Source organism: Muntiacus reevesi, chromosome 20 (assembly GCF_963930625.1).
Source record: "Muntiacus reevesi chromosome 20, mMunRee1.1, whole genome shotgun sequence".
Lineage (NCBI taxonomy): Eukaryota > Metazoa > Chordata > Mammalia > Artiodactyla > Cervidae > Muntiacus > Muntiacus reevesi.
In genome coordinates this window covers 28,814,247-28,936,142 of record NC_089268.1, presented here as the reverse complement: position 1 = coordinate 28,936,142, position 121,896 = coordinate 28,814,247, and the positions used below count along the sequence as shown (strand labels likewise).

Genomic DNA, 121,896 nt, shown 5'->3' with positions numbered 1-121,896 from the left:
AAGGTTGACTTTTGGAATCTTCTCACCTGTCTTCCCCTTCCCAAAGTCCATCTAGTAAAACATCAGCTTTCAGGACTACCTTCCAGATCAGCCAAGTCCAAATCCCCAAATAACTTCTGTCCTGGATCCACATGTTCAACTACAACCCTAAGGGTAATTTCACTGAAATTAGATTACCAATTGGGATGAGTCATGGGGTGAGGTGGGAGTATGGGGACGTGGGTTGGCCTTCATATTAGGGAAGTTATCTTTGCATTTTTAAAGAAAAGCACACTTGACCTGGAAGGGAGAGAAAACATAGTTTTAGTATGTGCAGGAGTCTTCAGGTGAAAAACTGTAGACACCTCCAAGAACGCTAGGACCCACACTCCATGGCTGAACGACTCACTCATCTGTCACCCAGGTGGTGCCTAGGTGGGCTTCCCAGGAAGTCCAGAGTCATCAAGTTTCAAGGCCAACATTTTCTGGGAATCTAGGCTACACATTTAGTGTAACAGGGACTCAGATTCTCAAGCTGTGAAAATGAAAGAATCCATTCTACTCCCTCAGGTGTGGTGAGATTAAAATTATGTAATAATCAGTAACCAATAATTGATGGCAAGATCTTATGAGTGAGTGAAAGTCTCTCAGTCATGTCCAACACTTTGGGACCCCATGCACTATAGCCCCCCAGGCTCCTCTGACCATAGAATTCTTCAGGCAAGAATACTGGAGTGGTTTGTGTCATTTCCTTCTCCAGAGGATCGTCCTGACACAGAGATCGAACCCAGGTCTCCTGCATTGTAGGCAGATTCTTTACCATCTGAGCCACCAGGGAAGCCCAATAATAGATGGCATTCTTAGTGTTGCCTTCATTGCTCAGCTGACTCCCAAATCTAAGAATGGATCAACGATTGTGGAGAAAGAGTTCAATTCTTTCCCCTGGAGGACCATCAGTAGGGATTTCTGCCCCATGATGTTGGAGGAGAGATGTCTCAAGGTGAGTTGGGAAAGGAGACTTGAATTTTTTCATTAAAACTTCATTTTGCATGTATTAATGCATCATAATATGTATTTTATCCCATTAAAAAGCCAGGGGCTTCCTTAGTGGCTCAGTGGTAAAGAATCTGCCTGCTGATGCAGGAGACAGGGGTTTGGTCTCTAACCCAGGAAGATCCCACATGCCTGGGAGCAACTAAGCCCATTCACCGCAACTCTTGAGCCTGTGCTCTAGAGCCCAGGAGCCGAAATGACTGAGCACCTGTGCCACAACCACCGAAGCCTGCTTGCCCTAGAGCCCGTGCTCCGCAATAAGGGAAGCCACCACGGGAAGCCCGGGCACCAAGGGAGAGAGAAGCCCCAGCTCGCTGCAACTAGAGAAAGCCCGTTGAGCAATGAAGACCCAGCAGAGACAAAAATAAATGGCTAACTAACTGAATAATTATATTTAAAAAGTAAACCTTGTGCAATCACAAGCAATATATAAAAATATATAAAAGCAGAAAGATGCGAAACCATCTAATGTCTCCACGGGGAGGGACATGGTGAGCTCTTTGGCAGATCATCACTTCTTAGCTACGCTCAATTGCACAAACTGCTTCCCATGAATTTGCATGTCTATACAGGACCACATAGCTGTAGTTATACATTATGAATTTTTTTTTCATTATGAATTATTTTCAATCTTGTTTTTGAAAACTTCATTATAATCAATAAATAACTTTATATATTATAAACTCCCCTTAAAAACTGCTCTTACTAGCTGTATACTATTAAAAAATATATACCCACTCTTCTGTATCTTTTTTCTACCTTTACAAATAAAGTTTGATTAATATTCTTTTTTTAATTTTATTTTTTGTTTTGGTTGCCCTCATGCCTTGCAGGATCTCAGTTCCCCAACCGGGGGACTGAACTCAGGACACAGCAGTGAGAGTGCTTAGTCTTAACCACTGGACCACCATGGAATTCCTTGATTAATATTCTTGTCCTGAGGGTGTTCCTCTGTGGTCTAGTTGGGATTCAAAGCTTTCACTTCAGAGGCCCAGGTTCAATCCCTGGTTGGGGAACTGAGATACTGCTAAGCCACCTGGCAAGGCCAAAATTATTTAAAAATAAAATTTGCATACCTAAACATTATTCTGTATTTTATTTTAAAATGATGGATTTCTTGAATAAAAATCACTGGGTCAAAGAGCATGAACATTTTTTTCTTTTTGGCTGCATCAGGTCTCAGCTGTGGCAGGATCTTTTGTTGTGGCCCACTGACTCTTTAGGTGTGGGTTGGTCCAAGAGTTCTAAGGCTCATAGTTGTGGTGCACTGGCTTAACTGTGCCAGCATGTGGGATCCTCTTCCTGGGCCAGGGACTGAACCGGGGTCTCCTGGATTACAAGGTGGAATCTTAACCGCTGGATCACCAGGAAAGTTTTGCATCATTATTTTTAAGGCTTGTCATACATCTTTTCAGGGCTTCCCAGGTGGGTCAGTGAGTAAAGAATCTACCTGCAATGCAGGAGACATAGGAGATGCAGGTTCAATCCTGGATCAGGAAGATCCCCTGGAGGAGGGTGTGGCAACACACTCCAGTGTTCTTGCCTGGAGAATCCCTTGGACAGAGAAGCCTGGCAGGCAACAGTCAATAGGGTCAAAAAGAGTCAGACAAAACTGAAGTGATTGAGCACACTGGCAGCCTACATGTTTTCAACTTGCTTTTTGAAAGCACTGTGCCAGCTTGCAGTCAACCCATATTTATTGAACCCCTACTATGTACTGGGACTGTTCTAGATTCAAGAGATACAAGTGGTGACAAATAGTCAAGGTTCCTTTTTTTTTTTTTAAATAATTTAAAAAACTGTGCAGGTTTATGGACCAGTGGCAGAATAGAATTCTGTGATTGGTAATGTGTTTATGAACACCTTGATGTAGGACGCTGAGGATTTCGGATGATCAATATTGGGACCTGCTTAATACATGATACAAATATTGAAAACCCACACCAATCACAACTATACTCCATATAATTCTTGTTAATGAGTTAATGGGAACAGATTCTTCTTAGTTTCATCATGGGATCAACTTTTCTTTACAGACTCAGGTTTCATTCATTACCCTTCCAGCTCCATGGCACCTTAGCCAAGCTTTCTGTGTCTCGTCATTTCTGTATTTATTTAGCCTTTCTCTCTCAGGTATGGTTGTGCCCTGCTGTAACCCACTTGACACTTACCTTTAGAGTGTGTTTTTCTACTCTATTCTTCTCAGCAGTTTCAGATTTTTCTTTTTCAGTCTTCTCTGCTGTACCCCACATGTCATGTTAGCTCACCCTGACATACCAGGCATGGCATGCCCTGTTTTGCCCTGTATTATTCCAACTTGCTCAGCTTTTCCTTCTCTGAGGCATCTCTCCCATGCCCTATATTTTCCTTCTCTTTCTGAATTTTACCTTTACCAAAAGTTTACACTTCCCTGGTCAGCCCGCCCCTCTTGGCCTGTCTCAAATCTTTCTTACTGTACTGTTTGGCTTGAACCTACCCTACATTGTCCAGTGTGTATTACTGTAACCAAGTCCAAGCTCTCTCTGCTCATCACACAATAGGCCAATAAATCCAAGAGACAAGGTGTTAGGGCAAGGAATCCAACTTTATTTGGAGAGCCGACTGACAAAGAAGATGGCAGACTAATGTCTCTAAATAACCATCTTGATGAAACCAGGATGCCAGGTTCTTTTATGGATCAGAGATGGGGGTGCTGTGAGGAAACAGAGTAAAAAGACTACTTAATTCTTGCAAATATCTCTTAGAATGACAAGACTCAGGGAGGGTGTGGTTGTTAGTTTTGCTTCCTTACAGGCATTTCAGAGGTGGTATGAAATGGACTATCTCCTGCCATATCAATAAACAAAGATGCCACAGCTCTCCATGATTCCTGCCCCCCTACCCCGCCTCCTGACCCACATGAACTTCTGAGCCACTCTGGTAAGCACCAGACAAGTGGTGTCATTTCCCACACAAAAAACCCAAGAATGTCACAGTCCCTCACAGGTGGGGACGCTCAGGTTATCTCCCTGTGATGTAAACAAAGGCACTTTAGTCTAAGGGTCAGGAGGAGGAGAGACAGGGTTCCCTGAGGCAGGCTACTATATATGCCTATATTAAGAGCAATGCAGGAAACCTGGGTTTGATCCCTGGGTTGGGAAGATCCCCCAGAGGAAGGCGTGGCAATCCACTCTAGTATTCTTGTCTGGAGAATCCCCATGGACAGAGGAGCCTAGCTGGCTACAGTACAAGGGGTCAAAAAGGGGGGACACAATTGAGCAACTAAGCCCAGCACATATTCATTTATGGTTGTGCTGGGTCCAACAACACAAGAGAAGACTCTACACATGGACATTACCCAATGGTCAACACCAAAATCAGATTTTGCAAGCAAAGATGGAGAAACTCTATATAGTCAGCAAAAACAAGACCGGGAGCTGACTGTGGCTCAGATCATGAACTCCTTATTGCCAAATTCAGACTTAAATTGAAGAAAGTGGGGAAAATCACTAGACCATTCAGGTATGACCTAAAGCAAATGGAGGTTTGTGACATTGTACAGGAGACAGGGATTAAGACCATCTCCAAGCAAAAGAAATGCAAAAAAACAAAATGGCTGCCTGAGGAAACCTTACAAATAGCTGTGAAAAGAAGAGAAGCAAAAAGCAAAGGAGAAAAGGAAAGATATACCCATTTGAATGCAGAGTTCCAAAGAATAGCAAGGAGAGACAAGAAAGCCTTCCTCAAAAAAAAAAAAAAAAAAAAAAAAAAGAAAGAAGCCTTCTTCAGTGATCAGTGCAAAGAAATAGAGGAAAATAATAGAATGGGAAAGACTAGAGATCTCTTCTAGAAAATTAGAGATACCAAGGGAACATTTCATGCAAAGATGGGTTCAATAAAGGACAGAAATGGTATGGCCCTAACAGAAGCAGAAGATATTAAGAAGAGGTGGCAAGAATACACAGTTAAACTGTACAAAAAGATCTTCACGACCCAGATAATCTTGATGGTGTGATCACTCACCTAGAGCCAGACATCCTGGAATGTGAAGTCAAGGGGGCCTTAGGAAGCATCACTTCAAACAAAGCTAGTGGAGGTGATGGAATTCCAGTTGAGCTATTTCAAATCCTGAAAGATTATGCTGTGAAAGTGCTGAACTCAATATGACAGCAAATTTGGAAAACTCAGCAGAGGTCACAGGATGGGAAAAGGTCAGTTTTCATTCCAATCCCAAAGAAAGGCAATGCCAAAGAATGCTCAAACTACTGCACAATTGCACTCATCTCACATGCTAGCAAAGTAATGCTCAAAATTCTCCAAGCCAGGCTTCAGCAATATATGAACCATGAGCTTCAGATGTTCAAGCTGGTTTTAGAAAAGGCAGAGAAACCAGAGATCAAATTGCCAACATCCACTGGATCATCGAAAAAGCAAGAGAGTTCCAGAAAAACATCTATTTCTGCTTTATTGACTATGCCAAAGCCTTTGACTGTGTAGATCACAATAAACTGGAAAATTCTGAAAGAGATGGGAATACAAGACCACCTGATCTGCCTCTTGAGAAATCTGTATGCAGGTCAGGAAGCAACAGTTAGAACTGAACAGTTAGAACAACAGACTAGTTCTAAATAGGAAATGGAGTACCTCAAGGCTGTATATTGTCACCCTGCTTATTTAACTTATATGCAGAGTACATCATGAGAAATGCTGGGCTGGATGAAGCACAAGCTGGAAACAAGATTGTTGGGAGGAATATCAATAACCTCAGATATGCAGATGACACCACCATTATGGCAGAAAGTGAAGAAAAACAAAAGAACCTCTTGATGAAAGTGATAGAAGAGAGTGAAAAAGTTGGCTTAAAGCTCAACGTTCAGAAAACTAAGATCATGGCATCCGGCCCGTCACTTCATGCCAAATAGATGGGGAAACAGTGGAAACAGTGGCTGACTTCATTCTTTTGGGCTCCAAAATCTCTGCAGATGGTGACTACAGCCATGAGATTAAAAGATGCTTATTCCTTGGAAGAAAAGTTATGACCAACCTAGACAGCATATTAAAAAGCAGAGACATTACTTTGTCAACAAAGATACGTCTAGTCAAGGCTATGGTTTTACCAGTAGTCATGTATGGATGTGAGAGTTGGACTGTGAAGAAAGCTAAGTGCTGAAGAATTGATGCTTTTGAACTGTGGTGTTGGAGAAGACTCTTGAGAGTCCCTTGGACTGCAAGGAGATCCAGCCAGTCCATCCTAAAGGAGATCAGTCCTGGGTGTTCATTGGAGGGACTGATGTTGAAGCTGAAACTCCAATACTTTGGCCACCTGATGTGAAGAGCTGACTCATTTGAAAAGACCTCGATGCTGGGAAAGATTGAGGACAGGAGGAGAAGGGGATGACAGAGGATGAGACGGTTGGATGGCTGACTCAGTGGACATGAGTTTGAGTAAACTCCGGGAGTTGGTGATGGACAGGGAGGCCTGGCGTGTTGCAGTCCATGGGGTCGCAAAGAGTCGGACTCGACTTAGCAACTGAACTGAACTGAACTGGGTCTTTGTTGCTGTGAGCAGACTTTCTCTAGCAGCAGCAAGTAGGAGTTCTCTTGTTGCGAACACAGGCTCTCGGTGCACTGGTCAGTAGTTGCAGCACTCGGGCTCAGTGCTTGTGGCACTCGGCTAAGTTGCTGCATTGCCTGAGCAATCTTCCCGGACCAAGGATGAAACCCATGTCCTCTGCATTGGCAAATGGATTCTTATCTGCTGGATCATCACAGAAGCCCCAAAGTTCTTATTTTAAAGAATCTATATTTCAATGATACAGATGACAAAAACAAATATTCTGATATCACTGATAACTGCTCTGGAGAAAATTATGGCTGGGCTAGAAGCTTGGCAGTGGTGATAGCAGGGGCAATAATTCAGGGTTTGTTAGACACTGCGTTTCTGAGGCTTTGACCTTGGGCCACTGGACCAGAGACCTGAATGGAAGGGGGAACCAACCAAGTGAGTTTCTGGAGAAGGGGTGCATTTGGGGAGTCACAGCAGGGCCAGGAACCCTGGGCAGGACCGAGCAGTGTTAGAGGCCCATGTGCGTAGACAAAGGAGCTGGGCTGAGAGTGGTGGACTGAGGCTAGGGTGGCCAGAGGGGCCCTGTCATGAGGGGCTTGTTGGCAGTGATGAGGGGCGGGGAGTTCATTCTAAGAAGGGTAGACACTGCAGTGTTCTTCGGGGTGTGGTGGCGAGGACATGCTCTAATTCACAGCTTAAAAGATCATGTCGTCTTTTAAAATGTCAATTTAAAAGATCATTCCCTGGCAGTCCAGTAGTTAAAAATCTGCCCTCCAACGCAGGAAACTCCCTGGTCAGGAAACTAAGATCCCACATGGCTGGGAGCAACTAAGCCCATAGGCTGCAACTACTGAGCCTGCAGTCATAGCTACAGAGAAGCCCTCCTGCTGTTCAAGATTCCACAAGTGGTAAAGAAGACCCGGTGGGGCCAAATAAACAAATAAAAAGGAAGATGCCATTCATTAAAGAAGAAAAGAAAAAGGATCTTGTCCTGTTAGGTGGGTAATAGACAGCAGGACAGGGAGCCCACCTGGAAGGCTAGCCTGTTACTACAGAGGAGAGGATGGTTCTAGGATGGAAGCAGTAGGGTGTGAGAAGTGACAGATTTCAGTGTTGATACATTTTAGAGACAATGTTAGCAGAAAGCCAAGGATCTACACATCTGTTCACTTCAGTTTATAGGTGATTTCAGATGGCTTACTGCCCTGTCCAGCACAGTGAGTGAGAAAGACCTGATATGGTGGTGAGCGCATAATGAAAAGACAGACACATATAATCTGGCAACTGGGGAGTCAGGGGGCCCTCCTGCTCTCCATGGCAGGAAGACAAAATGGCTCCTTTCAGCCTGCACTTTTATTGGCAGAAGTCACATCAGATCATTAGGGGATAGCTCTACTGGGGAGTTTGATTAGCGCACCATAACGAGTCAAGTTAAGGCTCTGCAGTTGACCAGGCACATCTTGTTCTGTTTCCATGGGGACAGACGCAGGGGTTAGGCAGTGAAGGGGAGCAGAGATCACGTCCCACCATTGGCATGCTTCCTAGGACAATCACGAGGGCACAGTTTGTTGTATACTTGAGTCATGGGGCAGGTTCTGGTCTCTTCTCTGCCAGGCTGCAACAGCTTGCTGCAACAAACTCATTGTAAAATACAGGAATTATTTAAAAATCAGGGCTTCCCTGGTGGCTCAGTGGTAAGGAATCAGTGTTCCAATGCAGGAGGCATGGGTTTGATCCCAGATCTGGGAAGATCCCAGATGCCGCAGGGAAACAGGCCCATGCACCACAACCAGCCTGTGCTCTGGAGCCTAGGAGCCTCGACTACTGAGCCCATGTGCCGGCAAGTATTGAAGCCCGTGCGCCCTAGAACCTGTGCTCTGTAGCGAGAAAATCTACAACATTGAGAGGCTTGTGCACTGCCACTAGAAAGTAGCCCCCGCTCATCACAACTCTAGAAAAGCCCATGCAAGGAAGACCCAGCACAGCCAAGATTAAATAAATAAACTTTTAAAAGAAATAAAAATGAAAATCAGTACCAAGAAAAATATGAATTTTAAATGTTAAGTCTGGGATTCAAGTTAGAACATTACTAGGCAAACTGGGATATCTGAAACGTGTTGAAAAGGAGAATTTACTGTATATCTAATCGTGGATTTCATTGGCTCAAAAACTCAGGATTATTGCTTGAGTCATGGGGTGGGGCGACGGTTCAAGATCAGTTCCTGGCTTCCTGTTTCCAGTCCTTCTTTAGAGTCAAAGCAAATTAATTCCAAAATGTTCAAAGATGAAATCAACATCCACAGTGTCACTGAGTAAATGTAAAATCCTCAGGAATTCAAGAAGATTCTACTTTTGCCCCAGGAATGACCTCATTGTAGGCAACTGAAGATCCAGGGTCCTTTCTGATGCTCCCAGGATGTAGGGGCTACTAAGCTATAGCCCTAAATAGGTTATCCTTTCTACCTAACAAGTCCCATAAAGAATTACAGCCAGCTTCAGAGATCTCATCTGAACTAGGATTTTGGTTTTCTGGTGTTGGTTCTGTTTGAGCATTTGTGTGGGCTTAAAGTGTCACAGGGGCTTCCCTGGTGGCTCAGATGGTAAAGCATCTGCCTGCAATGTGGGAAACCCAGGATCGATCCCTGGGTTAGGAAGATCCCCTGGGGAAGGATATGGCAACCCATTCCAGTACTCTTGCCTGGAAAATTCCATGGACCGAGGCGCCTGGTAGACTACAGCCCATGGGATCGCAAAGAGTCGGGAACAACAGAGCAACTTCACTAAAGTGTCACAAAGATTTTCTCCTAATGATATTTCTTTGAGGGAATTTGACATCCACCCTAGGTGACTCTGGGGCTTCTCTGGTGGCTGAGTGGTGAAGAACCCACTCACCAATGCAAGGGACCCAGGTTCGACCCATGGTTTGGGAAAATCCCCTGGAGAAGGAAATGGCAACCCACTCCACTATTCTTGTCTGGAAGATCTCATGAACAGAGGAACCTGGAAGGCTACAGTCCATGAGGTTGCAAAGAGCTGCATACAACTTAGCGACTAAACAACAATAGTTCTACATCTTCATCGTGGTAATGGTGACATGGGCATGTAAATTGTCTAAACTCAACCAGCTATGTGTTTCAAAAGGGTGTTTTACGTAAAGTATGTAGTTTCAAAGTTGATTTTTAAAATATAAATCTCTTTGGAATGAGTCTTTTGGTTAGGTAAACAAAAGAAACATGACACCTTGTCTTTTTGCTGAGAGCTGTGCCTTGCACATCTGGAGGGAGAGACTGGGCCACTTACTCCCCAGTGATTCAGTTCAGTTCAGTCACTCAGTCATGTCCGACTCTTCGCGTATGAAGAATTGTAGCACGCCAGGCCTCCCTGTCCATCACCAACTCCCGGAGTTTACTCAAAATCATGTCCATTGAGTCAGCCATCCAACCGTCTCATCCTCTGTCATCCCCTTCTCCTCCTGCCTCCAATCCCTCCCAGCATCAGGGTCTTTTCCAGTGAGTCAACTCTTCACATGAGGTGGCCAAAGTATTGGAGTTTCAGCTTCAGCATCAGTCCTTCCAATGAAAACACAGGACTGATCACCTTTAAAATGAACTGGTTGGATCTCCTTGCAGTCCAAGGGACTTTCTAGAGTCTTCCCCCAAACCATAGATCAAAAGTATCAATTATTCAGCACTCAGCTTTCTTCACAGTCCAACTCTCACATCCATACATGACCACTGGAAAAACCATAGCCTTGACTTGATGGACCTTTGTTGGCAAAGTAATGTCTCTGCTTTTTTAATATGCTATCTAGAGTGGTCATAACTTTCTTTGGAAGGAGTAAGCATCTTTTAGTTTCATGGCAACAATCACTATCTGTAGTAATTTTGGAGCGGTTAGGCAGTAACAAAAACAGCCATCTCCTTAATGCATTCAGAGAGAGATCAAACAGTTACAGCAAACTTGAACAAAAGACAGATCTAGATGAAGAATAAAGATGTTAGAAATCATAACATCACAGTTAAAAATTCATCTCCCCTTCCGTCCTTCCTTTTCCACTCTCACTTTGACAGTTTATCCCCTCGCTTTCAAGCACACGTCACTCATCCGGGGCCGGTCGAGGGCCAAAGCCCGTCAGAGCTCACTCTGGCATTCTGCAAAGGCTGAAGCACCGCACGGCTCTGCAGCTATTGTATCGTTTCAGGAAGTCTCCCCGGTCTTTGTTCCTAACGTCGACAGAACCTCGGTGTGTGTGTTTCCCTGGATCCTGTTTCTGCTTTCCTCTGAGTTGGGCGGGACGGGATTCCAAGGCCAGCTCCGCTGCGGACTCTTTCCTTCCCGGGGCGACGCGAGGCGGGGGGGAATGTACTTGGATCCTAGAATTCAAGAGCGGCCCCGTGGGCTCGGGGGCTCGGAAAAAACCTCTTCAGAATCGCCCTAGAGAGTGCTTGAAATAAGTCGGGTTCCGGTATCTCCCGTCGGACATACAACTGGGAATTTCCGTGGACCCGGGCAGATTTGCGTTTTCACAGCCTGCAGCCTGCAGATGTTCATTGTTGAGCAGTTTGAGAACCAGAAACCTAAATGCAGCTCACTCCTCTCCCAACCTGCCCATAAATTCCTTCATTCTGCTTTTTTTTTCTTCAATCCACGAACAGCATTTCTTCCCTTTAAGCCAGAGTTAGAGGGGAGGGGCGATCTTCTGAGGGTTTGCCGAGCCCCGCCCTGGATTATGTAAGGTCCCAACTCTCCGGTAGTTTTCTGTTTCCTTTCCTGACCCTATAGTGGTACCAGCGGTCTGCGGAGAGAAAGAGGCCCGTGTGCCGGTGAGTCCAGGGGTACAAAAGAAAGAATGGTGATAAAGTAGTTTATAGAGCAAAGCAGGGGAGTCTGGAGGCCGGGTGGGCGGAGGAAAAGCACTTGGTACCCCGGACTAGCTGCGACGTGTGCTGGGGGAGGAGCCCACCAATCCGGACTCCTACTTCCCACGCAGAGTAGTCGGCATTATCTCTCATTACAATCACCCCGAGCTGGGAAACAAACAGCATGTTAACGTTAGTATTAAAAGTCTTTGGGGGAGAGGGAGAGGGTTCACTAAGTGAACCAGTTTGCTGGAGCAGCCACACCCAGCACGTCTTGGAAAGAAGACTGAGGAAAGGGCTTGTTTAGCAGTCAGGAGAGCTGGCTTCCACCTTCCTGTCTATACCTTCACTATTCTTTTATTTATTTATTTTTGTCTGCTCTGAGTCTTTGTTGCTGCACGGTGGGCTTCTCTAGTTGCCCGGAGCTGGTCTAGAGCGGGGAGGGGGGTTCAGTAGTTGTGGTGAACCAGTGAAGTGGCTCAGTCGTGTCCGACACTTAGTGACCCCATGGACTGTAGCCTACCAGGCTCCTCCCTCCATGGGATTCGCCGAGGAGGAGCGGAGGGAACTGCTATAATAGAGCGGGGGCAGGACCGGGGGCGGGGTCGGGGCGGGGCCAGGGGCAGGAATGGGTTTGTCAGCGCTAGTTCCAGCTTTGTTTGCCGCCGCGGTTTCTGGGGTCCGCCAGCTTTTGTGCGGTCCCTGAGCCTCTGGCAGGGAGACATGATCTGGGCCATGGGACTCTCTCTTGTCTGGCCGTTTCTAGCCGGCGCTGCCTTTTTTGCGCTCCTGGGTACAGCCGCCGGTGAGTGGGTTTCACTGAGGTCTCAGTCCGGACACAGCCCGGGGTGGTTTCAGGGGTCCGTGTGGTTAGTATTCGTTGGGATTCGGTGAGCGTCGCGGGGACCGTCTCAATTGCGGCGGGGGTTGGGCGAATAGAGGAGTTGGGGGGTGGGGTGTAAGGTCGAGGAGCGGCCGGGAACTTCACTCGGTGTGTGGCGAGCGCTGCATCCCGCTTTTCAGTCTCTCCAGTTCCTAGCTTCTGCTCTCCCTGCCCTACCTGCTCTCCCCGGGTTTCCTCCTCATCACATGTCTCAGTCCTCAGATTCCCATTATTGACAAGGCAGCCTGGTCCCCACCCCGCTCCTTGTCGCTCCGCCCCCCTCACCTCACCCCCCCCCCGCCTCACCTCCCCCCCCACCTCCTCCCCACGCCCCCCACCCCCGCCCCGCTGCTCTCTTGAATGGCGCCGAAGTTTCTTCCAGGTCCCAGGCTCAGGCGATCACTTCTTAGTCGTTTGTGGGGCGCCCTCTTAGGCCGCTGAAAGTTTGCCTCTCCTATTCTTAGCTCTGCCGTCTCTTATTTCTGGCCGCGGGAAACAAGGAGTTTCCAGGCAGGCGGCGTTAAAAGTCCTCAGACCCGAGAGTCAGGGCCCTTCTTCTAGTGACCCGGGCCTCTGGGATGGGGCAAGTTCGATCCACACTCTTCCTACTGCTATGGCACTGTGGCGGCTCCTGAATCACTGACGGAGGTTAGGTTTGAAGGCTTTGGAACCAAAGGATTCTTCCTGCGGTTTCCGTGGTCTCTCCTCCCCTCCCCCCTTACTCCACCCTCCCTCACTAACGTGAACTCTAATTTTCCGCTGTGCCTGTGGTCCCACAACTGAATCTCTTCCTACCTCCTCCCTTGCTGGCCCTCGAGCCCCCTCGGGATTTCCCTCCCCGCTCCGTGCTGCCCCCTCCCCTCTATCGTTCTCTGAGATCTTTCTAGGGCGTCCCCACCCTCATCCCTTTTCCCGCTACAGGTCCCCCCCACCCGGTCCCCTCATGGGTCTTTTCCTGCGAGGATCGGTCACCTCAAGGCTTCTACCTCCCCTCAGCTTTCACTAACCTTACTTTTCCTGGGATGACTTTTACCCATGGATTTCCGCTCCAAATAGGTGATGCCCTATTATCATCACCAGGAGGGAGATCTCCCGCCAATGATCCCTGGGCCTTGAGCACAGTGCCCAGCCCCTGGGGGAGGACCTGTCCCCCACTTGACACCCATCTTCCTACCTCTGCCCCTGTGTAGGCACCTGCTCTTGGCCCTCTTCCAAGGGGGGCCTTTCGCCCCACACGGCCCCTTCCCCACTCCTGCATCCTAAACCTCATCCTCTGGATTCCTCCACTCTCCAGGCCACAGGTGCTGGACTCCACTTGCCCGGTCCCTCTGCACCTCCCCCCATGGCACCTTACCCTGCTCCCAGCCTTGTCCGAGTGCCTTGGACCCTCACCAAGTTCTCATCAATCACAGGCCCCCTGGTGCCCAGAATCTCCACCTTACCCTCACTCTCCCTCACCCAGGGCGTCCCTCCTCTTCTGTCTTTACCTGAACCCAAGCGGGGGCGGGTCACGCCTGAGCCATTCTCATCCCCTGCCCCTCAATCCCAGGCCCTCACCTCATCTCCTCTGCAGTCTCTTCCCTTCCCACACAGTAGGAATACTGCCCTTGGTCCACTGCCCACCTCCTTAGCCTTCATCACCCTCTCTTTGGTTCCACGAGCCCAGCGGGCGCTCACTATCTCAGTCTTGTATCCAAAATCCTTGTTTATGCCGCTTGGTCAGCAGGCCTTTCCTACAGGGAGTCTTCTCCCAGGCCCCCACCCCTGCTTGCTGGATGCCTGACTCTGACCCTCCCTGGAGGTGTGACGTCACTCCCTCCAACCCCTCCACCACGTAGGTGCTTCCCAGTGTGCACCTTGGCTTTCAGTTCTATCTTCTCTGGCCACCCTACTCCTAATTCCCCATGACCCTTGTGCACATGGACTGACTCCTCCCAGGGAACACCCCCCTCCCGGGGGCCTCACCAGGCCTCTTTGCCCTCTGGGCCCAGACCCACTCCTTCACCTCCCCCAGGTTACTGGCCACCTTCATCTCTCTTGGGGCCACAGCCCAGCCCCTCAGGCCCCTCTGCCTCCTGCCTCACCCACCCTGGAGCCCCCCTTGTCCATGATGAGCCTGCACCAGGGGCGGCAATCCTTGATATACATCTCACCTGACTTCCTCTGACCAGGGATGCCTCTGGTCCTGGGTCTGACACTGCCCTTCCCTCTCTCTGACTCCACCTCCCCTCTCCCTCTTCCTGCCTCTCCCCTTACCCTCCTGCCTGGACCCTTAGGGGGTCAACGCCTCCCTGCCCTGGCACTTGCCCTACATGTGTGTCCATCTCCACCCTTTCCCTCCACTCCTCGATTCCCCTCTCCCTCCTTCTCTTTCCCATTTTTCCTGTATGGAAATCCTCATTCTGGTCCCTTGAACACATGCATGTTCTGCATCCTCAGCAGCTGGAGCAGGTCAGGACACAGAACTTGTCTGTTAAACATCTGATGTGCACTTGTCTCCAGAAAGCAGCTTCATCTGTGGTTCCTCCTTCCCCAGGATCCCACAGGCTTTCTTACAACACGACGGTGCTGTACCGGGATGGCTATGTGCAGTCCAGGTTTTTTGCTGAGGGACATTTGGATGGTCAGAGCTTCCTGCACTTTGATGACACGAAGTGGAGGGCAGAGCCCCAGGGATGGTGGGCTGAAAGGTTGGGAGCAGAGACATGGGAGACAGAGTCCAAGGACTTGAACGAGGCCTGGAAGGAGCTCAGGACACTGCTAGCAGAAATCCTGTCCCTGCAGGAAGAGAAAAGAGGTGAGAGTACAGAGGGGGGGAGAGTGGTGCGGGACATTTTCCAGGAGGTTCTGCAGCCCAGAGCACGGGCCTCTTTCCTCTGAATTTGGGGATGGGGTGAGGAATTGGGGTCTGTGAGTTCTGCAGCACAGGGAAGACATGGCAGGGAGCAGGGGGGAGCCCTCTATCTGGACTTTCTCACTTGGGTTGGAGAACAGAGGCCCTCGGGACCAGAGGAGTCACTGCTCGGGGGGTGGGGATGGGGCAGGCTTACATTCCCTCCAGGAGACCGTGGGCTGTGAGATCCGTGAAGACAGCCACCCCCGGGGCTTCCGGTTTCTCCACTTCGATGGGGAGCTCCTCCTCTCCTGTTACCCGGAGGCCCAGGGATGTACCCTGCCCCAGTCCTCGACTCGGACCTTGGCCATGGAAATGGAGAAGTTCTGGGACACAGACGGCTTTCTAAGCAAGCATTACCGGGCCCACGTGCAGGGAGAACTTTGTGGAAGACTGCGGGGCTACCTGGAATCCTGGATGGGCTTCATGGAGAGGACAGGTACTGACCCTGGGCCAGGCCCTTCCTCTGCCCCGATCTCAAAGCCTCCCATCCGGATTTGCCCATTGACCCTCCCTGTCTCCTGGGCGCATATATGCTCTGTTGGCGTGGTGTCCTGGGGTTTCTTTCCAGTTCTGTTAAATCCACTGTAGAAAGATGGGTGGGTGGGGGGAATGAATTGCCCCTGTGTCAATCATCCAGGGGAGCAGCGGGTCCTCTGACAGAAACTGTACGAGGGGAGGTGGGTGTCAGGCAGCAGAGGAGACCCTTAGATGGGGATGGGCCCCTGGCTCCCAGCCTTCCTGATCCAGAAAATTCCCTCTAGTCCCCAGGAGCCCACCCTTCACAGCCCCCTCCCCAGCATCAACAGTGGATCCAAGAGAGTGAGGCCCATCCCACCCCTCCCCTTCCCCGCCAGAGGACTTGGGTCCCAGGGTGCAGAACAGACTTGGAGCAGGCCTGGGGGGATGAGGGCTCAGCCAGAGGTGACAGTGAGGAGGAGCAGCCCTGTGCGCCCCGTCGTCCTTCGAGGGAGCAGGGCTTGGCCGAGGGCCTCACTGGCTCTGTGCTTTCTCCCCACAGTGCCACCAGCCGTGAATGTGACCCGCCGCCAGGACTCGGAGGGCATGGTCAACCTCACATGCAGGGCTTTTGGCTTCTTTCCCCGGAATATCTCAGTGGCCTGGTTTTGGGACGAGGAACCCATGAAACGGGACACCCTGGAGTCTGGGCAAATCCTGCCTGATGGGAATGGGACCTACTATACCTGGGAAACCATAATAATTCCCCAAGGAGAGGAGCAGCGGGTCAAGTGCGTTGTGGAACACAGTGGGAATCACAGTACACACCTCGCACATTTGGGTGAGACTGGGGTGAGCCTGGACGGGGGGTTGTGACCCTGGGATGGTCAGAGGCCAGGGTCAGGGAGAGGAGAGCAGGTTGTGGCTCTGGGGTGCCCGGGTTGTATATAATAAGGTCCTTTTTCAGGAAAGACCCCGGTGCACCAGAGATCACAGTGGATCATTGTGAGCACTGCTCTTGTTCTTGGTGCTCTTGCTGTTGCTATCATCGGATTTCGTATCTGTTGTTGTACCAAGAGGAAGACAGTGTCAGCTACTTGAGGCCAGGTGAGAAATCTGGGCAGGGGGTGTTCTCGGTGAGATTCGGCAGCAATGAGGTTTTTTGGCTCCCTGCTCTGGTGGTCCCTTCTAGAGGAAATCACTATCTTGACTAGGACACAAGAGGCCACTTCCCTAGTGAGGTATTTCAGGGAGTGTGGACTGAGCCCCTGAGTCAGCACTGGGTCCCCAACGGAGACTAGAGAAGAGTTCGCTGCCTCAGGGGACCTGCAGGGAGAGGTTTGGGATATTCTGGGTTCACTTGTCTACACCCCAGCTCTGAGTGTCTGTTGTGGAGAAGTCAGTCTACCCAAGCAAAGCAGTTTGTGGCACTTTACTCTTTATATTAGCAATCAAGCAGTTTGAAAATTAGAAACCTTTCACTCAACATATCTGTGTGATTTCATCTAAATTCATATAGCTTTCCGAAATATGGGATGTATTCATCTTCCTGATATCTTTTTCACTTCATATAATGAGTAATTATTCCATCAATTTATAACTTTAGAATTATGGATTTAATGAATTCAATATCATAATATTCCTTATGCCACCTTGTACTTATAGGCCCTGCTTCTAAGCTCCAGTTCCAGCATCCCCCACTGGTATCCTGTTCTTCTCTGCAAGTGGAGTCCGAATCCAATCATCTCCAGGCAACTTCCAATCTAGAATCACTCTATGAACTTCCAGAAGGCGTTTTCTTCACCCTTTCTCCTGAGATGGCAGGCACTTCCCAACAGGTCTTCTGTGCTGTGGATTCAGAGCTTCTCCCAGACCAAGATGCTGCTCAGTCAAGTCTCAGGCTGCTGTTCGCACGGAACTTGGCATGTGGTAAAGAGTCAATAAACATTTGAAAACGAAATAAACTGAAATGAGCACTCACCGTTGCTGATAACTTTAGCTGTTCTCCCCTCTTGGGAGGGGACTTCCCAGCCTCTTTGTGGTCAGAGGACCATGTTGCTGCTAATGGAGCAGGAGAGGACCTGGTGTGTGTCCTTTCAGACCTGGCCCATCCCTACTCCCCACAGGCGCTTCTCCAGGTTCTTGCTCCTTCTGCTGATGGAGGCAGAAGGGGATTAACGTCCAAAACACCTGGGAATCCGAGAAGCAGGAGGGGCTCAAAGGGCACATGCTTGTCCCCAGCACAGGTTTGGGGTGGACTCCAGGTGTCCTCCGGGGGTGTCTCTAGACTATTCAAAGAATAATGCTTTCATCATCGTCTTTGTGCTGCTCCCCCCAGGGAGTGTCACAGAGTTGGGGAACCATTCAGTCTCCAGCTTCCCTTTCCTCAGGGTGGGGGGCTTCAAGCATCTCCAGCAGCTCAGCAGTTACAGAAGATACTTTAAAACTTGGATTTAGTGATGATGAATTCAGGAGAGATAAGACTTTTATTCATTTATTTTAAAAATTTATTTTACTGAAGTATGGTCGATTTACATTGTTGTGTTAATTTGTGCTGTAAGCAGTGTGACTCAGTTATATATATATATATTTTTTTGTTTTTTCATATTCTTTTCCATTATGGTTACGAAGGAAAGATAAGAATTTTTGACACGTCAACCAGGACATTTTTTTTTTAAAGCTAAGCCTTTACTTTCAAGAAACAAGTACATTCTCATTTCCTGTTCTTGGCAGAAGTTTTAATTACTTCCAGTGGAACCAAAGCCTCCTGAACGCCTTTCAGTGTCATGTAAACTTGAACTTCCTCTATTTCTGGATAAAATATCCGTTCACAAATGAGCTGTGCAATTCGATCACCCTTTTTGACTTCAAACGTCTCTTTGCCAAAATTAAACAGGACAACACCAACATTTCCTCTAGAATCTTCATCTAGGACACCAGCTCCTACATCTATGAAGTGTTTTGCTGCCAAGTCAGAACAAGGAGCCACTCTTCCATAGCACGCAGAAGGAAGGGCTATCTGAATGCCAGTTTTCCCAAGCACTTTCTCCATCGGTGGTACTGGGTAATCATAGGCACTGTACAGGTCGTAGCCCGTGGTGTGCGCGGACCCCTTGGTGGGGGCTGTGGCGGGCCCCCAGAGCCGGGCAAAGCGGGGACGCATATGGCCCGCCTCCGTGGCCCGGCCCGCTTGCTGCGGAGATGACTTGTGCCTCTTGAGAGCAGGGCATGGCAGAGTACAACGTGGGCACAAGAGGGAGCAGGGGGAACAAGAGAGAGAGAAAGGGGATCAACCAGGATGTTGTAAAGAAAACTCTCCTGTTTTTCCTGCAAGTATATTGTACTGAAAATAATTACTGGTGACGTTTGCTGCCGTAATCTCCATTATTGCTAAGTTTTACCTCAAAGCAAATGTCCATGTAGTGAACAGTCAAAGTATCTCAGTGACCTCAGGGGTTCCAGAGACCACACTCTGAGAACTGCGGTTCTGAGTAAACCAGGTTGTCTCCCAACTGATCCCTGTCTTTCCCTCCTCTTTGTTTTGGAGATCTTCTCCTTGAACTGGACTCCCTGCCGCCTTAAACTTAGTGGAAGGCCTTCTTCTGGGCTCCTCTCCAAGAGAACTGCCACCCTAGGAACTGATACCAGAGAGTGTCCTCAGTCTGGGAAAGGGCATCGGGGGACAGGTGTTTCTTCTTTGGAACTGGGGACAGTTTGTTCCTAAAGGCACTGCACACACTTACGACCTGGTTTGGTTTTGTTACACACCAGCTTGATATGTGCTCATATCCTGGACAGAAATCTGACATAGTGTCTAAGAGAAATAATAGTGACCCTTTCACCTCCCATGGTCTAATGCATCTGACGTAGATGCATCTGACTTAGGTCCACAAAGGAAGAAGGGCAGGGCTGTCCAACAGAATGTTCTGTGATGAAGGAATTGTTCTATATCTGTGCTGTCTAGTCAGGGAGACACTGGCTACATGTGGCTATTTCAGCACCTCAAACATGACTGTTGTGATGAGTACTTTTTATTTTATTTAATGAATTAATTGTTCAAATATTTTTATTTATTTTGTTGAAGTCTAGTTGATTTACAATGTTGTGTTAGTTTCTGCTGTATAGCAAAGTGACTCAGTTACACACATTTATAGGTTCTTCTTTATATCCTTTTCCATTATGATTTATTCCAGGAGGTTGAATACGGTTACCTGTGCTATCATTGTTTATCCATTCTATTATTTTTTAAAAATACTTATTTATTTATGTACTTGGCTGTGTTGGGTCTTAGTTGCAACACACAGGATGTTCACTGCATCACGAGGGATTTTTTTCATCGTGGCATGCGGGTTTGGTTGCTCCAAAGCATGTGGGATCTTAGTGCCCTACCCAGAGATTGAATCCTTTTGCCCTGCATTGCGAGACAGATTCTTAACCACTGGATCACCAGGGAAGTCCCCTGTTCATCCATTCTTTATGTAATAGTTTACATCTAACTAACCCCGAACCCCCAGGCCATCCTTCCCCCAGCCCCCTCCCCCAGTCCCCTCCCTCTTGGCAACGACAAGTCTGTTCTCTGTATCTGTGAGTCTGTGTCTATTTTAATTTTATTTCATTCAAATAGCCATATATGACTAGTCACCAGCATATCGGACAGTTCGTGTCTAGAATGTCCTTAACTTTCAGCTTCTTCCTCCCAAAAGTTATTGTGTGACTCATAGATTGATGCATATTTAAATACAGTCTTTGGTAGCTCAGACAGTAAAGCATCTGCCTACAATGCAGGAGACCCGGGTTCCATCCCTGGGTCAGGAAGATCCTCTGGAGAAGGAAATGGCAACCCACTCCAGTATTCATGCCGGGAAAATCCCATGGACCAAGGAGCCTGGTGGGCTACAGTCCATGGGGTCGCAAAGAGTCGGACACGACTGAGCGACTTCACTTTCACTTTCTATGGATATAGTGGGTTTGACTATTTAAGGTACAGCCTTAAAATGTAGCATGCACAGAAAGCTTCATTAATATGTGTTTTAGCAACTAGAATGTTAAGCAGACATTAAGCAGACCATGGTATATCAGCTTCAGATTATAAGTGTTCAAAAGTGCCCATCACTGGAGCTAATTCTTGTCTCTATTATACTGAGCTCTTGGTGGTTTCCTTAACCTGGTAAGCATAAGTAGACACAGAAGTGTTCACTCAACCCAAGAGAAAGTATTTGTTGAACACAACATCAATCAAATACCTTGTAGGACGTGTACATACTTGTAAAATTATGAAGCAGAACATGTAACCTAAGAATCCACCACCTTAAAATTCTTTCTAAAATACATAATTTTATTTGCTTATTTTTGGCCGTGCTGGATCTTCCTTGCTCTGTGGGCTTTTCTCTAGTTGTGGCGAGTGGGGGCTACTCTAGTTGTGGCACACAGCTGCTCATTACGGGGATTTCTTTAACTGGAAAGAACGGGTTCTATGCTATTCTATCTGAGATGGACACAACTGAAGCAATGGAACACAGCATAGCACCTTCCTTTGCAGACTGGACCACGATTTTTGGACATTTGAGAGTATTCCCAGTGTTTGGCTACTACAAATAAAGCAACTAAGAACATTCTTATATATGGTTTTCAGGGACATATATCTTCATTTTTCTTTTTTTTTAATCTTCATTTTTCTTGAGTAAATACCAAGGAAAATAAATTTTGGTCATAAAGTCTTTGCTGTTTTATTTTCTTTGAAGATCCATAACTTAATTTCCAAAGTAATTGTTTTATATTCCTATAGACAATGGATAAGAGTTCAGGTTATTTCCCGTATTTGCCAACATTTATAGTTATTAATCTTTTTACTTTTAGCTTTTCTGATAGGTGTGTGGTGGTACTTTAGTCGCTAAGTTGTATCTGACTCTTGTGACCCTGTGGACTGTAGGCTGCCAGGCTCTTCTGTCCATGGGATTCTCCAGGCAAAAATACTGAAGTAGGTTGCCATTTCCTTCTCCAGGGGATCTTCCCAATCCAGGGATGGAACTCTTGTTTCCTGTGTCTCCTGCATTGGCAGGCAGATTCTTTACCACTGAGCCACCTGGGGAATGGTATGAATGTGCTACAATTTATCTCTCTTTTTACTTTTCACTGACTTTTCCTTTGTTTTTTATCGCAGACCTGCTGCCTGCAGTGAACTTTCGTCTCCTTGGTCCCTATGTGTCACGCTAGAACATGTCTGTAGGAGTGGAATTATTGCACATCTTTACCATGAGACGTCAAACTGTTCTCCAGAGTGATTATATGAATTTATATTTATGATCCAACTCCACACCCCCACCTCAGGCACCCTTAAAGCTATGACATACTGTTCTAGCTTTCTTCTTACCACACTGGCTGTTCCTTCTCAATCTCCTTTGCTGGCTCCTTTTGCTGTAAATTTTGGCATGTTTAAGAGCTTTACCTGGGCTTATTATTCTGTTCTTACTAACTTCCTAATTGCTCTAGTTCTATCCAGTCCCAGGATTTTAAATATCATCTATACACAGATGGCTTCCACATATGTATCCCTGCATATTTCCATGGGCTTCCCAGGTGTTCAGGGGTAAAGAATCCGCCTGCCAATGCAGGAGATGCAGGAGACCCGTGTTTGATCCCTGGGTCTGGAAGATCCTCTGGAGGAGGAAATGGTAACCCAGTCCAGTATTCTTGCCTGGAAAATTCCATGGACAGAGGAGCCCAGCTGGCTACAGTTCAAGGGGTCACAAAGAATTGGACTCAACTAAGCACACACACGCACACACACACACATATTCTCATAGTTTAAAAAATAACCATACCGAAACAGGTACTCAAATATATTACAGATGGGATTGTAAACTTGTAGTGTTTTCTCAAAGGGCATGTGACAATCTCTGTCCAAGTTTTTAAAACGCATACACCCAGCAGAACCACTTCCAGGAGTATATCCAAAAACATACTGGTATATCTGCAAAATGACTGTATTCAAAATTATATGTTATTGTATTCACTTTAAAAGTAAAAAAATCCAGATGCCTACAAGTAAGGAACTGGTTAAGAAACACTGCATATCTAGAAATAAAGTACCTTAAGAAATTTTTTAAAAAATAAAAGGACTTTTTTGGAGATCCAGGAGTTAAGACTCTCTGCTTCCATTGCAGGGGTTATTAGTTGGATCGTTTGGTCGGGAAACTAAGATCCCACTTGCCTCCTGATGCAGCCCGAAACAAACAAACAAAAAAGAACAAAAACAAAAAATGAAGACATAAGAAGCTCTTGATATGTATCTTCATGGTATCTTGTTAAATGTAAAAAAGCACGTTGGAGGAAACCATATATTATGTCTTGTATGAAGGGGAAAAGAATATATATGTATAGAATTCTGTTTGCTTGCATATGCATGAAATGTCTTTGGAGGAATAAACAAGAAATTCCTATCAGTGGTTGCCTGTTAGGGATGGGACAAGAGTGAGAGAGACTCCTAGCCTTTTTAACGCATTTAAAATTTGAACCAAATCAAAATATAAAGTAAAAGATAATTATCTTTTCCAAAGGAGAAAAATGGAACTGAAAAAACTTAAAAATAACTTGAAGAGTTTTAACCTTCATTAAGGTTTTTTAATGTCTCAAAATTATATCATTTTCTGAGAATCATTTCATAATGTATGTAAGTCAAATCAGCATGCCCTATATCTTAATTGTGTACAGTACTGCTGTATGTCAATTATATCTCAATAAAACTGGAAGAAAAATAGATTAAGGTATGAAAATAGATCTATTATTCTTTGAATTATTACATAACTCCTTGAATTATTACTACCATTTTAATTAAGTATGTTGTTTTTCTTTTAGTTGCATTTTCTTTCTTTACATATCCGTATTTCATTCATTAAAAGATAAAATAAGGGCACGATTAATCAACAAATGAAAGTTGTTTGGTCAAGGAAATTGGCCATTTTATTGTTATTTTTTTGGCCTAGCTGTGTGACTTGTGGCATCTTAGTTCCCAGACCAGAGATGCTAACCAGCCCACAGCAGAGAAAGAGCCAGGTCTTAACCACTGGTGAAAGTGAAAGCGATAGTCGCTTAATCGTGTCCGACTCTTTGGGACCCCAAGGACTGTAGCCTACCAGGCTCCTCTGTCCATAGAATTCTCCAGGTGAGAATACTGGAGTGGGTAGCCATATCTGATCCAAGTATCAAACGTGAGTCTCCTGCATTGTGGGCAGATTATTTACCATCTGAATCACCAGCGAAGCCCCTTAACCACTGGACTGCCAGGCAATTCCCACTTTAAAAAAGTATTATTTTTTAATAGTATTTGACAAATTTTTGATTTAAGCAGAAAAGCCCAATCTAGGAGTTTCCCATGTGGCCCAGTGATAAAGAATCCTCCTGCCAAAGTAGGAGACCCCGGTTCAATCCCTGGGTTAGGAAGATCCCCTGGAGGAGGAAATGGCAACCCAATCCAGTATTCTTGCCTGGGAAATCCCATAGACAGAGGAACCTGGCAGCCTGGGGTCACAAAGAGTGGGCCGTGACTGAGCATGCTCGCCCAACCTACAGAGCATTCTTTTAGTGTTTGGACCAACACTTGTAGTTTCAGCAATCTCAGGTCGCCCTCTAGCGTCCATATCAAAGTCTCAAAAATTAGATATATCGCTGGTGTTTCTCTTGTGTACTTAGTCCCTCAGTCATGTCCAACTCTTTGCGACCCATGGACTGTAGCCTGCCAGGCTCCTCTGGTCATGGGGGATTCCCCAGGCAAGAATACTGGAGTGGGTTTCCATGTCCTTCTTCAGGGGATCTTCCCAAACCAGGGATCAAACCTAGGTCTCCCACATTGCAGGCAAGCAGATTGTTCACCATTGGAGCCATCAGGGAAACCCAAAAGGATGTGGACTCAACCAGGATTTGAACCCAGGACCTCTCACACCCAAACCAATAGTCACACTCCTAGAACAACAAGCCTCTTTGGTGTTTCTCCTAGGACACCTGACTGAAGCCATTTGTCAACACTTTCAGGGCCCTCATTATTAGCCCATTCTGTTAACTTGCAAGTTTGTCCATGTCTGTCACCTTATGTTTCCCTGTCTGGATCAGAAAGTGTGATCAGAGCTCCTCTGTCATCAGAGGCCCAAACATTTGAGGTAGAGTGAGAGGAAGGCCTGGAGGTCAGTGTCCTGAGGGGTGAGGAAGGACGTGAGGGTGCAGGAGCCAGTCTGTGGAGCTGCAGCAGCCCCAGGTGATGAGTGTTGAGCTCTGCTTCCAGGGCACCCACTCCCACCTCCACATCAGGTCCCTTCCTGGCTGTCTGCCGCTCCTGTGACCCCAAGGCAAGAAAACACTGGGTCACTGATGTAGGCATGCGGTGCCAGGGTGGGTCAGGTGTGGTCTGGTTTATTCTATACTTTATAGTTCCCTTCTGACATTAGAAACCAACCTAGACTCATAAAGCCTTGCTCTTCCTGCAAGAAAGTGGATCTAGTGTAGTTCTCAAAGTGCAGACCCAAAACAGGCTACACTGGCATCACCTGGGATGCAGTTTTCAGGACCTACCCCAGACCTACAGAGGAGAACTCCAGGGGTGGGGGCCCAGGGCTTTGCATTTTAACAATCCCTCCAGCAGAATTTTCCTGTTTAAATCAAGCCCCGCCCTGCCCACTCCTCAACTCAATATTTAGTAACTGTGATTCCTGAGCAGTCAGATGTTGGGGGCACGCTTTCTTGCCAGGAAAGAAGCTGGCAAAGGTCCCCAGTCAGCTTAGTCTGAGTCATGTCCTGGCCTAGGCAAAGGAATGCATGTCCTGGATTATGAGTTGTGTTCATTAGTCCTGGGTGTCCATTGGGTTCCTACTTATACTCAAAATGCAGCTCATATGCTGTCTCTTTCATAAGGTTTTTGTAACTCCTTGCTCAAAGCTGCCAGGCTACATATATGTCCACAAGGCACCTGCGCAGGTTGCACTTACCATTTGTGTGAAAACGTCCTTACCCGCATCAGCCTGAGCAAGACTGAGCCAACCTTGAGTGCCAGGAGAGTGTGGGTCCATCAGCCCCAGTTCCTCCTAAAAGCAGCGACCATCACATAGTAGATATTTAGTACATGTCTGCCAAATGAATGGTCTATAATGGAGAAGGAATTGAAACTCGAAACTGTAAGCCAAGAACGGCTGGCAGATTTTCGAAGTCCTTCTGTTGTAACACAGAGTTCACCAAGGTTGACTTTTGGAATCTTCTCACTTGTCTTCTCCTTCCCAAAGTCCATCTAGTAAAACATCAGCTTTCAGGACTACCTTCCAGATCAGCCAAGTCCAAATCCCCAAATAACTTCTGTCCTGGATCCACATGTTCAACTACAACCCTAAGGGTAATTTCACTGAAATTAGATTACCAATTGGGATGAGTCATGGGGTGAGGTGGGAGTATGGGGACGTGGGTTGGCCTTCATATTAGGGAAGTTATCTTTGCATTTTTAAAGAAAAGCATACTTGACCTGGAAGGGAGAGAAAACATAGTTTTAGTATGTGCAGGAGTCTTCAGGTGAAAAACTGTAGACACCTCCAAGAACGCTAGGACCCACACTCCATGGCTGAACGACTCACTCATCTGTCACCCAGGTGGTGCCTAGGTGGGCTTCCCAGGAAATCCAGAGTCATCAAGTTTCAAGGCCAACATTTTCTGGGAATCTAGGCTACACATTTAGTGTAACAGGGACTCAGATTCTCAAGCTGTGAAAATGAAAGAATCCATTCTACTCTCTCAGGTGTGGTGAGATTAAAATTATGTAATAATCAGTAACCAATAATTGATGGCAAGATATTATGAGTGAGTGAAAGTCTCTCAGTCATGTCCAACACTTTGGGACCCCATGCACTATAGCCCCCCAGGCTCCTCTGACCATAGAATTCTTCAGGCAAGAATACTGGAGTGGTTTGTGTCATTTCCTTCTCCAGAGGATCGTCCTGACACAGAGATCGAACCCAGGTCTCCTGCATTGTAGGCAGATTCTTTACCATCTGAGCCACCAGGGAAGCCCAATAATAGATGGCATTCTTAGTGTTGCCTTCATTGCTCAGCTGACTCCCAAATCCAAGAATGGATCAAGGATTGTGGAGGAAGTGTTCAATTCTTTCCCCTGGAGGACCATCAGTAGGGATTTCTGCCCCATGATGTTGGAAGAGAGATGTCTCAAGGTGAGTTGGGAAAGGAGACTTGAATTTTTTCATTAAAACTTCATTTTGCATGTATTAATGCATCATAATATGTATTTTATCCCATTAAAAAGCCAGGGGCTTCCTTAGTGGCTCAGTGGTAAAGAATCTGCCTGCTGATGCAGGAGACAGGGGTTTGGTCTCTAACCCAGGAAGATCCCACATGCCTGGGAGCAACTAAGCCCATTCACCTCAACTCTTGAGCCTGTGCTCTAGAGCCCAGGAGCCGAAATGACTGAGCACCTGTGCCACAACCACCGAAGCCCGCTTGCCCTAGAGCCCGTGCTCCGCAATAAGGGAAGCCACCACGGGAAGCCCGGGCACCAAGGGAGAGAGAAGCCCCAGCTCGCTACAACTAGGGAAAGCCCATTGAGCAATGAAGACCCAGCAGAGACAAAAATAAATGGCTAACTAACTAACTGAATAACTATATTTAAAAAGTAAACCTTGTGCAATCACAAGCAATATAGAAAAATATACAAAAGCAGAAAGATGCGAAACCATCTAATGTCTCCACGGGGAGGGACATGGTGAGCTCTTTGGCAGATCATCACTTCTTAGCTACGCTCAATTGCACAAACTGCTTCCCATGAATTTGCATGTCTATACAGGACCACATAGCTGTAGTTATACATTATGAATTTTTTTTTCATTATGAATTATTTTCAATCTTGTTTTTGAAAACTTCATTATAATCAATAAATAACTTTATATATTATAAACTCCCCTTAAAAACTGCTTTTACTAGCTGTATACTATTAAAAAATATATACCCACTCTTCTGTATCTTTTTACTACCTTTACAAATAAAGTTTGATTAATATTCTTTTTGTAATTTTATTTTTTGTTTTGGTTGCCCTCATGCCTTGCAGGATCTCACTTCCCCAACCGGGGGACTGAACTCAGGACACAGCAGTGAGAGTGCTTAGTCTTAACCACTGGACCACCATGGAATTCCTTGATTAATATTCTTGTCCTGAGGGTGTTCCTCTGTGGTCTAGTTGGGATTCAAAGCTTTCACTTCAGAGGCCCAGGTTCAATCCCTGGTTGGGGAACTGAGATACTGCTAAGCCACCTGGCAAGGCCAAAATTATTTAAAAATAAAATTTGCATACCTAAACATTATTCTGTATTTTATTTTAAAATGATGGATTTCTTGAATAAAAATCACTGGGTCAAAGAGCATGAACATTTTTTTCTTTTGGGCTGCATCAGGTCTCAGCTGTGGCAGGATCTTTTGTTGTGGCCCACTGACTCTTTAGGTGTGGGTTGGTCCAAGAGTTCTAAGGCTCATAGTTGTGGTGCACTGGCTTAACTGTGCCAGCATGTGGGATCCTCTTCCTGGGCCAGGGACTGAACCGGGGTCTCCTGGATTACAAGGTGGAATCTTAACCGCTGGATCACCAGGAAAGTTTTGCATCATTATTTTTAAGGTTTGTCATACATCTTTTCAGGGCTTCCCAGGTGGTTCAGTGAGTAAAGAATCTACCTGCAATGCAGGAGACATAGGAGATGCAGGTTCAATCCTGGATCAGGAAGATCCCCTGGAGGAGGGTGTGGCAACACACTCCAGTGTTCTTGCCTGGAGAATCCCTTGGACAGAGAAGCCTGGCAGGCAACAGTCAATAGGGTCAAAAAGAGTCAGACAAAACTGAAGTGATTGAGCACACTGGCAGCCTACATGTTTTCAACTTGCTTTTTGAAAGCACTGTGCCAGCTTGCAGTCAACCCATATTTATTGAACCCCTACTATGTACTGGGACTGTTCTAGATTCAAGAGATACAAGTGGTGACAAGTAGTCAAGGTTCCTGTTTTTTTTTTTAAATAATTTAAAAAACTGTGCAGGTTTATGGACCAGGGGCAGAATAGAATTCTGTGATTGGTAATGTGTTTATGAACACCTTGATGTAGGACGCTGAGGATTTCGGATGATCAATATTGGGACCTGCTTAATACATGATACAAATATTGAAAACCCACACCAATCACAACTATACTCCATATAATTCTTGTTAATGAGTTAATGGGAACAGATTCTTCTTAGTTTCATCATGGGATCAACTTTTCTTTACAGACTCAAGTTTCATTCATTACCCTTCCAGCTCCATGGCACCTTAGTCAAGCTTTCTGTGTCTCGTCATTTCTGTATTTATTTAGCCTTTCTCTCTCAGGTATGGTTGTGCCCCGCTGTAACCCACTTGACACTTACCTTTAGAGTGTGTTTTTCTACTCTGTTCTTCTCAGCAGTTTCAGATTTTTCTTTTTCAGTCTTCTTTGCTGTACCCCACCTGTCATGTTAGCTCACCCTGACATACCAGGCATGGCATGCCCTGTTTTGCCCTGTATTATTCCAACTTGCTCAGCTTTTCCTTCTCTGAGGCATCTCTCCCATGCCCTATATTTTCCTTCTCTTTCTGAATTTTACCTTTACCAAAAGTTTACCCTTCCCTGGTCAGCCCGCCCCTCTTGGCCTGTCTCAAATCTTTCTTACTGTACTGTTTGGCTTGAACCTACCCTACATTTTCCAGTGTGTACTACTGTAACCAAGTCCAAGCTCTCTCTGCTTATCACACAATAGGCCAATAAATCCAAGAGACAAGGTGTTAGGGCAAGGAATCCAACTTTATTTGGAGAGCCGACTGACAAAGAAGATGGCAGACTAATGTCTCTAAATAACCATCTTGTTGAAACCTGGATGCCAGGTTCTTTTATGGATCAGAGATGGGGGTGCTGTGAGGAAACAGAGTAAAAAGACTACTTAATTCTTCCAAATATCTCTTAGAATGACAAGACTCAGGCAGGGTGTGGTTGTTAGTTTTGCTTCCTTACAGTCATTTCAGAGGTGGTATGAATGGACTATCTCCTGCCATATCAATAAACAAAGATGCCACAGCTCTCCATGATTCCTGCCCCCCTACCCCGCCTCCTGACCCATGTGAACTTCTGAGCCACTCTGGTAAGCACCAGACAAGTGGTGTCATTTCCCACACAAAAAACCCAAGAATGTCACAGTCCCTCACAGGTGGGGACGCTCAGGTTATCTCCCTGTGATGTAAACAAAGGCACTTTAGTCTAAGGGTCAGGAGGAGGAGAGACAGGGTTCCCCGAGGCAGGCTACTATATATGCCTATATTAAGAGCAATGCAGGAAACCTGGGTTTGATCCCTGGGTTGGGAAGATCCCCCAGAGGAAGGCGTGGCAATCCACTCTAGTATTCTTGTCTGGAGAATCCCCATGGACAGAGGAGCCTAGCTGGCTACAGTACAAGGGGTCAAAAAGGGGGGACACAATTGAGCAACTAAGCCCAGCACATATTCATTTATGGTTGTGCTGGGTCCAACAACACAAGAGAAGACTCTACACACGGACATTACCCAATGGTCAACACCAAAATCAGATTTTGCAGCCAAAGATGGAGAAACTCTATATAGTCAGCAAAAACAAGACCAGGAACTGACTGTGGCTCAGATCATGAACTCCTTATTGCCAAATTCAGACTTAAATTGAAGAAAGTGGGGAAAATCACTAGACCATTCAGGTATGACCTAAAGCAAATGGAGGTTTGTGACATTGTACAGGAGACAGGGATTAAGACCATCTCCAAGCAAAAGAAATGCAAAAAAACAAAATGGCTGTCTGAGGAAACCTTACAAATAGCTGTGAAAAGAAGAGAAGCAAAAAGCAAAGGAGAAAAGGAAAGATATACCCATTTGAATGCAGAGTTCCAAAGAATAGCAAGGAGAGACAAGAAAGCCTTCCTCAAAAAAAAAAAAAAGAAAGAAAGCCTTCTTCAGTGATCAGTGCAAAGAAATAGAGGAAAATAATAGAATGGGAAAGACTAGAGATCTCTTCAAGAAAATTAGAGATACCAAGGGAACATTTCATGCAAAGATGGGTTCAATAAAGGACAGAAATGGTATGGCCCTAACAGAAGCAGAAGATATTAAGAAGAGGTGGCAAGAATACACAGTTAAACTGTACAAAAAGATCTTCACGACCCAGATAATCTTGATGGTGTGATCACTCACCTAGAGCCAGACATCCTGGAATGTGAAGTCAAGGGGGCCTTAGGAAGCATCACTTCAAACAAAGCTAGTGGAGGTGATGGAATTCCAGTTGAGCTATTTCAAATCCTGAAAGATTATGCTGTGAAAGTGCTGAACTCAATATGACAGCAAATTTGGAAAACTCAGCAGAGGTCACAGGATGGGAAAAGGTCAGTTTTCATTCCAATCCCAAAGAAAGGCAATGCCAAAGAATGCTCAAACTACTGCACAATTGCACTCATTTCACACGCTAGCAAAGTAACGCTCAAAATTCTCCAAGCCAGGCCTCAGCCATACATGAACCATGAGCTTCCAGATGTACAAGCTGGTTTTAGAAAAGGCAGAGAAACCAGAGATCAAATTGCCAACATCCACTGGATCATCGAAAAAGCAAGAGAGTTCCAGAAAAACATCTATTTCTGCTTTATTGACTATGCCAAAGCCTTTGACTGTGTGGATCACAATAAACTGGAAAATTCTGAAAGAGATGGGAATACAAGACCACCTGATCTGCCTCTTGAGAAATCTGTATGCAGGTCAGGAAGCAACAGTTAGAAGTGAACAGTTAGAACAACAGACTAGTTCTAAATAGGAAATGGAGTACCTCAAGGCTGTATATTGTCACCCTGCTTATTTAACTTATATGCAGAGTACATCATGAGAAATGCTGGGCTGGATGAAGCACAAGCTGGAAACAAGATTGTTGGGAGGAATATCAATAACCTCAGATATGCAGATGACACCACCATTATGGCAGAAAGTGAAGAAAAACAAAAGAACCTCTTGATGAAAGTGATAGAAGAGAGTGAAAAAGTTGGCTTAAAGCTCAACGTTCAGAAAACTAAGATCATGGCATCCGGCCCATCACTTCATGCCAAATAGATGGGGAAACAGTGGAAACAGTGGCTGATTTCATTCTTTTGGGCTCCAAAATCTCTGCAGATGGTGACTACAGCCATGAGATTAAAAGATGCTTATTCCTTGGAAGAAAAGTTATGACCAACCTAGACAGCATATTAAAAAGCAGAGACATTACTTTGTCAACAAAGATACGTCTAGTCAAGGCTGTGGTTTTACCAGTAGTCATGTATGGATGTGAGAGTTGGACTGTGAAGAAAGCTAAGTGCTGAAGAATTGATGCTTTTGAACTGTGGTGTTGGAGAAGACTCTTGAGAGTCCCTTGGACTGCAAGGAGATCCAGCCAGTGCATCCTAAAGGAGATCAGTCCTGGGTGTTCATTGGAGGGACTGATGTTGAAGCTGAAACTCCAATACTTTGGCCACCTGATGTGAAGAGCTGACTCATTTGAAAAGACCTCGATGCTGGGAAAGATTGAGGACAGGAGGAGAAGGGGATGACAGAGGATGAGACGGTTGGATGGCTGACTCAGTGGACATGAGTTTGAGTAAACTCCGGGAGTTGGTGATGGACAGGGAGGCCTGGCGTGTTGCAGTCCATGGGGTCGCAAAGAGTCAGACTCGACTTAGCAACTGAACTGAACTGAACTGGGTCTTTGTTGCTGTGAGCAGACTTTCTCTAGCAGCAGCAAGTAGGAGTTCTCTTGTTGTGAGCACAGGCTCTCGGTGCACTGGTCAGTAGTTGCAGCACTCGGGCTCAGTGCTTGTGGCACTCGGCTAAGTTGCTGCATTGCCTGAGCAATCTTCCCGGACCAGGGATGAAACCCATGTCCTCTGCATTGGCAAATGGATTCTTATCTGCTGGATCATCACAGAAGCCCCAAAGTTCTTATTTTAAAGAATCTATATTTCAATGATACAGATGACAAAAACAAATATTCTGATATCACTGATAACTGCTCTGGAGAAAATTATGGCTGGGCTAGAAGCTTGGCAGTGGTGATAGCAGGGGCAATAATTCAGGGTTTGTTAGACACTGCGTTTCTGAGGCTTTGACCTTGGGCCACTGGACCAGAGACCTGAATGGAAGGGGGAACCAACCAAGTGAGTTTCTGGAGAAGGGGTGCATTTGGGGAGTCACAGCAGGGCCAGGAACCCTGGGCAGGACCGAGCAGTGTTAGAGGCCCATGTGCGTAGACAAAGGAGCTGGGCTGAGAGTGGTGGACTGAGGCTAGGGTGGCCAGAGGGGCCCTGTCATGAGGGGCTTGTTGGCAGTGATGAGGGGCGGGGAGTTCATTCTAAGAAGGGTAGACACTGCAGTGTTCTTCGGGGTGTGGTGGCGAGGACATGCTCTAATTCACAGCTTAAAAGATCATGTCGTCTTTTAAAATGTCAATTTAAAAGATCATTCCCTGGCAGTCCAGTAGTTAAAAATCTGCCCTCCAACGCAGGAAACTCCCTGGTCAGGAAACTAAGATCCCACATGGCTGGGAGCAACTAAGCCCATAGGCTGCAACTACTGAGCCTGCAGTCATAGCTACAGAGAAGCCCTCCTGCTGTTCAAGATTCCACAAGTGGTAAAGAAGACCCGGTGGGGCCAAATAAACAAATAAAAAGGAAGATGCCATTCATTAAAGAAGAAAAGAAAAAGGATCTTGTCCTGTTAGGTGGGTAATAGACAGCAGGACAGGGAGCCCACCTGGAAGGCTAGCCTGTTACTACAGAGGAGAGGATGGTTCTAGGATGGAAGCAGTAGGGTGTGAGAAGTGACAGATTTCAGTGTTGATACATTTTAGAGACAATGTTAGCAGAAAGCCAAGGATCTACACATCTGTTCACTTCAGTTTATAGGTGATTTCAGATGGCTTACTGCCCTGTCCAGCACAGTGAGTGAGAAAGACCTGATATGGTGGTGAGCGCATAATGAAAAGACAGACACATATAATCTGGCAACTGGGGAGTCAGGGGGCCCTCCTGCTCTCCATGGCAGGAAGACAAAATGGCTCCTTTCAGCCTGCACTTTTATTGGCAGAAGTCACATCAGATCATTAGGGGATAGCTCTACTGGGGAGTTTGATTAGCGCACCATAACGAGTCAAGTTAAGGCTCTGCAGTTGACCAGGCACATCTTGTTCTGTTTCCATGGGGACAGACGCAGGGGTTAGGCAGTGAAGGGGAGCAGAGATCCCGTCCCACCATTGGCATGCTTCCTAGGACAATCACGAGGGCACAGTTTGTTGTATACTTGAGTCATGGGGCAGGTTCTGGTCTCTTCTCTGCCAGGCTGCAACAGCTTGCTGCAACAAACTCATTGTAAAATACAGGAATTATTTAAAAATCAGGGCTTCCCTGTTGGCTCAGTGGTAAGGAATCAGTGTTCCAATGCAGGAGGCATGGGTTTGATCCCAGATCTGGGAAGATCCCACATGCCGCAGGGAAACAGGCCCATGCACCACAACCAGCCTGTGCTCTGGAGCCTAGGAGCCTCGAGTACTGAGCCCATGTGCCGGCAAGTATTGAAGCCCGTGCGCCTCTTAGAACCTGTGCTCTGTAGCAAGAAAATCTACAACATTGAGAGGCTTGTGCACTGCCACTAGAAAGTAGCCCCCGCTCATCACAACTCTAGAAAAGCCCATGCAAGGAAGACCCAGCACAGCCAAGATTAAATAAATAAACTTTTAAAAGAAATAAAAATGAAAATCAGTACCAAGAAAAATATGAATTTTAAATGTTAAGTCTGGGATTCAAGTTAGAACATTACTAGGCAAACTGGGATATCTGAAACGTGTTGAAAAGGAGAATTTACTGTATATCTAATCGTGGATTTCATTGGCTCAAAAACTCAGGATTATTGCTTGAGTCATGGGGTGGGGCGACGGTTCAAGATCAGTTCCTGGCTTCCTGTTTCCAGTCCTTCTTTAGAGTCAAAGCAAATTAATTCCAAAATGTTCAAAGATGAAATCAACATCCACAGTGTCACTGAGTAAATGTAAAATCCTCAGGAATTCAAGAAGATTCTACTTTTGCCCCAGGAATGACCTCATTGTAGGCAACTGAAGATCCAGGGTCCTTTCTGATGCTCCCAGGATGTAGGGGCTACTAAGCTATAGCCCTAAATAGGTTATCCTTTCTACCTAACAAGTCCCATAAAGAATTACAGCCAGCTTCAGAGATCTCATCTGAACTAGGATTTTGGTTTTCTGGTGTTGGTTCTGTTTGAGCATTTGTGTGGGCTTAAAGTGTCACAGGGGCTTCCCTGGTGGCTCAGATGGTAAAGCATCTGCCTGCAATGTGGGAAACCCAGGATCGATCCCTGGGTTAGGAAGATCCCCTGGGGAAGGATATGGCAACCCATTCCAGTACTCTTGCCTGGAAAATTCCATGGACCGAGGCGCCTGGTAGACTACAGCCCATGGGATCGCAAAGAGTCGGGAACAACAGAGCAACTTCACTAAAGTGTCACAAAGATTTTCTCCTAATGATATTTCTTTGAGGGAATTTGACATCCACCCTAGGTGACTCTGGGGCTTCTCTGGTGGCTGAGTGGTGAGGAACCCACTCACCAATGCAAGGGACCCAGGTTCGACCCATGGTTTGGGAAAATCCCCTGGAGAAGGAAATGGCAACCCACTCCACTATTCTTGTCTGGAAGATCTCATGAACAGAGGAACCTGGAAGGCTACAGTCCATGAGGTTGCAAAGAGCTGCATACAACTTAGCGACTAAACAACAATAGTTCTACATCTTCATCGTGGTAATGGTGACATGGGCATGTAAATTGTCTAAACTCAACCAGCTATGTGTTTCAAAAGGGTGTTTTACGTAAAGTATGTACTTTCAAAGTTGATTTTTAAAATATAAATCTCTTTGGAATGAGTCTTTTGGTTAGGTAAACAAAAGAAACATGACACCTTGTCTTTTTGCTGAGAGCTGTGCCTTGCACATCTGGAGGGAGAGACTGGGCCACTTACTCCCCAGTGATTCAGTTCAGTTCAGTCACTCAATCATGTCCGACTCTTCGCGTATGAAGAATTGTAGCACGCCAGGCCTCCCTGTCCATCACCAATCCCGGAGTTTACTCAAACTCACGTCCACTGAGTCAGCCATCCAACCGTCTCATCCTCTGTCATCCCCTTCTCCTCCTGCCCCCAGTCCCTCCCAGCATCAGGGTCTTTTCCAGTGAGTCAACTCTTCACATGAGGTGGCCAAAGTATTGGAGTTTCAGCTTCAGCATCAGTCCTTCCAATGAAAACACAGGACTGATCACCTTTAAAATGAACTGGTTGGATCTCCTTGCAGTCCAAGGGACTTTCTAGAGTCTTCCCCCAAACCATAGATCAAAAGTATCAATTATTCAGCACTCAGCTTTCTTCACAGTCCAACTCTCACATCCATACATGACCACTGGAAAAACCATAGCCTTGACTAGACGGACCTTTGTTGGCAAAGTAATGTCTCTGCTTTTTTAATATGCTATCTAGAGTGGTCATAACTTTCTTTGGAAGGAGTAAGCATCTTTTAATTTCATGGCTGCAATCACTATCTGTAGTGATTTTGGAGCGGTTAGGCAGTAACAAAAACAGCCATCTCCTTAATGCATTCAGAGAGAGATCAAACAGTTACAGCAAACTTGAACAAAAGACAGATCTAGATGAAGAATAAAGATGTTAGAAATCATAACATCACAGTTAAAAATTCATCTCCCCTTCCGTCCTTCCTTTTCCACTCTCACTTTGACAGTTTATCCCCTCGCTTTCAAGCACACGTCACTCATCCGGGGCCGGTCGAGGGCCAAAGCCCGTCAGAGCTCACTCTGGCATTCTGCAAAGGCTGAAGCACCGCACGGCTCTGCAGCTATTGTATCGTTTCAGGAAGTCTCCCCGGTCTTTGTTCCTAACGTCGACAGAACCTCGGTGTGTGTGTTTCCCTGGATCCTGTTTCTGCTTTCCTCTGAGTTGGGCGGGACGGGATTCCAAGGCCAGCTCCGCTGCGGACTCTTTCCTTCCCGGGGCGACGCGAGGCGGGGGGGAATGTACTTGGATCCTAGAATTCAAGAGCGGCCCCGTGGGCTCGGGGGCTCGGAAAAAACCTCTTCAGAATCGCCCTAGAGAGTGCTTGAAATAAGTCGGGTTCCGGTATATCCCTTCGGACATACAACTGGGAATTTCCGTGGACCCGGGCAGATTTGCGTTTTCACAGCCTGCAGCCTGCAGATGTTCATTGTTGAGCAGTTTGAGAACCAGAAACCTAAATGCAGCTCACTCCTCTCCCAACCTGCCCATAAATTCCTTCATTCTGCTTTTTTTTTCTTCAATCCACGAACAGCATTTCTTCCCTTTAAGCCAGAGTTAGAGGGGAGGGGCGATCTTCTGAGGGTTTGCCGAGCCCCGCCCTGGATTATGTAAGGTCCCAACTCTCCGGTAGTTTTCTGTTTCCTTTCCTGACCCTATAGTGGTACCAGCGGTCTGCGGAGAGAAAGAGGCCCGTGTGCCGGTGAGTCCAGGGGTACAAAAGAAAGAATGGTGATAAAGTAGTTTATAGAGCAAAGCAGGGGAGTCTGGAGGCCGGGTGGGCGGAGGAAAAGCACTTGGTACCCCGGACTAGCTGCGACGTGTGCTGGGGGAGGAGCCCACCAATCTGGACTCCTACTTCCCACGCAGAGTAGTTGGCATTATCTCTCATTACAATCACCCCGAGCTGGGAAACAAACAGCATGTTAACGTTAGTATTAAAAGTCTTTGGGGGAGAGGGAGAGGGTTCACTAAGTGAACCAGTTTGCTGGAGCAGACACACCCAGCAAGTCTTGGAAAGAAGACTGAGGAAAGGGCTTGTCTAGCAGTCAGGAGAGCTGGCTTCCACCTGCCTGTCTATACCTTCACTATTCTTTTATTTATTTATTTTTGTCTGCTCTGAGTCTTTGTTGCTGCACGGTGGGCTTCTCTAGTTGCCCGGAGCTGGTCTAGAGCGGGGAGGGGGGTTCAGTAGTTGTGGTGAACCAGTGAAGTGGCTCAGTCGTGTCCGACACTTGGTGACCCCTTGGACTGTAGCCTACCAGGCTCCTCCCTCCATGGGATTCGCCGAGGAGGAGCGGAGGGAACTGCTATAATGGAGCGGGGGCAGGACCGGCGGCAGAACCGGCGGCAGAACCGGGGGCGGGGCGGGGCCAGGGGAAGGAATGGATTTGTCAGCCCTACTTGCAGCTCTGTTCGCCGCCGCGGTTTCTGGGGTCCGCCAGCTTTTGTGCGGTCCCTGAGCCTCTGGCAGGGAGACATGATCTGGGCCATGGGACTCTCTCTTGTCTGGCCGTTTCTAGCCGGCGCTGCCTTTTTTGTGCTCCCGGGTACCGCCGCCGGTGAGTGGGGTTCACTGAGGTCTCAGTCCGGACACAGCCCGGGGTGGTTTCAGGGGTCCGTGTGGTTAGTATTCGTTGGGATTCGGTGAGCGTCGCGGGGACCGTCTCAATTGCGGCGGAGTTTGGGTGAATAGAGGAGTTGGGGGGGGGGGGGGTGGTGGGAGGAAGGTGAGGGCCGGAGGCGGGGGGGATGTAAGGTCAAGGAGCGGTCGGGAACTTCATTCGGTGTGTGGCGAGCGCTGCATCCCGCTTTTCAGTCTCTCCAGTTCCTAGCTTCTGCTCTCCCTGCCCTACCTGCTCTCCCCGGGTTTCCTCCTCATCACATGTCTCGGTCCTCAGATTCCTCTGATTGACCAGGCAGCCTGGTCCCCACCCCGCTCCTTGTCGCTCCCCCCCCTCACCTCCTCCCCCTCCCGCCTCACCTCCCCCCCCACCTCCTCCCCACGCCTCCCCCCCCCCCCCCCCCCCCCCCCCGCCCCGCTGCTCTCTTGAATGGCGCCGAAGTTTCTTCCAGGTCCCAGGCTCAGGCGATCACTTCTTAGCCGTTTGTGGGGCGCCCTCTTAGGCCGCTGAAAGTTTTCCTCTCCTATTCTTAGCTCTGCCGTCTCTTATTTCTGGCCGCTGGAAACAAGGAGTTTCCAGGCAGGCAGCGTTAAAGGTCCTCAGCCCCGAGAGTAAGGGCCCTTCTTCTAGTGACCCGGGCCTCTGGGAAGGGGCAAGCTCGATCCACACTCTTCCTACTGCTATGGGCACTGTGCGGCTCCTGAATCACTGACGGAGGTTAGGTCTGCGGGCTTTGGGACCAAAGGATTCTTCCTGCGGTTTCCGTGGTCTCGCCCCCCCTCCCCCCTTACCCCCCCCCCCCCCCAATAACGTGAGCTCTAATTTTCCTCTGTGCCTGCGGTCCCACAACTGAATCTCTCCTTACCACCTCGCTCGCTGGCCCTCGAGCCCCCTCGGGATTTGCCCTCCCCCGCTCCGTGCTGCCCCCTCCCCTCTATCGTTCTCTGAGCTCTTCCTAGGGCGTCCCCACCCTCATCCCTTTTCCCGCTACAGGTCCCCCCCACCCGGTCCCCTCATGGGTCTTTTCCTGCGAGGATCGGTCACCTCAAGGCTTCTATCTCCCCTCAGCTTTCACTAACCTTACTTTTCCTGGGATGACTTTTACCCATGGATTTCCGCTCCAAATAGGTGATGCCCTATTATCATCACCAGGAGGGAGATCTCCCGCCAATGATCCCTGGGCCTTGAGCACAGAGCCCAGCCCCTGGGGGAGGATCTGTCCCCCACTTGACACCCATCTTCCTACCTCTGCCCCCGAGCAGGCACCTGCTCTTGGCCCTCATCCAAGGGGGGCCTTTCGCCCCACACGGCCCCTCCCCAACTCCTGCATCCTAAACCTCATCCTCTGGATTCCTCCACTCTCCAGGCCACAGGTGCTGGACTCCACTTGCCCCGGTCCCTCTGCAGCTCCCCCCATGGCACCTGCCCTGCTCCCAGCCTTGTCCGAGTGCCTTGGACCCTCACCAAGTTACCAAGTTCTCATCAATCACAGGCCCCCTGGTGCCCAGACTCTCCACCTTACCCTCACTCTCCCTCACCCAGGGCGTCCCTCCTCTTCTGTCTTTACCTTAACCCAAGATGGGTGGGGGGGGGGGGTGAATCAGCCCTGAGCCATGCTCATCCCTTGCCCCTCAATCCCAGGCCCTCACCTCATCTCCTTGGCAGTCTCTTCCCTTCCCACACAGTAGGAATACTGCCCTTGGTCCACTGCCCACCTCCTTAGCCTTCATCACTCTCTCTTTGGTTCCACAACCCCAGTGGGCTCTCACTATCTCAATCTTGAATCCAAAATCCTTGTTTATGCCACTTTTTTATGCCACTTTATCAGCAGGCCTTTCCCACAGGGAGTCTTTTCCCAGGCCCCCACCCCTGCTTGCTGGATGCCTGACCCTGACCCTCCGTGGAGGTGTGACGTCACTCCCTCCAACCCCTCCACCACGTAGGTGCTTCCCAGTGTGCACCTTGGCCTTCAGTTCTGTCTTCTCTGGCCACCCTACTCCTAATTCCCCATGACCCTTGTGCACATGGACTGACTCCTCCCAGGGGACACCCCCCATGCGGGGCCTCACCAGGCCTCGTTGCCCTCTGGGCCCAGACCCACTCCTTCACCTCCCCCAGGTTACTGGCCACCTTCATCTCTCTTGGGGCCACAGCCCAGCCCCTCAGGCCCCTCTGCCTCCTGCCTCAGCCTCCCTGGAGCCCCCCTTGTCCATGATGAGCCTGCACCAGGGGCGGCAGCTCTCCATCTCACCTGACCCCGCTCTGACCAGGGATGCCTCTGGTCCTGGGTCTGACACTGCCCTTCCCTCCCTCCGACTCCACCTCCCCTCTCCCTCTTCCTGCCTCTCCCCTTGCCCTGCTGCCTGGACCCTTAGGGAGCCGACGCCTCCCTGTCCTGGCACTTGCCCTACATGTGTGTCCATCTCCACCCTCTTCCTCCACTCCTTGATTCCCCTCTCCCTCCTTCTCTTTGCATTTTTCCTGTATGGAAATCCTCATTCTGGTCCCTTGAACACATGCATGTTCTGCATCCTCAGCAGCTGGAGCAGGTCAGGACACAGAACTTGTCTGTTAAACATCTGATGTGCACTTGTCTCCAGAAAGCAGCTTCATCTGCGGTTCCTCCTTCCCCAGGATCCCACAGGCTTTCTTACAACACTACAGTACTGTCCTGGGATGGCTTTGTGCAGGCCAGATATTTTGCTGAGGGATACCTGGATGGTCAGGCCTTCCTGCACTTTGATGACACGAAGTGGAGGGCAGAGCCCCAGGGACAGTGGGCTGAAAGACTGGGAGCAGAGACATGGGAGACAGAGTCCAAGGACTTGAACGAGGCATGGAAGGAGCTCAGGAAACTTCTAGCAGAAATCCTGTCCCTGCAGGAGGAGAAAAGAGGTGAGAGGGCAGAGGGGGCAAGAGTGCTGTGGGCCATTTTCCAGGAGGGTCTGCAGCCCAGCAACGGGCCTCTTTCCTCTGAATTTGGGAGTGGGGGTGGGGGTGAGGAATTGGAGTCTGTGAGTTCAGCAGCACAGGGAAGACATGGAGGGGAGCAGGGGGGAGCCCTCTATCTGGACTTTCTCACTTGGGTGGGAGAACAGAGGCCCTCGGGACCAGAGGAGTCACTGCTCGGGGGGTGGGGATGGGGCAGGCTTACATTCCCTCCAGGAGACCGTGGGCTGTGAGATCCGTGAAGACAGCCACCCCCGGGGCTTCCGGTTTCTCCACTTCGATGGGGAGCTCCTCCTCTCCTGTTACCCGGAGGCCCACGGATGTTCCCTGCCCCAGTCCTTGGCTCGGACCTTGGCCATGGAAATGGAGAAGTCCTGGGACACAGACAGCTTTCTAAGCAAGCATTACCGGGCCCACGTGCAGGGAGAACTTTGTGGAAGACTGCGGGGCTACCTGGAATCCTGGATGGGCTTCATGGAGAGGACAGGTACTGACCCTGGGCCAGGCCCTTCCTCTGCCCCGAGCTTAAAGCCTCCCATCCTGTCTTGCCCACGGAGACCCTCCCTGTCCTCTGGCCGCATATGTGGAATGTTGGCATGGTGTTCTGGGGTTTCTTTCCTGTTCTGTTAAATCCACTGTAGATAGATGGGTGGGGGGTGGGGAATGAACTGCCCCTGTGACATTTGTCCAGTGGAGCAGTGGGTCCTCTGATAGAAACTGTACAAGGGGAGGTGGGTGTCAGGCAGCAGAGGAGGCCCTTAGATGGGGATGGGCCCTTGGCTCCCAGCCTGTCTGATCCAGAAAATTCCCTCTAGTTCCCAGATGCCCACCCTTCACAGGCGCCTCCCCAGCATCAACAGTGGATCCAATAGAGTGAGGCCCATCCCACCCCTCACCTTCCCCGCCGGAGGACTTGGGTCCCAGGGTGCAGAACAGACTTGGAGCAGGCCTGGGGGGAAGAGGGCTCAGCCAGAGGTGACAGTGAGGAGGAGCAGCCCTGTGCGCCCCGTCCTCCTTCGAGGGAGCAGGGCTTGGCCGCGGGCCTCACTGGCTCTGTGCTTTCTCCCCACAGTGCCGCCAGCCGTGAATGTGACCCGCAGCCAGGACTCAGAGGGCATGGTCCACCTCACATGCAGGGCTTTTGGCTTCTTTCCCCGGAATATCTCAGTGGCCTGGTTTCGGGATGAGGAACCCATGAGCCGGGACACCCAGGAGTCTGGGGGTGTCCTACCTGATGGGAATGGGACCTACTATACCTGGGAAACCATAATAATTCCCCAAGGAGAGGAGCAGCGGGTCAAGTGCCTTGTGGGACACAGCGGGAATCACAGTACACACTTCGCACCCTTGGGTGAGACTGGGGTGAGCCTGGAGGGCGTTGTGACCCTGGGAGGGTCAGAGGCCAGGGTTAGGGAGAGGAGAGCAGGTTGTGGCTCTGGGGTGCCCGGGTTGTATATAATAACGTCCTTTTTCAGGAAACACCCTGGTGCACCAGAGATCACTGTGGATCATTGTGGGCACTGTTGCTGTTTTTACTCTTGTTGCTATCATCAGATCTTGTGTCTGTATTAACAGTATGAGAGCATCAGCTACAGCGAGGCCAGGTGAGAAATCTGGGCGAGGGTGCTCTGGGTGAGATTCGGCAGCGATGAGGATTTCGGCTCCCTGCTCTGTTCTCAGCTCTCTTTGTTTTCTGTCAGGCTCACCAGGGCTTGTCTCGGGAGCATGTGTTGGATTATGTGCTGGTTGGGAGCGTCTAGGTGATCCAGGAATCAGAGAGAATCTTTAGTAAAAGTGTCTGTACCTGGTGAGGAGGATATAAAAACCTGAGGAGGAATTCAGAGGAAAGGCGATGACCTAAGTGCCTGTCTGCATTTCTCCCCCCTGGATTTTCCGTCATTATTCAGAATCCAAGTGAAAGAATCATAAGGCTCAAACTGCAAGTGATGTCCCCTTGCCAGGCCCCACTTAGAGATGTCTTGCAGCCTCTCAAATTCCTCCTCCATGAACTATCTTCTGAGTTGAGTGTCTGCTGGATCACTCCCAGCCTGCGCCTTTCTCAGGTTCCCATCAAGTGTCCCCATGCTAGCTGGGCTCTCCTTCCCCATAATATGGAGGACTGGTAGATATCCAGTCCATTTGAGGAGGAGACCAGTCAATCCTCAGGCAACTGGGATCACTGATTTTATCCTATCTCCAGGTTTTTCCTACCTAGCCCCTTGGGACACAGTCCAAGGGCTCTTTAGAGCAAGGCCCTGGGTCTGCGCTCTGTGGCCTCACCCTGCCCCCTGAGTCAGTTCCCTTGCTCATGGTGGTCACTGCCTTGTAGATTTTGAGGAAGGGATGGTCACTTTGACTTCTCCATCATCAAGTGGGTTGAGGGGAGAGGAAAAGAGAAGCAGAGCTTTGTGTGTGGCAAAGAGCAAAGGCAGAACGTGGAACAGGAAAAAGGTGGCAGAGACTCGGCTTCTGTCGAGGCCACTTCTGTGTCATTTGCCTTGTTGGGAGCATGACTTCTTATCCCCAAACCTAATTCTCTTATCAGTCAGCCTTTGGCCTGGGCATACTGGGATGGTTAGTTTTCAAAGCAGCAGACTGTCCGTGTAGCACCCATAGCAGGGACCCAGCAGATCTGTAGTTTCTCCTGCTCTTATCTGGGGAACATCAATTCTGGTTCCTCTGGGGCATAAATGGTTGTCTTGTATGTGTTGGGGCATTTGCCAGGAAAACTGTGAAAATCATCTCAAAATCACTTTTGAAGTTTTTAATGTTCAATAAAATTGTTTATGATTTCAGGTGGCAAACCTTAATAGGATTCCATGTGTACTGAATGAAACAGGAATTCAAATGGGGTGCTCCTGCTGGGAGGTGGAGGGTGGGATGCCAGTCCCAGGGTGCAGAGGGGGCCAGGTACAGCCTCATTCTGGGGAAATTCTCATGAACCCCAATCCACATTGAAAAGCAGATCCCCTGCAGGTAGTGAGGGCGGGTCCTCGTTGACTCCCTGGCTGAGCAAGGCAGGAGGGCCTGCTCTGCCTCAGCCCAGCCCAGTACTTGGAGTGGAGCTGGGATTCCCAGGAAGGAGCAGGAAAGGCCAAGTGTAGCCTAGGAGCTTGGGCGGAGAGTGAGGGTTGGGGCGAGGCCAGGGGTGCTCCAGGGTCCGGTCAGGGGGAAAGTCTGGGGCAGCCCAGTGTTTCTAGACAGGGCTGCTCTCCCCTGGGCCTCTGGATGGGCTTTCCAGTTCGGAGCTGCTGGCTCAGGGCTGGAGGCAAGGGGGAGGGGAGCTGCAGGAGGTGGAGATCAGGGTTGAGGTGGAACTGGGCGGTGGAGCAGGTACTTGTGTGGGTGAGAAGGCCAAGAAATGAGGAGAGAAAGGAGCTGTGTGTGTGTCCACTCCTGGGCTGGAGGAACATGGAGCTGGGTCCTGTCTGTGAGGGAGCCTTGCATTGCGTTAGCAAATGGATCTGGGTTCAAGGCGGAAAGGCCTTGGGTTTTCACTCCTGGATCTTGTCGTTGTGTCCTGTGACTTCTGACCCTGTCTCGGACGGTGGTGGTAGCAGGGACAGGTGACGCTGATGGAGTCAGGGGAGGAGTTCAGCAAGAGCTGGGGAAAAGAACACAAAAAAAGAACAGGTGTGTTCTTCCCTCAGAGGAAGGCAGAATCTGACTTTGAAGCAACTGAAGGAGAGTCTCTGAGGGAATGAAAAGCATTATTCTGCAACCAGTTGGTCAGTTATTTATTTCTTTTTCTTTTCCCCAGAGCCTATTAGCCTATAAGACCTGGATCAATTCCAGATGGAGCCAACTGATCATAATGGCATCACACACCCAGAATTTCAATCCTTGTGTCATACTCTGGATCCATCAGTTCAACTGGGGAAGCTTAGAACGTGCAGCCAGAAGGCCTGAATTCAGCTCCCTGTCCTGGTCTTACTAATGTTAGGGGAAACACACTGAGTGAAACTGCCTACCCTGGCCATGCACCAACGTAACCATTTGCATGAGTTGTTTTTACAACAGGAGGTCCTGGTAAGTAACACGGAACTAATAAGCCACCCCCAACCAGAAGAGTTCAGGAAAGGTCAAAAGGAGACACCACATGTCCAGCCACCTCCCAGAATCCTTCTCTCTGGCATCCATCTTGGCTGAATAAGGTGTGCACCACCAGGAAGGACTCTGAGTCAGAAGGATTGGCTAAAGACAACCCGGAAACGAATCCCATCACCATAAAACCCAAGACTTTGAGCCACATGGCAGAGCTGTTCTCCTGGTTTCCCTTACCCTACTGCTCTCCACCCTGGTCCCCTTTCCCAATAAAATTTCTTGCTTTGTCAGCAGATGTGTCTCCTCGCACAGTTCATTTCCGTTAGACAAGAGCCCAGTTTTGGGCCCTGGAAGGGGTCCCCCTTCCTACAACAAATGAGGACTCTGGTGGGACTCTTCTTCACTGTGACTGACATTCTGACCACTCGGGGTACTCAGGGGCCAGCTTGCCTGCCAAAGGACCAGTCCCAGCGACCGCAACTGGGACCCTTTTGTCCCTGGTCTCCTCCTGACGTGGACAACTGGCCAGAGTGCCCCGACCTGTAAGGGACAAGAGGTTTTATTGACCTCTCTCATCTTTCCTCTCCTTAACCCTTCCTATCCTTCCCCTTTTTTCTAGTCCCCTGGTCCTGAACACAGGAATCTGATCAAAGGGCCTCAGCCTGAGCTGAGGATTGGAGACTGATCACCTCCTCTTGGCAGAGAACTCGAATTCTGGTTCTGTTTTGGTCTGGTTTCTGGTAGGGCCAAGTTCCAGTTCTCCCTTCTCTGGAGGCCCAGGGTAATGTCTCATAATGCCTGGGTATCTGCAGGTGGCAGGAGACGTCTGTAAGGTCACCCCTTTTGCCCACCTCTCCTGCCTTCTCCCCCTTCTTCTTTCAACCTGGCTTCCTTTCCTCCCTTTGAAATGTTTGAAGACCTGAGATATTTTCATTTACTCTTTTAGTACTTGGATCTGAAGTTCTGTGTCTCTATAGGAGGTTTTCTGAGAGACTGTATTCTTGTATTTAAGGGAGTATCTGATGAGGACTGCTAGGTCTATATGTGTGTTTTAACTCTGTGTTCTGTGTTGTGATTTTTGACGGCCATTTTGCTTTGTCTGGCTACCATCTGGTTTAGACCTGCTGCCATTTTGTTAGTACTTGATTTTCTTTCCCTGTTCCTTGAGACCAGGGCTCTCAGGAAGACTTACCTAGACCATCTCTAACTCCTGACACTGAGAGAAAATGTGAAAAAGCCTGTAAAAATTTTATTTATTCCAACTGTTTTTTATAAACTAGTAAATTTTATATTGTAATATCTAATTCATGACTAAGCTTAGAAAATGAAGCTAGATCTTGCCTTGTGTTTGTCTAAATATGTCTTGGTATGTCTTTGTCTCTGGGTAATATTTTTGAGATTAACTTGTAAATGAGCTCTATTTAATTGCCTTAAAGAAAGGTAAGCGCTTACAAATCAAATAATTCTAAATAAAACAAATTCCAGGTTCATGTGAACCTGGTAATTCCAGGTAATTCCTGGTAATTTCAGGTAAATGTTCAGTATTAAATATCTGATATTAATGTTTGTTTGTTGACCTATCTAATATAGGCATATCTTAGAGTAATTAACATTAAGTAGAATATTTTCATTGTACCTAGGTTTAATATAAGCTAAATATTATCATATCTGTTACAAGTTTGTCAATAAGGCAATTACCGTGAGTGAAGAAATTTCTAAACAAATGTAAATGAGATATGAGCTTTTAGATAAGTTCTATTGAGAATAATTATGCTTTAGGAATATCGGTCTAAAATAGCCTCTCTAGATTGGGGTAACTTGAATTTCTAAGGGTTGTGCTAAACTAAGTATTAGAAATCTGTTGAATAATTAGGTCATTTCCAAAAAAATAAGATTTTGAAACATTTACTACTAAACATTGATGTCCTTTTACAGAAAAACTAAAGAGATTTGGGACTATAAATGAATAACATTTGGTGCCATCCTAAAATGTTTTAAGAAAGCAAGGGTTTTCAAAATTATCACTGGTATTTATGCTCACCAACCTATAAAATGCTAATATAAAAGTTAGTTCTTGGTTGCTAAAGGAAAGTAGGAAGTGTGTTTTCAGTTAAAAAAAAAAGATACGAAAAAATACTAAAAAGAGTTATGCATGATCAGGATTTTTTAAAAATTGGATTACAGTTAGTTAGATAAATGAATTTTGTTAGAAATGACACAGCTATAGGGAAACTGATTAGCGCCAACTAGGTCAATATGGCAGAGTCGACTTTCACTAGACCTTGAACCTCGGTATTTATGCCCATTGTGACACGTCAACAAGCTAAATGATACACCCATCAACATTGACTAAATCTTGCCAAATGTTCTAAACCTTTTTAATTGATTTTTTTGACAAAACTTCCTAAATCGAATTCTTTTGAAGTTTTTTTTGACCTCTGGCTAACTTTGGGGTGCTTCAGCTGCTGCTGCTGCTGAGTCACGCCAGTCATGTCCAACTATGTGCAACCCCATGGATGGCAGCCCACCAGGCTCCCATCCCTGGGATTCTCCAGGCAAGAATACTGGAGTGGGTTGCCATTTCCTTCTCCAGTGCGTGAAAGTGAAAAGTGAAAGTGAAGTCGCTCAGTTGTGTCTGACTCTTCGCGACCCCATGGACTGTAGCCTACCAGGCTCCTCCATCATGGGACTTCCCAGGCAAGAGTACTGGAGTGGGTTGCCATTGCCTTCTCTGGGGGTGCTTCAGAAGGCCCCTGAAATATCCCAAAGAGAGATATTCAACTAATTGTGTTTATTTGGTTGGTTAAATTACATGAAAAATATTATCAAATAAATCCTCTCATGTTATAATGTGTGGTAAAATTACTAATATAGATATCCTAGAAATTATATGGCGTTCTTAACATTCTGATATGTCCTGGTATTCTAATGGAAAACCTAATGACTTCACAGAAGTTAACAAAAGGACTGAATGAACCAGTGAATATGCTTGTAACTTTTATGATTTCTATCTGAAAAATTACAGGTTTGAATCTTGTGTTTTCCAGGAGTAGGGAAAACCTTCCTCTCAAACTAATTATGACAATAATTTGGTAAAATTATACGTTATAAAGTGAAAGTGAAGTCGTTCAGTCGTGTCCCACTCTTCGCAACCCCATGGTCTACAGCCTACCAGGCTCCTCCTTCCATGGGATTTTCCAGGCAAGAGTACTGGAGTGGGTTGCCATTGCCTTCTCCTATACATTATAAACAAAACAATTATATTTTCTTTCTATCTGACTCCTCCAGAAATTGGAAACTCTTAGGTTTCCAGTAAGTTTATCAAATGAATTAGAAACTTTAACTCACTAACAGGTATAAAATCTCAAGGAATTTTTGAGACCTTAAAAAGAGAAGAATTCACCTAGATTTATTAGGCGAAATCTGTGATAAACCTTTGGTGTGAGTTTCCCAGCACTGTTTTCTTTTAAAAGTTCAGTCTGAGACTCTAAATGTTTCAGCAAAAGAAAAACTCTATGATCAATTATGGTTATATATATATAACCAGATAAAAATTAGTGAGAAAAGACCTATTTTGCAAACAAACTAGTCTTAATTTGGTTATATTTGATAAAAATGAGGGTAATTTTAGGGAGAAAAAGATGTTTCAATAAATGTTAAATCCCAGTTTCTTAATGGAGGTCTGCATCTAGTAAGACTCATTTCTTGGATAGTTCTTTGCTGTTATGTGATATTAATGTAAAATTTAATAGAATTCTTAAAGAACATCCTAGGTTTGTTTCTGAAGCTTATCTCCAAAATCTATCTTTGGATGAGGATCAGATGCCTCATGACCTGCAACCAGGACTGGAAAAAGACATAATTTAAGGGACTGTCTCCAACCTGGATGGAAGGACTTTTTTTTTATCAGGGATTCTTAACTAGCTCATGCACAATGAAACTGAAGGCCCCTACATTGGATTGGTCTATAGAGAAGACAGCTGACCTGATAGCACCTTAAAATGATACTCAAACAGAGGAGAAACTACACTACACCAGGATGAGAAAATGATGACATCAGAGGTAGACAGCTTGCCCAAGATGTTGAACCTGATTTGTATGATCATTTATAATGTTTTCTTGACTTCTTAGACCTTTGCATGTAAATCAAATGCTTTTCTATCAAAAGCTTGATCCTATGGTAGTTTTAGAAGTCAATCCAATTGTTGGGTTTGTGGCCAGTTACCTGTGTCTAGTTCTGGGTTACCTTAGTAAATTTCTCTACTACAAGGCTCTAACTGGTTGGCCCTGAGAAAATTTACTTAAAAAAAAAAATTAAAGTCATATTCAGGTCACTATTGATATTACTAGATGGGATCTCCTCACCTGGCCAATTAATAGCACCTGCCCTGACTCTGGCCATAAATTTGAGTTTTCTATTATTCAAGTTCAATTAGAGCAACAAGCAAAGTTTCAGCAAAGGAAAAAACCTCCCACAGTTATGGGATGGATTTATAAAGATAACACCAGGCTATGGTAATTTAGGTTTAAAGTCTCCTCTATGTTGGAAACAATTAAATCATACTAAAGATAATCAGTCTAGTAACACTAGAAAACTGGGGTATGTGCCTATAGACAGTGCCAATATATAATTTGCCTGGAAGATAAAGATTCGTATGGAGTAGACTAAGTCAGATGACCTGGGACATACTGGCTACATCAAATGCAAGCTCTTAACTTAAGTCTTACTGATGACTTTACTAATACTGCTGGCTATGTTATTTGTATTTCACCTGTTTTACAAAATTGCTGTTTCTTACACTGCCAAATGTGTGACTGAAGCCTCTGATAAAATAATATATAGTTCCATATGAGAATGATGATGGTAACAGTGTAACTCTAGATATGGGAAGAAGCAACAAGAGGGAATATTTTCCTGGACCAAGAGGATAGTAAGACAGGTGGTCCAGAAAATTTTGGATACTGTTTTATGGCCTAGTCCAGTAACCACACATTGAGTGGCCTGTCAACAAAATCTTTGCCAAACCTGAAAATGGATATTCTCAGCACCATGGGATAAAATGGTCATGAAATGCCCCGCTCAAAATCATAGTCAAGTTTATGAGCAAAAAGGGGCTCTGCCAACTGAAAATTGACACTTGCCATCTACGTCTACAAAGATTAAATCATGGCCACTGCAACTGCTGACCTTCAACTCCCCTGAAAGGAATTCAGGGTGAAAATCAGGAAAGAGGCACTCCGTACTCTGGGAAAAAATGGCAGAACAGGCCTTCATATGGTTAGATCTGCTCAGGAGAAGATTTTATGAGTCCCAATTCTTGCATCTTCTCATACCTAGAGAAACACTGATGTCATTAATGGTGACATCTGCTTTGTCTATTAAGGAAAATTTTACAATTAAAAGTCAAAATAGAGTAGCTATGGTTCAGACATCGTGGGAAATAACTAGGTGATTAGTTCAGTTCAATTGCTCAGTCGTGTCCGACTCTTTGCGACCCCATGAATCACAGCACGCCAGGCCTCCCTGTCCATCACCAACTCCCAGAGTTTACTCAAACCCATGTCCATCGAGTCGGTGATGCCATCCAACCATCTCATCTTCTGTCGTCCCTTTCTCCTCCTGTCCCCAATCACTCCAAGCATCAGGGTCTTTTCCAATGAGTAAACTCTTTGCATCAGGTGGCCAAAGTACTGGAGTTTCAGCTTCAGCATCAGTCTTTCCAATGAACACCCTGGACTGATCTCCTCTAGGATGGACTGATTGGATCTCCTTGCAGTCCAAGGGACTCTCAAGAGGCTTCTCCAACACCACAGTTCAAAAGCATCAATTCTTCGGCGCTCAGTTTTCTTTACAGTCCAACTCTCACATCCACACATGACTACTGGAAAAACCATAGCCTTGACCAGACGGATCTTTGTTGGCAAAGTAATGTCTGCTTTTTAATATGCTATCTAGGTTGGTCATAACTTTCTTTCCAAGGATTAAGCGTCTTTTAATTCCTGACTGCAATAACCATCTGCAGTGATTTTGGAGCCCAAAAAATTAAAGTCTGACACTGTTTCCACTGTTGCCCCACCTATTTCCCATGAAGTGATGGGACCAGATGCCATGATCTTAGTTTTCTGAATGTTAAGCTTTAAGCCAACTTTTTCACTCTCCTTTTTCACTTTCATCAAGAGGCTCTTTAGTTCTTCTTCACTTTCTGCCATAAGGTGGTGTCATCTGCATATCTGAGGTGATTGATACTTCTCCCAGCAGTCTTGATTCCAGCTTGTGCTTCTTTCAGCCCAGCGTTTCTCATGAGGTACTCTGCATATAAGTTAAATAAGCAGGGTGACAATATACAGCCTTGATGTACTCCCTTTCCTATTTGGAAGCAGTTTGTTGTTCCACGCCCATTTCTAACTGTTGCTTCCTGACCTGCATACAGGTTTCTCAAGAGGCAGGTCAGGTGGTCTGGTATTCCCATCTTTTCCACAGTTTATTTTTATTCCGCAGTTTATTTTCCACAGTTTATTGTGATCCACACAGTCAAAGGCTTTGGCATAGTCAATAAAGCAGAAATAGATGTTTATCTGGAACTCTCTTGCTTTTTCAATGATCCAGCGAATGTTGGCAATTTGATCTCTGCTTCCTCTGCCTTTTCTAAAACCAGGTTGAACATCTGGAAGTTCACAGTTCACATATTGCTGAAACCTGGCTTGGAGAATTTTGAGCAGTACTTTACTAGGGTGTGAGATGAGTGCAATTGTGCGGTAGTTTGAACATTCTTTGGGATCGCCTTTCTTAGGGATTGGAATGAAAATGGACCTTTTCCAGTGCTCTGGCCATTGCTGAGTTTTCCAAATTTGCTGACATATTGAGTGCAGCACTTTCACAGCATCATCTTTCAGGATTTGAAATAGCTCAACTGAAATTCCATCACATCCACTAGCTTTGTTCGTAGTGATGCTTTCTAAGGCCCACTTGACTTCACATTCCAGGATGTCTGGCTCTAAGTGAGTGATCACACCATTGTGATTATCTGGCTCATGAAGATCTTTTTTGTACAGTTCTTCTGTGTATTTTTGCCACCTCTTCTTGACACCTTCTGCTTCTGTTAGGTTCATACCATTTCTGTCCTTTATCGAACCCATCTCTGCATGAAATATTCCCTTTATATCTCTGATTTTCTTGAAGAGATCTCTAGTCTTTCCCATTATGTTGTTTTCCTCTATTTCTTTGCACTGATCGCTGAGGAAGGCTTTCTTATCTCTCCTTACTATTCTTTGGAACTCTGCATTCAAATGGGAATATCTTTCCTTTTCTCCTTTGTTTTTCACTCCTCTTCTTTTCACGGTTGTTTGTTAGGCCTCCTCAGACAACCATTTTGCCTTTTTGCATTTCTTTTCCATGGGGATGGTCTTGATCCCTGATTTCGGTGTTGACCATCTGGTGATGTCCATGTGTAGAATCATCTCTTGTGTTGTTGGAAGAGGGTGTTTGCTATGACCAGTGCGTTCTCTTGGCAAAACTCTATAAGCCTTTGCTCTGCTTCATTCCGTACTCCAAGGCCAAATTTGCCTGTTACTCCAGGTGTTTCTTGACTTCCTACTTTTGCATTCCAGTCCCCTATAATGAAAAAGACATCTTTTTGGGGTGTTAGTTCTAAAAGGTCTTGTAGGTCTTCATAGAACTATTATTCAATATCAGCTTCTTCAGCGTTACTGGTTGGGGCATAGGCTTGGATTACCGTGAAATTGAATGGTTTGCCTTGGAAATGAACAGAGATCATTCTGTCATTTTTGAGATTGCATCCAAGTACTGTTTTTTGGACTCTTTTGTTGACCATGATGGCTATTCCATTTCTTCTAAGGGATTCCTGCCCACAGTAGTAGATATAATGGTCATCTGAGCTAAATTCACCCATTCCAGTCCATTTTAGTTCGCTGACTCCTAGAATGTTGACATTCACTCTTGCCATCTCCTGTTTGACCACTTCCAATTTGTCTTGATTCACGGACCTAACATTGCAGGTTCCTATGCAATATTGCTCTTTACAGCATCGGACCTTGCTTCTATCACCAGTCACATCCACAACTGGGTATTGTTTTTGCTTTGGCTTCATCCCTTCATTCTTTCTGGAGTTATTTCTCCACTGATCTCCAGTAGCATATTGGGCACCTACTGACCTGGGGAGTTTCTCTTTCAGTATCCTATCATTTTACCTTCTCATACTTTTCATGGGGTTCTCAAGGCAAGAATACTGAAGTGGTTTGCCATTCCTTTCTCCAGTGGACCACATCCTGTCAGACCTCTCTGCCATGACCCATCCGTCTTGGGTGGCCCCACACGGCATGGCTTAGTTTCATTGAGTTATACAAGACTGTGGTCCTGTGATCAGATTGGCTAGTTTTCTGTGATTATGGTTTCAGTGTGTCTGCCCTCTGATGCCCTCTTGCAACTAGGTGATAGTATGGGTGTAATTTCAGACTAGACCTTGTATTGCTAAACACTTGAGTTTTCTGAGTCGTGTCAGGCTTAGATGCCACCATTCTGAAAACAATGTCTGCTGGAAGCTAGTAACTGCGACCTTACTTTTTATAAGATTAGGCAACTGGCTACCTGGCTACACGTCTCCCCGATGTGCCAGATCCAAACTGGGTTTCAGGCCTATTCTTCTAAGAAGAAATGAGATTTATTTTGTCTATTAAAATTCCAGTTATCACTCCTCTAACTTCTTCTAATTAGGTCTATTACACCAAAATGGCAAACCAAGGGATTGAGATTTTAATCATACAAGACCCAGATCTAGGACTTGGAACTCAGGAGTACTTCCAATTTAGTGTCTATTCTCCAAGCTGAGGCAGTCCCATTTTGACAGGAAATTATCACAGCCATAGTTGCCTAGTTCCCTAAATTAAAACTGAGCAGGACTTTGTGGGGCTCTGGAGTACAAATCTGTTCTGTGTTCTCCATTTCTTGTCTGTAGGATATAGGTTTCATTCAGCCTCCCTGACCTTCCCTGAATTCCAAAGGGTGGATTCAAACAGTTGCTAATCAGGGAAGGGAGGGGATACAGAAACAGAGGAGTAAGAATCAAACGGTGGTACAGCCTTGAGACAGGGTCCTGGCTCCTACTCGGAAAAAAAACATATGTATAACAATGTCTTTGAGTTCTTCTACAGAACTGGAGCCTCCACCCAGGTGGAGGATGGTAACTTCAGACTGAACACAAGATTCCCGGAGCACAGTTCTGTTTCCTCACCAGCAACCAATCAAAAAAGATCACAAACCTGGCAGACCTCACCCTAAATGTTGCCTTCTGTTTCCGGCCTTCTGTGATGACCATCCTGTTAGGTCTCTTGTTTGGCCCCTGTCTATTTCACCTCTGAGAGGAGCCAATTTAGTTTCAAACTAAATTGCTGTTATTACAAGGGTGGATGCTGGTTTCAGGCAAAAAAATACCTTGACTTAGATCAGGTAGAGAGAGACTTCTGCTCTGCTAGGCAGGCCTTGATCATGCACAACAGGAAGAAGTTACAGAAGAAACAGACCTCCGCCCCATTTCCCAAGAAGTATCTTGAGTATGAAATCTCTCAGCTGGGAGTTGTTAGCGGAATCACACTGACTGAAAGCGCCCACCCTGGCCAGGCACCATCGTAACCATTTGCATGAGTTGTTTTTACAACAGGAGGTCCTGGTAAGGAACACGGAACTAATAAGCTTACCACCAACTGGAAGAGTTCAGGAAAGGTCAAAAGGAGACACCACATGTCCAGCCACCTCCCAGAATCCTTCTCTCTGGCATCCATCTTGGCTGAATAAGGTGTGCACCACCAGGAAGGACTCTGAGTCAGAAGGATTGGCTAAAGACAACCCGGAAACGAATCCCATCACCATAAAACCCAAGACTTTGAGCCACATGGCAGAGCTGTTCTCCTGGTTTCCCTTACCCTACTGCTCTCCACCCTGGTCCCCTTTCCCAATAAAATTTCTTGCTTTGTCAGCAGATGTGTCTCCTCGCACAGTTCATTTCCGAGTGTTAGACAAGAGCCCAGTTTTGGGCCCTGGAAGGGTCCCCCTTCCTGCAACACTGGCACTTTTCCTTTTGTGTGTGTTCTGTTACTTATTTTATTATTTGAAAATTTTTATTTTTATTTTATTTTTTGTTATTATTTTTGAAGGTGTAGTTTATTTACAACATATCCCTTTTCCCTCTTGGTGCTTCTGTTTCTTCATCTATGAAATGACAAAAACCGTGTTTATTTCCAGTTGTGGTTTAGACCTTTTAAAGTATTAACATATTTGAGGTGGTTGCAGCTGTGCCACACTAGTCATTAACTTTATTTTTGTTTTTTTAGAATACATGGATAATAATTAAATTATTACCAATAAATTAAGGAGTCAAATATCTGTGCATGATTTCTCATAAAATAGACTATTATTGTAATCCTCTCTGTTTTAAATTTCTGTCTTCCCATTGGCAACCACCTTCAATATCTTTAGCTGATTTTTTTGGCTTTACATCCAAATCTCTACACATGATGCCTTTGACTCTTCGTCACAACCAGTCTCCTGCATTACTCAATGGCTGATGCAATAGCTGATAGTCATTGCTCTCTTGCACTCTTTACATTCCTTCACTTTCCCAGTTTATTTGTATAACAATCATATTTAGTTCATTCAGCTTTTTCTTTCCTGTGACTATTATACTCACATGTAAACTCTACTACTTCTCACTTTCTGCACAACATCTTATTCTCCCTGAATTGATAATATTGCCTTTATTTTTGACTCATTATGTTCTATGTAGCTCTCACTAATGGAACTCTGATGATTCTTCTGTCTGTATGACTCTTTAAAGAAGTGAGGGTACTTTGGGTATTCTATCAGTTTTTGCTTTTTGGAAATATCCTCCTGGGCCTTTCTGACATGCCCCCACCTGGACTGGATTATTCTGCATCTGGACGAGAGCCACCCTCCTAGGATCTCCCTTTACCACCCTCTGAACAGCCCTTTGCTTATTTTTTTAAATTCTTTAAAAATTATTAATTAATTAATTGTTGGTTGTGCTGGGTCTTCATTGCCTGGCGTGAGCATTCTCTTCTTGCGGCATGCGGGCTTTTCATTGCTATGGTTTCTTTTGTTGCACAGGCTCTAGGACGCACAGGTTTAGTGGTTGCGATGCAGGGACTCAGCTGCCCTATGGCATGTGAAATCTTCCCAGATCAGGGAACGAGCCCATGTTCCCTGCACTGGCAGGTGGATTCTTAACCACTGGACCATCAGGGAAGTCCAAAAGTGTATTATTCTTTGGTTTGATGAATAGTTGGGCTGGGTGAAGAATTTTATGCCAGAATTCTTCCATCTGAAATTTGGAGGCACTGCTCCATCCATGTTTTTCTTTCCCTTTTCTCTTCTGAAGAAACTGGGGTGTGGGGGCAGTAATTTGTAGGCGGGGCAGCAGCTGCTCATTGAGTCTCTGAATTTCACACATTAATAGCCAAACTGTTTCTGCCTTGTTTTCCTTCTGACTCGATTACCAGAGCACTTCTCCATGCATTATATTACAGTAAGCCAAATTTGACATTAGGAGGGTGTGTGAATATTATAATATGTGTTAATTCTTGTTGATAATCTATACCTTTGAGTGTCTGAAATATGGTATGTCCTAAAGAAGGACACAGAAGGCAGAATCAAAGAGTTAACTGGAGAGAATTTAGTGACCAGGCTATTTATAGAGGTGTCGGCAGCTAACAGCAATAGGAGGCAGAGGCCCCTGGAACTAGAAATAGCAGGAAGCTAATTACTACCTCTAGACTGAAGGGACAGCAGAAGGCATTTGTTTCTAGATCCCAGCAGAGCTTTAGCCTCCCAGAGGGGTCACTGAACAAATGTTACCACTGTAGATAGAGAAATGCAGGGATTACTGTTGCGCAGCCCTGGAGGTAAGTGTGGGGGCATCCATGTCTTGAATCCTCTCCTCCCACATGATGGTCCCTGCAGTGCCTCCTAAGGACAAACCCAGCCGAAAGCCAGAGAGCAAAGACCCCAAGTGATGTGTTCTGTGAGAATAACTGGAAATGTAAGTGAAGCTTCACAAGCGGTTCAGAACCCGGAGAGCAGACAAAGAACAATTAGGATGTTGAGATTATACAGACTCTGTGAAATAAAAGCCAAGATGCATGTCTTCAATTGTAAGAATAAATGTTGGAAAAATGACAGACATTGATGGTGGTTTAATCACTAAGTTGTGTCTGCCTCTTGTGACTCCGTGGACTGTAGCCTGCAGACATTAGGCTTATTCTATTAATATATGACCTCATAGGTCATGGCTAGGTGGAAGGGAGAGGAAGTAGCTACAGATATTCATGAGAAAGAACAATCTCCAAAACCAGAAGGTGGTGAGGTCTCCATTAATCAGGATGGATGATCACAGGCTGGACAATCACGTAAAAGGACCTGTGTTCATTTCATGGAGTATGTATCAGAGTGTAGGCCTAGAGACCACTGTCACGGTGGTAAATGGGGGTTAAAATGTTGTCGCTCAGTCATATCTGACTCTTTGTGACCCTATGGGCTGTAGCCTGCCAGGCTCCTTCATCCATGGCATTTTCCAGGCAAGAATACTGGAGGGGGTTGCCATTCCCTTCTCCAGGGGATTCTTCCCACCCAGGAATTGAACTTAGGTCTCCTGCATTGCAGGCAGACTGTTTACCATGTGAGCCACCAGGGAATCCCGAATGGGAATGGTACCCACAAATTCTACTAGCACGTGAGCGTGTTAACCTGCTAGGTAAAGGGATTGTAACTCCCCTCGAGTTCTCCCCAGATAAGTTGCGGCCCTGAGCTAACCTGCTCTTTAAGGTGGCAACCCACTCCAGTATTCTTGCCTGGAAAATGCCATGGGTGGAGGAGTCTGGCAGGCCCCAGGAGTGCTTATCCCATTGAATACTTGTTTGTTTTTCTTGTTCAATAAGTTCATTATTGTCTGTATCTGAAAAATCTTGATAGAAAATTGGTGGCTCAGACGGTAAAGCATCTGCCTACAATGTGGGAGATTCGGGTTTGATCCTTGGGTTGGGAAGATCCTCTGGAGAAGGAAATGGCAACCCACTCCAGTATTCTTGCCTGGAAAATCCCATGGACAGAGGAGCCTGGTAGGCTACAGTTCATGGGGTTGCAAAGAGTCGGACACAACTGAGCGACTCAACTTAAAACTTTTAACTCTCAGCAGCCCATTTCTGAGCTCTAAGGAAGCTTGCCTTCTTCTGAGCTACCTGATCTTTTTTCTGGGCAAGTGACATTTTGGGATGGTTCCACCTCTTCTTTTTAACTTCTTTCTTAAGCTGCTTTTCATACACTGGATTCTCCCGTACTGCAGCATGAGCTTTCTTATACATCTCCTCCATCATGTCTGGAGTTATGTTGTTCTTTATGTACTGAGAGAACTGTTTCTTGTAAGCATCCTCATCTTCTTCAATCAAGTAACACATGTGATCTGCAACATTCTGCCCCATGATGTGCTTTCAGTGTACCTCAGCACTGAATTCTCTGCTTTCTGAATCATAACCAGGGAACTGTTTGGTACTGTGAGGGATAGACAAGCCTCCATCGACAGTTCCCTTTAGGGCACCAAAAACTTTATTCCCAGTAGTAGTTCTGGCAAGTCCTGCATCCAAGTAACAGGTGAAGGCACCAGGTTGACCATCAATGCTTTCTACATTATATTCATCTTCAGTCACCTTGACTTGGCCTTCATAAATTTTGTCAATACCAAACCTATTAAGAAGCCTGCAGGCCAGCAGCAGGCCAGTACAATATGCTGCAGCATAATTTGTCAGGGCAACCTTCACACCATATTTTGGGAGTTCATGAGCGTAAGCTGCACAAACTATCACATCTCCTTCTACACGGGCATAAGCAATCTGACAAATGATATCTCTGTTCGTTACACGAACAATCATTCTGTATTTAGGTGTGTTGTACTTATTTTCATCTTGGATTACCGATCATTTCCAAGCATAGTAGCCAGTTTTGCACTCTTGTTGTCTTCTGAATTTCACTCGATGTCTCTTGAAAGAGGCCTTGTTCTTGGCAACTTTAACAAACCCCATCCTGCGGAACAGAACCCCGACTCCGCGACTTGCCACAGAGCTGCAGGACCAGCACCTGAATACTTAGATTTTTTTAAAATGTTTTATGTGGGTTTTTTTGCCACACGACTCATGGAATCTTAGTTTCCCAACCAAGGATAGAACCTGGGCCCTTGGCAGTGAGAGCTCGGATTCCTAGCCACTGGGCCACCAGGGAAATCCCTGAATACTTGTTTAACGAGTATTTTAAGTTCCTGGACAAATCTTGTGTTTGCCTTCGCTTGTATGCTTTAAATTTTATTAGGGTCTCATGTACTCATCTGCTAGATTTTTCATGTGGAAAACCTCTTCACAACCTTTCCAGTTTCACCGGACACTAAAAATTATATGAATAAGTAATAAACATGTTTTTTCCCCACTCATCAAGTTTGTTATTTTTTTCAGACAAAATTTGTTCAATAACATCTCTATATGTCTGAGTTCAGGCTTCCCTGGTGGCTCAGTAGGCAAAAAAAATCTGCCTGCAATGCAGGAGGCCCAGGTTCGATCCCTGGGTCAGGAAGATCCCCTGGAGAAGGAAATGGCAACCCACTCCAGTATTCCTGCCTGGAAAATCCCATGGACAGAGGAGCCTGGCAGGCTACAGCCCATGGAGTCAAAAGAGTTGGACACGACTTAGTGACTAAAACCACCTTGTCTGAGTTCACATACCCACAGCACTGTGTACTAAGCCGCCAGGGAAGTCCCATAGAGGAGGTCTTAGGTGTGCAAATTCAGCAAAATGTCTCATTCAGCTCACCCCTACCCTCCCCCAAAGACTTCTAACACTTCCATACTAATAGGCTAGGTTTGTTGCAGAGCCTTTAGAATGACTAATTAGGATAAAGCTAATCCTGCTCATTCTGGGTGTGGAAGATGCCCTGGTGGTATACGGCTCAGGGGAATGGGTGCTCCCGAGGATCTAGATGTGGCTGCCTCCCCTCACCCACCAAGTCTCCCAGGTTGTCTTTGTATGAAGACACAAAGGGCTCTTCCCCACTCCACCTCAAGACCCCCCAGAGGTGTCTCTCCCACCTCGCTCCCAGCCCGTTCTGCTGTGGCCCATAAAAGACATTTTCTCCCTCCACGCTCCCCTTTGTATTCCTGGACTCACCCACACGGCGACGTCTTTCTCTCCGCAGACCTCGGTCGCCACTGCCTGGTCCGGAGGAGAAACCGAACATACCCACTGGGATGCTCTCGAAACCCAGGGCGGGGCTTCGCAGGACGGCCCTGAAGTTTTTTCTGCCGGGCCAGAGTTCAGAGAGAGGGCTGGAAATCACCTCTCCCCCAGATCTTGGGCTGAAAGAAATGAACGTTGTTCACTGATATGAATGTAGAATAAAGGAACTTCTGTGCAGGTTGGGAGCGGAGCGAGCTGCAGTTAGATTTCTCGTTCTCAAACTGCCGGATGAGAAAATGAACACCTGCCTGGTCCTCGGAAATTCTGAGCTGGTAGTTCCGAGGGGGATCTGGAATTCGACTTACTTAAACACGGTCTGGGTTGATTGTGAGATTCGTGAGTAGGGAAGTGATTCTTCCAGCCACCCCAACCCCACCCCTCGCTCAGGTCTCGCCCTTAGATTCTAACAACCAAAAACCCTTCCTCCAGACTCCCTTTCACCCAGGAAGCAAAGGATCTACCTCCAAACGTTGGGTTTGAATCGGTTCCGCCGGCCTGGATAAAAATCAGTATCTAAGGATCCAGGAAATACCCACCAAGGTTCTGCCTTCTTTAGCTGGGAACATAACTTAGACTTGGTGTGACTTCCTTTAAAGACTGGAGCGACATCACTGAAGAACCCAGTAACAGCAGGTCCAGGCACAGCTTACAAATTGCCCACCGAGTGCCCCCTCCCCTGTCCTCACCTGGCCTGTCTGAGGTGGATGGAGTCACCTGTGTTCACTGTGGGGCCCGAATGAGCAGGGGACCGGGTGTAAAGTTAAGACTGGGAAATGCAGGGCAGGGAGGAGAAGGGTTGAAGAAAAGTAGAGAGAAGACAAAAAGCGGTGGAAAAATCTACAGTGGAAATAAAATTTAAAATATATTTTAATTTCTAACTTAAATTTATTCTTTATGTACTTCTGTCACTTATTAAAATTTTATCCCATTTGATCTCCCTCTGAATACTTAAGTAGATGGCTAACATGGTTTTGTTTTTGTTTTTTCAGCCTTGCTGCCTAGCATGTGGGATCTTATTTCCCAGGCCAGGGATGGAACTGCGCTCCCTGCCTTGGAAGCTCAGAGAGTTAACCACTGTACAACCAGGGAAAGGGGACCCCGCCCCCCGGGGCTCAGCGGTTAAAAAATCGCCTGTAATGCAGGAGACAAGGGTTTGATCTCTGGGGGGTTAGATCCCCTGGAGGAGAGCATGTCAATCCACTCCAGTATTTTTGCCTGGAGAATCCTGTGAACTGAGGAACTAAATCAATCATGCCTACATCATGAAACGTTCATGAAAAACCCTAAAATGATGGAATTCAGAGAGCTTCTGGATTGGTCAACACGTCCATGTGCTGGGAGAGTGGCACTTTTCAACTCCATGGTGACAGGCTCCTGCCCTCAGGACCCTCCAGACCTCGACCTGTACCTCTTTATCAGGTTGCTCACTTGTATCATTTATTATAGACTGTAATAGTAAGCACAGCATTTCCCTGAGTTCCTTGACTTGTTCCACCAAATTATCAGACTTGAGCAAACCCCTAGTTTTGTAGTCAAGTCAGATAGAAGTGCAGGTAACACGGGAACTCGATGCTTGCAACTTGCCTGTGAAGTAAAGGCAGTCTGTGGGAATAAGCCCTTAAACCTGTGAGGTCTGGTGTAATTCCAGGTAGATTGTGTCAGAATTGAGCTGAATTATAAAAATTGGAGATGCCAAGGGAACATTTCATGCAAAGATGGGCACAATAAAGGACAGAAATTAAAAAACAGAGACATCACTTTGCTGACAAAGTTCATATAGTCAAAGCTTGGTTTTTCTGGTAATCATGTATGGATGTGAGAGTTGAACTATCAACAGGACTGAGGGCCAAAGAATTGATGTTTTCAAACTGTGGTGCTGAGGAAGACTCTTGAGAGTCTTTTAGACAGCAAGGAGATCAAACCAGTCAATGCTAAAGGACACCAACTCTGTATAGTCATTGGAAGTACTGATGCTGAAGCTGAAGCTCCAATACTTTGGCCATCTGATGCGAAGAGCTGACTCATTGGAAAAGATCCTAATGATGGAAAAGATTGAGAGCAAGAGGAGAAGGGGATAAGAGAGGACGAGATGGTTGGAGGGCATCACCGACTTGATGGACATGAGTCTGAACAAGTTCTGGGAGTTGGTGATGGACAGGGAAGCCTGGTGTGCTGCAGTCCATGGGTGGCAAAGAGTCAGACACAACTGAGCAACTGAACAACAACAGCAACGACAACAACAACAACATAGGACAACCAGTTGGTGTCTAAGCATGGGCTGGGTGAAGGAAAAATTTCATCATCCCACAAAGAAATTCAGAGTACGAATAATCAAACACTCTAAAAAAGAGTGGATACACATAACTGATTCACTGTTCTGTACAGCAGACAGTAAAACAGTATTGCAAATCAACCATACTCTAGGAAACGAAACAAAAGAGAAAAACTTGAGTAATCAAGCAAATCTCTACCTTGGATGTCATTTATTAGCCACTTGTTCTTTCAGCCAACTGCCTACAACATACCATGTCCAGATCCAGTCCCAGATCTTTGCTCTAACAATTGAAATTTGACATTCTTTTTCTATTCCTCCCCAATTCCACATCTGATTAGGAACATTCCTAGATTAGGAGAATTCCACACTGGAAGAGTCTTGGTAGGAGGCAGAGACCACCTTCTTCCATAAAAGAGGAAAACCCTCTTCCCCAAACATTCTTGCCAGAGGACACAGTATGAAGCTGAGACCCCACCACTCAGGTGACCACATGTCAGACTCTACTCAGGACGAGGTGACACAGAGAGGCTGCAATGGTGCAGAATGTATCTGACAAGGGTGTCGAGAGTGGGAGTCACACCACCACCAGTTGTCAGGAGCCGCAGTGATAGCCGTCCTCAGCGCGGGGTCCACATCCAGCACGAGGGGCTCACTGTGTGAGCAGCGATGGCTGTGCCCCCACAGGGGCAAATGTTCCTTTGTGGGACCTGACCTGGGGTGGACACTGTGGATCCTGTTCCTGTGGAGCCTCAAGCCTGACTCTGTGCCCTTACCCCAAATACTATAAGCCCCTATGTCATATATACACACATATATAGTAGTTTATGCCTAAATGAGAACAACTTTGGATCCCAGTGTCTTCGCCAACAGTAAGTGAGACCTCAAGTTGGAGAGTAATTTCAGACAGCAAGGATTTCATTACATTGAACTTTGAACCACTGTCTAAATCTTCAACCTGACTAAGCCCCATGGTAGAGACAACTACAATATTTCTCAACATCACATCTCACAACTGACAATAGAGTTACTCCCTTTTCCTTCGGAAGGAAAAAAAACACTTTTAAATGTGGATAAGACCCCTCTCTGGGCACTCTCTGTCACGGACCTTGGTGGTTCCCAAACTGGCTGAGCACCAGTATTGGTGTGGGGCTTCTTACAAAATGCTCAGCCTCTTCCCAGAACCACCTTCTCAGAGTATTAGGACAAGGCCAAGGCAGAACTTCTTCAACCATGTAGGAATCCTGGTCTATGTACGTTCTTGCTATTAAAAGTGTGATCTGAAGACCAGCAGAAACAGCACCAACCTTGTTAAAACCCAGAATCTCTATGTCCTACTCCAGACTTTCTGAATCTTAAAAAAGAAAAAAGAAAGAAAGAAAAAAAGAAAGATGTCCAGGGGGTTCCTATACAGAGCAAGATCAGGACTCCTGGGTCTGTGTGTCTTATACATGCAGTGTCAGAACCATGCAGTCTGCTTAGGTGTGTGATCTCACCCAATTGCATAGTGCTGGGTGGGGAGTCCTTCCATTTCTACAGCCATCACTCCCTCTCTTGGTGACCTCAGTTCTCAAGGCTTTAAGTATCATTATGTGGTTCAGTTCAGTTCTGTTCAGTCACTCAGTCATGTCTGACTCTTTGCGACCCCATGAACTGCAGCATGCCAGGCCTCCCTGTTCATTACCAACTCCCAGAGTTTACCCAAACCCATGTGCATTGAGTTGGTGATGCCATACAACCAACTCATCCTCTGTCATCCCCTTCTCCTCCTGCCTTCAATCTTTCCCAACATCAGGGTCCTTTCAAATGAGGTAGCTCTTTGCATCAGGTGGCCAAAATATTGGACTTTCAGCTTCAACATCAGCCACCCAAATCTATTTCTCCAGCTCAGACGTTTCTCTTAAACTCCAGACTCATTTGTCAAACTGCCAATCCAACTACCTGGCTTGTATTTCTAATAAAATCTCAGCTTCAACATCTCTTAAGCCAAATGCCCATAATGTCCCCTCCCTCCAAAAATATGCTTCTTGGTCTTCCCCATCTCTGATGAGAGAATTCCATCTTTTTACTTACATAGTCCAAAATTGAGCATGTCCCCTTGACTCCTCTTTCTCATACCCCAGATTTAATCCTTTAGGAAATGCTGCAAAGTCCATCTTTAGAACATGCAGAGAATACAATCACTTCCCACTACATCCATAGCCCATACCCCAGTTGAAGCAATGGCCACCTCCCGCCTGGACTCTGTACTAGTTGCCACCACTTACCCATGAACTCACTCACTCCTCACCTCCCAGTTCTGTTCTCAGCCCAGCAGTCAAATGTTCCTTGTAAAGCAGAGGTTCAGTGGAATACTACTCAGCCATAAAAAAGAATGAAATAATGCCATTGGCAGCAACATGCATGGACCTAAAGATTATCATTCTAAGTGAAGTAAATCAGACAGAGAAAGAGAAATTCCATATAATATCAACCATAGGTGAAATCTATTTTTATTTATTTATTTGGCTGCACTGGGTCTGAGATGCAGCACATGGCTCTTTTTAGTTGTGGCATGTGGGCTCTAGTTCCTTGACCTGGGGTGGAACCCCAGGCCCCTGGCACTGGGAGTGTGGAGTCTTAGCCACTGGACCACCAGGGAAGTCCCTGGAATTGATTTTTTTTTTTTTTTTTTAAGATACAAAAGAACTCATTTATAAAACAGGAACAGACTTACAGATATGAAAAACAAACTTATGGTTACCAAAGGGCAAACGTAGGGAAGAGGGATAAATCAGAAGCTTGGGATGAACACACATACTACTATATATAAGACAGATAATCAACAAGGACCTACTGTATAGTACGGGGAACTCCACCCAATATTCTGTGATAACCTATATGAGAAAAGAATCTAAAAAAGAATGAATATATGTATATGCATAACTGAAACATTTTGCTGTACACCTGAAACTAACACATTATAAATCAACTATACTCCAATAAAATAAAAATATTAAATAAAACTATAACTTCCATCTCACTGCAGAGCAAAAGTCAAAATCTTTCCAATATACTCCAGGCCTACAAGGTCTGGCTGTACCTCTGACCTCATCTCAAGTAATCTCTGCTCCAGCCATACCGGCCTTCTCATTTTAACAAGAACATACAGACATGTTCCTACCATGGTGCATTTATCTGGAGATACCCTCTGCCTGGAAAGAAGATTCCTCAGACATCCTCGGTGATAATTCCTCACGCCCTTCAAATCTTTCCACCAACATCACCGTCCAAGTGAGGCCCACCTTGGCCACCCTAGTAAAATAACCATCTTCTCTGTTCACATACTAGATCGCCATCTCCAACACATCTTTTCCATTGTATGTGTCCTTTTGTAACAGAAAGTGAAAGTGTTAGTCACTCAGTCAAGTCCGACTCTTTGGACCCTATGGGCTGTAGCCTGCCAGTCTCTTCTGTCCATCACATTCTCCAGGCAAGAATACTGGCATGGGTTGCCATTTCCTTCTCCAGGGGATCTTCCTGACCCAGGGATTGCATCTCCTGTGTCTCCTGCACTGGCAGACAGATTCTTTACCATCTGAAATCTCAGGGAATTAACAGAACACTTTCCTTATTTGCTATGTTCATTGCATATAGTCTGTCTCTTCTCACCACAGTACATGCTCCACAAAGTCAGCAATTTTTTAACTTCAGTGATGTTTCCAAGATGCAAAATATTGTGTCATGTATCTGGCACACACAGGTATCAGCTGAATGAACGGTCAGTGTAATGCACCTCCCTATTTCTAGACACAGTATTGCCGGGAGCCAACACACGAGACCCTACCCCTAACAAGGCCATGACGGAGAAAACCTGACGGGCAAGGCGGATCAGGTTTTCAGGGTTTCGAAAAGGCCAGCTCACGAGATCCCACCCATGACAAGGTCACGAGGAGAAAGCCTGACAGGCAAGGCAGATCAGGTTTTCAGGGATTTCGAAAAGCTGCCCCCCCCCCCCCCCCCGTGCTCACCTTAAAGATGATATCTGTCTTTCTGATGCCTGCCTCAATGGACTACTCCCTAATTTCTGTGACACAGGCAGGAAGACCTTCCCCGATCTCTTCCCAAATAAGAATCAATTTAGAACTTTAATCAATAAGTTTCCCAGGTGGTGGTATTGTATGAGATTATCCAGGGTGAAAGGAGTATTTTAATTTAAATTCCTTTGCTAGTAGTTTGTTAGCCAAATGCATTTATGCCCTTGGTACTAATATGCATGATTGCTTATAATATCCTAATCATAAAATAGCATAAAGAACCTGATTATATAAAAGCCCTAATAGACATAGAGCCTTTTGAAGGGGCAAAGGAGTCCTATTAGAAAACATAAGAAAAATTATTCTATAGGTGGTTATTGGGTTGAGATTTGCTTGCTGGTTTACTTGCTGTGTTTTTGCTTTTAATGTGCTAAGGTTGTGTTATAGAAACCATTGTTAATATAGTTAAAGATCTAGAGAAATAAGGACTTAGCCCTAGTGTGGTAACAATGAGATGGTTGTTAATTGTCAGCCAGGAGTGCTAGGCAGAAGCTGCCTCACCAAAGTTGCAGAGTCAGTATGGGGTAAACTTCTTAGATAAATGCAACTGACAACTTTTGCAGAAGGATTAATTTTTGTATTAACAAGAATATAATTCTACTCTGTACTATTTCCCTATGAGACTGTTACCTTTCAGTTAAGGTCACCATAAAAACGGAAAATAGGTTTACATTCACCTGACCTGCATAAAATGTTAATAGCCCCAAGGCCAGAAGATCATGTGCTAAGAATTATTATAGAATTAGAAAGCAAAAAACATCCTGCTTTTCCTAAAAAACAAAATGATGTAATACTAACCCTGTGTAATCATGAGTAAGCATCTTGTACCTTGAAAACGTTCTGTGAAAGGGTATAAAACCGGTTGTCAAAAAGTAAAACACAGACTTGGCCCTATCAAGGCTGGTCTCATGTGTCTTCTCTCTCTCTCTCTCTCTCCCCCCCTCCCTCCCTCTCTCTCTCTCTCTCTCTCTCTCCCTCTCTCTCTCTCTCTCTCTCCCCCCCCTTCCCTCTCTCTCTCTCTCTCTCTCTCCCTCTCTCTCTCTCTCTCTCTCCCCCCCCTTCCCTCTCTCTCTCTCTCTCTCTCTCTCCCTCTCTCCCCGATGCCGTTCATCCTGAGGGTACCCCCTGGATCCTGCCGAGGCTGGACCCCGGCACAGTATTTTTATTAATGGGACCTCAGGATAAAAGTTGTTTTGTGACAATTACAGTACATCACTCCTTCATGGATCACACAGCCTTGTCGAATTCCTTTCCAACTTTGAACTATGGATCACATCCCTTCAGAGTTCAAACACTGGGAAAGAAGTACGACAAGACTGTATACTGTCACCTTGCTTATTTAACTCATCATATGCAGAGTATATCAAACAAAATGCTGGGCTGGATGAATCACAAGATTCATCAAGATTGCCGGGAGAAATATCAACAACCTCAGATGTGCAGATGATACCACTCTAATGACAGAAAATAAATAGGTACAAAAGAGCCTCCTGATGAGGGTTAAAGAGAAAAGTGAAAAAGTTGGCTTGAAATTCAACATTCAGAAAAGGAGGATCATGACATCCGGTCCCATCACTTCATGGCAAACAGAAGCAGAAAAAGTGGAAGCAGTGACAGATTTTATTTTCTTTGCTGTTGTTGTTCAGTCGAGAAGTCATGTCTGAATTTTGTGATCCCATGGACTGCAGCACGCCAGGCTTCCCTGTCCTTCATCTCCTGGAGCTTGCTCAAACTCATGTCCATCGAATCAGTGATGCCATTTAACCATCTCATTCTCTCTTGTTCCCATCTCCTCCTGCCTTCAATCTTCGCCAGCATCAGGATCTTTTCCAATGAGTTGACTCTTTGCATCGGGTGGCCAAGGTATTGGAGTTTCAGCTTTAGCATCAGTCCTTCCCATGAGTATTCAGGGTTGATTTCCTTTAGGATTGACTGGTTTGATCTCCTTGCTGTCCAATGGACTCTCAAGAATCTTTTCCGGCACCACAGTTCAAAAGCATCAATTCTTCGGCACTCAGTCTTCTTTATTGTCCAACTCTCACATCTGTATACATGACTACTGGAAAAACCATAGTTTTGGCTACACAGAGCTTTGTCAGCAAAGTGTTGTCTCTGCTTTTTAATATGCTGTTTAGGCTTGTCGTCGCTTTTTGTCCAAAACTAAAGGAGCAAGCAAGCATCTTTTAATTTCATGGCTGCAGTCACTGTCTGCAGTGATTTCGGAGTTCAAAAAATAAAGTCTGTCACTGTTTCCATTGTTTCCCCATCTATTTGCCATGAAGCAACGGGACAAGATGCCATGGTCTTAGTTTTTTGATTGTTGAGTTTTAAGCCATTTTTTTCACTCTCCTCTATCACCTTCATCAAGAAGCTCTTTAGTTCCTCCTCACTTTCTGCCATTAGGGTGGTGTCATCTGCATATCTGAGGTTATTGATATTTCTCCCAGCAATCATGATTCCAGCTTGTGCTTCATCCAGCCTGGCATTTCGTTCGCATGATATACTCTGCATGGAAGTTAAATAAACAAGGCGACAACATATGGCCTTGACCTACTCCTTTCCCAATTTTGAACCAGTCCATTGTTCCATGTCTGGCTCTAACTATTGCTTCTTGACTTGCATTCAGGTTTCTCAGGAGGCAGGTAAGATGGTCTGCTATTTCCATCTCTTTTTAAGAATTTTCCACAGTTGGTTTTGATCCACACAGTCAAAGGTTTTAGTGCAGTCACTGAAGCAGAAGTCAATGTTTTTCTGGAATTTCCTTGCTTTCTCCAGGAGCCAACAAATGTTCACAATTTGATCTCTGGTTTCTCTGACTTTTCTAAATCCAGCTTATATATCTGAAAATTCTCGGTTCACATACTGTTGAAGCCCAGCTTGAAGGATTTTGAGCATTACTTTGCTAGCATGTGAAATGAGCACAATTGTATGGTAGTCTGAACATTCTTTGGCATTGCCTTTTTTGGGGGATTGGAGTGAAAACTGACTGTTTTTTCCCTGGATTCCAAAATTATTGCAGATGGTGACTGCAGCCATGAAATTAAAAGATGCCTGCTCCTTGGAAGGATAGCTCTGACAAACCTAGATATTAAAACCTACATATTAAAACCTACATGTTAAAAACCTACATATTAAAAAAAAGATACATCACTTTGTGGATAAAGGTCTGTACAGTTAAAGTTAGGGTTTTTCCAGTAGTCATGTATGGATGTCAGAGTTGGGCCATAAAGAAGAGTGAGTGCCTAAGAATTCATGCTTTCGAACTGTGCTGGAGAAGACTCCTGAGAGTCCCTTGGACAGCAAGGAGATCAAAACAGTCAATACTAAAGGAAAACAACCCTGAATATTCACTGAAGCACCAATGCTGAAGGTGAAGCGCCAATACTTTGGTCAGCAGATTCAAAGAGCTCAGTCATTGGAAAAGACCCTGATCCTGGGAAAGATGGAAGGCAAAAGGAGAAGGGAACAGAGGATGAGATGTTTAGATAGCAACACTGATTCAGTGGACATGAATTCTGAGCAATCTCTTGGAGATGGTTAAGGACAGGGAAGCCTGCCATGCTGCAGTCCATGGGGTTGCAAAAAGTTGGACACGACTTAGCAACTGAGCAACAACAGCAGCAGCACAGTATCAACTCACACTCACATCTGTGTTTTCCTCACAAGTGCTTCTCTCCCCTTCCCCTCAAAAACCATCCTCCACACTACATCACACAATTATATTTTTTCTTTTCGGAAAAAAATAATAATTGACTCATAGGTCCTATTTTCCAACCCAATATAAAGCTAAATTAGATGCTGCTTTATAAATGTATGAGTTTGTATTGGAGCCAGCACTAGGATTACTAGCGCTAAGGGCAGGAAGAGTGGGTAGGCAAGCAGAACAGAATTCAAACAGGATCTAATATGAGAAATTAAGCTTTCCCTCCTTCCTGCTAATTCCAGAATCTAGATCCTTTGAGAAGGTTGGGGGAAATAAGGAAAAAACAATCAATCAAACCCTAGAAGGAGGGCAAGACCTGGATGAACCTGAAAATCCACCTCTGGACACCAAAGTCTCCTGTGTTCATGGGCAGTCTTGGGCCTTGTGGGACCATGACAGGAAAACAACTCCTCCAGCTGTCAGAGATGGGGGACACTCAGATGAGAATAAAACACAAACTCAGGCAAAAATCTCTAAAGAAGAAAAGAAACAACAAAGAAACACCCAAAAGATGGAGGCTGAGAACTGGATGAAGGCCTGAACCAAGACTGACCTGGAGACTTCCTCTGAGATCACAGGTCCTGGTGGGACAATGTTTTACTGAAGAGACAAGGACAAAGGACCAGAGAAGATGACCCAGCCTGGGAGTGACCATGTCAAAACCACAACGCACTGAACACTGACTGGGTACTTTACTTGGCTCCTCACAGCTTCCTCTTGCCTCACCTGCAACAGACTGAATATAGCACACACATATTCTGGAAGGTTCTCAGAGTTTCCATTTATTTCCTCTCTCAAACTTTAGGGATCCTCTCCTTTATCATCCCATCAACCCCTTGTGACACCAATTTAAAAAATTCATATATATATAAATTTTATTTTCAACAAGGAAATACGGCATCATTACTCAGTGTAACGTAAAGTTAAGACAGGGATAGAGTCCCACCCAGCCCTGCCTCTGCTAGAATAGGACAGTAGATGAGGGAGGAGAACACAGGTCAGGGTGGGGAGTCAGGGCAGTGGGCAGGGGTGGGCAGTCTCCCCACCCCCTCAGGTTATGCTAATAGGAGCACAGACACATTCAGATGCAGCTGCAAAAAGAGGAGTCTGGGGATCTGACGTCACAAAGTGGGACCGAGCATCATTCAGTCCTCACAAGGCAGCTGTCTCACACTGTGAGAGAAAAGAATCAGGAACCAGTTCAGGTCAGTCATGTAAGGGCTGACATTCTCAACAGCCCCCCACCAACATGCTCACATGTCGCACTCAAAGATCCCCACCACCCAGTGTGTCCCCTCTGCCCCAACTCGTCTCCCAACTAGACGCTCCAGGATCTCACCAAAAGGACCCACAAGAGACACATCAGAGACCAGGGGACTGTCACTGCCTGGGGGAGAGCAAAACCAGGACATGGTCAGAATCCACAGGAGAGAAACTAGAGAATGAACTTTGATGAGGGTGAACCCCCGATGGCCTCCCGTCTGCACCCTCACAAGGTGTCTCTGGAATCACACTCCCTCCATACTTACTTGTAACCTGAGTGGAGCTCCCTCCTTTTTCATCTGTGAGAAGAAAACATCATGTGAGAGGCCAGGGAGACAACTGAGTCATGAGATCCTAGGGGAACCCCCTAGTCCTGGACCCCAGAAAACTTTCTTGAACTGTGACCAAAAATCCAGGACAAAATCAGGAACATGAAAGAAGGAAATGAGGGAGGACTGGACTAACTGTCCTCCTGGGGACCTGTAGTCAGTGAGGACCTTCCCCTCTGACCTTCAAGTCCTGAGAAACATCTAATCTCCAACTGGAATTACGAAAGTGAAAATTCTGTCTTTCACAGGTACTTGACAAAAGGGTCAGGGTCAGTGTTAGCATCAGCTCGATTCCACAAGTGTGTGGAGAGTACTTTTCAGTAATGAGGCAGGAAAATTTCTACCTGGGCTTGAAACCCCAAGAAAGACAAGAAAACTCAGATCCCTCCCTCCTTTCCCTACCTGAGCGCTTTTTCCTCCACATCGCAGCTCCACCCACCACAGCTCCACTGACCAGAAGGAGATCCAGGTTAGTAATGATGCCCATGATGGGGATGGAGGGCTCAGGAGATTTTGTGGAGGAAAATGAAGGGGCCCTGACCTCAGGCTTGAGTCCTGACCTTGTAGAAGTTCTCAAGATATCTGCTTTATCTGAGAAGAAGCTCCACCCCATGCCCCTCCTTACTCCATCTCAAGGAAAGGGGCTCCGGAAGCCCCTCGTGCTGCACATGGCACGTGTATCTCTGCTCCTCTCCAAAAGGCACCACCAGGGCCACCCACTTCTGGAAGGTTCCATCCCCTGAAGGCCTGGTCTCCACAAGCTCCATGTCCTGGGTCTGGTCCTCCCCATCACGCTGCCAGGTCAGTGAGATCTCCTCAGGATAGAAGCCCAGGGCCCAGCACCTCAAGGTGACCTCACGGTCAGAGATGGGGTGATGGTCCACGTGTGCCTTCGGAGGGTCTGAGGAAGAAGAATCAGGAAACTCACACTTTGTGTTACCTCCATGGGCCACTGAAGCAGCATCAGGTGACCATCCCGAGAATAAACAAGATAGTGGGCTTGAAAAGAAGCACAAACACCAGGCATCAGCCTGGACTCCAGGGTCTGAGAACATCGCCTAGTCCTTGGAAAGTTCTGGAGACAGGGTGAGAGCCAAGGTAAGAGGCTGCATGTAAAAAGAATACAGAGCTTTTTCTGTATTGTTCCTGACTTGAGTGGAGGCTGAGTGACTCAGAAACGCTGGACTCAAGCCTCCTAAGATGCTCTCAGGGTGAGAACAGGCCTTGAGAGAGAGTCAAGGTTCACAAGATGGCGGCCAGGGTCAAAGGGCAGCGCTGACCAGTTATTTCAGGGATGGTTTCCTGCTTCTTCCCCAAAGACACTGGATTCCTTAATTGTCCTTTTGAGAAATGGGGCCACTGGCAAGTCACCATGTACAGAATATGAAAACTAGGGCGGATTCCTCCCTCTCTTGACAAGAAGTTGGGGTGCTGTTCCCACAGGGACCCCAATTTCCTCTCCTCGTGGGAAGCCAGCTCCAGCCCGAGGGAAGATCAGGGAGGCCCCGCGCCCTCGTACCTGCGCGCAGCAGCGTGTCCTTCCCGTTCTCCAGGTATCTTCGCAGCCACTTCACGCACCCGCCCTCCAGGTAGTTCCTGTGTTCCTCCTTAACGCCTGCAGCCTCCCACTTGCGCTTGGTGATGTGAGCCGCCATGTCCGCCGCGGTCCAGGAGCGCAGGTCCTCGTTCAGGGCGATGTAATCTCGGCCGTCGTAGGCGAACTGGTCATACCCGCGGAGGAGGCGCCCGTCCGGCCCCACGTTGCAGCCGTACATCCACTGGACGGTGTGAGACCCTGACCCGCCCCGACCACCCGCAGGGATTAAACCCAAACTGAAAATGAAACCGCGTAAAGTCCCCGCGAGCTCCTCCCGGGTCGGGAGGAGGAGCGCGTCTCACAATGTTGGGGTGACCCTCGAACCCGGAGACTCGGGCGACCCCGGGCCGGTCCCTGGGGATGGGGGTCGTGACCTGGACCCGGGTCCACGTCGCTCACCGGCCTCGCTCTGGTTGTAGTAGCCGCGCAGGGTGTTCAGGTTCGCTCGGAAAGTCTGTGCGGTGTTCTTAGCCCTCATCGTCTCCTGATCCCAATAATTGGGCCCCTCCTGCTCCACCCACCGCGCCCGCGGCTCCATCCTCGGATTCCGCGCGTCGCTGTCGAACTGCACGAACTGCGTGTCGTCCACGTAGCCGACGATGATGAAGCGGGGCTCCCCGAGGCCGGGCCGGGACACGCCGGTGAGGAAATACCTCAGGGAGTGGGAGCCTGGGGGCGGGAAGGGGTGAGACCCGGTCCGACCTCCTCCCGGCGAGGGTCCCGGGTCCGAGGTGACGGGGCCGGGACGGGAGGGGAAGGGCGAGGGGCTCGTGAGACGGAAAAGGTCGCAGAAGGACCAGGACTTGGGGGGCTGGGGAGCAAGGGAGGGACTGGACCGGACGGGGGCAGGGGGCAGGTCTGGGAGGAGACGGCGGGGTCGCTCCTTCCCTGGGGGTCCCGCGCCCCGCCCCCCGACTCCCGGGCGGTCCCCTCGCCCCTCCCCGCAGAGGCCGTTCCCTCCCGACCCCGCACTCACCGGCCCGGGTCTCGGTGAGGACCAGGGCGCCCGAGAGCAGCAGGAGGAGGGTTCGCGGCACCATGGCCAGCATTCTCCGTGCTTGGGGGGAAGCTGAGTCCGGCGGGTCTGTGGAGGCTTTGTAACCGGGAACCACGGGGACACTGATTGGCTGCTAGAAACCGGACACCCAGTGGGAGTGAGAACTGGGGCCGCGTTACGAGTGTCCAGGCAGGAGGGCTCGACACAGGTTGTGAGAGAGAAATGAAACTCGGGAGACTGGGAATCTCCGACACTGACCACCCCACCCCAGACATCGTCCTGCACCCTGAGAGCCTCTGGGGCCGTGGGACTTTGCCCTGATCTCTCCCCTCCTGCACCGAGAGGTCTTTGTCACACTGTCTCCCTGAGTCCTATCGATATTTTCCAAGGATTTTCTAATTTTTCTAAGATCTTTTCGAATATTATTTATTAGAAATAATAAAGTTTAAATTCTTTAATTAGTTTAGAATAATGTTAGTAACCCGTGCATCTAATATGAAAAATAAGTTATTTCCCAAAACAAACGTGGTAGTGGGAACAGTGAAGCTTTTTGCGTTTTTATATTTTTACTATTCCCTTTCTTCCTGTCTCATTAGAATACCACTGGATTTTCACCTTTGCTTCTACGTTGAATCCGCTATTTTGATTGAAATCTATGAAAATAAAATGGCCCACATATATGTAGGAGTAGTATTTTTAATAAGCTTTTCAGGTAATTATGTAAATTCATCTTTGATATAAATCTAAAACTACAGAACTGGTAGTTTCTTAAAGATTATTTTCAAAGTGGGCCTGAAACTATATCATTGACTATTTACTACAGTAAATAGTCCCTAAGCCTTTTTTCCATATTGAATCTCTTATACTACTATAAGATTTTTTGTAAGTAATACATTGTTTCGCTAAGTTAAGTAAATCTTCCAGTGTCATTCACTCTTTCAAGTGAAGTTTGTATTCCATGCAAGGGAGGGTAGTTCAGCTCATGCAGATTATTTTCCTTGGGTCTCTGGTCTGTGGAATGTAGCAGAAGCACTTGACCTGTACTTCCCGTGTCATCATAGAAGATACTTTTGGTTCTTTGGAGGAAAAAGAAACTATTTATTAGCATTTTGAGATGTGACCATTAACTTTTGATTTTCCTGAGGGAAGCAGCTCATTTTTGCAATAAGAAATGCAACATAACAATATTTGTGCAAGATACATGTTAAGATTAGAACACCATCTTCTGAATTTAATCTAAACATGAGAAGTTTAACAGATCACTATTCACGGTTTTTTAAATTACTGTAGCACAAGTGAATAATAGCTAATTTTAGAACTATCATAACATTCTATACTCCATTATAACATGACATACTTTACTTCTGTCCTCTTGCAGAGCATCAGGCCTTTTAGAGCATCATCAGAGAAAGTGCGACATTCACCAAGCTTGCTCACTTCAGAGAGCAATAGGTTTACATTCATTGTTCAAGAAAAGCAGCATCATTAAGATAGAGTCATGTAGAACTTTACTTGTCCATGTAATTATTTCCTGTCAATTAAATCCCGTATTTAAGCTTTAGCTCCATAGGATCTGGTGTTAGTTTACTAAGGGTATCAGAGGTGTCCCCAGATCCCTAGAGTGGACAACACACAGTAGGACAATCAAGGAGGCCAAAGTGAGCATGAGAAGTTAGAGCAGATGGAGAGATTTGATCTGGGGAGTACCTGGAACTAGGTGGGTCCTGGCTGAGGGGTGCTATGGGAAGGTTCTCCAGTGTCCCAGGCCTGGCAGGAGAGGTGGCAGCTGACTCATGATGTCCTCCTGTCAGGACGGCTCCAGGAGAGTCCCGATTTCAAATACATTCTCAAATCTGTCAGGTCCTGATCCCAAATGTGTTCATTCAGCAGTATTGGCATGTCTGCTTTGCCCAGTGCTGGGCTGGAGGGCTGTCATACACTCAAAACGAAGATGTAGGCTCTACTCTCACATGGTTGAGCACCAGGTTATAAGGGAATACAGTGTATGCTGCTGTTGGCAGAGAAAAACCAGTAACTAAACTCATCACCTCATCTCTCTCTCACAGTTATTACAACCATTGCTCATTGTTCTCACCCTGTTGTTTCTTAGAATATATAGGATTTTAGCAAAGTTCCGCCAGGAAGGCAGACTTGGTGCTTTGGGGACAGGAGATAGTGTGGACCCGACCTTGGCTCTGCTCAGCAGATCTCCCTCTCTGGATGACTTTACTGAGATCTACTGCCCACCTTCACATGGTCTCCTAGGGTGCCAGGGACATTCCCATTGTCTTCTGAGCAGACCACTTGGTCCCCAAAGATTCATATCACAAAGCAGGGGCAACATGATTGAAAAACATCTCTAGTACATTACACAGACTGTCAAAAGCTGTTTTACACAGATAGATGTTTATAGATGATAGAGAGAGACAGGGCAGGACAGAGGTGGGCACAGATGAGGGACTGGACACATAATTTTACATGTCTGTGTGTCACAGAGACAACTTATGTCAGGGGCACATCTTACATTTGTTACCTGTAGTGGACTTTCAATAGCTTCCAAGTGAGATTAAAGAAGAAAAGCAAATCGATGTACCTTAAAGAAATCCTCTATGTTTATAAAACAAGTTCTGACTAAGCCTAATTTGGAGAGGACTAGATAACGGGGCGGTGTGTTCCTTGTAAGCAGTAACAGCCGCCCTCTAGTGGTAAAGTGAGGAATGGCATGAGTGCGGCAGGGCTCCTTGACAAATATGGAAGCCCATTTTCCAACTTGCCAGCTTCACAGTCCTGCTGTTAAGAGCAAACCAAGGTTTGTAAGGTTCGGTGTTTGGGGGTGCCTTCTAGAGGAAGTCATTGACTTCCTCTAGACACAAGAGGCAACTTTCCAAGTGCAGTATTTCAGAGAGTGTTGACTGAGCCCCTGAGTCAGGCGGTGGGGTCCACAGGAGAGACTAGAGAGAAGGTCTCTGCCTCATGGGTCATGCAGAGAGAGAGGGTGGGAATGCGCTGGATTCACTTGTCTACACCACAGCTGTGTGTATCTGTTGAGGAGAAGTTCGTCTATCCAAGCAAAGCAGTATATGGCATTTTTCTGTTTATATTTACAAGAAAATACTTTAGAAAATAGAGAACTATATCACTCAACATATCTGTATGATTTCATCTGGATTTATATAGCTTTCTAAAAAATTGGATTACCTTATCTTACTTGACTCTTTTTCATTTAATATGAGTAATTGTTCCAACCATTCATAACTTTAGAGTGTACAAATCTAATGAATTCAGTATCATACTATTTCTTATGACACCTTGTACTTAAAGGCCCTGCTTCCAAGCTCTTGTTCCTGCTTCCCTCACTGGTATCCTGTTCTTTTCTGAAAGTGGAGTCCAAATCTTATCATCTCCAGGCACCTTCCAATCTAGAATCACTCTATGAACTTCCAGAAGACGTTCTCTTTATCCTTTTCTCCCGGGATGGTAGGCACTTCCCACCATGTCTTCTCTCCTGTGGATTCAGAGCTTCTCTCTGACCAAGATGCTGCTCAATCAATTCTCAGGCCATTCTTTGCACAGAGCTTGGTGTCTGGTAAACAGTCACTAAACATTTGAAATCTAAATAAATTGACATGAATACTCACTGTTGCTGGCAACTTTAATTGTTCTGCCCTCTTGGGGACACATAGGGAAGACTTCCCAACCTCCTTTGTGGTCACAGGACCATTTCGCTGTCAATGGAGCATGAGAGGACCTGGTCTATGTCCTTTCAGATCTGACCCATCAGGACCTCTCACATGCATTTCTCCACATTCTCACTCCTTCTGCTGAAGGACGCTGGTGGGGCTGAAGTCTAAGTACATGGGAATCCTGAGAAGCAGGAGGGGCTCAGAGGGCTCATGCTGGCACCAGGCACCAGTTTGGGGGTGGACTCCAGGTATCCTCTGGTGAGTGTCTCTAGACTATTTGAAGAGTGAGGCTTTCATCTTTATTTCTGCCCTGCTCCTCTGCTATGAGTATCACATTTTGGGGACCATCTCAGTCTCCACCTTCCCTTTCCTCAGGATGAGGGGCTGCCAGGAGCTCCAGCACCTCAGTGGCTACAGGAGATACTTTTACAATATGGATTTGAAGAACTTCCCTGGTGGTCCAGTGGCTAAGACTTTGAGCTCCCAAGGCAGCAGGCCAGAGTTCGAACCTTGGTTGGAGAACTAGATCTCACACGTTGCAACTAAAGATCCCATATACCAACTGAAGACCCCATATTCTGCAGCTAAAGAACCCACATCCCACAACTAAGACCTGGTACAGCCTAAATAAAGAAGTAACTGCTTTTTCAAACTGGTGCCTTGGGAAATAGAGAAACATCAGTAAAGTCGAGTACATTAAAAAAGAAATAACTTTTGTAAAAATGTCTATGTAAAAATAAGAATTTTAATTTATTTATTAATATTTATAAAATTTATTTTACTGAATTATAGTTGTTTTTCAATATAGTATTAATTTGTGCTATACAGCACAGTGATTCAGTTATATATGTATATATATACACATATTCTTTTTCATATTCTTTTCTGTTATTATTTATGAACAAAAAATAAGAATTTTTAATGTGTCGATCAGGACATTTTGAAGCAAAGTTTTTTTCCCTGCAAGTAAGTTGTGGTGAAAATAATTACTGTTGCAGTTTGCTACCATGGTCTCCATTATTGTGAAGTTTTACCTCAAAGTAAATGTCAACATCGTGAAAAGTCACATAATATCTTAGTAATACTATGTAAGTAGGTTGCACCCCAAGGATCTCATAAAAGGGTCTTGGTGACATCAAGGATTCCACAGACCACACCGAGAACCACTCTTTTTTTTTTTTTTTAATTAGTTGGAGGCTAATTACTTCACAACATTTCAGTGGGTTTTGTCATACATTGACATGAATCAGCCATGGAGTTACATGTATTCCCCATCCTGATCCCCCCTCCCACCTCCCTCTCCACCCGATTCCTCTGGGTCTTCCCAGTGCACCAGGCCCGAGCACTCGTCTCATGCATCCCACCTGGGCTGGTGATCTGTTTCACTATAGATAATATACATGCTGTTCTTTCGAAACATCCCACCCTCGCCTTCTCCCACAGAGTTCAAAAGTCTGTTCTGTACTTCTGTGTCTCTTTTTCTGTTTTGCATATAGGGTTATCATTACCATCTTTCTAAATTCCCTATATATGTGTTAATATGCTGTAATGGAGAACCACTCTTTTGAATAAATCAGGGAATCTCCCAACTGATCCCTGCCTTTGCCTCCTCTTCATTTCAGAGGATCCTTCTCCTTGAACTGGACTTCCTGCCTCTACAAACTCAGTTGAGGGCCTTGCCCCTTGGCTGCTCTGGAACAGAACTCACCCTCTAGAAAGCAATGCCATAGAGTGTCCTCAGTCTGGGAAAGCTGTGGGGGGAGACAGGTATTTCCCCTTTGGGATTGGGACAGTTTGTGCCTGAAAGCACCATCTGCACTTATAACTAATTTTGGTTTTATTTCACACCAACTTACCACTATTCATACCCAGACAGAAATCTGACATAGTGTCTAAGAGAAATAATATTGACTGTTTCACCTCACATGGTCTAATGCATCTGACCTGAGGCCCACAAAGCATGAAGGGCAGTCCTGTCCAACAGAACGTTCTGTGATGAAGGAATTGTTCTATATCTGCGCTGTCCACTCAGGGAGCCACTAGCTACATGTGGCTATTTCAGCACCTTAAACGTGACTGTTGTGATGAGTACTTTTATTTTACTTAATGAATTAATTGTTCAAATATTTTTATTTATTTTGTTGAAGTCTAGTTGATTTACAATGTTGTGTTAGTTTCTGCTGTACAGCAAAGTGACTCAGTTACACACATTTATAGGTTCTTTTCTATATTCTTTCCCATTATGATTTATCTCAGGATGTTGAATAGGGTTCCCTGTGCTATCATTGTTTATCCATTCTATTGTTTTTAAAAAAACACTTACTTATTTATTTACTTGGCTGCGTTGGGTCTTAGTTGCAGCACACAGGATGTTCACTGCGTAGTGTGGGATCTTTTTCATTGTGTTATGCGGGTTCAGTTGCTCTGAGGCGTGTAGGATCTTAGTGCCCCGACCAGAGATTGAACCCTGTCCCTGGTATTGCAAGATGGATTCTTAACCACTGGATCACCAGGAAAGTCCTCTGTTTATCCATTCTCTTTGTAATAGTTTGCAGCTAACTAACCTCCAACCCCCAGGCCATCCTTCCCCAGCTCCCTCCCTCAGCCCCCGTCCTCTTGGCAACCACAAGTCTGTTCTCTGTATCTGTGAGTCTGTGTCTGTTTTAATTTTATTTAATTCAAATAGCCATATATGACTAGTAGCCAGCATATCAGACAGTGCATGTCTAGAATGTCCTTAACTTTCACTCTCTTCCTCCCAAAAGTTATTGTGTGACCTATAGATTGATGCCTATTAAAATACAGTCTTTACATGAATATAGTGGGTTTGTATATGTGACTGTTAGATACAGCCTTAAAATGTAGCATGCACAGAAAGTTTCATTAATATGTATTTTAACAACTAGAATGTTCAGACAGTAAGCAGACCATGGTATATCACCTTAAGGTTATAAGATCCCACAGGCCACAGAGCAACTAAGCTAGCACGCTATAACTATTGAAGTTCACCTGCTCTGGAGCCCACGTGCCACAATCCATGTACGGCAAAGGAGAAAGGAAGCCCCCTCGTGCTGCAACTAAGACCCAAATCAGCCGAACAAATACATATATAGATATATATATCTATACATATATATATATATAAAGCAAAAGAATAAAGAGTGGGGACGGTGGTAGTAGAGGGGACTGAGGAGGGAGGAGGAAGTGAGCTGACTCAGCAAGTAGCTTCTGGAGAGTGCAGGGTGGGGGCCACTGAGGTCTGAGCTCAACAGCTTAGACAGAAACAGTTCCAGCACCTGGGCAGCTGCCGGAAGATGAAAGTAAACTAAAAGTAAATGCAACCAAATATCTCCTGTGTGAGGATTACAGTTCTTTTAACTTTGTCTTTTATCACTTTCAACCCTTTGTAACTTATTTTCCAGTGAATATATATGACATATGTTATACATATACATCATAATCAGAACTATAAAACTTCATTTAAATTTTTAAGAAGGAAGGCAGGTGGGTAGACAAGTGAAGAGCTGGGGACACAAGGCTGGACATCCTGGGCTCCGTGCCTGGGCTCCGGGCAGTGACTCACACAGTCTTTTATTCTCTTCTCAGGACCAAGTTCCCTGTGGAGGCCAAGCAGAATCTTAGCCTTCTTTTGAGAGATGTGGTCATCTATTAGCACTTTGTCACCTCTTTGATGCTTTGAAGACAGTTTTTGTATTTTCCATGACATTTTCAGCTACTTGCACGGGGCAGAATTGTCTGTACAAGTCAGCCCATCATTTCCAGTGGTGGAATTTCTATGAGAACAGCTCAGTTGACATATGATGGGACCTGGAGTAGAGAATGTGCATCCTAACACTTGACCTGAAGGTGATCGGTCAAGAGTTTTACAAGGGCAGAGATTTTCAGCTCATTTTTCAAAAGCATTATTTAACTCCACACAAGAGAATTGAAAAGATACTCCAGAATAGAAAAAATAACTAATTCATGTTCTCCCTCCATTCCTCAGTCACCCAAGTCCTCTATTTAGAAACTCTTGCAGTTAGGAATTTCTTATTTCTCTTCTCAGAAATGTCTGTATAGGCCTTAATGAATACTGTTATGTCAGGAAAAGAGCTCAGGGCATAGGCAGGAACAAATTATTTGCAAATTCACATATATGAAAAAGAACTTGCTTTGGAATATACATAGAACCATTACATTCAACAATATAAAAATAAACAGCAATTTTATGAAGGAAAGTCTGAATAGACACCTCTTCAAGATGATATGACATTTTGGTCAGGTTATTTATACAGTCCTACAAATTAGTGAGGACCCCAAGGATAATTTTGTTTATGTGGTTACTTCTATTCATATTTTCCATAGTAGAAATAACAGTTTAAAAATTTTTAACTAATTTATTTAGAATAATGTTAATAACCCATGATTTTTATATGAAAAATATCAATTTCTCCAAATAAACTCTATAGTGGGAACAGTGGAAGTTTTTAATTAGTATATTTTGGCAAGTCTTTTCCTTGTCTGTCTCACTGGATTCTATGTTAGCTTTTGCATTGAATCTGTTATTTTGATTGAAATCTATGAAAATAAAAAGGACTATACATATGTAGGAGTGACATTTTTAATAACCTTTCCTGTTATTTGTGGATGTTTATCTTGATACAAAGCTAAAACTACGCAAGTGATAGTTTCTTAAAAGTTATTTTCTCAGTGGACCTGAAACAATATCACTATTTCCTATTCTGTTACATTAAAATTCATAAGCCTATTTTGCACACTGGATATCACTTGTACTAATGTAAGATTTTTAAAAAGTAATTAATTGTTTCACTAAGTTTTATGGATCTTCCAGTGTCATTCCTTCTTTCAAATAAAACTTGCATTCCATGAAAAAGAGGGTAGTTCAGCTCATACAAATGATTTTCCTTGGGACATAGGACTTTCGAATGTAGCAGCAATGCTTATTGTTGTTGTATACTTCCCATGTCATCATAGAAGATAGTTCTTTTTTAAAAAAAATAACCATTTATTAGCATTTTGAGATATGACCACAAGCCTATTATTTTCCTAAAAGAAGCAGTTCATTTTTACAGTAGGGAAAACAACAGATGCATATGCTATATATATATATATATATATGCAAGGCATATATTAAGATTAGAACACCATTTTCTGAATTTTGTTCAAGCACGAAAAACTTGAAAGGCCAATATTCACACCGGTTTTTGTTTTTTTTAAGTATTGATAGTTTTTGATACTTTGAAATAGCAAGCCAGGGAAACAGGAGAGCAACCTGTATTAAGTATTAGCAGTCAATAAAGTTTCAAATGATGCTAAGACATTAGCTACCAGGTAATCCAGAAAGATTGTTCTAAGGGAAAGAATTGCAAATGCAACATTTCTGAAGGAAGCATTCAAAAAGGTTAGAGCATATAAGTCATTAAAATGTTATATCTCAAAATGAGAAAGCTGACATTCAGATTGACACAAAAGAATTCTAGAAAATAGTGTAAGATTCATTAATATTAAATCTCATTAATAACATTAATGAGAAGATTATTAAGAAGTGTCAAGAATATACTGAAGAACTCTACAAAACAGATCTTAAAGACCCATCTAACCAAGATGATGTAATCACTGACCTAGAGCCAGACATCCTAGAGGGTGAAGTCAAGTGGGCCTCAGGAAGCATCACTATGAACACAACTAGTGGAGGAGATGGAATTCCAGCTGAACTATTTCAAATCTTAAAAGATGATGCTGTTAAAGTGCTGATCTCGATATGCTGACAAATTTGGAAAACTCAGCAGTGGCCATAGGACTGGAAAAAGTCCGTTTTCATTCCAATCCCAAAGAAGGGCAATGCCAAAGAATCTTCAACTTACCACATAATTGCAATCATTTGACACACTATCAAGATTATGCTCAGAATTCTTCAAGCTCGGCTTCAACAGTACGTGAACCAAGAACTTCCAGATGTTCCAGCTGGATTTAGAAAAGGCAGAGGAATCAGAGATCAAATTGTCAATATCCGTTGGATCATAGAAAAAGCAAGAGAGTTCAAGAAAAACAACTGCTTCATTGACTACACTAAAACCTTTGACTGTGTCAGTTCAAGTGATGCCATCCAACCATCTAATCCTCTGTCATCCTCTTCTCCTCTTGCCCTCAATCTTTCCCAGCATCAGGACCTTTTCAAATGAGTCAGCTCTCTGCATCAGGTGGCCAAAGTATTGGAGTTTCAGCTTCAACATCAGTCCCTCCAATGAACACCCAGGACTAATCTCCTTTAGGATGGACTGATTGGATCTCCTTGCAGTCCAAGGGACTCTCAAGAGTCTCCTTCAACACCACAGTTCAAAAGCATCAATTTTTCTGTGCTCAGCTTTCTTTATAGTCCAACTCTCACATCCATACATGACCACTGGAAAAACCATAGCCTTGACTAGATGGATCTTTGTTGACAAAGTAATGTCTCTGCTTTTTAATATGCTATGTAGGTTGGTCATAACTTTCCTTCCAAGGAGTAATCGTCTTGTAATGGATGCAATGACTATCTGCAGAGATTTTGGAGCCGAGAAAAATAAAGTCAGTCACTGTTTCCACTGTTTGCCCATCTATTTGCCATGAAGTGATGGGACTGGATACCATGATCTTAGTTTTCTGAATGTTGAGCTTTAAGTCAACATTTTCACTCTTCTCTTTCACTTTCATCAAGAGGCTCTTTAGTTCTTCTTCACTTTCTGTCATAAGGGTGGCATCATCTGCACATCTGAGGTTATTGATATTTCTCCCAGCAATCTTGATTCCAGCTTGTGCTTCTTCCAGTCCAGCGTTTCTCATGATATACTCTGCATATAAGTTAAATAAGCAGGGTGACAATATACAACCTTGACGTACTCCTTTTCCTATTTGCAGCCAGTCTGTTGTTTCATGTCCAGTTCTAACTTGCTTCCTGACCTGTATACAGGTTTCTCAAGAGGCAGGTAGGTGGTCTGGTATTGCCATCTCTTTCAGAATTTTCCATAGTTTATTGTGACCCACACAGTCAAAGGCTTTGGCATAGTCAATAAAGCAGAAGTAGATGTTTTTCTGGAACTCTCTTGCTTTTTCAATGATCCAGCGGATGTTGGCAATTTGATCTCTGGTTCCTCTGCCTTTTTTAAAACCAGCTTGAACATCTGGAAGTTCACGGTTCACATATTGCTGAAGCCTGGCTTGGAGAATTTTGAGCATTACTTTACTAGCATGTGAAATGAGTGCAATTGTGAGGTACTTTGAGCGTTCTTTGGCACTGACTTTCTTTGGGATTGGAATGAAAACTGACCTTTTCCAGTCCTGTGGCCACTGCTGAGTTTTCCAAATTTGCTGACATATTGAGTGCAGCACTTTCACAGCATCATCTTTTAGAATTTGAAAAGGCTCAACTGGAATTCCATCGTCTCCACTAGCTTTGTTCATAGTGATGCTTCCTAAGGCCCACCTGACTTCACATTCCAGGATGGCTGGCTCTAGGTGAGTGTGAGTGACCACACCTTCGTATTATCTGGATTGTGAAGATCTTTTTTGTACAGTTCTTCTGTTTATTCTTGCCACCTCTTCTTAATATCTTCTGCTTCTGTTAGGTCCATACCATTTTTGTCCTTTATTGAGCCCATCTTTGCATGAAATTTTCCCTTGGTATCTCTAATTTTCTTGAGAGGTCTCTAGTCTTTCCCATTCTATTGTTTTCCTCTATTTCTTTGCATTGATGGCTGAGGAAGGCTTCCTTTTCTCTCCTTGCTATTCTTTAGAAGTCTGCATTCTAATGTGTATATCTTTCCTTTTTTCCTTTGCTTTTCACGTCTTTTCTTTTTACAGCCACTTGTAAGGCCTCCTCAGACAGCCATTTTGCTGTTTTGCATTACTTTTTCTTAGAGATGGCCTTGATCCCTGTCTCTTGTACAATATCACGAACCTCCATCCATTGTTCATCAGGCACTCTGTCTATCAGATCTAGTCCCTTAAATCTATTTCTCACTTCCACTGTACTGTCATAATGGATTTGATTTAGGTCATACCTGAATGGTCTAGTGGTTTTCCCCACTTTCTTCAATTAAGTCTGAATTTGGCAATAAGGAGTTCATGATCTGAGCCACAGTCAGCTCCCAGTCTTGTTTTTGCTGACTGTGTAGATCACAACAAACTGTGAAATATTCTTCAGGAGATGGGAATACCAGACCACCTTACCTACATCCTGCAAAACCTATATTCAGGTGAGGAAGCAACAGTTAGAACTGGACATGGAACAACAGACTGGTTCCAAATTGGTAAACCAGTACATCAAGGCTGTATACTATCACCCTGCTTTTTTAACTTCTATGCAGCATACATCGTGCAAAATGCTGGGCTTGATGAAGCACCAGCTTGAATCAAAATTGCTGGGAGAAATATCAATAACTCAGATACACAGATGACACTACCATTCTGGCAGAAACCAAAGAATTAAAAAGCCTCCTGAGGAAGGAGAAAAAACGGAGTGAAAAAGTTGGCTTAAGCTCAACATTCAGAAAACTAAAATCATGGCATCTGGTCCCGTGACATCATGGCAAATAGATGGGAAAATAATGGAAACAGTCAGAGACTTTATTTTCTTGGGCTCCAAAGTCACTGCAGATGGTGACTGAAGCCATGAAATTAACAGATGCTTGCTCCTTGGAAGAAAACCTACGACCAACCTAGACAGCATATTAAATGCAGAGACATTGCTTTGCCAGCAAAGGTCCGTCTAGTCAAAACTATGGTTTTTGCAGTAGTCATGTATGGATGTGAGAGTTGACTATAGAGAAAGATGAGCAACAAAGGATTGACGCTTTTGAACTGTGGTGTTGGAGAAGACTCTTGAGAGCCCCTTGGACTGCAAGCAGATCAAACCAGTCCATCCTAAAGGAAATCAGTCCTGAATATTCATTGGAAGGACTGATGCAGATACTGAAGTTCCAGTTCTTTGGCCACCTGATGCAAAGAGCCAACTTATTAGAAAAGACCCTGCTGCTGGTAAAGATTGAAGGCAGGAGGAGAAGGGGACAACAGGGGATAAGATGATTGGATGGCAAAACTGATTCAGTGGACATAAGTTTGAGCAAGCTCCTGGAGATGGTGAAGGACAGGGAATCCTGGCATGCTGCAGTGCTTGGCGTCACAGAGTGGGACACGACTGAGCAACTGAAAAACAAAAATAATAAGTAAGTTTCTTTAAGAAGATCGAAGAAATTTGGAAGTTTGAAGACACACTGAGAATAATTATTGTTCTCAGATGATGTCCAGACTTCTAAAGGTCCTTAAAAAGACAGTTTACTGTTGCTACTTTTATCACCTTTCATTTGTATTTTTTTCTTCATTTTGTTCTATTATTCATTTTCTCCCCAGGAAAATGTGCACAGCTACTCAGAAATGTCACAATAAGATTTCATTTCAATAATTCCACATAAAATGTTGTACAGTTAGGATAAACATGAATAAAGAGAAAGCACCAGATCCAAAACTGTAGGAGTCCTCTGCTTTACTTGGTCTGCGTGACTAGAAATTTAAAGGGCAATGACTTAAGTTTATAATGATTAAACATTGATCAACCTCTTTTACTACCTACCACCTTGAAGCTATTATATATTTATACTAAATGGACAAAATAATATAATCTTCTTTGACAGTTTCCCAGGACAGTTTAAATCTAAACTGCACGTGTTTGTGAATACTGGTGGCAGCTGGAATACCTTTACAATGCAGACTGCAAGCAACAAATTGGCCTTTCTGTCTGGAATCACAGCTAACTTCAGTTTATAAGTAGTGTTAAGAGATGTTATACTAGTTTCATCACAATGTCAGACAGATTGAGTTCAGTTCCAACATTTGCCACTGCTATACATCTGTCTATCTACCTGCCTATCAGTCTATTTGTCATAGTCTTCATCTACCTTTCAACCTACTAGAAATATTCAATACTGATCATGACAATCACAATAAAAATATCTAGTTGTATCTCTTTATTCACAAATGAGATGAATCCGATGACATGACCAAAATCATAGGCCTAGATTATTGGTGATAATCCAGAGCCCTCTTGTTGTTCTCTGACTCTTTGCTACCCCATGGACTGCAGCACTCCAGTCTTCCCTGTCCTTCACTATTTCCTGAAGTTTGTTCAAATCCATGTCCACTGAGTCAGTGATGCCACCCAACCATCTCATCCCACATGCCTCAGGGAAACAGGCCCATGCACCACATCTATAGAGCCTGTGCTCTAGAGCTTAGGAGCCTCAATTATTGAGCCCATGTGCCAGCAAATATTGAAGCCTGTGTGCCCTAGAACTTGTGCTCTGTAGCAAGGAAATCTACAGCAATGAGAGGCTTGTGAACTGCCACTAGAAAGTAGCCCCTGCTCATCACAACTAGAGTAAAGCCCATGCAGCAATAAAGACCCAGCACAGCCAAGAATAAACAAATAAACATTTTTTTAATAAAAATAAAAATCAGTGCCAACAAAAATATAAATTTTAAATGTTAAGTCTGTGGTTCAAGTTAGAACATTACTAGGCAAACTGGGATATCTGAAACGTGTTGAAAAGGAGAATTTACTGTTTATCTAACAATGGATTTCATTGGCTCAAAAACTCAGGATTTTTGCATGAGTCATCGTCGTGGGGCAATGGTTCAAGACCAGTTCCTGGTTTCCTGTTTGCGGTTCTTATTTAGAGTCAAAGCAAATTAATTCCAAAATGTTCAAAGAAGAAATCAACATCCACAATGAAACTGAGTAAATGTAAAATCCTCCAAATTCAAGAAGATTCTACTTTTGCCCCAGGAATGACCTCACTGTGGGCAGCTGAAGATCCGGGGTCCTTTCTGAGGCTCCCAGGATGTAGGGGCTACTGAGCTATAGCCCTAAATAGAGTTATCCTTTCTACCTAACAAGTCCCACAAAGAATTACAGGCAGCTTCAGAGATCTCATCTGAACTAGCATTTTGGTTTTCTGGTGTTGGTTTGTTTGAGTATTTGTGTGGGCTTAGAAGTGTCACAACGATTTTCTCTTAATGATATTTCTTTGAGGGAATTTTATTCCACCCTAGGTGGCTCTGGGGCTTCTCTGGTGGCTCAGTAGTGAAGAACCCACTCACCAATGCAGGAGACCCAGGTTCGACCCATGGTTTGGGAAGATCCCCTGGAGAAGAAATGGCAACCCACTCCAGTATTCTTGTCTGAAAAATCTCATGAACAGAGGAACCTGGCAGGCTACAGTCCATGGGTCGCAAAGAGCTGCACACAACTTAGAAACTAAACAACAATAGTTCTCCATCTTCATCGTGGTGACATGGGCATGTCAATTGCCAAAACGCAACCAGCTATGTGTTTCAAATAGGTGTTTTATGTAAAGTATGTACTTTCAAATTTTTAAAAAATATAAATCACTTTGGAATGAGTCTTTTGGTTAGGTAAACAAAAGAAACAAGACACCTTGTCTTTTTGCTGAGAGCTGTGCCTTGCACATCTGGAGGGAGAAACTGGGCCACTTACTCCCCAGTGGTTCAGTTCAGTTCAGTCGCTGAGTCATGTCCAACTCTTTGCGACCCCATGGAGGGCAGCACGCCAGGCCTCCCTGTCCATCACCAGCTCCCGGAGTTTACTCAAACTCATGCCCATCAAGTCAGTGATGCCATCCAGCCATCTCATCCTCTGTCATCCCCTTCTCCTCCTGCCCCCAATCCCTCTCAGCATCAGGGTCTTTTCCAATGAGTCAACTCTTCACATGAGGTGGCCAAAGTATTGGAGTTTCAGCTTCAGCATCAGTCCTTCCAATGAAAACACAGGACTGATCACCTTTAAAATGGACTGGTTGGATCTCCGTGCAGTCCAAGGGACTTTCTAGAGTCTTCTCCAACACCATAGATCAAAAGTATCAATTATTCAGCACTCAGCTTTCTTCACAGTCTAACTCTCACATCCATACATGACCACTGGAAAAACCATAACCTTGACTAGACGGACCTATGTTGGCAAAGTAATGTCTCTGCTTTTTAATATGTTATCTAGAGTGGTCATAACTTTCTTTCCAAGGAGTAAGCGTCTTTAAATTTCATGGCTGCAATCACCATCTGCAGTGATTTTGGAGCGGTTAGGCAGTAACAAAAACAGCCATCTCCTTAATGCATTCAGAGAGAGATCAAACAGTTATGGCAAACTTTGAATAAAAGACAGATCTAGATAAAGAATAAAGATGTTAGAAATCATAAAATTACACTGTTAAAAATTCATCTCCCCTGTAGCGTTTTTCTCCCTTTCTCTTATCTTTTTCTTTCTTCAACCCTTTCCCCTTCCCTCCTTCCTTTTCCACTCTCACTTTGACAGCTTATTCCCTCGTTTTCAAGCACAGGTCACTCACCTGGGACCGGGCAAGGACCAAAGCCCAAGTCAGAGCTCACTCTGGCATTTCTAAAGGGTGAAGCAGCGCACGGCTCTGCAGCTATTGTCACTCTGGGTCTAGTTTCCTCCCTAACGTTGACAGAACCTCGGTGTGTGTATGTTTTCCTGGATGCTCAGGTTTCGCTTTCCCTGAGGTGTTCAGGTGGGATTCAAAGGCCAGCTCCGCGGAGGGCGCTTTCCTTCCGGAGGCGACGCGAGGCGGTGGGGAATGTACTTGGATCCTAGAATTCAAGAGCGGCCCCGTGGGCTCGGGGGCTCGGAAAAGCATCTCCCTATTCAGAATCGACCCAGAGGGTGCTTGAAATAAGTCGGGTTCCGAGATCTCCCTTCGGACCAACGACTGGGAATTTCCGCGGACCCGGGCAGATCTGCGTTTTCACAGGCTGCACCCTGGAGCCTGCAGATGTTAATTGTTGAGCAGTTTGAGAACCAGAAACCTAGATGCAGCTCACTCCTCTCCCAACCTGCCCATAAATTCCTTCATTCTGCTTTTTTTTAAAATCCACGAACAGCATTTCTTCCCTTTAAGCCAGAGTTAGAGGGGAGGGGTGATCTTCTGAGGGTTTGCCGAGCCCCGCCCTGGGTTATGTAAGCTCCCAACTTTCGGATTGTTTTCTGTTTCCTTTCCCGACCCTGTAGTGGTACCAGAGGTCAGCGGAGAGAAAGAGACCCGTGTGCCGGTGAGTCCAGGGGTACAAAAGAAAGAATGGAGAAAAACTAGTTTATAGAGCAAAGCAGGGGCGCCTGGAGGCTGGGTGGGCGGAGGAAAAGCACTTGGTACCCCGGACTAGCTGCGACCTGTGCTGGGGGAGGAGCCCCCCAATCTGGACTCCTACTTCCCACGCAGAGTAGTTGGCATTATCTCTGATTACAATCATCCCAAAATGCTGGGAAACAAACGAAGCATGGTAACGTTAGTATTAAAAGACTTTAGGGGAGAGGGAGAGGGTTCACCTAAGTGAACCAGCTTGCTGGAGCAGCCACACCCAGCAAGTCTTGAAAAGAAGACTGACTTGGAGGAAAAGGCTTGTCCAGCTGTCAGGAGAGCTGGCTTCCATCTGGCTGTCTATACCTTCACTACTCATTTATTTATTTATTTATGGCTGCTCTAAGTCTTTGTTGCTGCACAGGGGGCTTCTCTAGTTGCTGGGAGTCGGTCTAGAGCGGGGAGGGGGGTTCAGTAGTTGTGGTGAACCAGTGAAGTTGCTCACTCAGTCGTGTCCCATTATTAGTGACCCCGTGGACTGTAGCCTACCAGGCCCCTCCATCCATGGAATTTTCCAGGCAAGAGTACTGGAGTGGGTTGCCATTTCCTTCTCCAGGGGATCTTCCCGACCCAGGGGTCGAACCCAGGTCTCCTGCATTCCAGCAGACGCTTTACTGTCTGAGCCACCAGGGAAGCCCAGTTGGTACAGGGGCTCAGCTGCTCCCGGGCCTGTGGAGTCTTCCCAGAGCAAGATGGAACCCATATTCACTGCATTGGGAGGCAGACTCCATCCACTCTACTACCCGGGGGGGAGGTCCACTTTCACTTGTGGGCTTTAGCAGTGAAAAAGAATCTCTTTGGGATGGGACGGGATCCAATCTCTGACCTGCTAAATAAATTATGATGGTCAAAGTAGTTAACAAAACTGATGTGAAATCTAAGATGTGTTAAAACTTTCTGAGGCATGACATTTGGGTCCAGAGCAAAAGTATTGCATAAGGATCTTAGTGGAATGGTTAGTAATGAGAGGCAGTGTACAACTTTTTAAAAGCATTTGCAGGGACACAAACATGAAATGAACACAGTTCCTGATCCCGAAGTGACTCATTGTCTAATGGGGGGGTGTATAAAATGGTCAGATGGGGTTCAAGGCAGGGCACACTTGGTTTCATCAGGGTTTCAACAAGGGCTAGACCAGTTATTCTAAAACTGGATTCAGTGAGGGGGCTTTAAAGGATAGGAAGCCTAAGTCCAACCCAAGGGATACTAATTCAATTGGTTTTGGCCATGGCCTAGAGATCCAGACAGTAAAAACTCTCCAGGTGGTTCTATAAGCAGTCAAGTTTGAGGACCATGGTGGACATATTCCAAAGACCAAAAGATGTGCTTTGGGAATAAAGCACAGCTTTCAGTAGAAGAAGACTTTCAGGATGGCATTATTGTTATTTTTAAAATATAGTTCATATATCACTTAATTCACCCTTTTAAAGGAAACAGTTAAGTAGTTTTTAGTATAATCCCAAGGTTGTGCCACCCTTACCACCATCTAATTGGGATGCTCTTTTAGGATCTGTTGTTCCAATGGGCTGGAAGGCAGAGGAGAGTAACCCATAGGAGAGTGATGTGTAAGCAGTGGCATCCTGATGTTACAGAGAAATGGAAAATGGTGCCACCTAGCTGGTTGTGGCAGCTGCCACTTACGATGGAGCAGAGACATTGTGTGTTAATTCTGCAGATGGGGCAGCTGCGGATGGCTGTGGCCTTATAGTTATAAAGGAGACAGACCTGTGTTTAGGAAGCCTTTGCAGTTCTCTAGGCTGAGGTAGATGAAAGCTTGGACTAAGGTAGCCGCTGTGGGATTGAAAAGGGGTTGGAGGAGCTGACTGTGAATCCATGAGAGGCAGGGGGAAGGGGATCAGAAGGGACCAAGCTGGTGATGCTTAAAGAGAACTAGGAGAGGCTGGTGTGTGGAGTTTGCTTGTAGACCTGTTGGGTTTGAGGGCAGGACGGGCCCAGAGGTGCAGACATCCTGAGGCAGGTTGGAAAGGGAATCTGGAGAGGCTAGTGTTGGAGTGGATCATGGGGAGTCATCTCACTGACCCTGTGATTCCCCAGAGGCTGAACCAAGAGTCTCCTTGGGAGAATGCGGATACTTATAGGATGAGGCCACCAGAAGACACGTAGCAGTCAGTTGGAGGAGAAGGAGATTAGAGGGAGGGGATGTTTGTATATTTATGTCTGATTCATGTTGTTGTACAGCAGAAACCAACCATTGTAAAGCAGGTGTCCTCCAATTAAAAATAAATTTTTTAAAAAAAATGAAAGGAGAGAGAGAGAAGGGTTTGGACTCTGAGTCATTCATCCAGGGTAGTGACTTCTGAGAGGCAGAGTTGCTGAAATCTGCAAATCTGGTCTCAGTAGACTTTTTGTTTGCTTTCTCAGCAGCAGTGATTCTTCCTTGTGGCGCCTGGTCTGTTCCTTGCTTGGCTGGGACTTTCTTTCCTTGACGAGGGTGTGGGCTACTCTCTAGTTGGGCTGAATGGGCTTCTCATTCAAGGTGCCTTTGCCTTGTGGAGCAGGAGCTCTAGGGCACCCTGGCTTCAGTGGTTTTGGCTCAAGGGTTGAGTTGCTGTGCGCTGGCTTAGTTGCCCCGAGGCATGTAGGATCTTCCCAGACCAGGTATGGATCCCATGTCCCCTGTTCTGGCAGGTGGATTCTTAACCACTGGACCACCAGGGAAGGGAAGACCCTGGCTGATCTCAGTAGACTGTTGCCAGTAACTCTGCTGTGCGAGGAGGAGGGAGGTGGAGGTGGGTTGGGTTGGAAGAGAAGTTGTATTTCAAGGAAGAGCCCCAAATGGCCGGAAACGTTGAGGTGTCTCTAAAGCTCACCCTCCGTCTCACCTCCCTGGCATTTCTAGCCTTCAGGCTTTTAAAATCACTGCAGATGGTGACTGCAGCCATGAAATTAAAAGACACTTTCTCCTTGGAAGGCAAGTTATGACCAAGCTAGGTAGCATATTAAAAAGCAGAGACATTACTTTGCCAACAAAGGTCTGTCTAGTCAAGGCTATGATTTTTCCAGTAGTCATGTATGGATATGAGAGTTGGACTATAAAGAAAACTGAGCCCAGAAGAATTGATGTTTTTTAACTGTGGTGTTAGAGAAGACTCTTGAGAGTCCCTTGGACTGCAAGGAGATCCAACCAGTCCATCCTAAAGGAGATCAGTCCTGGGTTGGAAGGACTGATATTGAAGCTGAAACTCCAATACTTTGGCCACCTGATGCGGAGAGCTGACTCATTTGAATAGACCCTGAGCTGGGAAAGATTGAAGGCAGGAGGAGAAGGGGACGACAGAGGCTTGAGATGGTTGGATGGCATCACTACTCAATGGACATGAGTTTGGGTGAACTCCGGGAGTTGGTGATGGACAGGGAGGCCTGGCGTGCTGCCGTCCACGGGGTCGCAAAGAGTAGGACATGACTGAGCCACTGAACTCAAAAGAGATGCGGAAGGAGATCGGCTAACCAAGCAGAGGGGCGGGGCGGGGCGGGGCCGGGCCGGGGGCGGGGCCAGGGGCGTGGCCGTGGCGGGACCGCCGGCGGGCTGCCGCGGCCAGGGCAGGTGAATGAATTTGCGGGCCGGACTTCACCACAGCTCAGTTCCCCGCCGCGGTTCCTCGGGTCCGCCAGCTTTCGTGCGGTCCCGGAGCCTCTGGCAGGGAGACATGATCTGGGCCATGGGACTCTCTCTTTTCTGGCCGTTTCTAGCCGGCGCTGCCTTTTTTGTGCTCCCGGGTACCGCCGCCGGTGAGTGGGGTTCATTGAGGTCTCAGTCCGGACACAGCCCGGGGTGGTTTCAGGGGTCCGTGTGGTTAGTATTTGATGGGATTCGGTGAGCATCGCGGGGACCGTCTCAATTGCGGCGGGGGTTGGGCGAATAGAGGAGTTGGGGGGGGATGGGAGGAAGGTGAGGGCCGGGGTGGGGTGGGGTGTAAGGTCAAGGAGCGGCCGGGAACTTCACTCGGTGTGTGGCGAGCGCTGCATCCCGCTTTTCAGTCTCTCCAGTTCCTAGCCATTGCTCTCCCTGCCCTACCTGCTCTCCCCGGGTTTCCTCCTCATCACATGTCTCAGTCCGCAGATTCCCCTGATTGACAAGGCAGCCTGGTCCCCACCCCGCTCCTTGTCGCTCCCCACCCTCACCTCCCCCCCTCCCGCCTCACCTCCCCCCCCCCCCCCCACCCCGCTGCTCTCTCGAATGGCGCCCAAGTTTCTTCCAGGTCCCAGGCTCAGGCGATCACTTCTTAGCCGTCTGTGGGGCGCCCTCTTCGGCCCCTGAAAGTTGTCCTCTCCTATTTTTAGCTCTGCCGTCTCTTATTTCTGGCCGCGGGAAACAAGGAGTTTCCAGGCAGGCGGCGTTAAAAGTCCTCAGACCCGAGAGTCAGGGCCCTTCTTCTAGTGACCCGGGCCTCTGGGAAGGGGCAAGCTCGATCCACACTCTTCCTACTGCTATGGGCACTGTGGCGGCTCCTGAATCACTGACGGAGGTTAGGTCTGCGGGTTTGGGGACCAAAGGATTCTTCCTGCGATTTCCGTGGTCTCGCCTCCCCTCCCCCCTTCCCCCCCTCCCCCACTAACGTGAGCTCTAATTTTCCGCTGTGCCTGTGGTCCCACAACTGAATCTCTCCTTACTACCTCGCTCGCTGGCCCTCGAGCCCCCTCAGAATTTGCGCTCCCCGCTCCGTGCTGCCCCCTCCCCTCTATCGTTCTCTGAGCTCTTCCTAGGGCGTCCCCACCCTCATCCCTTTTCCCGCTACAGGCCCCTCCCCTCCCCTCACGGGTCTTTTCCTGCGAGCATCGGTCACCTGCAAGGCTTCTACCTCCCCTCAGCTTGCACTAACCTTACTTTTCCTGGGATGACTTTTACCCATGGATTTTCCCCTCCAAATAGGTGATGCCCTATTTTCATCACCAGGGGGAGCTCTCCTGCCAATGATCCCTGGGCCTTGAGCACAGAGCCCAGCCCCTGGGGGAGGATCTGTCCCCCACTTGACACCCATCTTCCTACCTCTGCCCCCGTGCAGGCACCTGCTCTTGGCCCTCTTCCAAGGGGGGCCTTTCACCCAACACCGGCCCCTCCCCCACTCCTGCATCCTAAACCTCACCCTCTGGATTCCTCCACTCTCCAGGCCACAGATGCTGGACTCCATTTGCCCCAGTCCCTCTGCAGCTCCCCCCATGGCACCTGCCCTGCTCCCAGCCTTGTTCAAGTGCCTTGGACCCTCACCAAGTTCTCATCAATCACAGGCCCCCTGGTGCCCAGAATCTCCACCTTACCCTCACTCTCCCTCACCCAGGGCATCCCTCCTCTTCTGTCTTTACCTGAACCCAAGGCGGGGGGTGGAGGGGGTGGGGTGGTCACCCCTGAGCCATGCTCATCCCCTGCCCCTCAATCCCAGGCCCTCACCACATCTCCTCTGCAGTCTCTTCCCTTCCCACACAGTAGGAATACTGCCCTTGGTCCACTGCCCACCTCCTTAGCCTTCATCACTCTCTCTTTGGTTCCACAACCCCAGTGGGCTCTCACTATCTCAATCTTGAATCCAAAATCCTTGTTTATGCCTCTTGGTCAGCAGGCCTTTCCCACAGGGAGTCTTCTCCCAGGTCCCCGCCCCTGCTTGCTGGATGCCTGACCCTGACCCTCCGTGGAGGTGTGACGTCACTCCCTCCAACCCCTCCACCACGTAGGTGCTTCCAAGTGTGCACCTTGGCTTTCAGTTCTATCTTCTCTGGCCACCCTACTCCTAATTCTCCATGACCCTTGTGCACATTGACTGACTCCTCTCAGGGGACACCCCCATTCGGGGCCTCACCAGGCCTCTTTGCGCTCTGGGCCCAGACCCACTCCTTCACCTCCCCCAGGTTACTGGCCACCTTCATCTCTCTTGGGGCTACAGCCCAGCCCCTCTGGCCCCTCTCCGTCCTGCCTCAGCCTCCCTGGAGACCCCCCTGTCCATGATGAGCCTGCACCAGGGGCAGCAGCCCTTGATCTCCATCTCCTGACCCCCCTCTGACCAGGGATGCCTCTGGTCCTGGGTCTGACACTGCTCTTCCCTCCCTCTGACTCCACCTCCCCTCTCCCTCTTCCTGCCTTTCCCCTTGCCCTCCTGCCTGGACCCTTAGGGAGCCGACGCCTCCCTGTCCTGGCACTTGTCCTACATGTGTGTCCATCTCCACCCTCTCCCTCCACTTCTCCATTCCCCTCTCCCTCCTTTTCTTCCCCATTTTTCCTGTATGGAAATCCTCATTCTGGTCCCTAAAACACATGCTTCTTCTGCATCCTCAGCAGCTGGAGCAGGTCAGGACACAGAACTTGTCTGTTAAACATCTGATGTGCACTTGTCTCCCACAAAGCAGCTTCATTTGTGGTTCCTCCTTCCCCAGGATCCCATAGGCTTTCTTACAACACGAAGGTGCTGTCCCAGGATGGCTTTGTGCAGGCCAGGTTTTCTGCTGAGGGATACCTGAATGGTCAGAACGTCCTGAACTATGATCACAAGAAAGGCAGGGCAGAGCTCCAGGGACAGTGGGCTGAAAGACTGGGAGCAGAGATATGGGAGAAAGTGTCCAAGGACTTGAACGAGACCTTTAAGGACCTGAGAAAACGTCTAGCAGAAATCCTGTCCCTGCAGGAAGAGAAAAGAGGTGAGAGGGCAGAGGGGGCGAGAGTGCTGTGGGGCATTTTGCAGGAGGGTCTGCAGCCCAGAGCACGGGCCTCTTTCCTCTGAATTTGGGGATGGGGTGAGGAATTGGGGTCTGTGAGTTCAGCAGCACAGGGAAGACATGGAGGGAAGCAGGGGGCAGCCCTCTATCTGGACTTTCTCACTTGGGTGGGAGAACAGAGGCCCTCGGGACCAGAGGAGTCACTGCTCGGGGGGTGGGGATGGGGCAGGCTTACATTTCCTCCAGGAGACCGTGGGCTGTGAGATCCGTGAAGACAGCCACCCCCGGGGCTTCCGGTTTCTCCACTTCGATGGGGAGCTCCTCCTCTCCTGTTACCCGGAGGCCCACGGATGTACCTTGCCCCAGTCCTCGACTCGGACCTTGGCCATGGAACTGAAGGAGTCCTGGGACACAGACGGCTTTCTAAGCAAGCATTACTGGGCCCACATGCAGGGAGAACTTTGTAGAGGATTACGGGGCTACCTGGAATCCTGGACGGGCTTCATGGAGAGGACAGGTACTGACCCTGGGCCAGGCCCTTCCTCTGCCCCGAACTTAAAGCCTCCCATCCCGACTTGCCCACGGGACCCTCCCTGTCCTCTGGGTGTGTATGTGCTCTGTTGGCATGGTGTCCTGGGATTTCTTTCCTGTTCTGTTAAATCCACTGTAGAAAGATGGGTGGGTTGGGGGAAATGAATTGTCCCTGTGTCAATCGTCCAGGGGAGCAGCGGGTCCTCTGACAGAAACTATATGAGGGGAGGTGGGTGTCAGGCAGCAGAGGAGGCCCTTAGATGGGGATGGGCCCTTGGCTCCTATCCTGCCTGATCCAGAAAATTCCCTCTAGTTCCCAGGAGCCCACCCTTCACAGGCGCCTCCCCAGCATCAACAGTGGATCCAAGAGAGTGAGGCCCATCCCACCCCTCCCCTTCCCCGCCAGAGGACTTGGGGCCCAGGGTGCAGAACAGACTTGGAGCAGGCCTGGGGGGAAGAGGGCTCAGCCAGAGGTGACAGTGAGGAGGAGCAGCCCTGTGCACCCCGTCTTCCTTCGAGGGAGCAGGGCTTGGCCACGGGCCTCACTGGCTCTGTGCTTTCTCCCCACAGTGCCGCCAGCTGTGAATGTGACCCGCAGCCAGGACTCGGAGGGCATGGTCCACCTCACATGCAGGGCTTTTGGCTTCTTTCCCCGGAATATCTCAGTGGCCTGGTTTCGGGATGAGGAACCCATGAGCTGGGATGCCCTGGAGTCTGGGGGTGTCCAGCCTGATGAGAACGGGACCTACTACACCTGGAAAACCATAACAGTTCCCCAAGGAGAGGAGCAGCGGGTCAAGTGCGTTGTGGAACACAGCGGGAATCACAGTACACACCTCGCACCTTTGGGTGAGACTGGGGTGAGCCTGGAGGGGGTTGTGACCCTGGGAGGGTCAGAGGCCAGAGTCAGGGAGAGGAGAGCAGGTTGTGGCTCTGGGTGCCCGGGTTGTATATAATAAGGTCCTTTTTCAGGAAAGACCCTGGTGCACCAGAGATCACGGTGGATTGTGAGCATTCCTGTTGCTGTTTTTATCATCGGATTTTGTGTCTCTTGTTATATTAAGAACAGGAAGACAGTATCAACTACAGGGAAGCCAGGTGAGAAATCTGTGCAGGGCGTGCACTGCATGAGATTCAGCGTCGATGAGGATTTCAGCTCCCTGCTCTGTTCTCAGCTCTCTTTGTTTTCTCTCAGGCTCACTAGGGCTTGTCTGGAGAGCATGTGTTGGATTATGTGCTGGTTGGGAGGGTCTAGGTGATCAAGGAACCAGAGAGAACCTTTAGTAAAGTGTCTGTACCTGGTGAGGAGGGGATAAAAACCTGAAGAGGAATTCAGAGGAAAGGTGATGACCTAAGTGCCTGTCTGCATTTCTTCCCCCGGATTTTCAGTCATTATTAAAAATCCAAGTGAAAGGATCATAAGGCTCAAACTATGGGTCGGTGGATGGTCAGAGCCCTGCATGTGATGTCCCCTTGCCAGGCCCCACTTAGAGATGTCTGGCAGTCTCTCAAATTCCTCCTCCATGAACTATCTTCTGAGTTGAGTGTCTGCTGGATCACTCCCAGCCTGTACCTTTCTCAAGTTCCCATCAAGTGCCCGCATGCTTGCTGGGCTCTCCTTCCCCATAATATGGAGGACTAGTAGATATCCCTTGACCATTTGAGGAGAGGAGACCAGTCAATCCTCAGGCAACTGGGCACTGATTTTATCCTATCTCCAGGTTTTTCCTACCTAGCCCCTTGGGACACAGTCCAAGGGCTCTTTAGAGCAGGGCCCTGGGTCTGCGCTCTGTGGCCTCACCCTGCCCCCTGAGTCAGTTCCCTTGCTCATGGTGGTCACTGCCTTGTAGATTTTGAGGAATGGATGATCACTTTGATTTCCCCATCATCGAGTGGGTTGAGGGGAGAGGAAAAGAGAAGCAGAGCTTTGTGTGTGGCAAAGCACAAAGACAGAACGTGGAACAGAAAAAGGTGGCAGAGACTAGGCTCCTGTCGAGGCCACCTCTTCTGTGTCAGTTGCCTTGTTGGGGGCTTGGTTTCTTATCTCCAAACCTAATTCCTGTATCAGTCGGCATTCGGCCTTGGCACACAGGGGTCGTTAGTTCTCACAGCAGCAGACTCTGTCAGTGCAGCACCCAGAGCAGGGACCCAGCAGATCTGTAGTTTCTCCTGCTCTTATCTGGGGAACATCGACTCTGGTTCCTCTGGGGCATAAATGGTTGTCTTGTATGTATTGGGGCATTTACTGGGAAAACTGTGAAAATTATGTGCTAATTTCTCAAAATCACTTTTGAAGTTTCTAGTGTTCAACAAAATTGTTTATGATTTCAGGTGGGAGACCTTAATAGGATTTCCATGCATATTAAATGAAACAGGAATTCAAATGGGGCGCTCCCGCTGGGAGGTGGAGGGTGGGATGGCAGTCCCAGGGTGCAGAGGGGGTCAGGTACAGCCTCATTCTGGGGAAGTTCTCAAGAATCCCAATCCACATTGAAAAGCAGATCCCCTGCAGGTAGTGACTCCCTGGCTGAGCAAGGCAGGAGGGCCTGCTCTGCCTCAGCCCAGCCCAGCGCTTGGAGTGGAGCTGGGATCCCCAAGAAGGAGCAGGAAAGGCCAAGTGCAGCCTAGCAGCCTGAGCAGAGAGTGAGGGTTGGGGCAAGGCCAGGGGTGCTCCAGGGTCCGTTCATGGGGAGAGTCCAGGGCAACCCAGTGTTTCCAGACAGGGCTGCTGTCCCCTGGGCCTCCGGATGGGCTTTCCAGTTCGGAGCTGCTGGCTCAGGGCTGGGTTGAGGGGGAGTGGGGCTGCAGGAGGTGGAGCTCAGGGTTGAGGCGGAACCGGGCGGTGGAGCAGGTGCTTGTGCAGGTGAGGAGGCCGAGAACTGAGGAGAGAAAGGAGCTGTGTGTGTGTCCACTCCCGGGCTGGAGGAACATGGAGCTGGGTCCTGTCTGTGAGGGAGCCTCACATTGCGTTAGAGAATGGATCTGGGTTCAAGGCAGAAAGGCCTTGGGTTTTCACTCCTGGATCTTGTCCTTGTGTCCTGTGACTTCTGTCCCTGTTGTGGAGGGTGGTGGCACCAGGGACAGGTGATGATGTTGATGGAGTCAAGGGAGGAGTTCAGCAAGAGCTGGGAAAAAGGAGGCAAAAAAAAAGAACAGGTGTGTTCTTCCCTCAGAGGAAGGCAGAATCTGACTTTGAAGCAACTGAAGGAGAATCTCTGAGGGAATGAAAAGCATTATTCTGCAACCAGTTGGTCAGTTATTTATTGGTTTTTCTTTTTCCCCAGAGCCTATTAGCCTACAAGACCAGGATCAATTCCAGACGGAGCCAACTGATCATAATGGCCTCACAACTCAGAATTTCAGTCCTCCTGTCAGACTCAGCTCCTCAGTTTAACAGGGGAAGCTTAGAATCTGCAGCCAGGAGGCCTGAATTCAGTCCTAGTTCTGGTCTTAATAGCACTTTTTCTTTTATGTGTGTTATTAATTTTATTATTGTAAAATTATTTTTATTTTATATTTTATTTTTAACTGGAGAATACTGGCATTATGATGTATCAGTTTCTGCCACACAGCACTGTGAATCAGGCATAAGTCTACAGGTATCTCCTCCCTCTGCAACTTCCCTCCCACCTTCCCCATCCCGCTCCTCTAGGTCGCTGAGCACCAGGCTGAGTACCTAGTCAGGTCCTGTTCCCTCCCTGCCTGGTGCACACGATGCACAGTAAGCTAATGGGAATAGAGAACTCATTCCATATCTGTTTATCCCAGTAGCTTTTTACACTCACTGATGTGTATGTTTCAATGCTACTCTCAATTCATCCCACCCTCTCCTTCCCTCACAAGTCCATTCTCCCCGTCTGCGTCTCTATTCCTGCTCTGTAAATAGTTCATCAGTACCATTTTTCTAGATTCCATATAGATGTATTTTTTGTTTTATTATTATTATTTTTGAAGGTAGTTGAATTATAGTAGAACACATTCCTTGTTGAGGTCTCCATTTCTTCATCTACAAAATGAGAAAACTAGTGTCTATTTTGTTATGATTGGGATGATTAAAACCGATAATATATCTGACGTGGTTACAGCTGCACCACACTCGTAACTAATATTAATTTTGCTTTTTACATTATAATAGAGCACATGGACAACAAATTATTACCAATAAGTTTATCTGCCTGTTTCCTTATTGTGGCTACTCCAGAGATGACTGCTAGCAGATTTCTGGAAATCTAAGGTTCCCTTCACACTTGTCACATTCATATATACATTACTTCGTGTCTGTAACATCTGTATAACTTCATATTAAAAGTTTTAACTGCTCTTTAAATATACACATCTGGATTGCATTTTGTTTCCCATGCTGGGAAGGGACAGTGTGTAAGTTTTTGGGGAAAAGGAGAGTTTTATCTCAGCCTTGAGGAGGCTCTAATAATCCCCCACCACTCTCTCCCCCCAGCTCCCATTGTCTGGCAGGTTCAGCATAAAGGGCTGGGGGATAATGCAGTGGGACACCTGGGGCCAGTGCTCAGTGGCTGACCCTGGGGGGAATCTGCCCTGAGCAGCTGTCACCCTCATGTGATGAAGCTGAGCTGAAGGGCTATGTCGGGGAGGGGACAGGACAGGGTTTGGGGGCTTCTGATTAGGAGGAATACGGCTCAGTCTGCTTCTAGGGAGCCATGACTGTTGGGGATGAGTGTCCTGAACTGAGAGAATAAAGGAGCCCAGAATGTGGCGGGCTGGGCAGCATCTCCCTTCATGAGCTCAGGCTGATTTCCACAGGCAGACGGGAGGTGAGACTTCTCCATCAGCCCCTCAGTCGTTCCTGACTTCTGGTCTGGGGGCACACAGGTGAGCAGTGCTCTCCTTGGTCAGGACCACCTTAACCTCACCCAGGTAAAGCATTTGTGGCAGCGTGTTCTAAGGGGCACCTCCCACAGACCCGAGACAGATGACAGGAGCACTTTCTGCAGCAGGACCGGACTGGAAGCAAGAGGGTGACAAAGGGTTCTCCTAGGCCGGTGTGTTCCCTCCCTGCCTGGTGCACACAATGTACAGTAAGGTAATGGGAAAAGAGAACTCATTCCGTATCTGTTTATCCGAATGGGATGGTATATTCTTTCATGGTTTTATTCAAGGTTAACGTCATCCACGCAGTTGTGCATGCAAGTTTCCATTCGAGTATTTTTGCATTTTAGTAAACTCTCAAGTGTCATTTGTTGTACTCAGCTTTCATTAAGCATAAACTTTCATCCTCATTCATTTCCTTGTGTGATTATTTCATCAAAGGCACCACTGGCTGTAAATTAAGAAGTCAAATATCTGTGCATGATTTCTCATGATACAGATTCTTATTATAATCCTGATTCTTCTCAATTTCTGCTTTCCCATAGGTGATCACTTTGAATAATGTTTAGCTGATTCTTTCGGCTTTTATTTCTGAATCTATAAACACAATGCCTTATTAGAACCGCTGCTTGATTTTTTGTCACAGCCACTGTCTGTTCCATCACACAGGGGCTGATGCAATAGTTAACAGTTATTGCTTTCTTTCACTCTTCCCATTCCTTCAGTTTCCCACTTTATTTATATATTGATCATACTTAGTTCATTCAGCTTTTTCTTTTCCATTACTAATACACAGGTCAACTAAAAAGATGCTCAACTTAAGACGTGTGAGTTAAGTTTTATTTGGGGCAAAATGAGGACTGCAGCCTGGGAGACAGCACCTCAGATAGCTCTGAGAAACAGCTCCAAAGAGGTAGGGAGGGAAGGTCAGTATATATGATTTTGGTAAAGGGGCACTTCAGTGCAATCAGGTACTTCTCTTCCCAAGGTTTTCTGGTCACAAGGAGCTGATCTCACCATGAAAGGGTTTAATGCTTTTCTACATATGAGGAAATGAAGCGATCCAAAGAACTGGAAAAGGTCAGTTTTCATTCCAATCCCTAAGAAGGGAAATGCCAAAGAATGTTTAAATTACTGTACAATTGTACTCAATTCACATGCTAGCAAAATTATGCTCAAAATTCTTCAAGCTAGGCGTCAGCAGTATGTGAACTGAGAACTTCCAGATGTACAAGCTGGGTTTAGAGAAGGCAGAGGAACCAGAGATCAAATTGCCAGCATTTGTTGGATCACAGAGAAAGCAAGGGAATTCCACAAAAACATCTACTTCTGCTTCATTGACTATGCTAAAGCCTTTGACTGTGTGGATCACAACAAACTGTGGAATAGTCTTCAAGAGATAGGAATACCAGACCACCTTACTTGTCTACTGAAAACCTGTATGCAGGTCAAGAGGCACCAGGTAGAACCAGACACGGAACTGAGGACTGGTTTAAAATTGGGAAAGGAGTATAATAAGGCTGTACATTGTCCCCTTGCTTATTTAACTATATGCAGAATACATCAGGCAAAACACCGGGCTGGATGAATCACATGTTGGAATCAAAAGTGCCAGGAGAAATAAATATCAACAACCTCAGATAAGTAGATGATCCCACTTTAATGGCAGAAATGAATAACTAAAGAGCCCCTTGATGAGGATTTGTTTTTGCTGATTATGTTCTATGAAGTTCTCATGAATTCAGCTCTAATGACTGCTCTGTTTGCATGACTCTTTGAAGAAGTATGGATAATTTGGATATTCCATCAGTTTTTCCTTTTTTGGAAATGTCGTCCTGGACCCTTCTGACATGCTCCCACCTGGTCTGGATTCTTCTGCATCTGGAGCAGAGCCATCCTCTTAGGATCTCCCTCCACCACCAACTGGGCAGCACTTTAAAGTGCTGTGGATACTGCGTAGAACAGGGAACTCTACCCAGCACTCTCTAGCGGTGTATATGGGGAAAGAATCTAAAAAAGACTAGATATATAGAGATCTGATTCACTGTACTGTCCAGCAGAAAGTGACACAGCACTGTAAATCAATTACACTCCAATGAAAACAAAACAAACAAGTAAGCAAGCAGACCTCTACCCTGGATGTCATTTATTAGTCACGTGTTCTTTCAGTCAAACCGAGGGCCTGCAATGTACCAGATCAAGTTCCAGGTCCAGATCTTTGCTCTAACAATTGAAATTTGACATTTTTGTCCATCCCTCTCTCCCCTTCACCTGATTAGGAGCATTTCCAGATTAGGAGAATTGCCCACTGAAAGAGTCTTGGTAGGAGGCAGAGATCACCTTCCTCCATTAAAGAAGAAAACCCACTTTCCCAAATATTCTTGCCAGAGCACACAGCATGATGCTGAGGTCCCACCACTCAGGTGACCACATGTCAGACTCTACTCAGGCCGCTGTGATACCGAGAAGCTGAAACTATGCAGGATGCATCTGACAAGGGAGTCGAGAGTGGGAGTCACACCACACCCAGTTGTCAGCAGCCTCAGTGATAGCCGTCCTCAGCGCGGGGTCCACGTCCAGCACGAGGGGCTCACTGTGTGAGCAGTGACACTGTGCCCCAGCGGGGGCGAAAGTGCCTTTGTGGGACCTGGCCTGGAGTGGACACTGTGGATCCTATTCCCATGGAGCCATATATATATAGTACAATATGTCTAACTTAATTTGGATCCCATTGTTAGCTCCAAGAATGAATGAGGAGAACTCAACCTGGAGAATAGATTCAGAGAGCAAGGATTTCATTACACTGAACTCTGAACCACTGCTTAACTCTTCAGGTGGAATAAGAACAATATAATTTCTCAACATCACACCTCATAATTGACAATATGAATTGTCAATATAAATTCCCTTTTCTTTCTGAAGGAAAAAACCACTTTTAAATGTGGATTTAAGACCTCTCTCTGGTCACTCGCTCTCATATACCTCAGGGGTTCCCAAATTGGCTGATCGTCAGAATTGCTTGTGCGGCTTTCCCGAAATGCTCAGCCTCTCCCCAGAACCACCTTCTCAGAGTATTAGGACAAGATCAAGGGATTGCTTATTTAACAACCTCTGTGTGTGAAGCTGATACACAGCATGTGGGAATCCTGGTCTACATTTGTTCTTGCTACTAAAAGTGTGATCTGAAGACCAGCAGCATCAGCACCAACCTTATTACAAATGCAGATTCTCAGGCTCTACTCCCAACTGTCTAGATTTAATGAGGGTCCAGGGAGTACCAGCATCCCCACCCTGGACCCCGCACTAATCCTACAGACTCCTCTTCTGCATCACTCTCCCTTCACCTCCTGATTCTGCACAGCAGTTAGACTGACGCTCCTAGCAAGCAGTCACACCAGGTCATCTTCTATTCAAACCATCTTATGAGACCACATCTTTCACAGACATCAGACACCTTCCAATATGCTAGAGGCACACGTGATCTGGCCAGACACTGGATCTCATCTCAATTCCTCGTTCCTCCAGCCACATCTGCCTCCTGGCTTTTCCTTGAACACAGAAACTCTCCTGCCCTCCTGCATTTGCACTGGAGGCTCCTCTGCCTGGAGAGAACTTCCCCCAGACATCCTAGTGGACATTCTCTCACGTCCTTCACATCTTTACTCCGATATCATCTCCTCAATGAGGCCTACACTGACCACCCTAGTAAAACAGCCACATTCCCGGTACCCACACACGTCTACTCTCGGTAACCTTCCTCAGAGAACTTGCCAGTCTCTAGGCAGACACTTTCCTCACTTATAGGCTCACTCTGACCCATCTCACCAGAACATAGGGCACGAGGCCAACAGAGTGTGTCTGTTGTTAGTTCACTGAGGTTTCACAGATGCAAATATAGAGCGTCATCTATTTGGCACACAACAAATATCAGATGAAGGAATGATGAGTGTAGATGGCTCTGTATTCTATATTTATTAATGTGAACTCAGGCCACTTGCTCTCTCACGGCAGCTACAGTACATTATCCATTCACACTGACATCAGTGCTGCCTGTACTTTCCGCACAAGATCTGATCACCCCTCCCTCTCACATCCACCAGTCTGCACTCTACACATAATGATATTTTCTCTTCAGAAAAGATGTGAGGCTGTGACTATTAGGTACCGCTTTTTAAATCCCAGAGTTTGGATTGGAAGAGGTTGGCAGTCTCCCCACCTCTTCATCTTATGCTAATAGGAGCACAGACACATTCAGATGCAGCTTCAGAAAGAGCGGTCCGGGGATCTGACGTCACAAAGCAGGACCGAGCATCACTCAGTCCCCACAAGGCAGCTGTCTCACACTGTGAGAGAAAAGAATCAGGAACCAGTTCAGGTCAGTCGTGTAAGAGCTGACATTCTTCACAGCCCCTCACATGCTCACATGTCCCACTCAAAGATCCCCGCCACCCAGTGTGTCCTCTCTGCCCCAACTCCTCTCCCAATCTAGACTCTTGAGGGTCTCACCTTTAGGAACCGTGAGAGACACATCAGAGCCCTGGGCACTGTCACTACCTGGGGGAGAACGAGACCAGGATGTGGTCAGAACCCACTGGAGAGAAACTAGAGAAGGCCCTTTGAGGAGGGTAAGCCCCCCATGGCCTCCTGTCTGCACCGTCACAAAGGGTTTCAGGAATCACACTCCCTCTGTACTTACTTGCAGTCTGGGTGTAGCCCCCTCCGTTTTCACCTGTGAGAAGAAAGTATCACGTGAGAGACCATGGAGCAGACTGAGTCATGAGACTCTAGAGGAACTCCCTAGTCTGGACGACAAAGAACTTCTCAGAACTGTGACCAAAAATCCAGGATAGGCTCAGGAACATGAAGGAAGGAGACGTGAGGGGACTGGACCACCTGCCTTCCTGGAGGTCTGTCCTCAGCAGGCACATTCCCTTCTGACCTTCAAATGCTGAGAAACAGGCTCCCAAATGGAATTATGAAGATGAAAAATTCGTCTTTCATTTTCACATGTACTTTACAAAAGTCTCAGTCTTAGCATCAGTTCATATTCAACATGTGTGTGGAGGGTACTTTCCAGTAATGAGGCAGCCAAACTTGCATTGGGCCAGAAACCCACCCAGTGAGACAAGAAAACTCAGATCCCTCCCTCCTTTCTCTACCTGAGCGCTTCCTCCTCCAAATCACAGCTCCAGTCACCACAGCAAACATTAGGAGAACCAGGCCAACAATGATGCCCACGATGAGGACGGAGGGCTGAGGAGGTTCTGTGGAAGAAAGGGAAGGGGCCAGACTTCAGGCTTCAGTCCTGACCTTGCTGAACGTGTCCAGAAGGGTTCCTGCTTTATCTGAGAGGAAGCTCCATTCCTACCCCCTCCTTACCCCATCTCAGGGTGAGGGGCTCCTGAAGCCCCTCATGCTGTACATGGCACGTGTATCTCTGCTCCTCTCCAGAAGGCACCACCAGGGCTGCCCACTTCTGGAAGTTTCCATCCCCTGAAGGCCTGGTCTCTACAAGCTCCATGTCCTGAGTCTGGTCCTCCCCGTCATGCTGCCAGGTCAGTGAGATCTCCTCAGGGTAGAAGCCCAGGGCCCAGCACCTCAAGGTGACCTCACGGTCAGAGATGGGGTGACGGGTCACATGTGCCTTTGGAGGGTCTGAAGAGGAAGAATCAGAAAATTCACACTCCATGGGCCACTGAAACAGAACCACGTGACCATACTGAGAATGGGTGAGATAATGGGTTTGAAAAGAAGCAGCACAGACACCAGACACCAGCCTGGAATCTGTGGTCTGGGCAAAACTCCTAGTTCTTGGAAAGTTCTGGAGTCAGGGTGAGTGCCAAGGTAGGAGACTTCATGTCAGGGGAAAATACAGAGTAATGGTCCTGATTTGGGTGAAGGCTGAATATCTCAGAAAAGCTGGAGTCTGGTCTCCTTAAGATGTTCTCAGGGTGAGAACAGGCCCTGAGAGAGAGTCATGGTTCACAAGATGGCAGTCAGAGTCAAAGGGAACCGCTGACCAGTTATTTCAGGGATGCTTTTCTGCTTCTCCAAAAACACTGAATGCTTTAACTGTCCTTCAGAGAAGTGGAGCCACTGGCGTGTCACTGGCTTCTACAGAATATGAAAACCTGGGGAGACTCCCCCCTCTCCAGACAAGAAGTTGGGGTGGTGTTCCCAGAAGGACCCCATTTTTCTCTCCTCGTGGAAAGCCGGCTCCAGCCTGAGAGGAGATCAGGGAGGCCCGGTGCGCCTCGTACCTGCGCGCAGCAGCGTGTCCTTCCCGTTCTCCAGGTGTCTGCGGAGCCACTGCACGCACTTGACCTCCAGGTAGTTCCGTTGGAACTCAGCTTCACCGGAGATTTCCCACTTGCGCTTGGTTATCTGAGCCACCGTGTCCGCCGCGGTCCAGGAGCGCAGGTCTTCGTTCAGGGCGAGGTAATCCGCACCGTCATAGGCGTTCTGCCAGATCCCGCGGAGGAGGCGCCCGTCCGGCCCCACGTCGCAGCCAAACACCCACTGGAGGGTGTGAGACCCTGACCCGCCCCGACCAACCGCGGTGATTAAACCCAAACTGAAGATGAAACCGGGTCAAGTCCCCGCCCCTCCCCCGCCTACTCCCGAATTGGGGAGCGGTGAGGGTCCCGCAATGTCGTGGTGACCCTCGGACCCAGAGATTCGGGGTGACCCCAGTCAGTCCCTGGGGATGGGGGTCGTGACCTGGACCCGGGTCCGCGACGCTCACCGGCCTCGCTCTGGTTGTAGAAACCGGGCAGGGTGTTCAAGCCTGACCGCAATCTCTGTTGAGCTTTCTTGGCATCTCGTGTAATCTCTTCCCAGTATTCCGGCCCCTCCTGCTCCATCCACGGCGCTCGCGGCTCCATCCTCGGATTCGGGGCGTCGCTGTCAAACCGTGCGAACTGCGTGTCGTCTACGTAGCCGACGGCAAAGAAACGCGGCTCCCCGAGGCCGGGCCGGGACACGCTGGTGCAGAAATAGCTCAGGGAGTGGGAGCCTGGGGGCGGGGAGGGGTGAGATCCCGCCCGACATTCCTCCTGGCGCGGGTCCCGGGTCAGAGGTGATGGGGCCGGGAGTGGGGAGGGGGCTAGGGGCACGTGAGACCGACAAGGTCGGAGAAGGACCGGGACTTCTTGGGGGAGAGAAAAAGGGGCGGGAAGCAGGGGAGGGACAGGACGGGACCAGGTGGGACAGGACGGGTCTGAGCGAGGGCGGCGGGGTGGCTCCTTCCCGGGGGTCCTCCCCACCACCCTCGGATCCCCGGGCGGTCCCCTCGTCCCTCCCCGCAGAGGCCGTTCCCTCCCGACCCCGCACTCACCGGCCCAGGTCTCGGTGAGGACCAGGACCCCCCAGAGCAGCAGGAGGAGGGTTCGCGGCCCCATGACCCGTATCCTCCGGGTCTGGGGAGAAACCGAGTCCCGGTGGAGGGTGGGGGTGGGCGTTGGTACTGGTGGAAACTTTATAACCTGGATCCGTAGGGCCGATGATTGGCTTCTAGAAACCAGACACCCAATGGGAGTGAGAACTAGGGCCGCGACACGAGTGTCTGAGCAGAAAGGCACAACACAGTTTGCGAAGAGAAAGTGAAACTCGAGGAGACTAGGGATCCCAACACAGACAGCCCCCCGCCGCAAACAAGGCCCTTGACTCTGAGACGCTGAGATCCTGAGAACCACATCCGGTACCTGGGACTTTGCCCTGATCCCTCCTCTCCTGCACAGAGAACTCTGCAGTCACACTGTCCCTGAGTCCTGGTCCAGCGACTGTGTAGTCAGATAGTTTCAGAACATTTTGGTCAGGATATTTATATAGTCCTACAAATTAGTGAGGACCCCAAGGATAATTTTGTTTATGTGGTTGCTTCTGTCGATATTTTCCATAGTAGAAATAACAGTTTAAAATTTTTTAACTAACGTACTTATAATAATGTTAATAACCCATGTTAGTTTATATGAAAATATTTCTCCAAGTAAACTCTATATTGGGAACAGTGGAAGTTTTTTCATTTTTATATTTTTGCAAGTCTTTTCCTTGTCTCTCTCACTGGATTTTATGTTTGCTTTTGCACTGAATCCGTTATTTTGATTGAAATCTATGAAAATAAAAAGGACCATACATATGTAGGAGTAATATTTTTAACAACATTTCCTGTTATTTGTGGATGTTTATCTTTGATACAAAACTAAAACTACACAAGTGATAGTTTCTTAAAAGCTATTTTCTCAGTGGACTTGAAATAATATCACTATTTCCTATTCTGTTACATTAAAATTCATAAGCATATTTTGCACACTAGATGTCACTTGTATTAATGTAAGATTTTTTAAAAGTAATTCATTGTTTCACTAAGTTTTATAAATCTTTCAGTGTCATTCCTTCTTTCAAATAAAAATTGCATTCCCTGAAAAAGAGGGTAGTTCAACTCATACAAATGATTTTCCTTGGGACATAGGACTTTGGAATGTAGTAGAAATGCTTGATGTATACTTCCCATGTCATTGTAGAAAATAGTTCTTTTTAAGAAAAATAACCATTTATTAGCATTTTTAGATATGATCACAAGCCTATTGTTTTCCTCAAAGAAGCAGCTCATTTTTACAGTAGGGAAACAACAGAACAATTTTGTGCAAGGCATATATTAAGATTAGAACACCATTTCCTGAATTTTGCTTACGCATGAAAAACCTGAGGCCAACATTCACACCACTTTTGTATAAGTATTGATAATTTTTAATATTATGAAATGGCAAACCCGGGAAACAGGAGAGCAACCTATATTAAGTATTAGCAGTCAATAAAGTCTCAAAAGATGGTAAGACACTAGATACCAGGTAATCCAGAAAGATTTTTCTAAGGGAAAGAATTGCAAATGCAACATTTCTGAAGAAAGCATTAAAAACAGTTAAAGCCTTCTCCCACAGAGTCCAAAAGTCTGTATGAGACAAGTGCTGGGGCCTGGTGCACTGGGAAGGTCCAGAGGGATCGGGTGGAGAGGGAGGTGGGAGTGGGGATCAGGATGGGGAATACATGTAAATCCATGGCTGATTCATGTCAATGTATGACAAAAACCACTACAATATTGTAAAGTAATTAGCCTCCAACTAATAAAAATAAATGGGAAAAAAAAGAACATTCAGGAAAAGAAAACAGTTAAAGCATATATGCCATTAAAATGTTATATCTCAAATGAGGAAGCTGACATTCAGATTGACACAAAATAATTCTAGAAAGGAGCACAAGATTTATTAATAATAAATCTCACTAATAACTTTAATGACAAGATTATTAAGAAAAGTGTCAAGAATATACTGAAGAACTCTATAAAGCAGATCTTAAAGACCCATATAACCATGATGGTGTGATCACTGACCTAGAGCCAGACATCCTGGAGGGTGAAGTCAAGTGGGCCTCAGGAAGTACCACTACAAACAAATCAAGTAGAGGTGATGGAATTCCAGCTGAGCTATTTCAAATCTTAAAAGATGATACTGTTAAAGTGGTACACTCAATATACTGGCAAATTTGGAAAACTCAGCAGTGGCCATAGGACTGGAAAAAGTCCATTTCATTCCAATCCCAAAGAAGGGCAATGCCCTAGTTTGAACAGTCTTCAAACTATCGCACAATTACACTCATTTGACATACGATCAAGATTATGCTCAAAATTCTTCAAGCTTGAACAAACACACGAAAAGATGCTCAACATCACTCATTATTAGAGAAATGCAAATCAAAACCACAATGAGATACCATTACACGCCAGTCAGGATGGCTGCTATCCAAAAGTCTACAAGCAATAAATGCTGGAGAGGGTGTGGAGAAAAGGGAACCCTCTTACACTGTTGGTGCGAATGCAAACTAGTACAGCCACTATGGAAAACAGTGTGGAGATTTCTTAAAAAACTGGAAATAGAACTGCCATATGACCCAGCAATACCACTTCTGGGCATACACACCGAGGAAACCAGATCTGAAAGAGACACGTGCACCCCAATGTTCATCGCAGCACTGTTTATAATAGCCAGGACATGGAAGCAGCCTAGATGCCCATCCGCAGATGAATGGATAAGGAAGCTGTGGTACATATACACCATGGAATATTACTCAGCTGTTAAAAAGAATTCATTTGAATCAGTTCTAATGAGATGGACGAAACTGGAGCCCATTATACAGAGTGAAGTAAGCCAGAAAGATAAAGAACATTACAGCATACTAACACATATATACGGAATTTAGAAAGATGGTAACGATAACCCTATATGCAAAACAGAAAAAGAAACACAGAAGTACAGAACAGACGTTTGAACTCCGTGGGAGAAGGTGAGGGTGGGATGTTTCAAAAGAACAGCATGTATATTATCTATGGTGAATCAGATCACTAGCCCAGGTGGGATGCATGAGATGAGTGCTCGGGCCTGGTGCACTGGGAGGACCCAGAGGAGTCGGGTGGAGAGGGAGGTGGGAGGGGGGATCGGGATGGGGAATACGTGTAACTCTATGGCTGATTCGTGTCAATGTATGACAAAACCCACTGAAATGTTGTGAAGTAATTGGCCTCCAACTAATAAAATAAAATTAAAAAAAAAAAAAAATTCTTCAAGCTTGGCCTACTCAGACAGCCATTTTGCTGTTTTGCATTTCTTTTTCTTAAGGTTGGTCTTGATCCCTGTCTCCTGTACAATGTCACGAACCCCCATCAGGCACTCTGTCTATCAGATCTAGTCCCTTAAATCTATTTCTCACTTCCACTGTATAGTCATAAGGGATTTGATTTAGGTCATACCTGAATGGCCTGGTGGTTTTCCCCACTTTCTTCAATTTAAGTCTGAATTTGGCAATAAAGAGTTCATGATCTGAGCCACAGTTCACTCCCGGTCTTGTTTTTCCTGACTGTGTAGATCACAACAAACTGTGCAATATTCTTCAAGAGATGGAAATACCAGACCACCTTACCTACCTCTTGCAAAACCTATATGCAGGTGAGGAAGCAACAGTTAGAACTGGACATGGAACAACAGACTGGTTCCTAATTGGTAAAATAGTACGTCAAGGCTGTATACTGTCACCCTGCTTATGTAACTTCTATGCAGAGTACATCATGCGAAATGCCAGGCTTGATGAAGCACAAGCCGGAATCAAGATTGTCGGGAGAAATATCAATAACCTCAGATACACAGATGACACCACCATTATGGCAGAAATCGAAGAACTAAAAAGCCTCTTGAGGAAGGTGAAAAAGGAGAATGAAAAAATTGGCTTAAAGCTCAACATTCAGAAAACTAAAATCATGGTGTCTGGTCCCATCACTTCAAGGCAAATAGATGGGAAAACAATGGAAACAGTCAGACACTTTATTTTCTTGGGGTCCAAAATCACTGCAGATGGTGACTGAAGTCATGAAATTAACAGATGCTTGCTCCTTGGAAGAAAACCTATGACCAACCTAGACAGCATATTAAATGCAGAGACATTACTTTGCCAACAAAGGTCCGTCTAGTCAAAACTATGGTTTTTCCAGTAGTCATGTATGGATGTGAGAGTTGGACTATAAAGAAAGCTGAGTAACAAAGGAATGATGTATTGAACTGTGGTGATGCAGAAGACTCTTGAGAGTCCCTTGAATTACAAGGAGATCAAATCAGTCCATCCTAAAGGAAATCAGTCCTGAATATTCATTGGAACTGAAGTTCCAATTCTTTGGCCACCTGATGCAAAGAGCCAACTCAGAAAAGACCTTGCTGGTGGGAAAGATTGAAGGCAGGAGGAGAAGGGGACAACAGGGGATGAGATGATTGGATGGCAAAACTGATTCAATGGGCATGAGTTTGAGCAAGCTCCTGGAGATGGTGAAGGACAGGGAATCCTGGCATGCTGCAGTGCTTGGCGTCACAGAGTGGGACACGACTGAGCAACTAAACAACAAAAATAATGTGAAATAAGTTCCTTTCAGAAGAACAAAGAAATTTGGAAGTTTGAAGACACACAGAGTAATTATTGTTCTCAGATGATGTCCAGACTTCTAAAGGTCCCTAAAAAGACAGTTTACTGTTGCTACTTTTATCACCTTTCATTTCTGTTTTTTTCTTCATTTTGTTGTATAATTCATTTTCTCCCCAGGAAAATGTGCACAACTACTCAGAAATGTCACAATAAGATTTCATTTCAATAATTCCACATAAAGTGTTGTACAGTTAGGATAAACATGAATAAAGAGAAAGCACCAGATCCAAAACTGTAGGAGTCCTCTGCTTTACTTGGTCTGAGTGACTGGAAGTTCAAAGGGGAATGACTTAAGTTTGTAATGATTAAACATTGATCAACCTCTTTCATTTCTGACCTACCACCTTGAAGCTGTTATACTAAATGGACAAAATACTCTAATATGATCTTCTTTAATAGTTTCCTGGGAGAAATGTTTAAATCTAAGCTGAACGTGTTTGTGAATATTGGTGGCAGCTGGAATAGCTTTACAATGCAGACTGCAAACAACAAATTGCCCTTTCTGTCTTGAATCACAGCTAACTTCAGTTTATAAGTATCGTTAAGAGATATTCTACTAGTTTCATCACAATGTCAGACAAATCTGAGTTGAGTTCCAACATTTGCCACTGCTATACATCTGTCTATCTACCTATCAATCTACTTGTCATAGTCTTCATCTACCTTTCAACCTACTATAAATATTCAATACTGACCACGACAATCATAATAAAAATATCTAGTTGTATCTCTTTATTCACAAATGAGACGAATCCAATGACATGGCCAAAATCATAGGCCTAGCTTATTGGTGATAATCCACAGCCCTCTTGTTGTTGTTGTCCAACTCTTTGCTACCCCATGAACTGCAGCAAGCCAGGCTTTCCTGTCCTTCACGATTTCCTGAAGTTTGTTCAAACTCATGTCCATTGAGTCGGTGATGCCACCCAACCATCTCATCCTCTGTCATCCCCTTCAACTCCTGCCTTCAATCTTTCCCAGAAGCAGGGTCTTTTCCAATGAGTCTTTTCTTCAAATCAAGTGGTCAAAGTATTGGAACTTCACCTTCAACATCAGTCCTTCCAGTAAAAATTCGGAGTTGATTTCCTTTAAGATTGGCTGGTTGGATCTCCTTGCAGTCCAAGGTACTCTCAAGACTCTTCTCCAACACCACAGTTTAAAAGCATCAATTCTTTGGCACTCAGCTTTCTTTATAGTCCAACTCTCACATCCATACATGAATCCTGGAAAAACCATAGCTTTGACTAGATGGCCCTTTGTTGGCAAAGTAGTGTCTCTGTTTTTAATATGCTGTCTAGGTTGTTCATAGCTTTTCTTCCATGGGGAAGCGACTTTTAATTTCATGGCTGTAGCCACCATCTACAGTGATTTTGGAGCCCCCAAAAATAAAGTCTCTGACTGTTTCCATTGTTGTCCCATCTATTTGCCATGAAGTGATAGAACCAGATGCCATGATCTTAGTTTGTTGAATGTTGAGTTTTAAGCCAGCTTCTTCACTCTACTTTTTCACCTTCCTCAAGAAGCTCTTTAGTTCCACTTTGCTTTCTGCCATTAGGGTGGTATCATCTGCCTATCTGAGGTTTCTCTCAGCAATCTTCATTCCAGCTTGTGCTTCATCTAACCAGGCATTTCACATGAGATATTCTGCACATAAGTTAAATAAACAGAGTGACAATATACGACCTTGACGTACTCCTTTCCCAATTTGGAACCAGTCAGTTGTTCCATGTCCAGTTCTAACTGTTGCTTCTTGACCTGCATACAGATTTAGCAGGAGGCAGGTCAGGTGGTCTGGTATTCCCATCTCTTTAGGAATTTCCCACAGTTTGGTGTAATCCACACAGTCAAAGGCTTTGGCGTAGTCAACAAAGCAGATGTTTTTCTGGAATTCTCTTGCTTTTTCGATGATCCAACGGATGTTGGCAATTTGATCTCTGGCTCCTCTGCCTTTTCTTTTTTTCTTTATTTATTTTTTATTAGTGGAGGCTAATTACTTCACAACATTTCAGTGGGTTTTGTCATACATTGACATGAATCAGCCATAGAGTTACACGTATTCCCCATCCCGATCCCCCCTCCCACCTCCCTCTCCACCCGATTCCTCTGGGTCCTCCCAGTGCACCAGGCCCAAGCACTTGTCTCATGCATCCCACCTGGGCTGGTGATCTGTTTCACCATAGATAATATATATGCTGTTCTTTCAAAATATCCCACCCCCACCTTCTCCCACAGAGTTCAAAAGTCTGTTCTGTACTTCTGTGACTCTTTTTCTTTTTTGCATAGAGGGTTATCGTTACCATCTTTCTAAATTCCATATATATGTGTTAGTATGCTGTAATGTTCTTTATCTTTCTGGCTTACTTCACTCTGTATAATGGGCTCCAGTTTCATCCATCTCATTAGAACTGATTCAAATGAATTCTTTTTAACAGCTGAGTAATATTCCATGGTGTATATGTACCACAGCTTCCTTATCCATTCATCTGCTGGTGGGCATCTAGGTTGCTTCCATGTCCTGGCTATTATAAACAGTGCTGTGATGAACATTGGGGTGCATGTGTCTCTTTCAGATCTGGTTTCCTCAGTGTGTATACCCAGAAGTGGTATTGCTGGATCATATGGCAGTTCTATTTCCAGTTTTTTAGGAAATCTCCACACTGTTTTCCATAATGGCTGTACTAGTTTGCATTCGCACCAACAGTGTAAGAGGGTTCCCTTTTCTCCACACCCTCTCCAGCATTTATTGTTTGTAGACTTTTGGATAGCAGCCATCCTGACTAGCATGTAATGGTACCTCATTGTGGTTTGATTTGCATTTCTCTAATAATGAGTGATGTTGCGCATTTTTCATGTGTTTGTTAGCCATCTGTATGTCTTCTTTGGAGAAATGTCTGTTTAGTTCTTTGGCCCATTTTTTGATTGGGCCATTTATTTTTCTGGAGTTGAGGTGCAGGAGTTGCTTGTATATTTTTGAGATTAATCCTTTATCTGTTTCTTCATTTGCTATTATTTTCTCCCAATCTGAGGGCTGTCTTTTCACCTTACTTATAGTTTCCTTTGTAGTGCAGAAGCTTTTAAGTTTCATTAGGTCCCATTTGTTTAGTTTTGCTTTTATTTCCAATATTCTGGGAGGTGGGTCATAGAGGATCTTGCTGAGATTTATGTCAGAGAGTGTTTTGCCTATGTTCTCCTCTAGGAGTTTTATAGTTTCTGGTCTTACATTTAGATCTTTAATCCATTTTGAGTTTATTTTTGTGTATGGTGTTAGAAAGTGTTCGAGCTTCATTCTTTTACAAGTGGTTGACCAGTTTTCCCAGCACCACTTGTTAAAGAGGTTGTCTTTTCTCCATTGTATATCCTTGCCTCCTTTGTCAAAGATAAGGTGTCCATAGGTTCGTGGATTTATCTCTGGGCTTTCTATTCGGTTCCATTGATCTATATTTCTGTCTTTGTGCCAGTACCATACTGTCTTGATGACTGTGGCTTTGTAGTAGAGTCTGAAGTCAGGCAGGTTGATTCCTCCAGTTCCACTCTTCTTTGTCAAGATTACTTTGGCTCTTCGAGGTTTTTTGTATTTCCATACAAATTGTGAAATTGTTTGTTCTAGTTCTGTGAAAAATACCGTTGGTAGCTTGATAGGGATTGCATTGAATCTATAGATTGCTTTGGGTAGAATAGCCATTTTGACAATATTGATTCTTCCAATCCATGAACACGGTATGTTTCTCCATCTGTTTGTGTCCTCTTTGATTTCTTTCATCAGTGTTTTATAGTTTTCTATGTATAGGTCTTTTGTTTCTTTAGGTAGATATACTCCTAAGTATTTTATTCTTTTTGTTGCAATGGTGAATGGTATTGTTTCCTTAATTTCTCTTTCTGTTTTTTCGTTGTTAGTATATAGGAATGCAAGGGATTTCTGTGTGTTAATTTTATATCTTGCAACTTTACTATATTCATTGATTAGCTCTAGTAATTTTCTGGAAGAGTCTTTAGGGTTTTCTATGTTCCTCTGCCTTTTCTAAATCCAGCTTGAACAGCTGAAAGTTCTCAGTTCACATACTGCTAAAGCATAGCTTGAAGGATTTGGAGCGTAATCTTGCTAGCCTGTGAAATGAGAGCAATTGTGTGGTAGTTTGAAGATTCTTTGGCATTGCTTTTCTGTGGAATTGTATTGAAAACTGACCTTTCCCAGTCCTGTGGCCACTGCTGGGTTTTCCAAATTTGCTGACATATTGACTGAAGCACTTTTACAGCATCATTTTTTATGATTTGAAATAGCTCAGCTGGAATCCCATCACCTGCACCGGCTTTGTTCATAGTGATGCTTCCTAAGACCCACTTGACCCACATTCCAGGATGTCTGGCTCTATGTGAGTGATCACACCATCGTGGTTATCCAGTTCATTAAGATCATTTCTGTATAGTTCTTCTGGAAGTATTCTTGCCGCCTCTTCTTAATATCTTCTGCTTTGTTAGGTCCATACTGTTTCTGTCCTTTATTGTGCCCATCTTTGCATGAAATGTTCCCTTGGTATCTCTAATTCTCTTGTAGAGATCTCTAATCTTTCCCATTCTATTGTTTTCCTGTTTCTTTGCACTGATCATTTAGCAAGGCTTTCTGATCTCTCCTTTCTACTCTTTGGAACTCTACTCCAAGATGGTATATCTTTCGTTTTCTCCTTTGCCTTTTACTTCTCTTCTTTTTCAGCTATTTGTCAGACCTCCTCAGACAACCAATTTGCCTTTTTGAATTTCTTTTTCTGCGGGATGGTTTTGATCAGCATCTCCTGTACAATGTCACGAAACTCTGTTCATAGGTTTTCAGGCACTCTGTCTGTCATATCTCATCCCTTGAATCTATTTGTCACTTCCACTGTATAATCATAAGGGATTTGATTTAGGTCATATCTGAATGGCCTAGTGGTTTGCCCTACTTTCTTCAATTTAAGCCTAAACTTGGCATTAAGGAGTTCATGATCTGAGCCACAGTCAGCTCCAGTCTTGTTTTTGCTGACTGTACAGAGCTTCTCCATCTTTGGCTGCAAAGAATGTAATCAATCTGATTTCACTATCTATCATCTGGTGATGTCCATGTGTAGAGTCATTTCTTGTGTTGTTGGTAGATGGAGTTTGCTGTGACCAGTGTGTTCTCTTGGCAAAACTCTGTTCGCCTTTACCCTGCTTCATTTTCTACTTTGGGGCCAAACTTGCCTGTTACTCAAAGTATCTCTTGACTTCTTGCTTTTGCCTTCCAGTAACCTATGATGAAAAGGACACCCTTCTTTTGGCATTAGTTCTAGAGGATATCTTGTAGGTCTTCATAGAACTGTTCAACTTCAGCTTCTTTGGCATTAGTGTTTGGGGCATAGACTTGGATAACTGTGTTATTGGATGGTTTGCCTTGAGATCATTCTGTCATTTTTGAGATTGCACCCAAGTTATGCATTTTGGACTCTTGTTGATGATGAGTGTTGCTCCATTTTTCTAAGAGATTTTCACCCACAGTAGTAGATATAATGGTCATCTGAATTAAATTCGCCCATTCCAGTCCTGATTAGTTCACTGATTCCTAAAATGTCGATGTTCACTCTTGCCTTCTCCTGTTTGATCACTTCCAATTTACCTTCATTCCTTGACCTAACATTCCTGATTCCTATGCAATATCATTCTTGACCGCATCGGACTTTATTTTCATCACCAGCCACAACTGGGCATTGTTTCCACTTGGCTCTGCCTCCTCATTCCTTCTGGAGCTATTTCTCCACTCTTCTCCAGTAACATATTGGACACCTACCAACCTAGAGGTTCACCTTTCTGTGTCATATATTTTTGCTTTTTCATACTGTTCATGGGGTTCTCAAGGCAAGAATAATGAAGTGGTTTGCCATTCTGTCCTCCAGTGGACCACGTTTTGTCAGAACTCTCCACAATGACCTGTCCGTCTTGGATGGCCCTACATAGCATGGCTCATAGTTTCACTGAGTTAGATGAAATTAGATTGTCTCCATGTGATCAGTTTGGTTAGTTTTCTGTGATTGTGGTTTTCATTCTGACTGCCCTCTCATGGATGAGAATAAGAGGCTTGTACAAGTTTCCTGATGTGAAGGACTGGCTGTGGGGAAGGATTTGATTGGCTGGGGGAAAAGTTTTGCCCATCTTGTGCTTGTGGGCAGGGCCATGCTCTGCCATGACTTAC

At 46.0% G+C, this 121,896-nt stretch overlaps 4 protein-coding genes and 3 pseudogenes across 10 annotated transcripts; 3 read left to right on the top strand and 4 right to left on the bottom strand.

Moving 5' to 3' along the window:
- Positions 1-12,083: 12,083 nt before the first annotated feature.
- Positions 12,084-18,468, top strand: LOC136151324 (MHC class I polypeptide-related sequence B-like). The gene is made up of 6 exons (XM_065912342.1): positions 12,084-12,241; positions 14,856-15,116; positions 15,364-15,651; positions 16,234-16,512; positions 16,639-16,778; positions 17,337-18,468. Exons 1-5 carry the CDS (start codon positions 12,160-12,162, stop codon positions 16,770-16,772), a joined length of 1,044 nt encoding a protein of 347 aa, XP_065768414.1. The 5' UTR covers positions 12,084-12,159; the 3' UTR covers positions 16,773-16,778; positions 17,337-18,468.
- On the bottom strand, positions 18,338-18,834 carry LOC136151325 (deoxyuridine 5'-triphosphate nucleotidohydrolase, mitochondrial-like; annotated as a pseudogene).
- Positions 18,835-37,960: 19,126 nt separating this feature from the next.
- LOC136151897 (MHC class I polypeptide-related sequence B-like) lies at positions 37,961-45,483 on the top strand. 3 transcript variants are annotated; one of them, XM_065913333.1, is made up of 6 exons: positions 37,961-38,143; positions 40,841-41,101; positions 41,355-41,642; positions 42,228-42,506; positions 42,631-42,759; positions 44,916-45,483. In XM_065913333.1, the coding sequence occupies exons 1-6, from the start codon at positions 38,062-38,064 to the stop codon at positions 44,930-44,932; spliced, it is 1,056 nt and encodes a 351-aa protein (XP_065769405.1). In that variant the 5' UTR covers positions 37,961-38,061; the 3' UTR covers positions 44,933-45,483. The 3 variants fall into 3 exon arrangements, with proteins under 3 accessions (XP_065769405.1, XP_065769406.1, XP_065769407.1); XM_065913334.1 differs by having other exon boundaries at positions 42,228-42,517; XM_065913335.1 differs by lacking the exon at positions 42,631-42,759.
- Positions 45,484-58,405: 12,922 nt separating this feature from the next.
- LOC136151594 (large ribosomal subunit protein uL18 pseudogene) lies at positions 58,406-59,342 on the bottom strand (annotated as a pseudogene).
- Positions 59,343-71,584: 12,242 nt separating this feature from the next.
- On the bottom strand, positions 71,585-74,865 carry LOC136151899 (BOLA class I histocompatibility antigen, alpha chain BL3-6-like). 2 transcript variants are annotated; one of them, XM_065913336.1, is made up of 7 exons: positions 74,717-74,865; positions 74,140-74,409; positions 73,663-73,938; positions 72,769-73,044; positions 72,081-72,113; positions 71,891-71,938; positions 71,585-71,724 (listed from the first exon to the last, which is right to left on the bottom strand). In XM_065913336.1, the coding sequence occupies exons 1-7, from the start codon at positions 74,787-74,789 to the stop codon at positions 71,720-71,722; spliced, it is 981 nt and encodes a 326-aa protein (XP_065769408.1). In that variant the 5' UTR covers positions 74,790-74,865; the 3' UTR covers positions 71,585-71,719. The 2 variants fall into 2 exon arrangements, with proteins under 2 accessions (XP_065769408.1, XP_065769409.1); XM_065913337.1 differs by lacking the exons at positions 71,585-71,724; positions 71,891-71,938; positions 72,081-72,113 and adding an exon at positions 72,227-72,679 and having other exon boundaries at positions 72,759-73,044.
- LOC136151894 (BOLA class I histocompatibility antigen, alpha chain BL3-7-like) lies at positions 71,634-111,282 on the bottom strand. Of its 4 annotated transcripts, none has more exons than XM_065913328.1 (8): positions 111,019-111,184; positions 110,428-110,697; positions 109,943-110,218; positions 109,062-109,337; positions 108,842-108,946; positions 108,379-108,411; positions 108,189-108,236; positions 71,634-71,724 (listed from the first exon to the last, which is right to left on the bottom strand). In XM_065913328.1, the coding sequence occupies exons 1-8, from the start codon at positions 111,080-111,082 to the stop codon at positions 71,720-71,722; spliced, it is 1,077 nt and encodes a 358-aa protein (XP_065769400.1). In that variant the 5' UTR covers positions 111,083-111,184; the 3' UTR covers positions 71,634-71,719. The 4 variants fall into 4 exon arrangements, with proteins under 4 accessions (XP_065769400.1, XP_065769399.1, XP_065769402.1 ...); XM_065913327.1 differs by lacking the exon at positions 71,634-71,724 and adding an exon at positions 106,363-108,025 and having other exon boundaries at positions 111,019-111,182; XM_065913330.1 differs by lacking the exons at positions 71,634-71,724; positions 109,062-109,337 and adding an exon at positions 106,363-108,025 and having other exon boundaries at positions 111,019-111,183.
- Positions 95,199-103,164, top strand: LOC136151892 (MHC class I polypeptide-related sequence B-like; annotated as a pseudogene).
- Positions 111,283-121,896: the final 10,614 nt, after the last annotated feature.

Coding starts and splice junctions, on each gene's coding strand:
- LOC136151324 (XM_065912342.1), top strand. CDS start 12,160: ATGATCTGGGCCATGGGACTCTCTCTTGTCTGGCCGTTTCTAGCCGGC. Junction 15,117..15,363: donor CCTGCAGGAAGAGAAAAGAG/GTGAGAGTACAG, acceptor GGGATGGGGCAG/GCTTACATTCCCTCCAGGAG. Junction 16,513..16,638: donor TACACACCTCGCACATTTGG/GTGAGACTGGGG, acceptor GTCCTTTTTCAG/GAAAGACCCCGGTGCACCAG.
- LOC136151897 (XM_065913333.1), top strand. CDS start 38,062: ATGATCTGGGCCATGGGACTCTCTCTTGTCTGGCCGTTTCTAGCCGGC. Junction 41,102..41,354: donor CCTGCAGGAGGAGAAAAGAG/GTGAGAGGGCAG, acceptor GGGATGGGGCAG/GCTTACATTCCCTCCAGGAG. Junction 42,507..42,630: donor TACACACTTCGCACCCTTGG/GTGAGACTGGGG, acceptor GTCCTTTTTCAG/GAAACACCCTGGTGCACCAG.
- LOC136151899 (XM_065913337.1), bottom strand. CDS start 74,789: ATGCTGGCCATGGTGCCGCGAACCCTCCTCCTGCTGCTCTCGGGCGCC. Junction 73,939..74,139: donor CTACAACCAGAGCGAGGCCG/GTGAGCGACGTG, acceptor GGGGCGGGTCAG/GGTCTCACACCGTCCAGTGG. Junction 73,045..73,662: donor GGACACGCTGCTGCGCGCAG/GTACGAGGGCGC, acceptor CTTCTTCCTCAG/ACCCTCCGAAGGCACACGTG.
- LOC136151894 (XM_065913329.1), bottom strand. CDS start 111,082: ATGGGGCCGCGAACCCTCCTCCTGCTGCTCTGGGGGGTCCTGGTCCTC. Junction 108,412..108,841: donor TTGGAGGAGGAAGCGCTCAG/GTAGAGAAAGGA, acceptor TTCTTCTCACAG/GTGAAAACGGAGGGGGCTAC. Junction 108,237..108,378: donor GGGCTACACCCAGACTGCAA/GTAAGTACAGAG, acceptor GTTCTCCCCCAG/GTAGTGACAGTGCCCAGGGC.